At 42.5% G+C, this 144,179-nt stretch overlaps 2 protein-coding genes and 1 pseudogene across 2 annotated transcripts; 2 read left to right on the forward strand and 1 right to left on the reverse strand.

The window, feature by feature from the left end:
• Nucleotides 1–38,242: 38,242 nt before the first annotated feature.
• On the reverse strand, nucleotides 38,243–38,776 carry LOC147444127 (uncharacterized; annotated as a pseudogene).
• A 3,446-nt stretch (nucleotides 38,777–42,222) lies between these two features.
• On the forward strand, nucleotides 42,223–112,605 carry LOC147444128 (uncharacterized). The gene is made up of 6 exons (XM_086526850.1): nucleotides 42,223–42,479; nucleotides 42,993–43,083; nucleotides 43,695–43,810; nucleotides 43,986–44,045; nucleotides 112,053–112,118; nucleotides 112,189–112,605. Exons 1-6 carry the CDS (start codon nucleotides 42,423–42,425, stop codon nucleotides 112,387–112,389), a joined length of 591 nt encoding a protein of 196 aa, XP_086382976.1. The 5' UTR covers nucleotides 42,223–42,422; the 3' UTR covers nucleotides 112,390–112,605.
• LOC147444129 (uncharacterized) lies at nucleotides 51,079–111,846 on the forward strand. The gene is made up of 4 exons (XM_086527644.1): nucleotides 51,079–51,739; nucleotides 51,782–52,365; nucleotides 111,517–111,567; nucleotides 111,706–111,846. The coding sequence occupies exons 1-4, from the start codon at nucleotides 51,124–51,126 to the stop codon at nucleotides 111,844–111,846; spliced, it is 1,392 nt and encodes a 463-aa protein (XP_086383770.1). The 5' UTR covers nucleotides 51,079–51,123.
• Nucleotides 112,606–144,179: the final 31,574 nt, after the last annotated feature.

Raw genomic sequence — 144,179 nt, forward strand, 5'->3', positions numbered from 1 at the left:
ATGTAAGTCGGGCTACAGTCACATCTTTGGTACATGATAATGGTGCTACAAAGCACATTACTTCCCATTGTGACTTGTTTATCTGTCTTGAGGGTGTCCCTCATGGTCCCTCATGTAAGTCAGGCTACAATCACATCTTTGGTACTTGATAATGGTGCTACAAACCACATTACTTCCCATTGTGACTTGTTTATCTGTCTTGAGGGTGTCCCTCATGGGAATACGACCACTCATACCACACAACAATGCATGTTATCTAGTCAAGGGTGTTAGAAAGATTGTATTGACTGCTACGATTGGTAGTTCTTCACACTTGTTGATGCACTCTATGTAAAAGGGATCAAAAAGAGCCTTTTGTCTACATCGGTGCTTGCAAGACTTTGTCTTGTTGTCAAATTTGTGGATGACAAATGTACAACTCGGGATCTCAGCTTTAGTGATGAAATTATTGCATTTGGCAGTTTGTGCCATGGGCTGCATAGGCTCACTTTGTATGACAAATGTGGGTAGAATTATGCAAATGTAATTGTGGGGCTATATTTTAGATGCAAAAATTTGGCATGCACCTTTTAGGCATTTGAATTTTTCTAGTTTGTTGCATTTGCAAAAATCTCATATGGTTGCTTCTTTGCCACCTCTTGAAGCACCTTTGAAGCATGTTTATGAAAGCTGTATTTTGGGGAAGATGCAACCTTCAAATTTTTCAAAGGATGGTTCAATAAGGGCTACATACATGTTATAGCTTGAGCATAGTGATGTTTGTGGGCCTATGCAAACTCCGTCCTTGGGTAATTACATGTACTTCATGACTTTCATTGATGATTACTTCAGGCATGAAGGAGTACGAGCGGAAGTGCGACGCGAGAGAGAGTGCGAGAAGAAGAGCACGACGATATGGTGAACTCGCTCTACTGTAATGTGTAGAGCATAGTGAGTTCTTATTAGGTTTTTACAAAAGAATATGTGTACATACCTGGCGGCCCGCCCACTTACCTGGGCGACCACATTGGGCTTTATACCCCAACAACCTCCCACTTAAAGTCCAATGTGGTACTTTAAGTGTGAGAGAAGCTACTATACAAGCTAATATACAAGAGATGTAGAGAAGTGATGTACTACCCTACACCTAATTGCTTGCGAAAATGCGCAAAGCTCTCTGAGGGAAGTCCTTTTGTAAGTAGATCAGCAGGATTTTCTGTGGTGTGAACTTTGACAAGCTGAAGTTGCTTATCCTCGAGCATTTCCCTGATGAAATGATACTTCACATCCACATGCTTTGTCTTTGAGTGATAAACTGGATTGCGAGCCAATTGTATAGCACTTTGACTATCACAATATAACACAGGCATCTCTTCTTTGATTCCCAAATCTGTTACTAGTCGATTAAGCCAAATTGATTCTTTTCATGCCTCTGATGCTGCAACATATTCAGCCTCTGTAGTAGACTGAGTAACACAATCTTGTAATCTAGAACGCCATGATACTGCTCCACCAGCCAATGTAAAGACATACCCTGACATAGACCTTCGGTTGTCTAAGTCACCTGCATAATCTGAGTCTGTAAAACCCTTTACACTTAGCTCCTGACTCCCATAGCATATACGCATACTCTTTGTAGCTTTCAGGTATCTCAATATTCCTTTCACTGCCTCCCAATGTTTCTTGCCTGGGTTTGACATGTATCGACTTACTACTCCCACTGCAAATGCAATGTCTGGGCGAGTAGCAATCATTGCATACATCAAACTACCCACTGCAGACGCATATGGAATCTTATCCATTTCAGCCTGTTCTTCCTCAGACACAGGACAATCTTGTTTGCTAAGTTTCACATATGGTGGCAATGGAACACTCAATGCCTTTCCCTTCTCCATATTGAAACGTTGCCAAACCTTGTCAATATACTCTGTTTGAGATAACCAAATCAACTTCTTTGATCTGTCTCTCTCAATGCGCATACCAAGTATATGACTTGCCTCACCCATGTCTTTCATGTCAAACGATTTTGCCATCTTTGACTTCAAAGCTGAAATTTCTTCCAAGTGCTTGCCAGCAATCAACATGTCATCCACATACAAAATAAGGATCAACCAACTACCATCCTTAGCCTTCTTTGTATATAGACAGTGATCGAACTCACTACGTTTGTAGCCTTGAGAAAGCATAAACTTGTGGAATTTATGGTACCATGCCCTCGGTGATTGTTTTAAGCCATAAAGACTCTTTAACAACTGGCATACCCAATCTTCCTTGCCTTTCTCAACAAACCCTTTTGGCTGCTGCATGTAAATTTCCACATCTAAATCACCATGCAAGAACGCTGTCTTGACATCCATTTGGTGCAACACCAAATCTAATATGGCAACCAATGCAAGAAAGCATCTCAATGTAGTCATCTTGACCACCGGAGAGAAGACTTCATCAAAGTCAATGCCTTGTTCTTGCTTAAAGCCCTTGGCAACAAGCCTTGCTTTGTAGTTTGGCTGACTATCATGAGCGGTGATCTTATACCTGTAAACCCATTTATAGGGTAGAGCCTTTTTGCCCCGTGGTAATTTAACTAGCTTCCATGTCTGGTTTTTATGCAGAGTTGTCATCTCTGACTGCATGGCCAATTGCCAATTCCCGGAGTCCTTCATTTGCACTGCTTCCTTGTAACATGAAGGCTCATTGCAATCAGTCAACATGACATAGTTCATAGATGGAACAAACCTATCAGGAGGTCGCGTGACACGTCCAGATCTACGCACAATAGGTGGCTCAGGCTCAGCCACAACCTGTGGTTCCACTCTATCCTGTCCTTGCTCCTCTTGAGCCCTGACATTTTGTCTTGCACGTGCAGGTCCATCTTCTTGGAAGACAACTCTTCTAATCTCCTCAACCCTCTCTAGTTTAGAATAATATTTGGATTCATTAAACTGAACATCATTGCTGCGGACAACCTTTCTGGATTCGGGATCCCAAAGTCTGTACCCCATCTCACCAGAATTACCATAGCCTAGAAAGATGCACTTTCTACTTTTTGGCTTAAGTTTGTTCCTAAATTCCTTTGGAACGTGAGTATATGCCTCACAGCAAAAGACTCTGAGATGCTTGTATGAGGGCATTTTGCCTGACCATACCATCTCTGGCACTGAATCCTTCTACAAAACCTTGCTAGGAGATCTATTTATAAGATGAACAGCTGTTGATACAGCTTCAGCCCAAAACCCATTTGGCAGTTGTGCATTAGACAACATACTTCTGACCTTCTCTTGTATGGTCCTATTCATCCTCTCAGCAACACCATTTTGAGGAGGATTGTAAGGAGCAGTAAGTTCACGTTTTATACCTTTTGACTCACAAAAGTCCTGAAAGGCCTTTGAAACATACTCTCCACCATTGTCAGTGCGTAAGCATTTAAGCTTCTTGCCACTCTGATTCTCCACAAGTGTCACAAACGTTTTGAAAACACTCAACGCTTCATCCTTGTGCTTGAGAAAGTAAACCCATACTTTCCTCCAGTAATCATCTATAAATGTCATAAAGTAAGAAGCTCCCCCTAGAGATAGGTTAGGCATAGGTCCACACAAATCACTATGAACAAGTGCCAACTGTGTATCTCTTCTATTGCTTCTATGCTTATGTGGCTGCTGTGTTTGCTTACCATACAGACAATGTTCATAGAATTCAAAATCATTAAATGAAAAGCTAGGCAAATAACCAAAACGAGACAAGATTTCCATTCCCTTCTTGGACATATGTCCTAACCGGCTATGCCACAAAGAAACGTTCGGCTGCTCGGTTACATTGATTACATTTTTAGAGACATTTGATACATAAATCATGTAAAGTCCTCCAGACTTTACTTCATGTGCTACTGTCATAGAACCCTTGGATATCTTCCACATGTTCTGTCAAAAGTGGTGACATCGCCAGCATCATCAAGTAAACCTGTGCTGATCAAGCTCTTTGTAATTGCGGGAACATGTCTCACATTCTTCAGCGTGAAAGAAGAGCCATTCTGAAACTTCAATTGAACATCTCCAACACCTAAGATCTCACATGTCTGCCAATTGCCTAGCCGAACATGATCTTTAGTGGGCACATAAGAGGTAAACCAATCCTTGTTTGGAGACACATGAAGTGATGCCCCTGAGTCTATAATCCAGTCACTCAGTGCATTTCCATCAGATGTTGTAAGAAGAGCTGAGTCCATTGTATTCTTCAAGAAGTAGATGTCTCCTGACACTAGACTGTCATCCTCTGCAACAGTGTTTGTCACATTTATTTCTTGAATCTTCATTGAGGACTTGTTCTTCTCACCATGGTCTTCAGCTTTCTCTTTGCCTTTTTCTGCTTTCCATTCTCTGCAGTCTCTTTTCATGTGACCCTTCTTGCCACAATGGTAGCATTCTATGTCACTCTTGCCTTTAGCACTGCGGGACTTGCTACGAGAGTGATTCCTCTTTCCACCTTTGTACTTTTCTTTGGTCCTTCCCCTGACAACTAAGGCTGTTCCTTTGCCTTTGTCCATTGTCTTTCTATTGGTTTCTTCAGTAAGCAGACTTCCTTCTACACCTGCTATGTTCAAACCATCTGGAGGTGCAGAATTACTCAAAGCTGTGCGAAAAGTGTCCCAACTTTCCGGCAATGTGATCAACAGGAACATAGCTCTAACAGGTTCATCAAACTTGACACATTGAGCTGACAACTGACTGTAGATTGTGTTGAATTCATTCAGATGATTGGACATAGGTGTCCCTTCTTTCATCTTCAAGTCAACAAGCTTCTTAAGCCAGTATACCTGTGAAGCTGCACTCTGCTTCTCATAAAGATCACTCAGCTTTAACCATGCTTGATAAGCCGACATCTTGTCTGCTACATTGAAGTAAACGCTTTCTGCCAAAGTCAACATAATGGTAGAAAGTGCCAATTCATCCATTTCGCTCCATTCATCTTCGTCCATATCTTCTGGTTTTATCCCCTTGAGCTTTATAGGTTTTATCTGCTTCTTTTGTACCAACACGTGCCAAATCTGCTTCTTCCACAATGGGAAATTGGTTCCATCCAGCTTCTTGATATTGTAAAGAGCAGTGTCCTGTGATCCAGCCATAGCTACGCTTCACAGTGGTTTACTTTCCTGGGAAAAATTCGACAGAGTTTCCCCTGTAAACTGACCTCTGAACCAATATCAACCTGTCAAATGAACCAAGAAAGCTTCAGATTCTGCATAAATTTCGGCAAAGTCTCCTTTGTAAAATGGCTCTGGTGCACTCAAAAAACAGACCAAAAAACAGCTCAAAAAACACGGTCTCTCTGACACTATAAGCTGCGGGTAAACCTGTCCTGCACCTGTACTGTCTCTCACTGTCCTGTCACTATCCTGTAAGCATAGACTGTGACAATGCCTCAACGGCAGTAAAGCAAAGATGCAATCCCAACTGTCTAACTCATAGTCAATACATCCTAGCTGCCTATCTAAGGGTGCTCGAGGGATCGCTCCAAGACCTGTATCACCGAAAGGATCTCAACATTCGAGAATCCCCCAGCTCAATAAAACCTCACTCGACCCTCAACAAAGGCTGCAGTAAATCTGACAGTACATAGACTTCCCACAAAGTCATACATCCACAAATTTCCCACTATATGCTGTAACCGCTGCGGCGGTTGTTTGCTGCGTGACTCACAGCCAGCAAACCCTCAACAAACATACATCATCTCTGACAATACATCCCATGTGGAAGTACCTGCAATGTCAGGATGAAATCTGGAATATCAAGCAGCAAACACAAGCTACCTGATGAACTAGTGGATGTCGCCTACAGTCTGTGTAGATGCGCCCGTGTCGTATGTGACACGCCTCCAAGAACTGTGAGCCGTCCTTCGATGTGTAGACAACCACAAATCAACACTCTGGGAGTGTCGATATCCTCAGCACCTGCAGTCGTAGGCCGAAAACCCCAAATTTGCAGAGTCGGATCTGCACCCGTCGAGACCACGTAGTCAAAAATGGCCTGTGCAGACCTTTGTCGAAGCCGAACGGTGGCCGAGATGACCACAGGATCTGGGGCCGTGTCTTCGCCTGTCAAATTTCACTCCAATCTGAGCTGGTGTCTCTAGCCTCCTGTAGTGTTGTCCCGAGCCTTGATCTGAGCTCTGATACCAGTTGAAGGAGTACGAGCGGAAGTGCGACGCAATAGAGAGTGCGAGAAGAAGAGCACGACGATATGGTGAACTCGCTCTACTGTAATGTGTAGAGCATAGTGAGTTCTTATTAGGTTTTTACAAAAGAATATGTGTACATACCTGGCGGCCCGCCCACTTACCTGGGCGACCACATTGGGCTTTATACCCCAACAAGGCATGCATTGGTGTATCTACTTAAAAGCTAAGTTCGAACTATTCATGTGCTTCAAGAAATTTCTAGTTATGCCTGAAAATATTTCAAAATGTATTATGGGCACCCTCCATTCAAATAAAAAAGGGGACTTTACGTCTCATGAGTTTGATTTATTTCTAGCTAGTCATGGGATAAAACACCAATGTATAGTAATGTATCCACCCATCTCAACAAAATGGTGTTATCGAGTGGGAAAACGGGTTGCTTATGCAGATGGCATGATGTATGGTCAAGCTTTTCTGGTCTAAGACTTCTTATGAGGCATGGCATGATAAGAAGCCATCTATTGATCACTTGTGCACTTTTGGTTGTTTAGCTTATGCTTTGATGCCACAATAACAGTGCCGAAAATTGGATGATAAGACTGGCAAATGCATTTTTGTCGGTTACAGTCATGAAATCAAAGGTTACATGTTATACGCTCTGTAAGAAAAATGTATCTTGGTTTCACGAGATGTTGTATTTGTGGAAGATTTTGTGCAGCGTTTATTATCATGTACTAGAGACGATAATGTAAGCTCTTAGGACACAACTTGTCGCTTTTATATAATTGGTGGAAACTTGAATATAGTTTTATTCTTATGCTTTGGTGCCACAAAAGTAGCATTGAAAATTGGATGATAAGGCTCACAAATGTATTTTTGTTGCTTACAATCCTAAAAGCAAATGTATAAGTTATACCATCCACATGCAAAATGTATCTTGGTTTCACAAGATATTGTATTTATGCAAGATTATGTTAAGCCTTTGTTATCATGTACCATACATAGTAATGAAGGCATGCCGGATATTTATGACACTTTGTTCCCTTTATTGAATTACTTTAATGTAAGCTCCAATGAGGCAAATCTATAGCCTACGAGGGTTTCAAAAAATGTTACAAATTGGCCTATTACTGATGCAAATGTACGTGATGAACTTGATGTGGAAAGGGCTCAATATGAAGAGGCTAGGGGTATTCCAAAATGGCTAGTGCATACTTTGCGTGGTAGTAAATTGGATGCACCTATGTCTAATCATACTCATTTAGGTTATCACCATGCATCAGATTGTCATACTTTGGCTATTCCTAGTTTATGTGATGAAGAGGAACCTCTTTCTTTTGTTGAAGCACAAAATTCAAAAATTTGGATGGTTGCAATGCAATCAGAATATGATGCATGGTGAGAAAATAAAACATGGACTTTATGTGATTTGCCTCCTGACAAAAAGGCCATTGGTACAAAGTGGATTTACAAGTTCAAACGTGGGTTGGATGGTGAGATTGATGGCTACAAGGCTAGACTTTTTTGCAAAAGGTTATGCACAACAAAAAGACACTGACTATGAAGAGACTTTTGCTCTCACTTATCGCAGCACTACTATTTGTTTTCTATGTGCATTGGAAGCTCACTTTGGATGGAATGTACATCAATCAGACATTGTTATTGCTTTCTTGAATGGTGATATATATGAGGAAGTATAACAATTGTCCAATTTCAAGAAAGCTTTACTTAGTTTGAAGTAGTCTCCTTATGCTTGGTATGAGAAAGTTGACATTCGTTTGATTAAAATAAGGCTTTTGTAATAGTCCAATTGAAAACATTTTGTATGTCAAACATGAGGATGCTATTTTCAAGATGAAAGACTTGGGACTTTGGCATCACTTGGGCATACAGTTTAAGCAGTTTGATGAGGGTATTGCTTTGTGTCAAGTAAGATACATAGAGACATTACTATGTAAGTTTAGAATTGAGGACTGCAAACCTATTGCTACTCCAATGGAAACACGTTTCAAATTGAGTTTCATGATATTAGAGATCTTGCCGATGTCACTATTTATCCGATTGTTGTTGGATGCCTTATTCATGTATGATGTATGCAATGCAAGGCCAAATATTCATTTTGCAGTCTCACAAAGGTCAGTACATTTATGCATAGCCCTAGGTCTAAGCATGGGCATGCTGTTAAAAGGATCTTTTACTACTTGAGTGGCACTTTACATCTTGGGTTGTCTTATCCCAAGGGGGGATCATTGCCACCAGATTTGCATGATTGTTTGGACTCAAAATGGGCTAGCTATTAAAAGGATCTTTTGCTACTGTCACTTCGCATCGGGTTCACATCTTGGGTTGTTTTATCCCAAGTGGGGATCATTACCGTCAAATTTGCATGCTTTTCTTGGACTCAAATTGGGTTGGTGGTTATGACAAATGAGTGTGTACAATAGATTTTTTTATCATGCTTGTCAATTCATGCATATCATGGTTGGGTGCAATGAGAACCTACTGTGGTCACTTCCAGTTGTGAGGCTGAGTACAAGACAATCTTCATGGCTACAAATGAATGTGTATGGCTTAGACGCCTTATAGTTGATTTGGGTATTGGATAAGACATTGCCAGCATCATCTTAACTAATAGTTAGAATGCATTGGCAATTGCAAGGAACCCAATTTTTCATGCTCACCCAAAGCACATTGAGGTGCATTATCACTATGTCAGGGAGAGACTCTCAATAGGAGAGATCAGCTTGGCTTAGGTGCCGACAAAGGACAACCTTGCAAATCTATTCACAAAGCTACCTTATCGAACTCTAAATAGTTTTCAATGGGTTGTGTTAACCAAATACAAAGCATGCTACCTTAACTTCTAGAGTCGCCCCTGCTCTATCATACTTAAGTAGGGTCAAAAAGTGTTGATAGCATGATTCTTTGGTTCCTTGAGTATAGTTGAAAAATTCATTCATGCAATCTGAGTGATATGCTTTGTTCTAATAATTCTTTTCTAGTTGAGTCTTAAGGTATTCCCAAGTCATTGTGGCTTGGTTGATGTGATTCTCATTGCAATGATTCTTCCACCAACGCTTCACAGTCTTTTCCAGCTTAAACTTAGTAATTATGGCTTTATCCTTTATAAACAAATGAGGTAAATCAAAATAGTCATCCATGCGCTCAATCCAATACTAAATAATCTTATTCATGACTTTGTCTTCACCAGTAGAGTTTCCAAGTTGAGACTTTTTGAGTGTAGCATCAATATCACCATCAATGATACTGTGCTAAGTAGTGGCTTTGAGCACCCCATTTGGGCAATGGGAAATTTGATTTTTATTCAAGTTTTTGGCATTGGCCTTGGGCTAAATAAGTGGGTATTCAACAATGTGATCTTTTTTAGGGCCAATGTGAATGCTCAATATTTGGGCATATGGGAATTAGCCACTCTCACTCATGGTGATGATTGAGGTGGCCAATATAAAATCAAAAGGGTTCAAAAAGTCAAAACCAATGAGATCCATGGGTAGATTGGACATTAGGTACTTTAGAACTTGTGTCGCATTAAGTATGCTCAAACACTGATGGTGTAGAAGACAAAAAGCACCATCAATGCAAAGTGTCCAAATTTGGCAATAAAAGCAATATTTTTTTGCATCTCAAGCTACCTATTTCCACGACATCACATGGAAATCTTAAAAAAGCAAAAGTTGATGGTACTATTATTAATCAAAAGTAATGTCAAGGAGCTATATCTGGGAGATTTGGAGGGTATAAAAGGGAAGAGTGCTTGAATGATTATTGAGGGGGAAGAGAGTTCAAGAAGGCATAAGACATGAAAGGGAAGAGGATATCAAGTCTAGGGGGAAGGCGATATCTTGGGCACTCAAGCCAATTGAGAAAAGATGAGGGAATTCAAGAAAGGCTTCAACACCAGTAGGGAAGTTCAACAAGGGAGAAAACCGAAGGGAATCCTAAAGGAGAAGAGCTTGGGTATTCAAGAAAATCCACTAACATATGTTGTCCGAACTAAGGGAAGACGGACATTCAAGGAGGTTGGTAGGCCAATTGAGGGCATGTTCATAGGACTCAAAAGACAAGAGAAGGAGATCAAGAATTATGAGAGGGAGAACTTCAAGGGGCTTCATAGCCTACCAGGGCATTGAGAAGACAGAAGGTAATCCTGAAGTAGAAGAGCTCGGGAATTCAAGCCAATCCAATAGCATATGTTGTCTAAACCAAGGTAAGACGGACATTCAAGGAAGTTGGTAGACCAAGTGCGGGCATTTTCGTAGGACTCAAAAGAGAAGAGAAGGAGATCAAGAATAATTAAAGGGAGAACTTCAAGGGGCTTCAAAGCCTACCAGGGCATTAGGAAGAGGGATTCACACGGCAAGTTTACTCAAAGAAGGGAGAAAATTCAATGTCCGGAGAAAAATTAATGACATGGGCATTAAGGGAAGCAGAGCAAGGATACTCAAAGAAGTCAATGTCCGAAGAAAAATCAATGAGGGGCATTCATCAAGGATGAGATGGAGTAGGGATCAAGTGAAGGGTAACATTTAGAGTTTGAGAATATATTCTAGGATGCACTCTCAACAAGAGAGAAAACCAGAGTCAAGGATTCTACTAAAAAGCCGCAATTACCATTATAAACTTGAGCAAGTGGAAATTAACCTGGCAGTATCAATTGAATGAAGGGACTGGGGTTATAAGAGTCTTTGGTTTAATCAAAAGTGTTTTTGGGTGCAAAGTGCATTTCGTCAAAAGTAGCTCGTGTACATTAATGTACAATACCCTATCAGTGACATGTATCTCAGTACCAACTTTGGATTGAACCCATTCATTAGTTCCCAAAAGTGATGTCATATTGTTAGGGGGTGTGAATTTGGGATTCCCTACAACAAACAAGTGATACCAAGATCTGAAAGTGTTAGGGAACAAATAATCTATGGAAAGTAGTCTCCTCTTCTCAACTCCGTTCCTTTGATCGTGGCAAAACATTAGACTTCAACCCCTGTCTGAAGGTGGTTTTCATTAATTAGTCATGAAACAATATTCATCAAAGTCTCTCATAGAAGAAGGTCAATCATCTACACACACACACACACACACCCATCAACATAAGTTAATCATAAAATGCCTCTCGCCAAAACCTCATATCTTTTTCTAAAGCAATCAAATTACATTCTAGGGGCCATTGCTTACTGCCATTTAGGCAATCAAAGGATCTTAATGCATTATGTAATAGCCCTATCAAAGTCATTGCAACCAATCCCATTCACACTTTATGCAAGGTAAACAATTATAATCCTTCTCCATACCCAAACAAGTCTAATCACTAATTAATGCCAATCATTAACCTTCATGAATACGACATTCTTTTCCAAACAACATTCATGAATGCGTATATGATGCATAACTAACCCAACTAGTCCCTATAGTTTTTAGGCTCTAATATGAGGTGAGATATTTCCTCATCAAATGGTCTATGCAAAAAATATACAATTTACACCTTTCATCAATATAACAATTCATAATACATAAGAGCAAAAGCATAGGGAAGGGAATTCTCATGCCCGACATAGGCCATGAGCCGAACTGCAGAGCAAGAGGTACCTAGCACAACTAGTACTAAACTATGTATGGATAAAATTGTGTAACTTAGAAATAACCAAGTGGAGGGTGAATATATGTGTACACCACTTCTACAAGAACGGAAGAGGGGGGGGGGAGAGAGAGAGAGAGAGAGAGAGAGAGAGAGAGTAGTGGAGGGTGAATAGAGTGCATAAATGGACACATAAGAATATATGAGAGAATTGTCAATGCCCAAACTAAAATGAAACACGCCACATGAAATATGAATTTGTGCTATATAAAATGAGTACATCATAACCTTAAACCAAAAATGAGTTGTAGGACTCAACCCTTTGAGGGATCAATTGGTCCATCCATCCCCCCACTCCTACTATGGACAAAGAGAAATCCCATTTTCCTGGAAGCAATCTAGAACACCTTCATCCCATGCCACACTACAAATGAGTTCACTTCGATCCCCTCCGTAAGTCCAAGCTCTAAAAGGATTCCAAGTACTCGATAGAGGTGGATATCAACACCAACTAAAAAAAATGGTGTTGATATCTTGAACACCAAGTAGGCATGGTCCCTAAACAAGTTGGGTCCATGCCTATTGGATGACCACATTGGGTGCCAGATGAGACCCCCCTCAAACATGAACTAAGCAATATAGGTCTGACATAGATCTTTCTCGCCGACTCAACCATGTACGTCGTCTAAAAAGTCCTACCTTATCCAATTCCTCCTACATGAACACAACGCAGCTGACCTCATAGGCCTTTTCTTTATTGTTAGACATTGTGGGTTGCTAGGTAGTCATCCAACAAAGCTGTATATTAACATAAACACGAGTCCTCTTTATGCAATCACATATGTATCGATCAATTCCTTCTGAAAAAATCAACTATGTTAGGCCTCTAACCATAGCATTAATCGTAAACCATACGTATGGCTCTTACAACACATACCATCATACCTTGGCTACGGCCAAAAGACAAACTATCAACCATAAACCATCAAATGGGTGAGCACTCCATGCCTATTTGGGTGATGCACAACTATCTGTGCAAAACCACTTTAGTACATCACACAGCTGCAAATTTTTTGATAGTACAACCATATCCAAAAAAATAATCCGAGAGCCACATTGGCTATCACAACCATAACCATATCCACAAGGGAAATCTCAACCCTTAAAACCATCTTTGAAAGCAATGCCCACATATGGATTTTAGTTGCACCCACAATTAACAGGCTCACCATATACATATGATTCTTAAGAATAGATATTTTATGCATAAAAATTTTTTATCCAACGAGTAAACATCTTCTCAAATCACCAATTTGAATTCTTTTAACCTCATACAAGTGACGCACTATAACTACACCGCATCCTTCTTCCACATAAAGTTAGTTTTGACCTAAAAGGATGGAAAGTGGCGCATACATACACATGAGACATCCATGTATGTCCTCCAAGGTTCCATGCATAATATAACATCACTAGATGACCATAACCATGATACAAAACAACCCCGTCATGTTGGGTAAGCATATGCTATAACTTCCTATGTGCAAAGTAGTTTTCCCCTACTTTCAAAAGCATGCATAACACACAAAAGAGAGATTTTGACCTCATACCAATGTGTCAAGATCAGCTCTTTAACATAAGCTATCATGTTATCATATCATTTTGCACATATGGGACCCATGTCAACAACTATGATGCAAAAAGAAGGTAGTTTTATGCAAAAATGACCATATGACTTGATGTACGTAACCATGCATCAACATGTCTTTATGGGTGTCAAATAAGTGGAATAAACTCACAAAAACAACTAAAAAAACATATGTGAACTTCACATCAAACTCATGACTCCATGTGCTATCCTCCATTGGTAACACCCCTATATTTATAGGTACTCATGTACTCATAGCAATTAAATAACTCACACTCATGATGTGATAATGGTGGTCTAAATTTTATTTTTAACATGTCTAATCAAGGTCTTGATTTTGGATGTGGGATCCTCTATCCGATGAGTTTATAAGGTAGCCCTCCAACCATGAGCCTAAGGTTAAAAATTTGACTTATAGAAAAATAGAAGGATGTATATTGACCAATAACTCTTCACTCAAGAAAAATGGTGACATGAAATATATAAGAGAATACAATTTAAATGATGTGGTTAATAAAATCATTTTAAAGGGTTCAACTTAATTCAGAGATGTCTAGGAGATACAATAAAAACAGTGTCCCTACTGAATACATGATGTAGATGAAGAGCAAGCCTTTTACATGCTTATAGCAGCGTATACATGCCATACATATAAGTCAGTGTGCAAAATATAATTATAAATGCAAGAATCACCAGTATGCACTTTTGACAAGCCCATACATGCCCATATACATGCAAAAGCATCAATCAAGAGCGTAGTTTCCATGCATGGAGCAAAAACCAAAGTAAAGAGAGGAAGAGATGGTAGCTATGGGGTTTAGAGCTTCTTAATGTAGGTTGTTGAAAGGCTTCTTGCATTGTCACAAGAGAGCGGTGATGACAAGGTTGATAAAGAGCCGAAATCATCGTGAAAGGATAAAAGAAGTAGTAGAGAGAGTAGAGAGAGAGCGCTTCTTCTTCTCGCTTGTAATAAGTGAGAGCTTGCACATAGAATATGGAGATGATCATGGAGAGCATGATCCACCTTTGGTAAGTAATTATGTAGATTTTTAATGTTGTACACTAGTCACTGCATGTATCTCGTGTGTGAGCACATCTACTTCTTATTTAGGTTTCCAGCTGGAGGCTAAGCAGTATTTTGGGTACCCTATTTCCCCCCTAAAATTGAGTCTTGAATGCTTTCAAAAGTGTATGGGAATGCGAGCTAAAAGGGAGATGTGTGTTAGCTTGAACATGGCCCGAAGACCCCTAATTATCCGTGCATACACAATTCTTAAGGAGAAGTGGTTGATATTCTTCAAGAGGAAAGTAGTGTGTAAAAGACTAAAGGAAAGATTTAAAAGCAGTTGAACTGCCAAAAGGAGATCTAGTAAGACTATTTTCAAAATATATCATGATAGAGAGTCGATCTCTATAATGGCCCATGGCTTGACCAGAAACGATAAGATCTACAACTTTCGTACTGAACACTTCTCAAATAGAGGAGCGGAAGAGAGTGAAAAATGCACATTACTAGTGTGCAAGAGGCTAATCACAACGTGTAGAGCAAAGCTCCTTCCTCTCAAAAGGCTCACTCTTCTCTCTCTCTCTCTCTCTCTCTCTCTCTCTCCACAAAGATCTTTATAGCTATTATGGTTGCTCTCTTCAAACTCTACTCACCTATGGTATCACTTTCATGTTTTAATAATGTCTACTAGTTTTTAAAGCAACATCTTTGCTCGCTAGTTTTGGAGAAGACGATGGAGAAGTTCTTTTACCATGCATGAAACTTTGTAAGTAAAGCTCTTCTAAAGCGAAGCACACACAAGTTTTTGAAAAGTTTTGTGTTTTTTTGTGATGCTTTTACATGAGGAAGAAGAGACATCGAAGAAGGAAGAAGACGATACTTTTTCAAAAGAGAGGACTTGTGAGTTTATGTTTCCAATCAGAGAAGGCCAAAATTGTTGACTTGATCATCAGAGAAGGCCATGATGTTGGCATGATGAAAATGCCACCTTATGGGAATCATGATTGTATTTAGCTTTGTTTTTTGAAAGCTTCTGTAATACAAAAAGACCTTTTTTTTTTGGGGGGGGGGGGGGGGGGGGGGCGGACAGTCCAACCCTCGATATTATGTAGTCTCTTTCTCCTTATGATTATGTGATTATGCTATAAATATCTTATTTTGATTATGTTCAAGTTATGGTGGTAGTCTATTTCCTTCCAAATTTTGTTATAGTCTTTTTTTTTGTGCAATACCCACTCAAATAGAGTGAGTTGGTCTATATTATATTAAAGCATAACGAAAAGAAATACGACATCCCCATGCTTAGATTGAGCCATGGGTTCTTTACAAGTAGAGTGAGTTGAGTTGTACTATATTAAAGCCTAACTAAAAGAAATACACTAGCCATGCTCAGATCGAGCCATGGGTTCTTAACAAATGCAGGGAACATAATTGCGCGCATATAGGTCTATATAACCTATATAGAGAATAAACAAGAGGAGAATATCAAAGCAGTAAAAAAAGAGGTTACCATGAGAGCTATGTCCTTGGGGGTCTGTCACCCACCCCAAGGTGCTACGACACAAGCCAAAAGCTGTACCTGGAGACACTGCAACCAGAATCGAAGCACATCTATTCAAATTTGCATCCGAGAGGCTATTCCAACACAGCCGACGATCCAAATTTTCTTACAATCTTACACATGCCCAATAGGACCAAGGCCAAGGAAGCCTTGGAGTGAGGGTTTAGCTCCATAAGCAACCACCTTTGCTTGCATATTGAAAGCATGGGGCCTGACATTATGCTAGAAGCTAGCAAGGACAAACAAAGTACTAGATGAACTTCATGTCCAAAAAGTAGTCTATTGGAGTGCATTGATTGTATGATATGCATAACAAGAGAAGTATAGGAAATGTGGAAAAAGTATTCCGTATTAGGTAGGGGCCAATGGAAAAAGAATGTCGTGTTGGGTCATGTATTTGGTTGACATGTATGCAGAGTGTGATCTATTCATGAAAGATAAAAAAAGCTCGATGAGCTCAATGAAAGGAATGTTGTCTCTTGGAGTGCATTGGTTCCAATATATAGCCAAAAAGGCCAAGAATGGGCTATTTTGAGGAGGGAGAGGAGGGAGGAGAGTACATGTTTCCTTTTTTTCCTATGCTTCTCCTCCATGTCCAAAGGATGAGTCACACACCCGTTGATATAATACCTCTTAGCAGCAATACAAGTATTAGGCCATCATGTTGTCGAATGCCAACCTAATTTGTAAACTCTTTCATCCTCTTTTATTAAGTTTGATATCCTCAATGTGTCAAAAGACAACCAACGTGAAAGGTTTCAAGGAAACATGCTAGCCTTTTAACCACTTCCTCAACATTGTTATCATATCCTATTTATCCTTTTCTGGGTGCTTCCACTAAGAAGCGAATATTTATTGTGCAAGTCAAAAGCTCAAAAGAATAAAAAAAATAGAACATACCTCTACTAAGAGGCATCTAATGTAGCCAAAATGTGTATAATAAGGCCAAGTGGTCAAAAATAACTTTTTCTCAAAACTTGGAATACCTGAAAACTTTTAAGGTAAATTGACCATTTCGACAGGTTTTTGCACTAAAATTCTATAAAATTTATTGGTTTTCTCATCTTTAGAGACAAGTCTCAAACTTAGCAGGTTGATCTACACCAAACCTAGGTTTTTTTTGGTGCATTGACAGACTCTTAAGATTTTGTGAATAAGAAGAGGAAAATGGAATATTCCCTAAGATGCACCATGGCTTGAGTTTGAGCTTAAGACTTTGCTCTTTGATCACAAAGGGGCATCTCCCTTGATTCATGCAAAAAAACGTTTGCACCACCTATCTAGCATTGTTTCCTCCAATGTTAAAGATTAATTTTGACTATCGTTTGACCATGGCTCACCTTCGGAAGGAAAAATTTCAAATGAGTATCAAAAACATGCTCACAATGAGTGAGATTGAGTTTTTTAAAAATAAAAGGCAACCTATGCGAACATTAGCTAGTGCTACGAGATTGTGCCCACACCCACATCCGCATATGAGTTAAACCATAACAGATGTGCTTAAAGCCCCTCACCTTTACAACTAGGCCAAGTCCCCTTGAAAGAGGGAAAATACCAACACTCGTTGTTAAGCCAATGTTTCGGTGGTCAATAAAAAGCTAGCTTTAAATGTGTTTGCTAATATCAATGTGTTTAAATTTATCTTTGAATGTGTTTGCTAATATCGATGAAGAAACAACATCCCATGGCAGACTAAACTACTAGATTATCGCCCCAACTAATTTAAGGATGATTTTCATCAAGATCGTCATTAACTTAGACTACAGAAAAGCACGTAGAGGTAAGAGGAGTGTATCCACGCATCACACAAACTAGTACAGTTGGTCACCTTCGGTGGCCTCTCTCCCTCTCTCTCTCTCTTTCCCTTATCACGTATCGACAGTCTGTATGTGTGTGTGTGTCTCATGTGCGTTGTCTCCTATTTGCTCATGCCACACTGGCTGGATTAAGCTCCTTTTGCCATGTGGCTGGGGGAGGGGCAACATTCCTCCTCGCTTTATAAATACTATAAAGAGGGTAATGGCACCAATAGGACTATGGGCCCTAAAAGGAGTCCAAAATCTAGAGACAATGAGGATCAATACAAAAATGTTGGAGAGTCGTCACCAAAAGTTAGAAAGGTTGAAGGGGTGTGATGATTTAGGAAGATTGCGAATTATTTATCCTTTTGTTCAAATTCTCTTTCTTTTTTGCCAAGGTGCATCCAATCTTAGAAAACTAAAAAGTCTTTCAAAACATATCAAGTGTACAAGTGAAGGTTGAGGTTAGGAAATGAAAAAAAAAAAAGTACTAAGGTGAAAAGTCAAAAGACATATCAAGGTGGAAAGTCAAAAGACATTTTGTGTCCATATAAAGAAGGTGAAAAGTCAAGACATATCAAAGTGGAAAATCAAAAGACATTTTGTGTCCATATAAAGAAATGTTCGACTTCACATTTTATATTTGTGTTCTCTTTTTCGATAGTGTTTTCTTCTCTTTAAAGTATCATTTTCCTCTCTCTTCTCTCTCTCTCTCTCTCTCTCTCTCTCGCAAAGTTGTACCCATCCTTCTCACGTTTAGCTGATACTATTGCAAATCTACATGCTTCGTCATTGCCCATTGCTATGTGCTATAGACTAGCACATTGTTTTTATTGTTATTGAGGGAATCTTTGAATTAGGATTACCTTTTTTTTTTTTGAAGCCATTAGGAATACCTTTTTTTTCCAAGGTGCACCATTAGACCTCCCCAATCTTGGAAAATTAAAAAGCCTTTCAAAACATCAAAAAGAGAATAAGTGAAGGGCGAGTTTAGGAAATGAAAAGACTCATGGAAGTGGAAAGTCACAATACTTTTTGTCTTTACATAAATAGACACGGTTGAGTGCACATTACTACATTTGAGTTTTTCTTTGCTTAATTTCTTTTAGCATTTTGTTCTCTTTAGAGTGTCCTTGCAATATGTAAGTAGTGAATATATTTATTTTGAAGCCAGTATACCTAAGGTATACTAGTTTATGTGCATAGTCTCATTCACTGTGAAAATATAAATGATCTAGTTGTTGTTAAAATTTGATGTGAAAAATGTGGCTACTTAGCATATGAGCTTTCTTTTTTTCTTTTGCTTGAAATTTTCAACTTGCGAACGAGTTTTTCTTTTTCCTTCGTTGTACTTCATATAGTGCTTTTAGTGTAGGAAAATGCCACAGTTTTTTTCTCTAGATTGTCAATATCATTATTATTTTTAGATGATGAGTGATTTTAGATGCATTACAAAAGCACTCAAACATTGGAACTATCGAGCTCAACCTTAGTTCAATGGATGTCTTGCTAGGCCCCTTTGTGAGTTTACCTCTAAGCAACCTTTGTCACCATCTTCTCATTGTCGTTGCAAGATTGTCTTGTGTGACTCAAACACCAACACAAGAGAGAGTGAGAGCCAGAGAGGTGTTTAATGTCGTAGGAACAATCCCAAAGAGACCTCAAAGATCTATCTACTAAGTGCTAAACTCAGGGCCTATTTGTGTGTGTGTGTGTGTGTGTGTGTGTGTGTGTGTGTGTGTGTGTGTGTGACAGAGAGAGAGAGAGAGAGAGAGAGAGAGAGAGAGAACCTTGTTGAATTTGATGTTGATCATCGATAGATAGTTGAGATTTTTGTTATTTTTTGAAGGAAACCGATAACTTTAAATTTAGGACTAATATCATGGTCTCGATTGCCCAATGAGTCCTCATTAGACATTGTCCATAGAGTCAAGAGGAGTTTGTCTAGTAGTAAAGGCGAGGGGCTTGAAGCGTGTCCACTATGATTCAACTCCCACACATGCAATCCCCGTAAAAGCTAGCATCATATCATATTAAAAATAACAAGTGAAAGGGTCACGATCGCTTTCTAGAGCAATAAGAAAGTGATAAAATCATTAGGTTGAGTTTAACTAGAATTATATAAGGTGAAGCAGTGTCCGATAATGTCTCTTTTTTTTTTCCAAAACTCACAATTGTGAGTGAATTATATTAATTAACCCAAAAAATTACAATGTCTTGTCATGCTCGTGATGAGCCATGACATCATCCAGGGACCATAATTACATCGGCAGTGATCCCAACCAACTCGCCCCCTTATCCTTGATACAAAAGGTCCATCAACATGTTCTTCTGCGATCTTTTAATTACCGATAGCCAAGATTTTCCCCCATCTTAGGCATACCCTCTGCTGACAACAAGGCACAAGTAGTCCTAGACCAATCCTCCGAGTGTTGCTTGCGCCCAAGCGTCCAAATTAGCACTTTGCTTTCTTGTATAATTTTTGCGAAGCTTGCCACCTCAAGACGTCCTTCAAACACACGGTGGTTCCTTGTCTTCCATACATTATGCAAGAAGAAGTACCTTACGATTTGAGTGCTGATGAGGATGGCTAGACCTTCTGAATTCTTCCCTCCAAGGAATAGATCAGTCTTGTAAAAACCAATTTTCCATGTTCTTTGGACCCATTTACATATTTTCCATGCGAGGCCTTTGATAGTTGGGCAATCCATGAAGAGGTGGGCCAGATCTTCACTAGCCAACCTGCACCCCAAGCATCGATCTGACCCAATCCCTCTTTCCTGAATCTTCACCCTCGTCGGTAGAGCACCCCAAATTACCTTCCATAAAAATACCTTCACGTGTTGTGGAACCTTTGGCTTCCAGATGTTCTCCATTACTTGCTCCCATCTTTCCTCCGACCATTGTTTTTTCCATATCTTGTTGAGGGGGCTAGATCAATTCTTCTTTTGCATCATTGTATGGTAAATGTCTTTCGGATGGGGTTTCCCTACGAGACTGCTTCCGAGCCATTTCCAGGCATTCCAGTCAAACTCCGAATCATAAATAGGCATCACTAGATTGTCAAGCTCTTTCCTCACTTTGTGGACCGGCAAGACCTCCAAGCTATTCAATTGGAACTGGGTAACCAGGAGATCAATGGTTTTCCAACTCTTGCTGTCACTGCCCCATAAGTGCCCCAGTCGATTCAGACCCTTATTATTCAGCTTCTTGGCTGTCTCTATCCAATAGGGAATTTGTGGCAGATCTACAAGTTTAGAAAGCCAGGGGGACCAATGCAAAATGGAGTTCTTGAAGTATCTGGTTTTTTCCCCCCACTTTAAGACTCATGCTGCTCTGTTGCATTTTCTTACCAATTCTCTTGAGCTGCCCCCCAGTCTTAGGGTAGTCCACGTCGGGGCTAACAACTTGTCATGAACCTCCACCCCTCTCCACTTTCCACCTTTCTAACCAAGTTGAGCTACTTCTATCATACCTTTGATTATGATAGCCCAAACTTGATCCTGTTTAGCCAAGGAAACAACAAATTTGGTGCAACAAGCTTCTCATGGCCACAGGGTTTAGAGTTCCCAAGCCTCCTTGATTCACCGGCCGAGCAACTGATTCCCAACGGGCCCATTGCCACGGCCTGGAGGATTTCGTGTTGTTTTCCCATAAAAACCTTTTCACTGGTTTTAAGAACTCTTTCCAGTGACACTTAGCCATCTTGAGAAGCGGGCTAGTAAAGGCAATATAAGGAAGCATAAAGGCATTTATCACTTTTATTCGACTTGGGAATGGGAGAAGAGCATACTCCCACCTACTCATTTTTGTTTTGAATTTTTCTAGCACCCACTGAAATCTTTGCTTGTGAGTTACGTCCACCCCCAAGAGAGCTCCTAGATATCTGAAGATATTCCCTTTTGTGACAATCTCCCCCGACCAGTTAGAAGGGTCAAATGAGTCATTTTCCGATAGGGAGATCAGCCTTGACTTCTCTATATTACACTGGGACCCCGAAGCTATTGATAATATTTGTACAATCTCCAGAGCTTTCCTGATGATCTAGGGGCATGCCTTTAAGAAGAGGAGAGAATCGTCTGCAAAAAGTTGTTAGGAGTTGGCTATTTCTTGGCAATTCCAAGCCGTGCAACTCCCCTCGTTTCGCACTAGCTTTGAGCTTCGTGATTAAAGGATGTGATCCTATGGAGAATAGCAGGGGGGCCAGAGGACATCACTGCTTAATAGACCTTTTGACCTCAAAAGAGCCCATAATTCTATCGTTGAATAGGAGCTCTGACTGGCTCCCATCTCCTAGTACACTTACCAGTCGACATAAGTGCAGCCCAAAGCCCAAAGCTTCCATGACGGCCTCTATATATGTCCATGTTATTCTGTCATAAGCCTTATCCAGGTCCAACTGTAGCAGTACACATTCTTGCTTTGTGACAATTGCGTACTCGATGCCCACCATTGCTGCCAAGATGTTATCGTAAATGGACCTTCCTTTGATGAACCCATGCTGATGGGGAGAGATGATCTTGGTTAGTAAGGGGGCTAGTCTGAGGGCTACAACTTTAGCAATAATTTTGTAGGCCACCGACATCATCGTTATAGGGCGCCAGTGTTTCAATTGAGAACAGTAGATCTGTTTGGGGATGGGTTTGATAAGCCCTCTCTTTACACTTAACTCCAACGACCCTTCGAAAATGGCTTTATTGGCCAACCTTGTGATTGGGACCTTGAGATCGTCCCAAAATTCTCTAAAGAATTCCACCGTCATCCCATCCCAACCAGGGGACTTTTCCTTGCCAAGGGCTTGCAATGCTAGTGAACATTCGTCCTCAGAAAATGCCCTTTCCAAGAAAATAGCTTCCAAGTGGGGAATCTTCTTCTTGAGACTTTGAAGTAAGGATCCTTTGGCTTCTTCCACTTCTTGGGACTGGGTCTCTGGCCGTCCAATGATTTGACTAAGATAGCTCAGCATCAGTCTAGCCATCTCATCCTGGTTATGAACTGTTGTCCCTTTTGTTACCATGTACATGTGGTAGTGATGTGTGTGAACACACTAGGACCGCCGGGGCATTTTTTCCCTCTTTCAGAGGTTTTTTCCCCCATGCATTGTATATACGCCCATCACTCTAGGGCTATCTATCTTTCCATCGCACACTGAGTAATACTCTCTATTGTGTTCCTTGAGCTTCCTTCGTCTTCTCCAAGCTGTGTGTGTTTCTTTGCAACCCTAATTCCAACAATTGGTATCAGAGCAGGTCACGTCCTCCCGAGCTTAGTCACTAGCTGCTCCAGCACACGCCTGCTCACTTTGTAGAGTGCGCAGGTGATGGAGAAGGTAGGAAAGAAGACTACACACACACACACCAACACACATCGAGACACACACACACACAATCGTTACCTTGCAGCAGCCATTCAACGAGCTGCTCTTCTCTTCTTCTCTTTTGAACTATTATCCAAAATATATTTACAACATAGTATAGTCAATGTCCAGCCGCCCATAGCACAATGGACATATTCTTTAACATCATATTCTTTAACACTCCCCCTCAAGCTCAGAGTGAGCTTGCATATGATGGATTCCCAATGCTTCACGAAAGTAGCAAAACTTCTCCTTTACAAGAGCTTTTGTGAATATATCCGCAACTTGATCATTTGTCTTCACATACACCAAATCAATCTCATTTGCCAAAACTTTTTCTCTAATGAAGTGATAATGTGCATCAATGTGTTTAGTGCGAGCATGGTAGACTGGATTCTTTGCCAACATGATGCTGCTAATATTGTCACAATATATAATGACACTGTCAAGATAGTCAAAACCAAAGTCTACTATAAGTACTCTCAACCATGACTCTTCACATGCTGCCAAAGCTGCTCCACGATATTCAGCTTCTGTACTTGATAATGCTACAGTTGATTGCTTCTTGCTACTCCAACTTATCATACCATTGCCAATGGAAAATGCATAACCACTTGTAGATCTTCTATCCATAAAATCTCCTGCCGAATCTGCATCTGTGTAACCATAAAGACAAAGCTTCCCATTCTTTTCATAAAACATTCCATAACTGACAGTGGCTTTCACATATCTCATAATCTGTCTCACTGCATCAAGATGACTTTTACATGGATTTTGCATGAATAGACTCACAACACCCACTGCATAACTCAAATCTGGCCTTGTTATTGTCAAGTAAATAAGGCTTCCAACCATCTTGCGATACATAGTGACATCCTCAATGTAATGTCCATCATCAAAAAACTTCACATTTTGATCAAGAGGTGTATCAACCGGTTTGCACGCTGTCATTCCATACTTCTCAAGCATATCCAACGCGTATTGTCTTTGTATCATCCAAATTCCTGATAAAGTATTGACAATTTCAATTCCCAAAAAATATATCAACTCACCAAGGTCCTTCATGTTGAATTCTCTCAACAAACTCTTCTTGACATGCAAAATTTGCTCAGCATGACTTCCAGTGAGAATCAAGTCATCAACATAGATAACAATAACGACGATCTCTCCATCAACATGCTTCAAAAATAATGAGTGATCAGCTGTAGATTGTTTAAATCCAATCTTCTTCAAGAATCTGGTTATCTTTTCACACCAAGCTCTAGATGCTTGCTTCAAACCATACAATGCTTTCTTCAACTTACACACATAATATGGAAACTCTGGATGTTGATAACCCTCTGGCTGTATCATATAAACTTCTTCTTCCAAGTCACCATTCAAGAATGCATTATCCACATCCATTTGCCGTAACTTCCAACAGAACATACTTGCCATTGCTATCACCAATCTGACTGTTGTCATCTTTGCAACTGGACTAAATGTCTCATCATAATCAAGACCTTTTGTTTGTGCATAACCTTTAGCAACAAGCCTCGCTTTGTATCTTTCCACACTACCATCTCACTTGCACTTGACTTTGTATACCCATTTTGAACCAATTGCTTTCTTTCCACTTGGCAAGCGAACCAAATCCCAAGTGTCATTCTTCACAAGAGCATCCATCTCATCATCCATAGCTGACTCCCATTCTGATTTTCCAATTGCCTCTTGAAAACATGTAGGCTCTTTATGTTGCACACGTGAAACCATGTATGCATAATGTGTACACATGTAACCGTTGTATGTCAATCTATCAAATGGATAACGCACCCTCTCTGATCTTCTCAACTGTGGTGCACTCTTCTCTTCAACTCTTGCATATGGGGGTACATATTTCTTAATATGCTTACTGCCAGGTGTCCTCAAATGTGGTAAACCATGATCTTCATCGAGGCTTTCATCTCCAGAACTCTCTTCAACCACTTTCTTCTTGCCTTTCTCGTCTTGCTTCTTATCTCGCAAACGACCGCTCCATGGGTTGACACTTCCTGTACTCTCCTCTACCATATGTGGTCCTGAAATAGTTCTTGTTGATGGTCCTGGCTTATCAACAACATGACGCACATTCTCTTGCTCTTCATACTCATCTTCTATCATCACTGGCTTTGGTTTATACCATGGTTCATGCTCACAAAATCTGACATCTCTACTGACATAAACTTGTCTTGTCGTAGGATCATAGCACTTGTAACCTTTCTTTTCAACTGGGTAGCCCAAGAATATACACTTCACTGCCTTTGGCTCCATCTTCTTTCTTGCTTCATTTGGCACATGAACATAGCAAACACATCCAAAAAATTTCATGTAGGAAACTGCTGGCTTGATCCCATAAAGTCTCTCATAAGGTGAAATTTCATGAATGGCAGCTGTTGGTGTTCGATTCATAATGTGTACTACTGTATGAACTGCTTCAGCCCAATATGTTGATGGCATATTTATCTCATTCATCATGGCTCTTGCAATCTCTGCTATGACTCTATTCTTTCTCTCAGCAACTCCATTTTGTTGTGGTGTGTATCTGCAAGTAATCTGTCTTCTTATGCCTTGTTTACGTAAGTAATCATCAAAACTGTGTGACATGTACTCTCCCCCTCCATCTGTACGTAGGCATTTAATTTGACAACCATTCTCTTTCTCAACCATAACTTTGAACTCCAAAAATACCTCAAATGCCTCTGACTTTGCCTTTAGAAAGTAAACCCATGTCATTCTGCTGTAATCATCCGTAAATGTGATAAAATATTGACAACCATTTGGTGTAGCATGATCACAAGGTTCCCAAATATCTGAATGAACAATTTCCAAAAGACTTTGGCTAATTCTCCCCCTCTTTGGAAATGGTAAACGAGATTGCTTTCCAAATTGACAAGCTTCACAAACATGATCAAAATTCAATCTGCCAAACTTTGGTAATCCACGTACAATTTGATTTGATTGCATATGCTTTAGTCTTCTAAAATTGACATGACCAATTCTCTTATGCCATACATTTGCCCAATCATCTTGAGTGCTTGATTTGTTTGCATACATACCACTGTGTAAGCATGGATCTCCAGCTTCCAATGAGAACAAGCGACCTTTCTTTCTTCCACGTGCCAATATCTTGCCTGGTCTGCCTTTGTGAAACTCCTCTATGAAGCATCCATAACGATTAAAACGGACTTGCAACCCTTGATCTGTCATCTGTCCAACTGATGCTAAATTCTTTGTGATTGAAGGCACATATAGAACATCTCCCAATGTGTTGTATGTCCCGTCTTTTTCTAGCAATGGAAGTGAACCAACATGTGTAATCCGATGCATAGTATCATCACCTGTAGCGACAAACTCATCCTCTTCTAACTTCTCTTTTCTGTCAAACCATTCACCATGATATGTCATATGATTTGTGGCACCACTATCTAAATACCAATCATCTGTATGATGTGGCTCCACCATGCTTCCAACAACATGCTCCATAGGAAATAAATGTCCACTCGACCTATTGTCATATATATTTTGATCATGAGGATTGTATCCAACAAAGTTTCCTCCATGTCTGCCATAACCTCGGCCTCTTCCACCACGATCACGATTTTGATTTAGCCTTGTGTAACATTCTCTTTCAAAGTGACCATAAATGCCACATCTGTTACAATATCCATCTCTTTGAGGATGTACAGATCGTCCACCTCCACGTCCACGAGTTCGGGCTCTCCCCCTGCCTCTTTGGCTATAATCATTGTAACTTTAACTTTGTTGGTTTTGCCATTGACCTCTTCCAACATTGTTTCCACGACCATAGTTTCCTCTTCCACCTCTATTGTTTCCACGACCTCTAGAGTAAAAAACCTTATCTCTGGAATTGTTATTTGATGTAGAAGGACCTGACTTGCCTAACTTCACCTCTTCTTGCAAACAAAGGTTTACTAACTCTTCAAAATCAGGCATGTGTCCTCGAATAGATATAGATGTATCCAATGACTTGTATTCCGGTCCCAAACCATTCAATGTCACTGAAACTAAGTCATCATCTGGAACTTCAACATTAATGCTCGCAAGATCTTCCTGTATTTGCTTTATCTCTGTCACATAATCTGATATGGATCTATTTCCTCGCCATACACAATGTAACCTTTGCTTCAAGTGAACTTTTCGTGGTTCTGTATTGGAGCTCTTCATTCTTGCTAGTATCTCCCATGCTTCCTTTGGAGATTGAGCCTTCTTCACATGTGGTATAAAGAAGTCACTAATGCATAGTGAAATCCAATGCATCACTTTCCTTGAATTCTCGATCCACTTCTTGTAAGCTTCTACTCCTGCTTGCCATGTTTTATGTGCTTCAACATTCTCTCTATTTGGTTCCAAACCAACCTCGGGACACTCTTGTTCACCTGTAATATAATCCCATAAACCTTTGCCCATGATAAAGTTCTCCATCCTGTAAGACCATATGCTGTAGTTCTCTCTGGTCAGCTTCTCTCCAACAATCTGTGTGACTTGAGTTGAACTTTCTGCCATCTTCACTCTCTCAATTTCTTCCAAAGAATGTTGACAAAATTTCGACAGAGTTTCGTTTGTATTTGGACAATATCTCAAGTGACAATCTCAACCAAAGTGCTCATAAACACTGACAGAAAATCTCTCACTGCCAAGGGAAAATCCATTGACTCACTTTGCCACAGACTGACTCAATACTATGCATAAATACTCTAAAACAATGTCCACATGGACCTGTATGCAAATGATATCCATACGCTGTCTTGCACCACATATCCATACATCCACCTTCTTCCCATAGTCGTAAACGACATATGAGGTCTTTCGCGAGGCCAATCGGGGGTTCGCTCCAGTACCTAATCCACCTTGCCAAGGTACCAAAGCTCCCAAGGCAAGGCTTCAAAAAACCTCACTCGACCCTCACAAAGGCTGCAGTTTTCCAAAATACATTGACCGCATATCCATACATAACCACAAAGTACTCAATTTGACAATATAACCGCCTCAACTTCTTCCCACAACCTTTCTTACATAGGCGGCTGTCCATAACGGACCCACAAAAACCAAACATAATCTTCGATAACACAATATCATGATGCAAAAGCTCTATGTCGCTCTCCAAAACCTATGTAAATGCTGAATTCTTCACCTGTAACCTGTAAATCTACTGCCGAGTGCAAAACTGGACATCTCCTATGCTTGTGTGAGCTGGCTGTTTGCTGCAAAAAATTGCAGATTTTGGCAATCTGAGTATGCCAATGCGTCCGAAACGCCCAAAAACATGAAGATAGACTCCTGGATCACTGTATTCCGAGATCGGGTGAGGGAGTTATGACCAAAAAACCTCTCTTTTTTGCTGTTTTCCAGAGCTGCGGAAACCTGTGTATTGACTGTAGCTCCTCAAACTGAGCTCCGATACCACTTTGTAGAGTGCGCAGGTGATGGAGAAGGTAGGAAAGAAGACTACACACACACACACCAACACACATTGAGACACACACACACACAATCGTTACCCTACAGCAGCCATTCAACGAGCTGCTCTTCTCTTCTTCTCTTTTGAACTATTATCCAAAATATATTTACAACATAGTATAGTCAGTGTCCAGCCGCCCATAGCACAATGGACATATTCTTTAACATCATATTCTTTAACACACTTTCTCCGATTTCAGTGAGCTTTGGCAGCGTGTGCAGGTCGACAAATATTTTGGGGGAACTCGAAGAGCATGGTCTGCTCAGAATTTTGATTTGGGCTCATTTCGGACTCCGTTTCCACTACAGGCAGTACTGCACGGGCTATTTCGTCATTTTGTGCAGAATCTCTTTCAGTGTCGATTTCTGCATAATAGGTGCCTTATAGTCTTCTACGGTTTGCGCTATATAGCACAGGTTGTTCCCGCTCCGTTTCTCCTGTTTTCGGACAGTTTTCACGTAGCATTTACCATGGCTAACAACAACAACACAGATGTGTTCAAGATGTTTGCTGCTGAGGACAGGTTGGATGGGGACAACTACCCTATGTGGGCTTATATGATGCAACATGTTCTTGTGTCAAAGGGTGTCTATAACATTGTGCAGGGCATTGATGTACGTCCTGGTTCTAAGGATGTAGGCGATGTTGAGGATGTTGCAGGTCTTGCTGCAAGGATTGCAGTTGTTAGAGTTGTTTTGGCTACGGCAGAACAAGCTCGTTGGGATGTTAAGGATGCGCAGGCTCATGCATTGATTGCGTTGTCTGTGAAGCGCACCATTGTTCCTCACATCCGTTCAGCAAAATCTACAAAACAGGCTTGGGATATTCTAGCAGGTCTTTATGCAAGACGCAATGAAGCTAAAATTGCTTTGCTGCGTAAAGAGCTGGAGTCGAAGATTATGCATGAGGAAGATGATATGGACACTTTCCTTGCTAGTGTTAAGGATATCAATGAGCAACTTCTTTCTGCAGGTGAAGTTATTTCAGACAGTTCCCTTGTGCAGACTGTTCTTGATGCCTTACGAGATTCTTACCAGACTTTTGCTCGTACTTGGATGCTTATGACCCAAGGAAATCCAGAAGTTCTCAAGTTTGATGCATTATGCACATTGCTGTTGCAAGAGTCACTTTCTAGAAAAAACAAGACTAGACAGCGTGCAGTTGAACAGGCTTTTATTGCTTCTCAAAGAAAGGGTGGTTACAGCAATGCAGCCACTTCTTATGGTTCTGCTGCGAGTGGCAAAAATTATGTTCCTAATGCTTCTGCTAGCAGCAATTCGTCTGGAAATTCTGGTGATAAGGGCAAAAAGAAGACGCGTTTCCATTATTGTAAAGCTAATGATCACTTGATCAAGTCGTGTCCTAAGTTGAAGGCCAAAGAGGCTAAGAAGAAAGAGGGTGGTTCCACTGCAAATGTTGGTTCCACTACAAATGCAGCCATTGTTGAGTCTTTTGTGAAAGGATACTGTGTTGCTGATGTTGATTCAGAATGGGCTTTTAGCATAGAGTGCACTGACAAACCTGTTGTCCATGATGCATGCTTGTCAGTTGCTGCAGATTCACATGTGTGGTATTTCGACAGTGGTGCTACAAAGCACATTACCTCACATCGTGAATTGTTTACCTCTCTCGAGTCTGTCCCTCATGGGAATTCAATCACTTGTGCCAACAACGCCTCTTATCCAGTTCAGGGAGTTGGAAAGATTGTGCTCACTGCTGCTAATGGCAGTTCCTTCACACTTGTTGATGCACTTTATGTACCTGGCATGAAGAAGAATCTCTTGTCTGTATCCGCACTTGCTAGACTTGGACTTGTAGTCAAATTTGTGGAGGACAGATGTACTGTTCATGATCTCAGTTTTGGTGATGAAATTGTTGCATCTAGGCTTTTGTGCCATGGGCTGTATAAGCTCACTTTGTATGACAAGTGTGGACAAAATTTTGCAAATGCTGTTGCAGATTCAAGGGCTATTTCAGATGTAAAACTTTGGCATGCACGTTTTGGTCATCTAAATTTTGCCAGTTTCCTGCGTTTGCAGAAATCTGATATGGTTGCTTCTTTGATGCCTCTTGAAGCACCTGTCAAACATGTTTGTGAAGGCTGTATATTGGGTAAGATGCAGCGTTCTAAGTTTCCAAAGGATGGTTCAGTTCGGGCCACATGCAGGTTGCAGCTTGTGCATAGTGATGTTTGTGGGCCCATGCAAACTCCGTCCTTGGGCAATTACCTGTACTTCGTGATTTTCATTGATGATTACTCCAAGCATGCATGGGTATTTCCGCTTAAAGCGAAGTCCGAAGTTTTTATGTGATTCAAACAATTTCTGGCTATGGCTGAAAATGTCTCGAAATGTACTATGGGCACCCTCCGTTCTGATCGAGGGGGGGAGTATATGTCTCATGAATTTAATGCATTTCTGGCTAGTCGTGGGATAAAACACCAATGTACAGTGCCTTATACACCTCAGCAAAATGGTGTTGCAGAGAAGAAAAACAGGTCACTGACGGAAATGGCACGATGTATGGTCAAAAGTCAAGCTTTGCCGCATTCTTTTTGGCTTGAGGCCATCATGTGTGCCACTTATGTACTGAACAGGTGTCCTACGAAAGCTTTGCAGTCTATTACTCCATATGAAGCATGGCATGATAGAAAGCCTTCTATTGAGCACATGCGTGTTTTTGGCTGTTTGGCATATGCTTTGGTGCCACAAGTGCAACGCATAAAATTGGATGATAAGGCTGTCAAATGTATTTTTGTTGGTTATAGTGCTGAAAGCAAAGGTTACAGGTTGTATCATCCGCAAACAAAATTTTTCCTGATTTCACGAGATGTAGTGTTTGTGGAAGATTCTGTTCAGCCCTTGCTGTCATGTACTAGAGATAGTAATGTAAGCTCACGGGACATTTATGACACTTTGTTGTCTCTTTTTGGTGGAATGTAAGTTCCAATGAGGCAAATGTACAGCCTATGGGGGTTTCTGAAAATGTTACAGATCAGCCTATTATTGATGCAGATGTACATGATGTACTTGATGAGGAAAGGGTTGAAAATGAGCAGGCTAGAGGTATGCCAAAATGGCTGGTGCACACTTTGCGTGACAATAAATTGGATGCACCTTTGTCTAGTCGTACTCGTTCAGGCTCTCGCCATGCATCTTATGCATCAGATTGTTATGCTTTGTCTATGTCTAGCTTACATGATGTTGAGGAGCCTTTGTCTTTTGATGAAGCACAGAATTCAGAAAATTGGATGGCTGCCATGCAATCAGAATATGATGCACTTATAGAAAATGACACATGGACTTTATGTGATTTGCCTCCTGGCAAAAAGGCCATCGGTACAAAGTGGGTTTACAAGTTGAAACGCAAGCCGGATGGTGAGATTGATCGCCATAAGGCTCGACTTGTTGCAAAGGGTTATGCACAACAAAAAGGCATTGATTATGAAGAGACTTTTGCTCCCACTTGTCGTATGACTACTGTGCATTGGCAACTCATTTTGGTTGGGATGTACATCAATCAAACATTGTTACTGCTTTCTTGAATGGTGACATATTTGAGGAAGTTTATGTAACGCAGCCTCACGGTTTTGTCATAAAAGGACGAGAGGACAAAGTGTGCAAATGTAACAAGGCTTTGTATGGGTTGAAGCAATCTCCTTGTGCTTGGTATGAGAAAGCTGACACTCATTTGGTCGAACAAGACTTTCGTAACAGTCCAACAGAAAGCACATTGTATGTAAAGCGTGAGGGTGATGTACTTCTCATTGTGGTTCTTTATGTTGATGATTTGTTGATCACTGGACCAAATGAGAGACATATTGCTGAATTTAAGGCTGATTTGAATGCTCCTTTCAAGATGAAAGATTTGGGGCTGTTGCATCATTACTTGGGTATACAGTTTAAGCAGTGTGATGGTGGTATTGCCTTGTGTCAGAAAAGTTACATAGAGACATTGCTATGTAAATTTGGACTTGAGGATTGCAAACCTATTGCCACTCCCATGGAAACAGGTTTGAAGTTGAGTCTACATGATGCTGGCGATCCTGCTGATGTCACTCTTTATCAAACTGCTGTTGGCTACCTCATTTATGTATGCAACACGAGGCCGGATATTCAGTTTGCAGTCTCACAGGTCAGCAGATTTATGCATAGCCCAGGGTCTAAGCATTGGCATGCTGTCAAGAGGATTTTCTGTTACCTTAGTGGCACTTTACATCTTGGCTTGTTTTATCCCAAGGGGGGATCATTGCCCCCAGACTTACATGCTTTTTCGGACTTAGATTGGGCTGGTTGTTTTGACACGCGAGTGTCCACAAGTGGTTTTTGTTTCTTGCTTGGCAGTTCGTGTATATCATGGTTGAGCAAGAAGCAACCTACTGTGGCCACTTCGAGTTGTGAGGCTGAGTACAAGGCAGTCTTCACAGCTACAATTGAGTGTGTATGGCTCAAACGCCTTATGGATGATTTGGGTGTTGGACAGGACACTGCCAACACTATCTACACTGACAGTTAGAGCGCATTGGCAGTTGCGAGGAACCCAGTTTTTCATGCTCGCACAAAGCACATTGAGGTGCATTACCACTATGTCAGGGAGAGGCTCTCAGCAAGAGAGATGAGCTTGGCTTATGTGCCAACACAGGACAACCTTGCAGATTTTTCACAAAGGCATTGTCTCGTGAGAATCTTGAAGCTTTCCGCAAAGCTTTGGGCTTACTCCCCTTTGTGGATTGATCGTGTCCTCAGGGCATGGCACTTCCCTTTACTCATGTGCCAGCTCTCGTTCACCGCATCACTCCAGGGGGGATTTGTTACCATATACATGTGGTAGTGATGTGTGTGAACACACTAGGACCACCGGGGCATTTTTTCCCTCTTTAGGAGGTTTTTCCCCCGTGCATTGTATATACGCCCATCACTCTAGGGCTATCTATCTTTCCATCGCACACTAAGTAATACTCTCTATTGTGTGCCTTGAGCTTCCTTCATCTTTTCCAAGCTGTGTGTCTTTCTCTCCAACCCTAATTCCAACACCTTTCTCATCATTGAGCAAGCGGACGTGACCTCGCCTCCTCTTGATTTTTAAATCCCTAAAGAAATGCGCTTGATTAGAGGCTTCAGGTTGAAGGGTAGTCTCCCTGGAGAGAAGCCTTGCCTTTCTGATATCTTCTAACTGCTCATCAGCTAGGTTAGATTTGGCCTCGAGCCATTGTTTGTGCTCATCCTCAGTAGCCAGCCCCTTGGCTTTTCTGGAGGTAAGCAACTGTACCTCCGTCGTAAGATGTTGCAGGTGTGCCTCCCTAACTTTCTTGATTCGGGGGCCTGAGGTTTTGATTGCTTTTCAAATGCTCCGAGCAAAAAGGTCCCACGCCTTGTGTTTGTTGAGGTCGACATCTTTCTTGAGCTTACCTAGTGCTTTCTTGGTTAGATTCCTGAAAAGAGGGTCTTTGAATAGGTGTGCCCCTGTTACTAACAATTTTTTTCCACCTCTTGGGGTCTGCTCCTCCCCTGTATTCTTCTTAAAATGTATGTGCAGAGGTATGTGATCCGAAAGGCTTTTTGTTGGGACTACCTTCATCTCCATCAATGACGGTATCCAGTCAGCTTGGTGTGAGCAGTAGCATCTATCCAGCCTAGAGGTAGTGCGGGCGTACTAGAGGCTTTTGTAGGTGAACCCAGGCGTGCTGTTCCATGGGCCGATTTGCCATAAGTCGTTCATCGCCATTTTTCACACAGACTTTTCCATTTAGACCTTTCCGAGCCAGCTAGCATACTGGAGGATCCTGTTCTATCCCTTCTCTTTTCTACCATATTGAAGTTGCTAAACAACATCCATTCACCTTCAACAGGAGTATCTCTAAGATACATCCATATTTTAGCTCTGTCTTTTGCATTGCAAGGGCCGTACACATTCACAATGGTGAAGGGATGCCCTTCCTATCTGATTCTAATCCCTAGGATTCTGTCGGATGGGTGGTTTAGAACCAGCTTCGGCTCCAATTCTCTGTCCACAATGCTTAGGACGCCACTGAAACCGTTACTTCCTTCTCCATAGAATACTAGTTTCTTTCCTAGCACCTGCTTTCTCTTGCTATGGGCATCTAAGTGGTGTTCCTGGATGGCCCAACGATTGATTGCCTTCTCCTTTTTATTTCCTCCCAGAATAGGGTACTCTTCTTATGGGTTTTCAACCCCTTTACGTTCCAAGATAGGGGGGTTCCTAATCACCGAGCAAGAAAAACCGAGAAAAGATAAATTCGAGCAAATCGATACAAGAGATCAATAATGGTGAAAGAAAAAAAATTATGCCATGCACATTACTTTCACTCCCACATATCTGACACTTAATTGGCACCACTTAGTTGACACAAAATGAGATTTTAGAACCATTATGAAAATTGAATACTCAAGACACAAGCAAGCAATCTCTTCATACTCGAAACATATATATTTCAATTCCATGTGGCATATTACCTACCGTCCTCTCAAAAATAGCCCACCAAAACTTGGGCAGCTAGATTTTGCAAATAAAGTCAACATACAACCTTGTAGGACTACAATGCTATCCAAGAACCTCCTAAAGCATGAAACAACTCCACTTTTGTAAGCAAGCAAAAACAAGTGCCTAAAGCAAGTGAGAACAAGTGTACTCTCTCTCTCTCTCTCTCTCTCTCTCTCTCTCTCTCTCTCTCTCTCAGCTTCGTAGTGCAGCACCCTTGAGAAACCCTCCCTTTCCTCTTGCCATCTTGACACTAAAATGGTGGAGGAAATGAGAGAAATATGTTGTGGATGCACCCGCTTCAACTACATTGATGACATATTTAGTGGCAATGATGAAGTGACGTGCCCAATGCATGCATACCCAACTGCCTCATGACCATCTCGAGGAGAATCTTGAGGTACAATTTTTCTACTGCTTTTTACCAGACATGACTAACACTTAATCCATGTTAAGGTATGCTAAGAACACAAGAGAAGGGCCCATTCTATGAGGCTCATGTGAAACAAATAGATGTTTAGTTGTTGCTAAATGCTTAGTTGTGACAAAAGCTGAGTTCTAACATCTTCTTTACTCAAACATATTTACAGACAACGACATTCTTTAAAGGAAGCTTGCAAGTGAAAATCGAGGCTTGTCTGGATAGACAAGACCATGAAAAGGGAAAAATCAACCAAGGAAGCATAGAAGGTTTTAAGCTCTTTTCAAAATGGTTGCATCACATTGAGAGTGTTCCTTTGGAGTTAATACTTGTGAAGAAAACTGGATTTCTATTCCTGAGAGAGAAATTGATAGAGTCATAGCTATAGTGAAAAATTTGAGTAAAACGGAGAACCGATTCATAGAATTTAGCAGGCCGGTGCTTGTACAAGCAAGTTAAATTGATTGAGAGGTTAACATGTCTAACTGTCATGGGATCTGATGAATGGATTTGTGAACATAGGTACTGACATGCATCAGGTCTTAGAACATATTTTAAGGGAGGAGTCCAAGATAAAAGCAGATCGAGCGGCAAGGTATTTCGACAAGAGGTAGTTGTGGAAAGCTCTAGTTTAGTACTTACCAAAAGTTCTCATCTTGCTTAAGTTCCCTAGCAACTTGTGAAACATTGGATTCTAAGCTACCTCTTAATTCTTTGAGACCTTATAATTGCAAATTTAACGATTAAATAAATCTTGAAGAGGTGCCTTGCAGGACCTCCAAAAGGCTACTTGATGTGATCATTTTGCTTCTAGAACCACAACCACATGTTGTGAGGATAATTCCTTGCCTAATGAGTCTATCATGATCATTTAAAGAAAGCGATACGACCCATAGCCAATTGCAAGTTCTTTCGCAAAGAAAAGGCCCAAGACTCAAGTGCATTTGCCTGCAAGATGCAAAGGTAAAGTCATGAAGCAACAACTTCTTAAAAGCTTCTATATTGTGCGTGCTCACTAATGAAAACATCCAACGACATAGGATATCTAGGCATGCCTCACTCACATAATGGAAATTTAAAGCTTCCAAAGCCTGCAAGGATTCTTTGCACCAACACGTAAACAAGAGCAAAAACCAACACTGGAGCATAGTTGTTTCTTTTATACACTGACATCTGTGGATGCAATCCAATGCCCTAGTCCCTTCAATCATGGAAAAAAAAGCTCTCCCATTGCTCGCCATCACATTGCATGTGTCGTTGTACTGTTATCTGTTGTAAATACCTCAACATCATGCCGCCTCGCCATCATTTGCCCAAGAGGCACACTATTGAATTATATGCATGTGGCACCGCTTTCCTTTCCTGTGGCACTGCATGCTACAGCAGATCCCTGGTTTGCTTGACGTTTTTTTAAGGAAAAATTACCAAAATACCCCGAGTCTAATTAGTGGAAATTTCCAAAATATCCCTCAAATTTCAGAATTTCCCAAAATACCCTTATGTCTATTTGTTGGATTGTTCAAGATTTTCTACTCTTTATTCCTTTTTAACAATTGAGATCCGTTTTAATTGAGTGCTTAGCACGTAATTTGTCACAAATTACCTCGTAAAAAAAGGCAGTTATGTCTAAAAACAACGAAGTAATTCACCTCCAAGGCCTACATAACCAACTCAAATTTTAGTTTTAGCATCTTGTATTCATAGAAAATCATCTTCTTATTAAAAGCTACAAATGTTTTTATCTTTGGAAAGATTTAATCTCGCAACCAGGGGTATTTTGGAAAATTTGGAAAATTTGAAGGGCGTTTATGGAATTTATGACAAAATGTTGGGGATGTTTTAGGAATTCTTAAAATTTGGGACGTAATTTGGAAAATTCCACAAATTAGATGGGTATTTTGGTAATATTCTCTTTTTTTTCAAAGGATTGACCCTATCTGCATGACCCTATCCCTCTCTACAGTCGATCTTAAAAAAAGTGATGACCTACCCTCATGACCCTAATTCCTCTCCCTGGTTCGTTGCTGCAACCAGTCCGCGCCGGCGCGGACTGGTTGCAGCAACAGACTAGAGAGGGGAAGGGTCATGAGGGTAGGGTGATTTTTTAGCTTGGGGTATGAGGGTGAGGCGTTTCATAGCAACTATCCAGCTCTTGGCTTTGTTCAATCTGTGCATGAGCAAGCTTACGCAGTGCGAGACGTGCATGCGGGAGTCAGTGCCTGCTCTCAGAACTAGTTTCACAAGCTCCTTGCTTAGAGGTTTCTCTGTGTGGCTTGTTGCGCATATCACACACATCTACAATGCTAAAATGGGGCGATGCGAGTGCAGGCGCATGCGAGCGATGGTGAAGCGGTCCTTCAAAAACCCAAAAGAAACATGCTACTTTGATCTTCATGGCGGCCGCAACAGTGCTCGTGAAATTTATGGAGGGAGAGAGAGAGAGAGAGAGAGAGAGAGAGAGAGAGAGAGAGAGAGAGAGAGAGAGAGAGAGAGAGAGAGAGAGAGAGAGAGAGAGAGAGAGAGAGAGAGAGAGCTCTGCACCAGCTGATCATGGTACTGCGCATCCAAAGGGAGCTTACACCCGTCGGCCTGGCTTCTTCTCTGTGCGCGTCTTGCAACTAGATGCATGGACATGGAGACACCACTGCTTTTTATATGTAGTGGTCTTGATTCGCATGTGGTAAGCCTTCTTGGCTATTGTACTCATGGAAAAAGATTAAGGCTTTTGGTGTATGAATACATGCAAAATTGGAGCTTGCAGGTACCCTGAGCGTCTGGATTGGAAGAAGAGGTTGAAGATAATAAGGGACACAGTGAGAGCTTTGGAATTTCTGCATGTGGGATGCAACCCTCCCATTATACACGGAGATGTCAAGCCCAACAACATCCTCCTGGACTGAAATTTCTCTGCCCACATTGCTGACTTTGGGCTTGCCACATGAGAGTCGAGCCCTGCTGCATTGCAAATTGTGAACCTGCTGGAACCGTTCCGCGCTGGCGCGGACTGGTTTCGACAGGTATCACAATGCCAGCAGAATTGTCAGCTCTAAGCTTGCGCCTTCCTTTGCGAGCTGCTTCGTCGCCACCGTGCCCATCAGTCCACCTCCGAACAGAGGGTTTCGCTTGCTTGCGTTAACTGAAGGAGGCTTGGGCTAGATGACTTTGAGGATGAAGAGCAAGTGTATGGCTTGTATTCACAATGCTTGTATAATGAATAGCATGCAGGGAGAGGCCGAGGCAGAGGCAGCATAAAGCTGCGTAAGCAGTACTCTTCTTTCAAATAAAAGATGTAGTAGGTCAAAGAGGGAGCAAGAGACAGAGAGGAAAGAGGCTCAAAGCAAGGCAGCAAGCAGAGGGAGTGGAAGGTTGCGTGAGAGACAGAGGAGTAGGAGATGGAGGAGTAGGCTATGTGGGGCAGTGTGGGGCTCAAACCCTTCCAATTTCATTTAATTAAACCGCAACACGCATCAAGAACTGAAACATGTGGGGCAGTGGGGCTTAAACCCTTCCAATTTCATTCGATTAAAGAGGCTTTACTCTTCCTTCAAATCTCCAATTTGTGCACATCCGAGATGATGACAAACCATGAAACAGAATCCCTCTTCCTCATTTTCTTGAATATGATCATTACACTATCTAGATCACCAGATCGTCCATACAAGGTGATAAGAACATTCCCAACAACAATGTCTTGCTCAAACCCTTCTTCAATCATCTTCATATGGACACTTTGGCCTTCTTTCAGAGCTCCAAAACAAGCACAAGCATTGAGTGTACATATGTACATTACCTTGTCGTGTACCACAAGTTGTTTACTCATCTGAACAAAATTTCTAGTGCTTCTTCTAGCCTATTGTTCTCGATGAGTGTGGTAATTAATGCACCTTAAGACACCACGTTTTTCTTAGGTATAGTGGCAAATATATATCTTGCATTTGTCAAGCTACCACAGCTTCCATACATTGTGATAAGGGTAGTTGCCACTATGGTGCTTGCTTCAAATCCTCTCACAACAAGTGAGTGATGAATCTCACATCCTTCTTCTTGGGTGGTGCATGCTTCAAGAATGCTTATGAATGTGATCATATTCCAGGAAAATCCTGCACTTTTCATTCTATGGAAAAGCATCATAGCTTCTGCACAGAAGCCTTGTTGTGTAGCAAAAGATATGTGTGAATAAGAATGTTATGTGAGTGCACATTTGGTGTTTGGATGACATTGAATGTGGCTTAAGAATCTGCAATGCTGCCACAAGCACCATACATTTGACGTACATGAGCCTCTCTTGAGAGTCGAGCCCCTTCCCCTCCCTCTGGCACGTGGCCCTTGCTGCCCTTAGCATTGACAGTGGCACGCAACCTATCCGTTCAATGGGGAAAAATGTAAATGCCAAAAAAACTACTACAATCCAAAACACCTAGAAGGAAATGGTGTTGAGAACTACTACTCGGATAGAAGCAAGACCCATGTCAATGTGCCAAAAATTTTGAAGGAACAATATTTGAATCAATGTGTTCAATTATAAAAATTGCAGAGGTAGGGCCAGGGATTGATTGCAAAAACAGAGAACCGGTGTCATACGCACATGAGTCAAAGCTACTTTCAAGATACAATTGAAGATCATGTTTTTTTGAAACCAATCTTAATGTTAATAAGACAAGTGACTTGCTGCACATGCTACAATGATGCCTCAAACTAGGGCACCCACAAAAAGTAGCCAAATTTTTGTGTTGAGAATATAATCAGGGACATGCATAACATGATCATCGCTAGTCAGCATATTGAAAAGGATGTAGAAGACTTGGTGCATTAATGTAAGGAAGGAAGAACTTAAATTTCCTTTTGTAATGATATAGTTCTTCATGATTAAAAAATCACTAGCTCAAACAATGTCGTGTAGTTGCATTGTGTCATTAAGATTATTTTGTTTGTGACATAAAGGCGTCCTAATCTCAAAGGTTTTTGTTGCTGTAATAATGCAACTTCATCTTTGGTATCTCCTCATAAGAATGAAGATATGATGTTATTTTGTTATCACGTCTTGCTCATAGCTAGACTTTACCTCATGCTTGCCTTTCAACATAGAATGCGTGTGTTGATTACAATGAGTGTATTGACTACATGATAAATGACAATGTGTAAAACACGAATGTTAGTGGTGATTGTGCAGTGATTTAAAGGGTTGTTTGGTTTTTTGAAAATTTTTGGTGTAGTCCTACAATTAGAAGAGCCTCTCAAAGAAAAGGATGAGGGTCTCAGGCTCACGATTCTTTACGCAGTGATCAAGTGTGCTTTGTGTTAGTCATCACAGAGGACTTTGATGACAATGATCTTTGTGGTGAGAGCAAGAGCAAAACATTGGAAAACCCGCTTGCACTTTTGCAATTTTCTCTAAGTAATAAAGAATGTCTAAAGGGACTTGCTCGATAATTTTGCTGCTCGGAAATACTCGCTCGCCAATTTGTATAACCCCAAGATAGGATAGTGAGAGACTCCATCATTAATGAGGGGTTCATTGAGAAAGAGGAACGACATTGATTACCATGCTCTTAGGTGGAGTTTTAGACACATCCCATCCTATACAAACCTTATTTGAGGTTCTGCCAAACCCTCTCTTGTTAGGTATAAATAAGGGAGTGCCCAATTGACTAGCGAGCATCCTGAGATTATTCCACAGCCAACTAGGCAGTCCCACAAACTCCACCTAGACCGGATGGAACCCTTGTAAAGATTCGGCTGAGTCGAACACTGGCTCCCAAGGCACCACATAGACCGTAGTCCTATTAAATACTAGGGGCCCTTTGTGGAGGTTCTTTTCCACATCGGAGGCCTCTTTGAATCTCACTGAACAAAACCCTTTAGCTAGGTTAAAAGTACTTTCAATTGCTCCTCCATGACCAATAATTTGAGGGTCCTGAAGCCATTGAATCATCTCAAACCTGTTCGGGATTCTTCCACTGAACTCAAAAACCAACATTAGCTGAGCTTCCATGGCTAACTGCTTTTTGATAAGCGTTGGTGGAATCGCTACAATAATAGCCTCGACAACCTCCACTTGCTGTGGCAAGGATTTCTTAAAGCAGAATAGGCTCGATTTGCCAACCCATCTTCACCCAGCCCACTGTGGTCTGTTTGGGAGCACGTTCTTTTGTTGTTATTTTTTACCCGTCGCTAGCATTTTTGAAAATTCGACTATATTGGATTCCATCCTCAAGTAACTTGGTATTAAACAATCAAGTGTCGTCCTCGCAAATAAACAAACCAAAAGTACAAGCAATTTTTTTGAAATTTGTAGGATTTTGAACTAAGATATATATATATATATATATATATATATATATATGTAAGTATGTATACGTGTATATAAATAAATTTACATATCTAATAAATTTTTTTAATTAACATATATTATATATTTATGTATTTATATTGTGTGTGTATATGTATAGAAGGTACTAGAATTATGTAAGGTGAAGCTTCACTTTATCATTCTAAAAGAATAAAATGCAAGAGAAGTTAAGCCATGTGAGAAAGGGAAATGAAAGGTGAAATAAAAATATCCATTTAATACTTTTAAACCAAAATACTTTAAGGTAAGTCACAATCATCACGGAAAACATTGAAAGCATGCACTTCTCTAAGGCTTCCTTTTTTAAAGGCCAAAAATAAAAGACATTGTCCACACGGACCAAAGGTTTGAGGCTCCTTTAATAAAATCATGCACAGGAAAGCTTTGTGACTTGTGTTAATTCGAGATCATCACGTCTGCGAAGCACTTAGTATTCCAGGTAGCTCTCGGTCTGTGCGCAGCTTCCGTTCTCTTTCGACATCTTTCCATCTCGCACCGATACCCTCAGTGGTATGCTTGCCAAGTGATTCTCGATTCGACTCTTTCAATGGGACAGACGTTTCGCAAGCTTTTCGACAGTCTCTTCGGCAACAAGGAGATGCGGGTCTCTCTCTCTCTCTCTCTCCCTCTCTCCTCCTCCCCCCCCCCCCCCCCCACCAAACCAAAACACACACGCGCTGTTTACATCGCGAGTCTGTGGCTTAGTTTGTTTGGCTGATGCTATGTACATCAAGTTGGGAGTGTCTGAGGGTGCTTGAAAGAGCTTTTATCACTTCATGAAAGCTTCTGAAAACACGGGGTGCACATTGATGCTTTTGTCCACATGCCACCCTGCCAGATACGTTGTTGGGTTGTAAGTATCATAGGCATTTCACCATAGTACTAAAGACTGAGGGATATATAGATCACACATGGAAAATTCTGAAAGGAATTTTTTTAATGGGTCTCGGGATGGTAGGAATGCCTAGAAGGGTTGTAAGCTTGCTTGCACATTGTGAACAAGAATTGAGTTCCTGGTATTGCTTACCAACCCCAATTTTGAGTCATTTTTTCTGTCAATATTCACTTTTTTCTGAATGATTTGAGCACCAACGTTTTTTAAATTGGCCTGTCTCAGGTGGTTATGCTAGGCTTAGATGCTGCTGGGAAGACCACCATACTCTACAAGCTGCATATTGGAGAAATTTTGTCCACTGTACCAACTATTGGTGAGCAATATTTATCTCATATTTCATTGAGCTGTATAGTCATAGGCCACCATATAATTTTCTAATGCGATTGGAATACTCATTATGAGCAAAGAATAGCTTTTTCCTATCAAATTGTGCTGGATTTGTATGTGTGGATCATGTGATTTTATGTGCTAAGGACATCGTGGAGAACAACGATAATTTTTTTCCAATGTCACCTGTAGCTATGTGTTTGCTTGGAAATCTGCAGAGTAGAAGAATAAGCTTTAGTGTGAAAGCTAGACTAATTTTTTCTTTCAAAACCTTTACAATTTTAAGTGGGCATCATTGATTTGTGTCATTTAATATCAGACTTTGTGTCATTTTGAAAGCTAGACTAATTTTTCCTTTCAAAATCTTTACTATGTTACGGTGGCATCATTGATTTGTGTCATTTTATATTAGACTTTGCACACAAACCTCTTTGACAACATTCTTTTGTTTCGTATTTAGGAAGGCTTTGTTGAGGGCACACACATACACCACTTACAAGACCTGCACTCAAGAATTGTGTGCTTTTTTTTTTTAATGTTTTGAAACAGTTTGCATGGTTTTACCATTTCACGTGATTGCCTATCAATTTGGTGCAGGTTTTAATGTTGAGAAAGTGCAGTACAAGAATGTAGTGTTTACAGTCTGGGATGTAGGCGGTCAAGAAAAGTTAAGACCATTGTGGAGACATTATTTCAACAATACTGATGGCCTGGTGTGTTTTCAATTTCCCCTTTTCCCTTTCTCTATATCTTGCAGACAATATGTGGTCGCGTTGATATGGAGCTCAAGACTGATAGATTGGCTTGAATTGTGCTGTAATCTTTTATATGACAGACGAAGATGCAAGTGCCTCTGAAGAGCCTAACTGTGGGTAATGTGGTATGCAGATTTATGTTGTTGACTCTTTGGACAGGGAAAGGATAGGCAAGGCATGTGCTGAGTTTCAGGTAATCAAGAAAATTTCAATTATAAGCTGGTAAAGACAGATATTTGCAGAGGCTTGTGGGTCCAAAGTGCGTTCAGTCATGTGGCATATGTGCTGCATCATGGATGCCATACCTATTGTTCATTTCTGGTCTCTCTTTTTGGAGGGGAGGGTTTTGATTTTGGATTTTCCATTTTCAGCCCTTATCACATTTATTCACCAGCTAGAGAGTTCCTCATTTTTAATCTCAACGCTTTACCTATATGGATTACAAATAAGGATGAATTCATAAAGTAATGGAGTTGGGTTCTAGGATTCACAAGTTGCTGCCTAGGAGAATTGGATCCAGACACCATGTTCGTGCATGAGGAGTAGTTGCTTGCTATGATTCATTCTTTGGAGCCCTGAAAGCATTGGCTTCTTGGGGCTGATTTTACTGTTTAGAAAAGTCACCAATCACTGGATAGTTTGCGACTTTTGTCCAAGACCTTGGAACAACACATGTTTTGGGTCAACTTCCACTTTCAGATTGTACATGTGGATGTCAAACAGCATGGTCTCTCGCGGATGGTTCAATTGCCACGTGATATACTTCAACAACTTAGAGCCAATCCACAGATGGGAAAACCTAAGGAATTTTGTGCACTATGTCAGCCTGTTCGCAGGACCTACTGTCTACATGTCTGAACGGATCCGCGAGATCACTTAAAACCCCTTTCCATAAGTGATTGTAGCAGGATGAGTCGGGAATTTGTGAGCATTCTTTGGTAGTCTAGACTAGTAGCATGTGTTAGCGGTCACGTATTGGCTGGAAACGCAAAAGCATGATGTGTGCGGGCATGTGCAGGTCTTTCGTGGTGTGCCTTTGCAGGCACCTGGTGCAGATCCAACTGATTTTGAAAGGAGCTTCTAAGTCAAGTGCAACTTGAGGTCTGGCTGGTATTTAAAATCAGTATAAAAGGTGTGGTCTGCCTTTGCAGGTACTTGGTGCAGATCCAACTGAGACTTGGCATAGACGTTTTAAGTTTTTTTAAAGGAGCTTCTAACTCACGTGCAACTTGAGGTCTTGCTGATATCCAAAATTAGTATAAAAGGACCCATAGGGTAGGCTCAGTCTGAAGAGCTTGCAGAAGATGATCGGACGCTGCAGATCTCCAGATGCACGCAAAGGCCTCGATGGACCCACGTCTTAGCTTTACAAAGCATCCTCTATATGCGAAACCTATATAGAATCAATCATTGATGGAAATTTACAAATAGGGGCAGAACGTCAGTAACCCAAAGCTCAAGTCGGCAATGAAGAAAAAAGCAAAGCAGAGAGCTTTCAAGAATTCACAACCTTGCGTCTCAGTACAGGACATTCATAAGGAGATAGAGTGCCGAGCGAGCAAACTTATGAAGAGTTTGGGACATTCGATGACACGCAAGGGACATAAGTCTAAGTTAAAAATCTATTTGAGAAGAGAAGTCACCTTTATTCGACCTAGCAAAGAAGGGGTCAAGAAGAAAACACCAACTTTGAAGACAAGGACTCTAGCTCGAGTTCTAGTCACGAAGACGAGAGACGGCAATAAACAACTTAAGTAGTGTGTATATGGGTGGGCATGTGCATACATTTTTGTTGCATATGCTCTATTCACTGATATGACATCCGTCATGTGTGACTATTCAAAGACGACAGTGACAACTCGTGAGAGACGGCGGGCTCGTAGTTGCCGATATATGCGATGTTGGCATTGTGGTCACACAGGACATTTTAGGCGTTGTTTCAGACATATGAGAAAGCAACGAAGATCTATGCGAGATGCAAATATGGTTGACACATGCTAGAGAGGTGGGCTCGTACAGTGATGTCATATTTACCTCTAGCGTTCCTCTTGCTTACATGTCTTTAAGAGGTGGCACTTCCATGACAAATCACATTCAACATTCATTCGGATCTCAGATCATATGATTTATCGGCAATGCAATTAGCAATCGCATCTAGATCCACTCAGGAGCCCGATTGACTAATCCCTATTGCAACCATGTCTATCGAGATCATTCAGACCAAAAATGCCGCAGTCATTTCGTCTATCAGTTCCTGCACTTAAACAAGTCAAGAACAAATCAGTGTCATATTATCGGGAATTCCATTTCATAAAGCTATAGCAAAATATTGTAAGCTCTTAGTATCCCTGAAGCTTAAAGAGACATCAATGACTCTAGTATTCAAAATTTGTTGCATCTGTTGACAAAGGAGCGGAGTAACTCCCCTCTTGTGCATACCCAGTGCACCAGATTTCCGGCCAAGTTGAATTCGAGGTTCCAATTGGAATAGAGTATGCTAATAGAGTATGCTAGACCAAAAGCTTCAAGGTAAAGTTTCACAATCTGAGGAGTATCTGCTAGGTCCTCCTCCATCCACTTCGCATTCAATGCAGGACAGTTCTTGAATTTCATCAACAACTGCCTTATCACTTTACCCTTAATCTTTCTATCTTTATGTGCCAATATTTGTTCTAGAACAAGGATCTCCTCGTTTTCTTCCACTTCGCATCTTCGGGCACATCGCCTTTAAAAGGCCTCAGGAGACTCACATGAAAAGCATTGTGAATCCTCCAAGTTTCGGGCAGCTTCAGTCAGAAGGAGACATCATTTATCTTTTCGGAGATCTGGAAAGGTCCGTAGTATCGCATACTAAGATTTGGAAAAAGTTTCTCCTTTCCCTTTTTCTTTGTCAGGCGTGCCTTCTCAAAACATAAAAGCACCCGATCGTTCTCCTTCAATTTCAAATCACGACGATGGTGATCTGCTGCCTTTTTTTGTCTTTCTTGAGATTTCTGCAAAGCCTTGCGCACCTTGGCAAAAGCCGTGTCCGAGTCGGGCGTGAACTCATTGGCTTCAAAAATATTATCTTTCGTGCTTAGGAAGGGTGGAACCTCTGTAGCACCTTCAATAATCTCAAATGGCGCCTTCCTCGTCGAAGAGTGCATCGTGTTATTGTAGGCAAATTCCACCAAAGCTAAATACTTTTCCCATTGAGTCTTTTAATCTGAGATGTAAGACTTCAATAAATCTAGAACCACTGAATTGGAAATCTCGGATTGCCCGCCAGTCTACGGGTGGAAAGATGACGAGAACTGCAATGTAATCTGAAGATTTGGGCCACAAACAGTCTCGCTAAATGACCTGGCTTGATTGTTTTCTTCATTGGAATGAAATGGGCTTGCTTGCTAAACTTGTCAATAACAGTCCAGATACCATCGTGACCACTCTGTGTTCTCGGGAGATCAAAAATGAAATCCATTGCAATACTTTCCCAAGGGCGAGTGGAATGGGCAAAGGTTGTAACAATCCCTGTGCATTATGCCTGTCAAACTTGACCTTCTGGCATACCAAGCACCCGCGCACAAACTCGTCCACATCCTTCTTGAGTGTCGGCCAAAAGAAGTATCTCTCTATTCCTTTCAAGGTGGTGGCAATGCCGCAGTGACCCGTAAAAGGTGGACAGTAGCATTCGGTCATAACCCTTTTCCTCAACAGCTGTGTAACGCACAACATGGTTTTCCTCATCAAGTAGCCATCCCGAATAGAATATCCCACTACTATCTCCCCATCCTGTATCCGTGTAAAAATATCAGCAAAATCTGTATTTGTGGCATACTGATCTACCATATTCTTGAAGCTCCTATGATGTATCGCGGAAATAGTCAGAACCAACGGCTTCCGAGACAAAGCATCCGCCACTAAATTCTTCTATCCTTGAACATGGACAATCTGGAAATGAAACTGTGACAAGATGTTCGTCCACCGCATCTGCTTTTCGGATAGCTGCTTCTGTGACAACAAGTAGCGTAAACTTTGATGGCCTGTAAAGATAGTAAAATCCGCTCCGAGTAGGTAGTGCCGCCACTGAGTAAGAGCATGGATAACCGCCAAAAGCTCTTTCTCATAAATCTGTGTTGTCAATTGAAACCGGCCCGTGGGGCGGTGGGCTTTGGCTTTCACCCAAAATTCTTTACTTTAGACACACACAGAGAGGACGTGAAAAGGAAACCTGTGACGGGAATTAGCACTTAAGCGCACACACGGCTCGGAAGCTAGAATGCTCCGAGCAGACCCGACAACCTGTAGGCCCGCCCCTTTCAATATTTCTTTATACTTTAATAGAGGGAATAAAACTTGTGATTTCCTACAAGCTGTCCCGCATAATCCGGGCTGAAATCCACCTATTCTGGCCCGATTTCGGCAGCATAGCTGTACTAGGACGCTTCACAGACAGTATCCCCACGCAATAGACGACTTTCCTGACGCATACGGACACTTTACAAAACCTGTCGAGAATCTGCAGCACGCTGAATTCTCTGTTTTCTGCCCCGAAAATGCGCTAGATCACCTCTTCAACGGTCCCCTCGCGTCCCCGGACCTATGGGGAGTATTACGGACCGTTTAGGGCCAAAACCCTAAGCCTGCAAAAATACACAGCAGGCTGTATTTCCCTGTTTTGGGCTTCGCTTCACGAGGCGGTTGCATGCATAGCAAGTCCTCGAGCTCCCGCACCTGTAGGGCTACTTGCCCTTTGAATCGGACGAGATTACTGGAGTGAAACCTCTCCGAATTCACCTGTACCTGCGGGGATTAGCCACTCGCTAATCCAGTACTTCTGCAAGAGGCTCTTGCCTCGGCAATCGCACATGAACCCACACAACTGTACATTAGTCAAATGAAGAGCCCTCTTGTGGAGCATCACATAACTGCACGTAGGGGGCAGAGCACAATGTCTAGTGTGCAGGGCATCACTCCTAGCACCACATTGTACATAGGGTGGAAAGAAAGCACTCCATAGCTCTTAACCTGTGACAAAATGCAAAGTGAGGCCTCTCCCAGCTTAAAAATCAGCGCCACTTTTTCTAAATGAGGCAAGTACACAAGAAAGTGCCACTTGGCACATTTACAAGCATTTGCCCGTTTCGGGGTTACCGCCTAAAAATCTCTTGATTGGTTGCCCAGTTGACTTCACGGCAGAGTTGTAAAGTGTTCCCCTGGTCATACCGAAGGTAATGACGCGAACACATTTCACGACCCAAAATAGCAGTTCCCTAATTTTTAGGAGATGCTTCCATTGGGCTCCCACTGGTCATCTGACCATCTATCCTCATTGGGACCGCATCCAAAAGGCAATGTGGCCCAACTGTTAGATACTTTCTGACGTCTGTTGGTGATCCCACCTGGACTTTATGCCTTTATTGAGTTCACTTCCTAGTATCCACCAACTTGCTAAGTGCGACGGGGGGACCTACATGACCTTGCACTGAGTGTAGACATCCTCTTACGATACGAATTCCAGTGCCGACCAACTTTCCATCTACGGGTGAAGCTACCGTTCACATTGGCCATACAATGTCCTACCATTTGTAACTTCAAAAAGAGGGTCCCAAAAATAAAACAAAAGTCATTGGAAAGAAACCAACAACTAAGGTTAGCAGTTGCCACGTCCTCGTGACATACTGTCACGTGACACATCCCAACCCTATGTGTCCGTGGACAAGCTACACCACAGCAGGGTTCAGTCAGTCCGATCAAGTTAGATTAGCAGTGATCTGGCACTTTTGTGAGTCTATTCGTAGACTGTGCATGCCAGTCACTTAGCATAGATGCATATCCTGCGGTTGCACACAACATGATCATCGAAATTCCCATCAGAATCCATTAGCATCAGTTAGGGGAATTTTCCAGTGCATTTAGCCTATTTTCCTATTTATTTTCACTTATTATTTTTAAGTGACTTTCCAACAAAAGTAGGTAGGGCAATCTTGCTAAGTTAATATATAAGCAAACCCAAGCTAGCACTTTCTGGCAGAAGAGGTAGCAGGAGCACCTTGCTCAATAGGCAACTTCTCAGCAAGACCAACTCCCGCGACTACTTTGGCGTTTTCTCCATAGAAGACCTAGCGTTTTTGCATTAGATCAGCCTTGGCGATTTGTGCACAGCAGATTAGCCCTGGCGTCATCACGACACAGCAGATCAGCCTAGCGTTTTTGCATTTGCAGAACCCCGGCGACGGAAGGACCAATTTCAGCCCCTGGCGTTTTTGGATTTCAGCAGCAAATTAAGACCGGCATTATTCACCTCAAGTGTAGCAGATTCAGCCCGTAAAGACCATCAGTTTTCAGCCCTAAGAAACCTCATTTTTCAGCCAAGAAAACGCAGCCAAACCAATCATTTTCAGCCACCGAAACAGTCCCGAGATTCAGCGATTAGAAGATCTCAGATTTCAGCCATCGTCGTCGTCGTCGTCGTCGTCATCGGCATAGACCAAGTTGCATAGTCCATTGCATACGCATTGTACACCTTTGTGCAATCAAAGAATAGACCACTCTCGCCGACGAGAGTGGGACCTTCGGAGGAGGGTTTTACAACCTCTCGGGTGTCGTATCTCTTCTCTCTCCTTCTCTCAGTCTCATTCACTTGCACGCACAATATCCACTCACTTTGTTCGTGACCACAACACTCTACAGACGGAAAGCTCTCTCTTTCCCTAAGAACTAAAAGGAACCTTGAGCAATAAGGATCACTAATCTTGAGAAAAAACAACATTCATTCCGCTGCACCTAACATTGGTATCAGAGCTTTGGAAGTGTTCTGCATTACTCAAGGGAAGAACCACAAGAACCACAAGAATTTTTTTTGCTTGTTGCGATCGCACGAACCCAAGTTTACTTGGGCGTGGCGATTCCGAATCGTGTTTTGTTGAAGAGTGATAGGAATCCCAAGAAAGAAGGGCTTGTCCAGCCTCCCCTTGTGTCTCTTTTCACTCATTGAGAGCGGACCGTGCACTTAGTGGCCGGCCAATCGACGTGAGGTGGGAAAAAGCAACCTTGGTGTGAGCGCAAGGCCGCCAAGGGGTGCGCCCGCAGAAAGGAGTAGAACTCGGGTGAAGAGAAGATCCTTCTCCAACGCGATTTGCAAGTGAAAGAAAACCTCAAGAACCTCAAGAACCCTAGATTCTCACGAATCAAGGACCTCAAGAACCCAAGTTCCTCGTGAACTTAAGAACCCAAGACCCCAAGAACCCACAAGAACCCACGATTGCAGAATAGTCATCACTCGAAGCGGAATGGATACTTCGCTTGGAGGTGATGAGCATGAGAGAGGCGAAGAAGAATTTTCCCCACCAGGAGGTTTTTCCGACCCTTCCTCATCTACGACAAAGATTGCACGAACTCCTATGGAGGAGTTAGACCAAGAAAGAGAAGCAGAAAGAAAGGCTTACGAAGAACGAAGGGCAGCCATAGATCGTAAATACAAAGAAGGAATGGCAGCCATAGCGCGTGAGAGCAAGCAAGCACACTTGGAAGCCAAAGCAAGAGAAGCAGAATTTGATCGAGAGAACAAAGAAATGCAAGCCAAGTTTGATTGCGAGAACAAAGCAATAAGGCAAGAGATGTTGCGGCTCTTTTCTCGAATAAAGGCACAGATTCAACAGGATAGGGAAAAGGAGACTCTCTCAGTCTCTTCTTCTCCCAAGCATGAAACACAGGATTTGCATGATTATGTGAAGCATGATGATGATTTGATTGACAATGACTTGCATGATGTTTTGATTGACAATGATAAGCACAATGATTTGCATGATGATTTGAATGACAATGATAAGCATGACGATTTGGATGCCAATGATTTGCATAATGATTTGGATGGCAAGGACAAGCATGATGATTTGCATGATCAAGGTGTGATTTCTCACAAGCATGATGATTTGCATGATGATCAAGATGTGATTTCTCACAAGCATGATGAGTTGCATGAAGATGATGTGATTGTTCACAAGGATGATGTGTTAGTTGATGCTTTTTCTAGCGAAGCTAACCTCGTTGTAGATTCGATCAATCACGAAAAAGCGATCTTGGCTTTCGAGTCGAGGTCCAAAGAACCCCCACAGGACGATTCGATCATTCAGGTTGAACCGATCTTGGCTCTTGAGCCTTGGTCCAAAGAACCATCACAGGAAGTATTATGTGTTCGCATGATTGGTACGCACGCATTGTTCGAGTGTTTCATTCGTGAAGGTTTCTTGTATTTTAGTCAGCATCGTTATGTGATTCCTTTTCCTAGGCATGACATATTGTATGTTGAGCACGTTTCTCTCATGGATGAGCATGAATGTATGCGGATTGTTCATGAAAAGTTGAAAAGTTTGTATGTCAGGAAGTCACATTCCATGTCTCTTCCTTGGCATGACACAGTTTCCGAAAGAGCACATGATAGTATGAGCACCAAGCATGGGCATTTCCATTGTGATTTGCCACAGTTGATCGATTTCGATCAAACAGAAAAGATTCGATCTCATTGTTTGCATGTGTTTGATGAACGGGTTGTCACTCCGTCTCTATGTTCGTCTACATTGCATACACAGTCTTTAGCAAAGACAAGATTTTTTTCCTTCGCTTTACATGGAATGGGTATGTTCATGGTTTTGTGTTGGAGATGGTTTCATGAATTTTCAGCCATGGAGATTCTTGAAGATGAAAGAAGCAGGACTCTACACGAAGTTGACGCAAGAAAGGAGATTCAGAAGACTTTGTGTCGCTTTCGGCGCGGCCCAAAGAAGCAAGCGTTGCAGACCTTTATGAAGTTCAAGTACCGCACGACCCACACATCAGATGGGCCGGCAAAGAGTCCCTTCCAGGATTCCGGATGCTGTTGGCAATCTCCCTCGACGCCATATAGTTCGGTACCAGTACCTCACTTTGAAAAGGAGGGGATGTCACGTGACACATCCCAACCCTATGTGTCTGTGGACAAGCTACACCACAGCAGGGTTCAGTCAGTCCGATCAAGTTAGATTAGCAGTGATTTGGCACTTTTGTGAGTCTGTTCGTAGACTGTGCATGCCAGTCACATAGCATAGATGCATATCCTCCGGTTACACACAGCATGATCATCGGAATTCCCATCAGAATCCATTAGCATCAGTTAGGGGAATTTTCCAGTGCATTTAGCTTATTTTCCTATTTATTGGTATTTTCACTTATTATTTTTAAGTGACTTTCCAACAAAAGTAGGTAGGGCAATTTTGCTAAGTTAATATATAAGCAAACCCGAGTTAGCACTTTCTGGCAGAAGAGGTAGTAGGAGCACCTTGCTCAACAGGCAAGACCAACTCCCGCGACTACTCTGGCGTTTTCTCCACAGAAGACCTAGCGTTTTTGCATCAGATCAGCCTTGGCGATTTGTGCACAGCAGATTAGCCCTGGCGTCATCACGACACAACAGATCAGCCTAGCGTTTTTGCAATTGTAGAACCCCGGCGACAGAAGGACCAATTTCAGCCCCTGGCGTTTTTGGATTTCAGCAGCAAATTAAGACCGGCATTATTCACCTAAAGTGTAGCAGATTCAGCCCGTAAAGACCATCAGTTTTCAGCCCTAAGAAACTTCATTTTTCAGCCAAGAAAACGCAGCCAAACCAATCATTTTCAGCCACCGAGCAGTCCCGAAATTCAGCGATTAGAAGATCTCAGATTTCAGCCATCGTCATCGTCGTCGTCACCGTCGTCGTCATCGGCATAGACCAAGTTGCATAGTCCATTGCATACTCATTGTACACCTTTGTGCAATCAAAGAATAGACCACTCTCGCCGACGAGAGTGGTGGCCTTCGGAGGAGGGTTTTACAACCTCTCGGGTGTCGTATCTCTTCTCTCTCCTTCTCTCAGTCTCATTCACTTGCACGCACAATATCCACTCACTTTGTTCGTGACCACAGCACTCTACAGACGGAAAGCTCTCTCTTTCCCTAAGAACTAAAAGGAACCTTGAGCAATAAGGATCACTAATCTTGAGAAAAAACAACATTCATTCCGCTGCACCTAACACATACCCCCCTCTTGAAATCGCAAACGTCCTCCATTGCATAACTAAATACATGCCGTTGATGATCTTGTGCTATTAACACTCTTTTATGATCGCATGTATCAACAAGAAAGGTTGTAACACATAGGTACAAATGACTTAATGAGGCCTTCATACTTTTGTCATTCCATCTATTACACTGAATTAATATGTACATTTGAGGTGCTAGCTCTATCATTACCTCTCCTTTGCACACGTTGGGTTGGGGCATAAGTAGGCTGTAACCCAAAGGCTTCAAGGTAAAGCTGCAATACATTTTTGGTGACTTTGACAGTTCATGCTCTTCCATCCACTTTGCATCCATAGGCGGATAGTTCTTGAACTTCACCAAATAGCGTCTTGCAACCTGTTCCTTAACTTTTCTGTCCTTATGTGCCAAAACTTGCTCAGGTACCAGGATCATCAAGTTCCTCAACTTCTGGCTGATCCTCATCTGGCATATCTTCTGGTACATCACCCATGAAGGGTCTTAGAAGACTCACGTGAAACGCATTATGGATCTTTCACGCATTAGGCAATTTCAGCCTGTAAGCCACATTGCTGATTTTGTCAAGCACTTGAAAAGGCCCATAATAACGCATACTGAGCTTAAAAAACAGCCGTTCCTTGCCCTTCATCTTCTTTAACCTTGCCTTTTCGAACCTCAACAGTACCCAATCACCAGGTGATAACAGCAATTCACGACGGTGACGATCAACAGCCTTTTCTGCTTTGCCTAAGTCTTCTCCAAGGCAACTTTAATATTTTTATACATTTCATCCATGTTCTCAATATATCGATCTGCCTCAAAGCTCTTGTCCTTTGTATGCAAAATGGGAGGAACTTTTTTGCCGCCTTCAACAATCTCAAAAGGTGCCTTGCCAGTCGACGAATGCACCGTATTATTGTACGCATACTCAAGCATAGGCAAATACTGTTCCCACTTGCCCTTATTATCTCACACATAGCATTTCAGCAGATCTAAAGCAATAGAATTAGCCTCTTCTGACTGTCCATCAGTTTGTGGATGAAACGAAGACGACGTAGTGTCCATGTTCTCAAACAATCCTCTCTAGAACAAACTGGTCATGCGAGGATCACGATCATTGACAATCGATTGTGGCATACCATGGTACTTAAACACATTGTACATGAACAAGCGTGCCATCTGGTCATATTTTATCTTCTTCCTGACAGGGATAAAATGGGCATGCTTGCTGAACTTGTAGATAATGGTCCATATACCATCATTCCCTGTTGGTGTTCTTGGAAGATCAAAGATAAAGTCCATAGCAATGCTTTCCCATGGCTTATCCGGAATCGGCAGTGGTTGTAACAACCCTGGTGCCTTTTGCCTGTCAAACTTGACCTTTTGGCAAATCACACATGCTCACAGAAAGGCATCCACGTCTTGCCTCAAGGTAGGCCAATAGTAGAATGTCTCTACGGCTTTAACTGTCGCATCAATACCATGATGCCCTGCATACGGTGGGACATGACTCTCTTCCATGACCTTATGTCGCAATGGCCTAGTGACACAAAGTCTTGCCATGCATCATCATAAAATCATCTCTGAAGAGGTAGTGCTCATGATGTTGCCCCTCTTGCAACTATTCAAAGACCCTTGCAAAATCTTTATCAATAGCATACTGTTCCTTCATGTCATCTAACTCATGATGATAAGGAATTGACACAGCTGAAATTTGTGGCTTCCTTGATAACACATCAGCCACAACATTCTTCTTGCCTTCCACATGCATAATCTGGAAGTGGAACATAGAAAGAATGTTTGCCCATCGCATATGCTTTTCGGATAACTTTGACTGTGTCAAGAAGTATCGCAAGGTCTGATGGTCTGTTTGGACAACAAAATCAGCACCTAAGAGGTAGTGCTTCCAGCTAGAAAGCGCATGAATCACGGCCAAGAGCTCTTTCTCATAGACTTGCATAGTCTTCTTTGGCCCTTGCAAAATTCGGCTTTCATAAGCTACTACTTGTCGATCTTGCATTAGCACCGCTCCGATGCTACTGCCACACGCGTCACACTAGACCACAAATGACTTCCTGAGATCTGGCAAAACAATTACTGGATTTGAAGTCAACTTTTCTTTTAAGAGACTAAAAGCTGAAATCTCTTTTTGGGTCCATCCGAAAGTGACCTCTTTCTTTTGCAATGCGTGAAGAGGTGATGCTATCTTTGCAAAATTCCTGATAAACCTTCTATAGTAGGAACACAATCCCAAGAAGCTTCTGACATCGTGCACAGTCTTCAAGTGTGGCCATGTCTTAATAGCTTCGACCTTTACAGCCCACGGGATTCATTCTGACACCATCCTTTGAGACTGTGTTGCCAAGAAAGTGGATCTCTTCCAGGAAGAATTCACTTTTCTTAGGATTGACAAGTAGCCTGTGACTGCGTAGCTCTTCGAACACAATGGTCAAGTGACGCCTATACTCCTCTTCATTCTTTGAATAGACTATCATGTCATCGAAGAACGTCCCAACAAACTGTTGATGCGAGGGGAAAATCCGGTCCATCATTCTGTTGAATGTGGCATGAGCATTTGTTAGACCAAACGGCATCACTAGGAACTCATAAAGACCAAATGTCATTCTAAACGCAGTCTTGTGCACATCCTCTGGCATTATACGAATCTGATGGTACCCACTCTTAAGGTCTATCCTGCTGAAAATTGCAGCACCCTCTAAACGATCGAGAATATCATCAATTCGAGGAATAGGAAACCTATTCTTGATGGTATTCTTATTCAACGCACGGTAATCAATATACATGCGCCATGAGCCATCTTTCTTCTGCACTAGGAGCACTGGGGAGCAAAAGAGTGAAGAACTAGGCGGAATCAGCCCCTTCTCTAATAACTCCTCAACCTGGCCCATAATCTCTTTCTGCTGCGCCGCACTAACCCTGTAGGGAGGTCTATTTGGTGGGCTACACCCTAGCACCAAATCTATCCGATGGTCCTCAGGTTTCTTTGGCGGCAATTGCGACGGTAATGAATCAAAAAAACAGTCACTAAACTTTTGCAAAAATGCCGACCTTTCTTTATCTAACACAGATAAATTTGAATGATCATTATCTGAGACATCACGCGCAAAAATCAAGTACACAGAAAGATGATTCTTTATTACAGAAGTGATAGCAAAAGCAAATACAATAGGGACAGACTCCCCTTTGAGCTTTACATCCAAAACATGAGTTTTGCCCCTATGATGAAGGGTGATTGTTTTGCCGAAGACATCCAGCACGCCATGCACTCTGAACATCCACGGAATTCCAAGTAGCGCATCGCACCCTTCCAATGGCATGATATAGAACTCTTCTGTGTCCACATATGACTGAATATGCAGACGCAGTTTTCCAATAATGAGAGTAACACACTTTGAGTGGCCAGGACATTCCAACCCTGCCTGTGCTGTGTACCCCATCTCTACAGCTTTGATGCCCAACTTCATAGCTAACTCTGGTGAGATAAAGTTGGCTTTGGCACCTGGATTAAAAAAGATGAGTGCCATCTGATCCCTAACTTTACCCCATGCCTTGCATAACTCATTGGCATCTGTATTGGGCCTATCACCCACCATATCTGGCACCAAACCTGCCGTGGGTTTAGGCTTCTTGCCTTTCTGGTCCTCTTTATCATCTGAATCAGCTGGTCTTTTCCTTTGTGGACAATTGCTGCTCGCATATAAAGCATTTATTTTCAGCCATTAGGACCTTCTTTTCCTCGAGCGACATGCGCACAAAAGGCTTCCTTTTCTGTTTCTTTGCCTGCGCTCCGGTAGTCCCGGCTGAATCCTTGTGGCCTTTTCTGATCCCTGTGACGCTTCAGGAGCCGTTTTCCTTCGTTGAATTTTTCTTTTGCTGCCCTCCTTTCTTGTTGCTCGGAAACCCATTGTCCTCTCCTTTCAACAAGGCAAGACCAGTGTTAGTAACTTCCATAAGCTAAGTGAGGGTAGTCACTCTGTTCTTGGTACAGTAATTCCGAGGCCCTTTAGGTAGCCCACAACAGTACTTCTCTATCTGCTCTGTCAATGGCACAAATCTGTAGGAGGTCACTGAGAGTAACGCTTTACAAAACCTTCGATTATACTCCAGGAAGCTCTTGCATGTAGCCGAAGTAAGCTGGTGCCAATCTGTCATGACGTCGGCTTCAAATTCATTTGACAGCCAAGTAGATGCAAACATTTGCTTGAAGTAGACCCAGGTGGTGGGTGCCTGTCCTTGCATTAACAATGTCGTCCACCATGTAAGCACATTGTCCTTTATAAGAAAGTGGCAGCTTTCCTGACCTTAGAGGCCTCTGTAGAATTCCCTCCTGCATAGGCTGTATCAAACTGCTGGAGGAAAGTGAGAGCCTTTGCTTTATCCTCAAAGCCATTGAAAGTACTCAACTTTACAGCTGCACCACCTTCTTTGTAAGCTTTCGACTTCTCCAGTGTCCCCAAATTGTCATAAGGAATAGTCTGCAACATGGGCATTGTAGTAGGCATGATCGGCACATCTTGGCCATTAACTTTTTGCGTCAGAGGTGCGATATCTGGCTGCTGTCCAGAAAAACCAGCCATGCCAAATTGACCCTGTGGCACCCCAAACTGGCCCTGGTTGCATTGAAAACCTTGCTACATGCCGATGCTACCATACATGCGGTTTGACATCATGCCTTGCATACCCCCAAACACTGTTCCTGGCATGTACGGCTTATTTCCAGGTGCATAACCAGCCATACTCTGGAACACTGATCCACCCCCGAAATACCCAGGATGTACCGTGGGTGCATTGCCTGGTAACCCAGTTCCCTATCCATTCAAGACAGCATGCGGGCTCTGAAAGGTGGCGGGCTGAACTGGCATAACTTGTGGAATAGGCGTTTTGGCCACCTGTTCAAGCACGAGAGAAACCTGTTTTGGAGCCCCTGACTCCGCAACATGTAAGGTGCAACGGAATGAATGTTGTATTTTCTCAAGATTAGTGATCTTTATTGCTCAAGGTTCCTTTTAGTTCTTAGGGAAAGAGAGAGCTTTCCGTCTTATGGAGAGTGCTGTGGTCACGAACAAAGTGAGTGGATATTGTGCGTGCAAGTGAATGAGACTGAGAGAAGGAGAGAGAAGAGATACGACACCGAGAGGTTGTAATACCCTCCTGTGAAGGCCCCACTCTCGTCGGCGAGAGTGGTCTACTTTGATTGCACAAAGGTGTACAATGCGAATGCAATGGGACTATGCCGATGACGACGACGATGGTGACGACGACGACTTGATGGCTGAAATCTGGGATCTTCTAATCGCTGAATTCGGGGACTGTTTCGGTGGCTGAAAATGACTGTTTTGGCTGAGTATTTATGGCTAAAAATGGGGGAGCATCTACAACCAACTTGGGGGGGAATCTGCTACTATGCATAGGCTGAAAACCAAGGTGGTAAGGTACATAAGGTACGGTACGTATTCGGTATGTCTTGTACGTAGTACCGAATGGATAGAGTTGTTAGGTACGTAAAATTCGTATGTTTTTTTTTTTCTAAAAGCGAAAAACCTACAATATGGTCCATACTTGATAAAAATTTCACAAGTATCACTTCAAGCATGTTAGTTCACTATTCTACAAACCAAGGGAAAGGTTTCATACAAATACCAGAAGCAAGTCGCGACTCCTTGCTCGACATTCAATGAATCAACATTGAAGTGACAAGAACAGATACAACTCAAATATACACAACCTAAAATTTGCAGTTTCACAACAAACTAGTTACTGTAGAGAACTTGTAAGTTCACATTGATCATGATTTGCCAATTTGCACACAAAAAATTGATGGGCGAACTCAATTTTGCAGACCCGCTGTGGTTTTTTCCCCAACAAAAAAATGATTGTACAGTACGGATCCGTACGGTACGGTACCTTATGTAAATCGCGTTGGAGAAGGATCTTCTCTTCACCCGAGTTCTACTCCTTTTTGCGGGCGCATCCCTTGGCAGCCTTGCGCTCACACCAAGGTTGCTTTTTCTCACCTCACGTGGATTGGCCGGCCGCTAAGTGCACGTTCCGCTCTCAATGAGTGAAAAGAGACACAAGGGGAGGCTGGACAAGCCCTTCTTTCTTGGGATTCCTATCACTCTTCAACAAAACACGATTAGGAATCGCCACGCCCAAGTAAACTTGGGTTCGTGCGATTGCAACAAGCAAAAAAAATTCTTGTGGTTCTTTCCTTGAGTAATGCAAAACACTTCCAAAGCTCTGATACCATGTAAGGTGCAACGGAATGAATGTTGTATTTTCTCAAGATTAGTGAACTTTATTGCTCAAGGTTCCTTTTAGTTCTTAGGAAAAGAGAGAGCTTTTCGTCTTATGGAGAGTACTGTGGTCACGAACAAAGTGAGTGGATATTGTGCGTGCAAGTGAATGAGACTGAGAGAAGGATAGAAAAGAGATACGACACCGAGAGGTTGTAAAACCCTCCTCCGAAGGCCCCACTCTCGCCGACGAGAGTGGTCTACTTTGATTGCACAAAGGTGTACAATGCGAATGCAATGGATTGATGCAATGGGACTATGCCGATGACGACGACGACTTGATGGCTGAAATCTGGGATCTTCTAATCGCTGAATTCGGGGACTGTTTCGGTGGCTGAAGATGACTGTTTTGGCTGCGTTTTTATGGCTGAAAATGGGGGAGCATCTGCAACCAACTTGGGGGGGGGGGGGGGGAATCTGCTACTGTGCATAGGCTGAAAACTGCGGGGATCTGCTGCGGATTTGGGCTGAGAACAAAAACGCTGATGTGCCTTTGTTGCTAGCCAAAACGCTAGGGCTGTTCTGGGACAGAAGCAAAAACGCTACTGCTTGATGAGGCTTGCAAAAACGCCAATGCTGATCTAGGGAAAAACGCTAGCAAAGCCGGACCTCTGATGGCGATCATGAGAACCTGCTGTCGCTAGGAGGCCGAGAGGTGATGGCGACAGCCTGGTAGGGAAAACGCCAGGGATGGAAACTTGCCCGCGATGATTGAGGTCCAAAAACGCTGGGGGTGCTGAGGGGGGTACTGCTGAGAAGTTGCCTGTTGAGCGGGAAGCTCCTGCTGCCTCTTTTGCCAGAAAGTGCTAACTTGGGTTTGCTTATATATTAACTTAGCAAAATTGCCCTACCTACTTTTGTTGGAAAGTCACTTAAAAATAATAAGTGAAAATCCCAATAAATAGGAAAATATGCTAAATGCACTGGAAAATTCCCCTAATTGATGCTAATGGATTCTGATGGGAATTCCGATGATCATGTTGTGTGCAACCGGAGGATATGCATCTAAGCTAAGTGACTGGGCATGCACGGTCTACGAATAGACTCACAAAAGTGCCAGATCACTGCTAATCTAATTGTCTGAATTGACGGGAACCCTGCTATGGTGTAGCTTGTCCATGGACACTTAGGGTTGGGACGTGCCCGGTACTACTTCAGGGACATTCACATCAACAGGAGGTACAGTCTTGACGTGGCCGTGAGCTCTCGCCAATCTCGAAGACCATAGGAGTTTCCTGCCTGTCCTTTGAAGAGGAACCCTCTTCCATAATGCCCTTCCCTTTGTTTTCCATAGTGTAATCCCGCGTTCGTGTACTTTGTGTCTTTACCCAAAACAACCGAGGCTCACTTCTTGAGGAAAAAGGGATTGATGTCCCGGCAAGGGAACCTTGAAACCGGCCATTGGGGCGGTAGGGCCTAGGCTTTGGCTTTCACCCGAAATTCTTTACTTCAGACACGCACAGAGAGGACGCGAAAAGGAAACCTGTGACGGGAATCAGCACTTAAGCACACATACGGCTCCGAAGCTAGAATGCTCCGAGCAGACGTCGATAACCTGTAGGCCCCAAAATTGGCGCCCCTTTCGGTATTTCTTTATACTTTAACAGAGGGAATAAAACCTGTGATTTCCTACGAGCTGTCCCGCATAATCCGGGCTGAAATCCACCTGTTCTGGCCCGATTTCGGCAGCATAACTGTACTAGGACGCTTCACAGACAGTATCCCCATGCAATAGATGACTTTCCCGATGCATACGGACAGTTTGCAAAACTTGGCGAGAATCTGCAGCACGCTGAATTCTCTGTTTTCTGCCCCGAAAATGCGCCAGATCACCTCTACAATGGTCCTGTTGCGTTCCTGGACCTCCTGGGGGTATTAGGGACCGTTTAGGGCCGAAACTCTAAACCTGCAAAAATACACAGCAGTCTGTAATTCCCTGTTTTGGGCTCCATTTCGCGAGCTGATCGCATCCGTAGCAAGTCCTTGAGCTCCCGCATTTGTAGGGCTACTTGCCCTTTGAATTGGATGAGATTTCTCACGTGAAACCTCTCCAAATTTACTTGTACCTGCGGGAGATTAGCCACTAGCTAATCCAGTACCTGTGCAAGAGGCTCTTGCCTCGGCAATCGCGCATGAACCCACACAACTGTACATTAGTCAAATGAAGAGCCCTCGTGTGGGGCATCACATAACTGCACGTAGGGGGGAGAGAGAGCAATGTGTAGTGTGCAGGGCATCACTCTTAGCACCACACTGTACATAGAGTGGAAAGAAAGCACTCCATAGCTCTTAACCTGTGACAAAATGCAAAGTGAGGCCTCTCCCAGCTTAAAAATCAGCGCCACTTTTTCTGAATGAGGCAAGTACACAGGAGCCACTTGGCACATTTTCAAGCATTTGCCCGTTTCGGGGTTACCGCCTAAAAATCTCCCGATTGGTTGCCCAGTTGACTTCGTAGCAGAGTTGTAAAGTGTTCCTCTGGTCATACCGAAGGTAATGACGCGAACACATTTCACGGCCCAAAATAGTAGTTCCCTAATTTTTAGGAGATGCTTCCATTGGGCTCCCACTGGTCATTTGACCATCTATCCTCATTGGGACCGCATCCAAAAGTGCAATGTGGCCCAACTGTTAGATACTTTCTGACATCTGTTGGTGATCCCACCTTGACTTTATGTCTTTATTGAGTTCACTTCCTAGTATCCACCAACTTGCTAAGTGCAATGGGGGACCTACATGACCTTGCACTGAGCCTAGACATTCTCTTACTATACGAGTTCGAGTCCTGACCAACTTTCTGTGTGCGGGTGAAGCTACTGTTCACATTGGCCATACAATGTCCGATCATTTGCAACTTCAAAAAGAGGGTCCCAAAAATAAAACAAAATTCATTGGAAAGAAGCCAACAACTAAGGTTAGCAGCTGTCACGTCCTCGTGACATAGTTACAAGTTGCCACGTCCTCGTGACCCAATTCCGGCCTTGAGAACAATCGGCTCTCGTAAGCAATGACATGGCGTTCTTGCATTAAGACCGCACCCGCACCTAGACTACGACCAAAAGCACCACAATATACTTCAAATGACTTCTGTAAGTCTAGCAAAGTCAAAACTGGTCTTGTAGGCAATTTCTCTTCCAAAATCTGAAAGGCAGTCACCTCTGTGGGTCCTCACGAGAAAGAGACTCCTTTTTGTGTTAAAATATGCAAAGGGGAAGCAACCTTTGCAAACTTTCTAATGAACCGTCTGTAGTACGAACACAAACCCAAGAAGCTTCTAACTTCATGGGCATTCTTCAAATCGGGCCAATCACGGATAGTCTCTATCTTGGCCGGGTCCACCCAAAAAGTGTATCTCTTGTAGGAAAATGTCACTTTTCTTCGCATTAATCACTAACTTGTGATGTTGTAATGCCTGAAAGACCTGAAGCAGATGTTCTCTATGTTCTGCCTCACCCTTGGAGAAAACAATGATATCGTCAAAGAAAGTGCCAACAATTAGTTTGTACTCTCGAAAAATCTTGTCCATCATCCGGTTAAATGTCGCAGGAGCATTGGTTAAGCCAAAAGGCATCACCAAAAACTCAAATAACCCAAAAGTCGTTCGAAAGGTTGTCTTGTAGACGTCTTTCGGCGTGATTCGGATATGATGATATCCGCTCTTCAAATCGATCCTGCTAAAGCACGAGGATCCATGTAGTCGGTCAAGTATATCATCGATCCTAGGAATCGGAAGTCTATTCTTGATGGTGATTTTGTTGAGAGCTGTATAATCGATGCACATTCTCCAAGATCCGTCTTTCTTCAAAACCAACAACATTGGAGAGCAATACGGTGAAGTAACTAGGTTGGACAAGACTCTTTTCCAAGAGGTCTTTCACTTGGTTCATAATTTCTTTGTTCTGGGCTTGGCTCACACGGTAAGCTGGCCGGTTCGGTGGTGTGCTTCCAGGTATCAGAGCAATGGTATGATCCTCGGGTAAGCGGGTGGTAACTCGCCTGGCAGGCCCTCTGAAAAGCAATCGGCATGAGTGTGGAGGAAATCTTGGCGTTCTTTATCAAGTTCAGACATATTTGACCTATTCTCATCATTCATCTCTCTCAAGAAGCCGATACAGTAGGGACAGACTCGCCCTTACGTTTCACATCAAGTACAATGGTTTTGCCCTTCTCTGTGGTCAAAGTTGCTTTCCTCGCCGGATAGTCGACCACGGCGTTGTTCTTGTGGTACTAGGGAATTCCCAAGAGGACATCACAACCTTCCAAAGGCATTATGTAGAAGTCCTCGTGTCCCAAATACCCCTGACAGTGCAACCGAAGTTTGCCAATGACAGATGTAATGGCTACATCCTTGCTGGGTGCCGCTTGAACTGCCTCTGCTAGTGGTCCCATCCGATCGTGTGCGATCTCGAGCCGTGCCGCCAATTCAGGTGAAATGAAGTTGGCCTTGGCTCCTCTATCAAAGAAAATCAGGGATTTTTGGTCTTTCACTTTGCCCCAAGCTCGGCAAAGTTCTGTACTCTCATCAATTGTGCTTGGGTCAGTACCCATGCAATCTGGAATCATTCCTGCTTTCATCTTGCCTTTGCGTCCGTGGTCCTCAACTGCTCTCGAACTCTCTGGCCTGTCTTCATCCTTGTCGTTCTGTTCTTTCGGTGCCTTTTTAGGACACTTCGCGGAGATATGCCCAGTTTCCCCGCATCCGAAGCACTTTCCCTCTTTGATGTAAAGAGCTCTCTGTGAAAGAGTAAGCTTAGGTCGTGCATCCTTTTCTTTCTTTTCTGGGTTACTCTTCTTTTTTCTACTTTCATTTTTCAAAGTCTGTTCATTCCTTTCTGTCATGATTTCATATGTGGGGTAGATCAAACTGCTTGAGTGAATGGCAAAACCCCGTTTCGCATGACTCATCAATTCATGAATGGAATCTGACTTTTGTTCTAAGCAGTGATCTCGGATCTCTGTAGGAAGACCTGTCACGAGGACGTGGCAACTGCTAACCTTAGTTGTTGGTTTCTTTCCAATGATTTTTGTTTAATTTTTGAGACCCTCTTTTTGAAGTTGCAAATGGTCAGACAATGGTAGTTTCACCCGCAGATGGGAAATTGGTCGGCACTGGAATTCGTATAGTAAGAGGATGTCTAGGCTCAGCTCAAGATCATGTAGGTCCCTCCGTCACACTTAGCAAGTTGGTGGATACTAGGAAGTGAACTCAATAAAGGCATAAAGTCAAGGTGGGATCACCAACAGAAAGTATCCGATAGTTGGGCCACGTTGCACTTTTGGATGCGGTCCCAATGAGGATAGATGGTCAAATGACTAGTGGGAGCCCAACGGAAGCATCTCCTAAAAATTAGGGAGTTGCTATTTTGGGCTGTGAAATGTGTTCGCGTCATCACCTTCGGTATGACCAGGGGAACATTTTATTACTCTGCTGTAAAGTCAACTGATGCACCGGTTGAGATATTTTTAAGCAGGAAGCCCAATGCGGGAAAATTGCATGTATGAGTGCCAAGTGGCACTTTTTGGTCAATTTACCAAGTCTGGGAGAACAGAACCCGTAACTGACTTTTGGGAGCAGTTTTGGAGGCTGTTAACACTGATTTTCAGCCATTTCTCTCCATTTTTGAGCTTCCCATGGCTTTACCTTGGTCCACGGAGCTCATTTTCAGCATTGGAAGGCATCAGATGCGTGTTTACAGGACTGTTTTGCTGCGTTTTTAGCGATACGCAGGTTTTGGCAGCCATGGAAATCTTCCCCTTTTTGCATCTATTTGTTCACAGATGCATTATAGGTCAAGGGCAGAAGAGGGGGCGCTCGATTTATGCTGGGGGGATGCTTCATTGAGAACCTGTCACATGTTAAGAGCTATGGAGTGCTTCCTTTCCCTCTTATGTATAGTGCGGTGCCAGGAGTGATGCCCTGCACGCTACGCACTGCTCTCTCTCCCCCCTATGAACAGTATGTTATGCCCCTCTAGTGGGCTTTTCATTTGACCAATGTACAGTTATGTGGGTTCATGCACGATTGCCGAGGCAAGAGCCTCTTGCACAGGTACTGGATTAGCTAGCGGCTAATCCCCCGCAGGTACAGGTGAATTCGGAGAGGTTTCACGTGCGAAATTTCGTCCGATTCAAAGGGCAAGTAGCCCTACAGGTGCGGGAGCTCGAGGACTTGCTACGGATGCGACCGGCACGCGAATCGGAGCCCGAAACAGGGAATTACAGCCTGCTGTGTTTTTGCAGGTTTAGGGTTTTGGCCCTAAACGGTCCCTAATACCCCCAGGAGGTTCGGGGACGCGAGGGGGCCGCTGTACAGGTGATCTGGCACATTTTCGGGGCAGAAAACAGAGAATTCAGCGTGCTGCAGATTCTCGCCAGGTTTTGCAAAGTGTCCGTATGCGTCAGGAAAGTTATGTAATGCGTGGGGATTTGAGTGTGAAGGGTCCTAGTACAGTTATGTTGCCGAAATCGGGCCAAAACAGATGGAATTCAGCCCAGGTTGTGCGGGGCAGCTTGTAGGGAACCACAGGTTTTATTCTCTCTGTTAAAGAATAAAGAAATACCGAAAGGGGCACCAACCTTTGGGGCCTACAGTTGTCGCTGTCTACTTGGGAGCATTCTAGCTTCCTGGTTGTGCTTCTGTTTTGAAGTGTAATTCCATTCTCAGTTACAGGTTCCTTTTTAAGTCATTGCTTTGTGTCGTAAAGTCAAGTGTTAATGAATTTCGGGTGAAAGCCAACGCCTACCGCCCCACCATGGGCCGGTTTCAAGACCCAAGGTAAACCGCTCAATCTGCTCTCTGAACGAGATCTTCTTAAATGAAGAGGCCGGTAGAAAAGAGCTCCAGAATCTCTCGCAATATGCGTCCAAAGTATCCTTCTTGGTCATCCGAAGATGGTTCCAAGCAGTTCGTATGTCGCGTTTGTACTCTCGAGTCAGCCAAGAAGAAATAAAAAGCCTTTTATATTTCAGCCATTTAACTAGCGCTTTCCTGTTCAATAACAGCGTGGACCACCAAGTTTGAGCATTTCCCCTGAAGTAGGAAGTAGCCCTCCGAATCTTGGAGTGCTTTGAGTAACGCCCTCCAGAGAAAGCTATGTCAATCTGCTGTATGAAGGCCAAAACCTTCGAAGCATCTCTAAAACCAGAGAAAGTGTTAAATTTAACTGATTGTCCACCTTCTTTGAACTCTCGGACTTTCTTGCTTTTATCTTCCAGAAAGTCATACCAGTTTGCTGTGTAAATTTTTTTCTTCTTTAAATAGAATCTGCGGTCGCCGGAGTCCAAACTATCTGAAGACGAGTCCTCTGTACATCCTTGTTTAACCCCAATAGTGCTTACAAAAATTTCTGAAATTTCTCTTCCCATGCGCAATTGACAAATCACCTTCTCATAGATTCGAGAAACCGCAAGCATAAACTCACTTGGCACTTGGAGTTCTTCCATCCTTCTCCACAAATTGTTACGTGGAATCATATCAAAGGCTTTCTTAAAGTCCACAAAACAACAATACAATCGCTTGCCTTTCAACCGACTTTCCTCCATGAGAACACGAAGAGTGACAAGATGATCAATGGTGCTATGGCATCGACGAAAACCCGCTTGTCCCTTTGCACACTTGTCATTCTCTTCAGCCCAATCACTCAATTTCATCTCCATTATGCACCCAAATAACTTTGCCATAAGAGACCCAATCATTATAGTCCGGTAGTTGCTTACATTCTTTACATCCCCTCCTTTATGCAAAGGCTTAACCCAATTAGTACTCCAATCATAAGGCATACCATGTTGAAGTGCAAGGTTGAACCTATCACACATCCACTCATGGGTAAAATCTCCCGTCCATTTGATCTTCTCCGGCTTGATACCTTGAAGATCTCCCGCTTTGCGAGTGGCCAACTTTTCAAGCCCACCGCATACATCCTCAATAGTAAAAAAAGACGGCATACATGGGAGTGAACCATAAAATGGCATTTTTTCAGTATTTTCTTGCTCATATAATTGCCTACAATGTGTGTACATATCCACTAGACTCAAGTTACCAAAATTCTCAACCCGCTTGCCTCTCAAATTTCTCCAAAATCTTCCACATGCATGTGCCTTTTCTTGGATTTGAAATTCTTGTTGCTTTACTTCCCATCTTCTTCTCTTCTTTCTAATCAATGCCTTGTATGTATGCAAATGACTTTGATAGTTGTCTTTGTCCATAGTTGCATCAAGCTTTATCAAGGACTTTCGAGCATCTTGACATTCTTTATCAAACCACCTTTTGCGTGATCTATCTTTGTTGATACCATGGAGATGCTTTATGGCAAAGCATTCTTCCGCACAAGAACAAATAGCTTTCTTGAAAGCTTCCCATTTAGTTTCCAATGGTGCATCACATTGAAGCTTTGTCATCCATAATTTTTGCTCAACCATTTCAATGTACATTGGTGCCCGTTTGAAATCCATACATAGTGATAACTTCTCTTTCCTTTGGCTGAGATTATCATGCTTAGTTGCTTCTCCACATGAAAGGTCAATACATAAGGTGCGATGGTCGGATTCCGGGGTCCATTGACCAAACATAAAACTCTTTATGCGATACATGATGGCTTCAGAGAGTAGCATATAGTCAATCACACTATCCCCATTATGTCTTCTACATGTAAATCCATTGGTTCCACTCCACAAAGATACACCATTGGCAATGAGCATACCCGTGCTATTACACATGTGTAAAAGTAACTTTCCATAGTGATCCGGCTCTTTCTCATCCATTGAAGTACGATCATACAAGTGAACTTCCTCCAACTCCCTTGAAATGTATGGCATATCAAATTGTTGAGTATCATGTTGCAATGTTTTTGTGCGAGCATTCATATCCCCAAATACAATAACATCACCTTCACCTTTGAAATAAGCAATGTCCTCTTCCAAATCAGAAAATGGTTGATCTCTATCCATGCAAGCATAAAAGGGAGAATCATGATGAGGAATGTAGCAACCGGCTACAAAAATGGGTGCTCTTTTTGGTGTCATAATTTTCAGCCATACATAACGTTTGTACTTGTCATCTTTCACAATTGATACAAAATCTTCCAATCCTTTCTTAACCATACATGCTAACCCTCCTTGTCCTCTTCGTTGCTTGAGATTCTTTGACCACATCAATGAATGTACATTGTAATCCTCCAAGCCGTTAATCCTTTGTGTATCATGCTCCCAAGTTTCAACAAGAAGTACAACATCGGCTTTGCTTGTTAGTTCATCAATGCCAACCCCCGCATTCCATGGGTATCCATTACAATTCCAAAAGCATATTTTCAATTGTAACTCGGTCTCATAGGTCACGCATCCCTATTTGCTTGAGAGACTTGCCTCCTCCTTGGGCACATTTTCTTCATGAGAGATTTCCTTGTTTTTATTATTCTTTTCCTCATATGCCTTGCGACGCATATTTTGTTGCTTAATAGTGCGATCTTCACATACAAAACATTTTGTATTCCTCAAATAGATCCAACTATTATCAAGGATAATCTTTCGCTTGGTCTCATCCGGCATGGTGCATACAATTGGCCGTTCTCCCGAGCGAGGAGCTCCTTGCTTCCCCACTCTATGTGCTCCATAGACCATAACTCCGGACATGCCAAAGTGGGTTTTGAAGAAATCTTCAATAACAATGGCAAGAGAAGGAGGTGTCTCTAACTTCTCTTCGGGAATTCCACGAATAACAATGTTCTTGGAACGTCGCTCCCGTTCCTTCAACTCCTCCACATCTACATTCTCAACATTCTTTGTTTGAACCATAGCTTGCATGAGTGAGGAATTAGAAACCACATTGCTACCACATACATCAGCCCAAGACTTGTTTGTGCATACATTTTTCATGTCGCATACATCCCGGCTCATAGTGTCAAATTTCTCCTCGTTCAATACATGGTCATGCTCTACTTTGCTCATCCGCTCCTTCAAAGCATTCAAGTCCACAAGAGAGCGTTTACATTCCTTGAATTCCTCTTCAAGTTGCATCAAACGTGTTGTTTGCATCTCAAGTGTCCTCTTGAGATTCTCATTCTCAACCACAAGTACCCTTAGTGTGCCATTCTCCATTGCAAGTGCTCGTAAGTCTTCGCCTTGTTTGTTTACGGTCTCTTGCAATGATACCAAGTACGCCATGATCATGGTTTCCGATGTCGTTGGTTGGGTGGTTGTGTTGCTATCTCCACACTTAGGAGATTTTGGATCATTTTCCACAATGCTTGTGGACCTTGTTGAAGAAGAAGAACCCTTGCGAGTGCCGGAAGACATTGTATGTAAAATAGGAGATGAGAATCAATTTTGTTGAACCTGTTCACTTCGGAAATGCTGCTACAGAAACGCCTTCCATAACTCTGAAAATTTCTGTCTTTACATCAATGCGTAGAGGACTTCGTGCTCTTCGATTGAGGCTATAGATCACCCAAATCGGAGTTCGGATGAAGAAGTTATGATCAAAAGAGTGGACTGCTGTCTACTAGGTCAAAAAACGGCTGCACTGAGAGAGAGAGAGAGAGAGAGAGAGAGAGAGAGAGAGAGAGAGAGAGAGAGAGAGAGAGAGAGAGAGAAGAATACGACACCAGACGGTTCTCAAACCCTCCTTCTAGGCCCCCCCTCTTTATGGCGAGAGAGGTCTATGCTATAGATTGCACAAATCTGGTACAATAGTCTAGATGCAATCGACTTGCCGACGATGTCGATAACAATGATGAAGACAACGAAGACGGGCTGAAAACTGAAAACGCTAGGGCTGAAATGCTGAAATCTGCAAACCGCTGACTTCCTGCTGAATACTGACAGTGTGTTGGCGAGGATGGCGATGACGACTCGATGACGACGCGCTGAAAACGCAGATGCTGAAATCTGAAAACAGCGGGTGAAACTGTAAACACTGACTGACTCGACAGTATGGCGAGGATTTGCTGCGGGTAGGTGAGATCTGCGAGGCTAGGGGCTGGATCTGCAAAGGCTAAGTGCTGAAAACTGAAAACGCTAATGGTCTTGGTTGATCTGGCGTTAGGAATCTGGAAAACGTTAGGCTTGATCTGTAACTGAAAAACGCCAAGCTGATCTGCTGCTGGAGAAAACGCTAGGGAGGTTCTGCTGTAGAAAACGTTGATGAATGGAATCCAAAAACGGTGGCTGCATCTGTTGGTTGAAAACGCTAAGGCCTTCTGCCGGTGTCACGTGAGCTTCTTCTACTGTTGGAAATGGGCGCCCCCTATCTGCTTATATAGCTGTTGAGAATTGGGTCAAGCAGTCATTATACCCACGACCCTAGAAATTGGTAAAAATTAAATAATAAAAATGCCAATTGCCTGCAAAATGTTCTGTTTCCAAACTGGCCAGGATTTGGACCTTCTGCTTGGACAATGCATTTTCTGGGTGTTACTGGGTGTGCAATCAGAGGATATGCAACTACTCTAAGTGCCTGGACATGCACGGTCTGCGCACAGGCTCACAAAGGTGCCAGAACCTTTCTTAGGCTGACCTGAACCCTAGACCTGAGATAGCTTGTCCACAAGCACATAGGGTTAGATGTGCACGTGACATATAAGTTTTTCCAGCTTATGGTACCCTGATCGAGGAGCCTAAAACCTATTTTTAAATAAAGCTGGACCCAAAATTGTGTAAAGATGTTGACGTGGCATCGTTGTACGGACGTTTCGCGACTTGCATGGATTGCTAACGTGATCGTACGGATTTCCGCAAATGTGCGCTGGTTGCCCTAGGGCTAGCTTTTGGAGCCGAGATGCTTTTAGAGTTGAAGCTTGTCATGTAACTGCTTTTGGAAGGCCTAGGGCCTATAAATAAAGTGCCAGGGCTTCTCTCTTGCGAGTCTTGTATGCTGTGGAGCGCGTCAAAGACGAGGACCCTCGGACATTGTACTTTGGAAGCATCAATAATAAAGAAATACCGGAAGGGGTGCCAGTCTTTGGTGCCAATCTCTTTGGACGCGGAACTTCGTCGTGCTGTGTCCTCTCTCTTTCTCAGTTTTGTTCAGTTTGTCGAGTTGCTTCAGTTTTCTCTCACGTGTGTTGCATCAGATTATTGACCTGGGGTGGCCAAGTCTACTATAGTGGTATCAAAGCTCAATCGATTTTTCTATCTACGGAGAATCCGTTCCCTTATTTTGAAGCACATATGGATTCAATTGACAAATCCCGCAAGGAGGAAATTGTTGCACCTGACCACTCAGGTTCATGGGAAAACACTGAAGATTCGAACAGACGTCGGCCATCTTTTGACAACTTGGAAGGGGAGTACGGGCCACCTTTGCCCATGGAGTATGAACGAATGGAGAGGCTACGTTCAATAGCAGGTTGATGGCTGTGCTAGCAGATGCTCCAATATTCAAAAGATCCTCAGTATGCAAAATTTTTGATCAAGCGTCCGGTTGACGAAATGCATTCCCAATGGCGTACGACCATCCATTCACCTGTGAAGTGAGCTTTGAAGAAGACACCTATGTTGGCAACACCTACTCAAAGGTGTATTCAAAGGATGAATTCGACGAAGCAATAGAAAGGCAAGTCATCGACTGTCAGGTGCAGCGGAAGAGAATAAGGATTTGCTCGGATCTAGTACTCCGCACACAAACACAAGGGACTCTTTACTTCACTTGAAAGAACCGAATTGAACCGAAAGAAAGAGAGAGATAAGAGAGAAAAGAGACGACACAAGGATGTCGGGTCCCAACCCTCAAGGGCTCCTTTGCTCTGTTGCTAGAGCAAGTACTTTCTTTATTCTTGCACAATGCTGCTACAATGATTAAATGCTGAGATGCTGATACTAATGGGTACTGATGCTACTGAGGTACTGAAGGGGTCTATTTCGAATGTGTCGAAGACGGTGATGTTGACGACATGTACTGCTAGTCTATGTCAACGACGATGATGTCGAGGACGACGACGATAGTGACTGTGACGACGACGACGACGACGACGACGACGGTGTTGTCGTCAAGTCCGGGACTGCGATGATGATGACGAAGGTGTCGTCGTCAAGATAGGGATTTGCGATGACGATGACGAAGGTGTCGTCGTCAAGATAGGGATCTCGATGACGATGACGATGTTGACGACGACGATGGTGTCGAGGACGACGGCGTCGAGGACGACGGCGTCCAGGCTGAAAACTGAAAACGCTAGATGCACTGTTCGGGATTTGCTACTGTAAGGTGGAGCGGAATGTATCTTGAACTTTGCTCAAGATGAGTGCTCCGAAATGTGCTCAAGATTCCTTTAACTTACGAAAGGGAGAGCCTTCCGTTCCTTTAGTGAGAGAGTGCAATGGACACAAACAAAGTGAATGGACACTGTGAATGGAAGTGCATGAGACTGAGAGATAGAGAAGAGAATACGACACCAGAGACGTTGTAAAACCCTCACCCGAAGGCCCCACTCTCTATGGCGAGAGCGGTCTACTTATGATTGCACAAATCTCTACAATGCTTGGACTTGCCGAAGATGTCGACGACGATGAGACGGGCTGAAATCTGAAAACTCTAAGGGCTGAAATCTGCAAATCTTCTATCTGCTGAATTCTGACTCTATGTCGGTGACGATGTCGATGACAACGATGCGATGACGACGCGCTGAAAACGCAGACGCTGAAATCTGCGTTTTCCGGGCTGAATCTGTAAACCTTGTGGAATCTGACCGTGCGGCGAGGATTTGCTGCGGGAAGGTGAGATCTGCGAGGTTCGGGACTTGTTCTGCAATGTCTAAGGGCTGAAAACTGAAAATGCTGATGCTTCTTGGTGTTCCGTCGCGGTGAAACTGCGAAATGCTATGCTGATGCAAAAACGCTAGGGCTGAAAATGGTCTTGCTGCTGCCTGTTGTCCTGCAAATGCGGCTTCTTGATGGGTCTTGCTGTTGCCGGGGCTGATTTGCTGCGTAACAAACGCCAGGCTGCCTGGGATGGAATCGCTAGGTCCTTGCAGATGCAAAAACGCTAGCCTTGCTGATGTGGGTTGTCTTGTTGAGAAGTTGCCTATTGAGCAAGGTGCTCCTGCTGTCTCTTCTGCCAGAAAGTGCTAACTTTGGTTTGCTTATATATTAACTTAGCAAAATTGCCCTACCTACTTTTCAACAAAAGTCACTTAAAAATAATAAGTGAAAAATGTCAAAAATAGGGAAAATAGGTCTATGCACTGTAAAAATGCTACTTATGGGATCTGATTGGAATTTGATGGTCATGCTGTGTGCAACCAGAGGATATGCATCTAATCTAAGTGTCTGGACATGCACGGTGTGCGAACAGACTCACAAAAGTGTCAGATCACTTCCTATTCTAGACACATAGGGTTGGATGTGTCACGTGACATCCCCTCCTTTTCAAAGTGAGGTACTGGTACCGAACTGTATGGCGTCGAGGGAGATCGCCAACAACATCCGGAATCCTGGAAGGGACTCTTCGCCGGCGCACTCTTATGTGTGGGTCGTGCGATACTTGAACTTCATAAAGTTCTGCAATGCTTGCTTCTTTGGGCCGCGCCGAAAGCGGTACAAAATCATCTGTAGCTCCATCAATGCTTCAACTTTGTCGATGGACGTAGGTCCATCTTCTTCAAGAATCTCCGATGTTGAAAATTCGTGAAACCACATCCAACACAAAAACATGAACATACCTATTTCATGTAAAGTGATTGGAAAAATTCTTGTCTTCCTCAAAGACTATGCATGCAATGTAGATGAGATGAACAAAGAGATGGAGTGCCAAACCGTTCACCACACATGCACAAACAATGAGATCGAATCTTGTCATGCTGATCTAAATCAATCCACTGTGGCAATGCCGATGCTTCATGCTCAATCCTTCTTGTGCTCTTTCTACGACTGTGTCATGCCAAGGAAGAGAGCTGGAATGTGAATTCCTTGGGTGCAAACATTTCATCTTTTCATGAGAAATCTGTATACATTCGTGCTCATCCATGGGTGAAACGTGCTCAACGTACAATATGTCATGCCTAGGGAAAGGGATCACATAAAGACGCTGACTAAAATACAGGAAACGATCACGAATGAAACACTCGAACAATGCGTGCTGAGGAATCATGCGAACACATAACACTTCTGTGAGGGTTCTTGAGACTTAGGCTTGAGAGCCTAGATCGGTTCTTCCTAAGGGTGTTCTTTGGACCTTGACTCGAGAGCTAAGATTGGTTCTTCCTGAGGGGTTCTTTGGACCTTGACTCGAGAGCCAAGATCGGTTCTTTGTGATTGATCGAATCTGCAATGAGATTAGCTTCACTAGAGAAAGTATCCACTTAACACATCATCCATGTGAACAATCACATCATCTTCATGCAAATTGTCAAAAGTGATGACGTGACTACGGATAGTAGAAACCCTAATTTTTGCCAGAAACCCTAAAATTCTTGCAAACCGTAATTTTTACCAAAAACCCTAATTTTCGAAAACCGCGGAGGCTATTAAAAAAAAAAGTTTAAAAATAAAATAGAAATGATGAGCGACGCAAATCTTGCTTTTTCTCAACGTAATGAGAAAGAGAGAGAATGCTTTTGCTTTCAAGTTTTGACTCTCTGTGAGAGAGAGAGAGAGAGAGAGAGAGAGAGAGAGAGAGAGAGAGAGAGAGAGAGAGAGAGAGAGAGAGAGAGAGAGCAGTTGCTTTTGATTTGAAGCTTTTGGGGCTCTGTTTTTGGGCATCCCTTGTAACCTTTAAATTAGTGGTGAGGGCCTCACTTCTCAGAGCATCTAGACGCAGAGTCTGAGAGTGAATCCCGACCCACTCTCTTGTCCTTTGAACTGATTAATACAAAAAGAAATACCGAAAGGGGCGCCAGCCTTTGGGGCCAATATCTCTAGGCACGGAACTCCGCCGAGCCAGTGCAAATCTATTGTGATCTGTGAATTGTTTGAAGTGGTTATTTGGTGCTGTCGCGGTTGATTCTTGACTTGGGAGTGTCCAAGTCTGTTACAGTGGTATCAGAGCACGGCTGATTTCTCTTCTACTGAAATCTGGTCCCCAAATTTTTTTTTTCCGTGGCACCTATAGCTTCACGCAAGGATCGGTCGACTCCCTCTACATCTGGAGATGCGGGCAGGGATCACAACGAAGATTCAGACAGAATGTATGGTCCGCCTCAGCCTACTCAAGCGGAGCAAAGAGAGATGAGGCGTCGTCAATTGATCGGCGATGCAACAAAGATGATGCTCAGTTTTGCGAAGGATTCGAATTTGGCAATTTGACGCGCAAAAGAAAGCCAAAAAGCAGAGCAAAAAGCAGAAGAAAAGCACTGACTTCCCGGGATATTTGGGTCGTCAGTCAACTTTTGATAAGGCAAAGAAATAGAAGAAGCGTGTTCGATTTGAAGGAGTACCCAGTTCTTCTTCTTCTTCTTCTGACAGTTCTTCTAGCTCTTCAGATTCGAGCGAAGAAGACAGAAAAGGTAAAAAGCGAAGCAAGAAACAAAGCTTCGGAAAGGGCAAGAAAAAGGCAAAGAAGACTAAATCTCGCCCAGAGACTGACAGTTCTACTGAGGACTCGTCTACAGACAGCTCAGATTCTGATCATGGAAACTTTTATGCGAACAAGAAGAATTTTTACAAAGCCAACCAGTATGACTTTCTCGAAGATAAAAGCAAGAAAGTCCGAGAGTTTAAGCAAGGTGGCCACTCGATCAAGTTTGATACTTTTTCAGGATACTCAGATGCTTCGAAGGCTTTGTCTTTTATACAGCAGTTTGACATCGCTTTCGCGGGAAGACGCTATTCAAAGCACTCCAAGATTCGGAGAGCTACCTCTTACCTTAAGGGGAATGCTCGTACTTGGTGGTCCACACTTCTTTTAAACAAGAGTGCGCCAGTTAAATGGCTGAATTTAAATTTTTTTTAAATTTCTTCTTGGTTGACGCAAGAATATGAACGAGATATACGAGCTGCTTGGAACCATCTTCGGATGACCAAGAAAGATACAATCAATGCTTATTGTGAAAGATTCTGGAGCTCTTTTCTACCCGCCTCTTCATTCAAGAAGATTTCGTTCAGAGAACAGATTGAGCGGTTTTCCTTGGGTCTACCTACAGAGATCCGAGATCATTGCTTGGAACAGAAGTCAGATTCTATTCAGGAGTTGATGAGTCATGCGAAGCGGGGCTTTGCCATTCACTCTGGCAGTCTGAACTACCCCACAGATGAGGCCATGACACAACGAGCCGAACAGACTTCTCGGAATGAAAGTAGAAAGAAAAAGAGCAACCCGGAGAAAAAGGATGCACGACCCAAGCTTACCCCTGAGGAGAGAGCTCGCTTCATCAGAGAGGGGAAGTGCTTTGGATGCGGGGAACAGGGACATATCTCCGCAAAGTGCCCTAAAAAGGCACAGAAAGAACAGAAGGATAAAGACGACGACAGGTCTGAGAGTTCGAAAGCAACTGAGGAACGTGGCAGAAAGGTAGATAGAAAAACAGAACTGGTATCACATGGCGTGGGACCTGTACCGAATCTAATGAATGAAAGTACAAACTTTGCCGCTTTTGGGGCAAAGTAAAGGATCAGAAAGCTCTTTTGAAGGAGCCAAGGCAAACTTCTTTTCACTTGGAATTGGCGGCTCGATTTGGAATTACGCCCGACAGACTGATGCCACAGGCGGAGGTAGTTCGACTGGCACGTGGATGGGATGTTGCCATTACATCGAGCATTGGCAAACTTAGTTTGCAATGACAGGGGTGTTCAGGGCACGTTCTACTCAGGATCCCTTGGTACCACAAGAGCTACGCCGTGATTGACTACCGGGCCGAGAAAGCGACTTTGATATATGAAGGGCTTTGAGATTGTACTTGATGAACTTCAGTTTCTTACTCATTCTTTTGGGAGAGAACTGAACGATGGATAAAGGTTGAATATGTTTTGACCCGATCAAAAGAACGCCAAGATTTTTCTCCACACTCATGCCGATTGCTTTTCAGAGGGTGTGAAGATCAAACCATTGATCTGATACCTGGAAGCACGCCACTGAACCGGCCACCTTACCGTGTGAGCCGAGTACAAAATGAAAAAGATTATGAACCCAGTGAAAGACCTCTTGGAAAAGGGGTCCAGCATAGTACACAGTATTGCTCTCCACTGTTGTTGGATTTGAAGAAAGACGGATCTTGGAGAATGTGCATCGATTATAGCGCTCTCAACAAAATCACCATCAAGAACAAATTTCCGATTCCTAGGATCGATGATATACTCTACAGGTCACAGGGATCCTCCTGCTTTAGCAGGATTGACTTGAAGAGTGGATATCATCAGATCCAAATCGCGTCGGGAGACGTCTACAAGATAGCCTTTCAGACGACTTTTGGGTTATTTGAGTTTTTTTGGTGATGCCTTTTGGCTTAACCAATGCTCTTGTGACATTTAACCGGATGATGGATGGGATTTTTCGAGAGTATAGGCTATTCGTTGGCACTTTCTTTGATGATATCATTGGTTTCTCCAAGAATGAAGCAGAACACAGAGATCATATGCTTTGTCTCAGCAACAGGAGTGCAAATGGATCTGGCCAAGATAGACACTATCCGTGATTGGCCCGATTTGAAGAATGTCCATGAAGTTGAAAGCTTCTTGGGACTATGTTTGTACTACAGACGGTTCATTCGAAAGTTTGCAGAGGTTGCTTCCCCGTTGCATATCTTGATACAGAAAGGAGTCCCTTACTTGTGGGGATCCATAGAGGTGACTGCCTTTCAGACATTGAAAGAGAAATTGACTACAGGACATGATTTGACTTTGTTCGACTTGCAGAAGTCATTTGAAGTATTTTGTGATGCTTATGGTCGTAGTCTGGGTGTGGTCTTGATGCAAGAAGGCCAGGTCATTTCTTACGAGAGCCGATTGTTCTCTAGGCCGGAGATGACAGCACAGATTTATGAGAAAGAGCTTTTGGTGGTTATCCATGCTCTTACTCAGTGGCGGCATTACCTATTTGGAGCGGATTTTACTGTCTTTACAAACCATCAGAGTTTGCGCTACTTCTTGCCACAGAAGTAGCTTTCGGAAAAGCAGATGCGGTGGACGAACATCTTGTCACAGTTTCGCTTCCAGATTGTCCATGTGCAGGGACAGAAGAATGTGGTGGCAGATGCTTTGTCTCGGAAGCCGTTGGTTCTGGCTATTTCCGCGATACATCATAGGAGCTTCGAGGATATGGTCAATCAGTATGCCACATATACAAATTTTTCAGATATTTTTACATGGATACGGGATGGGGAGACAGTAGCTGGATACTCCCTTCGGGAAGGCTACTTGATGAGAAAGACTATGTTGTGCGTTACGCAGCCGTTGCGGGAAAAGGTTATGACTGAATGTCACTATCCACCTTTTACGGGTCACCGCGGCATTGCTACCAACGTGGAGGGGTAGAGAGATACTTCTTTTGGCCGAGACTGAAAAAGGATGTGGAAGAGTTTGTCCATAGTATGCCAGAAGGTCAAGTTTGACAGGCATAAGGCACAGGAATTGTTACAGCCTTTACCCATACCCACCCACCCTTGGGAAAATATTGAAATGGATTTCATTTTTGATCTCCCGAGAGCACAGAATGATCATGATGATTTTCCGATTACATGGCACGTCTGAGACGATTGTCTCAAACAGAGACCCCAGATTTATGAGTTTGTTTTGGAAGGCAATTTGGGAGAACATTGGCACGCGGTTGTAGGTCTCGTCGTCGTTCCACTTGCAGACTGACGGGCAATCTGAGATTGCCAATTCAGTGGTTTTAGATTTATTGAAGTCTTGTATCTCGGATCAGAAGTCTCAATGGGGAAAAGAACTTACCTTTGGTGGAATTTGCCTACAATAACAAGATACACTCTTCGACGGGGAAGACGCCATTTGAGATCGTTGAAAGTGTTGCGAAGGTTCCATCCTTCCTGAGCACGAAAGATTAGATATTTGAAGCGGATGAATATTCGTGAGATTTGGATACGGCTTCTGCCAAGGTTCGCGAGACTTTGCAGAAGTCTCAAGAACGACAGAAAAAGGCAGCGGATCGCCATCGTCGCGGCTTGAAACTGAAGGAGGATGATTGGGTGCTCTTACGTTTTGAGAAGGCACGCCTAAGAAAGAAAAAGAGAAAGGAGAGGTTTTTTTTCCAAAGCTTAGTATGCGATACTACGAACCTTTCCAGATTACTGAAAAGATAAATGATGTCACCTTCCGATTGAAACTGCCAGATACTTGGAGGATTCACAATGCATTGCATGTGAGTCTCTTGAAACCTGTCAAGCGTGATGTGCCTGATGATGGGGAGCTTGATGAGCAACCCGCAGTGGAAGAAAACAAGGAGATCCTTGTTCCTGAACAGATTTGGCACATAAGGATACGAAGACTAAAGGTAAAGTCCGAAGCGGTTCTTGGTTAAGTTCAGGAACTTTCCTGCATTTGATGCGAAGTGGATGGAGGAGGAGGACCTAGCAGATACTCCTCGGATTGTGAAACTTTACCTCAATGTTTTGGTTTAGCATAGTCTACTCCAAACGAAACCCAGAAATTCAGCTTGGTCGAAGATCTGGTGCAGTGGGATGCACAAGAGGGGAGTTACTCCGCTCCTTTGTCAACAGATACCTTGATTTTGATACTAAAGTCACTGACGTCTCTTTGAGCTTCAGGGATACTGAGAGCTGACAGTATTCTGGTGGATGACTTTATGAAATGGAATTCTTGATAATGATACTGATTTGTTCTTGACTTCGTTGAGTGCAGGAACTGATAGACGAAATGACTGCAGCATTTTGGTCTGATTGATCTCGCATAGACATGGTTGCAATAGGGGTTAGTCAATCGGACATCGATGAGGTCCCGATTGGATCTAGATGTGATTGCTAGCTACATTGCCGATAAATCATGGTCTAAGATCCGAATGAATGTTGAATGTCATGTGATGTCATGTGATGTCGTGTGATGTGACTGTCGATTTTGTACCTGTGCTAGAAGTGTGTTCCTAGTACGTAGGTACTAACAGTCAGTGTCTGCCAAGACGGTTTATGGCTTTTTTGTCGGTTTTGCAGGCGTAATCGCAGTCGATTACAATGCTTTCAAGAGGGGTGTATGTCACAAAGTGATGACGTGGCTACGGACAACAAAAACCCTAATTTTTGCCAAAAACCCTAAAATTCTTGCAAACCCTAATTTTTGCCAAAAACCCTAATTTCCAGAAATCGCGGAGGCTATTTATTATTTTTTTTTAAAATTATTTTTTTATAATGATGAGCGACGTAAATCTTGCTTTTTCTCTACGCAATGAGAAAGAGAGAGAGAATGCTTTTGCTTTCAAGTTTTGACTCTCTGGGAGAGAGAGAGAGCAGTTGCTTTTGATTTGAAGCTTTTGGGGCTCTGTTTTTGGGCATCCCTTGTAACCTTTAAATTAGTGGTGAGGGCCTCACTTCTCAGAGCATCTGGACGCAGAGTCTGAGAGTGAATCCTGACCCACTCTGTTGTACTTTGAACTGATTAATACAAAAAGAAATACCGAAAGGGGCGCCAGTCTTTGGGGCCAATATCTCTAGGTACGGAACTCCGCCGGGCCAGTGCAATTCTATTGTGATCTGTGAATTGTTTGAAGTGGTTATTTGGTGCTGTCGCGATTGATTCTTGACTTGGAGTGTCCAAGTCAATTACACAAATCATCATACTTGTGAGAAATCACATCTTGATTATGCGAATCATCATGCTTGTCATTGGCATCCAAATCATCATGCTCATCTTTATCATTCAAATCATCATGCTTATCATCATGCAAATCATGTGTATCATGCTTTGGAGAAGAAGAGACTGAGAGAGTCTCCTTTTCCCGAATCTCTTGCATTTGTGCCTGCACTTGAGAAAAGAGTCGCAACAACTCTTGCATGTGTCGCGCTTGCTCATGCTCACGCTCTATGGCTGCCTTTCTTTTTGCTTCTCTTTCTGTGTATCTGCAATCCATTTGTGCCATTCTTTCTACTCTTCTTGCTTCGCGTTCTAACTTCTTGTCCATAAACATCTGTTCCAACTCCTCCAGAGGAGTTAGTGCAATCCTTGGTGTCACAAAGTGATGACGTGGCTACCGAGAGCAGAAACTGCCAGAACCTAATTCCTGCAAACCCTAATTTATGCCAGAAACCCTAATTTGCAGAAACCCTAATTTCTAGAAACCCTAACCCTAACTGCCGGCTGAAACCCTAAAATTGGCGGCTGAAAATGCCACGTGGCCAGCGTATGGGTTTCCGGAATTTGCGGAGTTGAAAAAAAGCAGCTTGGGCGACGCAATTGACTTGAGAGAGAGAGAGAGAGAGAGAGAGAGAGAGAGAGAGAGAGAGAGAGAAATTTCCCTTGCTTTATTTTTATGAGAAACTCTCGTGTGAGAGGAGGAGAGAATTTTGCTTTTTGGAATTGAAGCTTTTGGGGCTCTACTTTTGGGCATCCCTTGTAATCTTTAAATAAGCGGTTTAGGGCTCACTCTGCAGAGCATTTGGACTAAGAGTTTGAGAGTGAAACCCTAACCGCTCTCTTGTACTTTGACATTGATTTAATACATAAAGAAATACCGAAAGGGGCGCGAGTCTTTGGGGCCAATATCTCTAGGCACGGAACTCCGTATCGGGCCAGTGCAAATCTATTGTGATTTGTGAATTGTTTTGAAGTGGTTATTTGGTGCTGTGGTGATTGATTCTTGACTTGCAGTGTCCAAGTCTGTTACAGTGGTATCAGAGCATGACCGATTTCTCTTCTACGGGAAATCCAATCCCCAAATTTTTCCGCGGCACCTATGGCTTCACGCAAGGATCAATCGACTCTCTTTGCATCTGGAGATGCGGGCAGGGATCACAACGAAGATTCCGGCAGAGAGTATGGCCCACCTCGGCCTACTCAGGCGGAGCGACGAGAGATGGAGCGTCATCAATTGATCGGCGATGCAACAAAGACGATGCTCAATTTTGCGAAGGACCCAAAATTTGCAAAATATATGAGCGAGACTTCTTTTCAGGAAGTGCACGAGCAGTGGCAAAAAACCACAACACCACCCCTGAAACCCTCTCTCAAGAAACCTTCTGCTCACAAGAAATATTCAGAGAAGGAATTAGAAGAGGTGGTTGATGCACGGATTGCTCAGCTTTTTGACGCGCAAAAGAAAGCCAAAAAGCATGGCAAAAAGCAGAAGAAAGGCATTGACTTCCTGGGTTATTTGGGTCGTCAGTCGACATTTGACAAAGCAAAGAAACAGAAGAAGCGTGTTCACTTCGAAGGAGTACCCAGTTCTTCTTCTTCTTCTTCTTCTTCTAACAGTTCTTCTAGCTCTTCAGATTCGAGCGCAGAAGACAGAAAAGGCAAAAAGCGAAGCAAGAAACAACGCTTCGAAAAGGGCAAGAAAAAGTCAAAGAGCCTAAGTCTCGCCGAGTGATTGACAGTTCTATTGAGGACTCGTCTACAGATAGTTCAGACTCCGATGACGGAAACTTTTATGCGAACAAGAAGAATTTTTATAAAGCTAACCAGTATGACTTTTTGGAAGATAAAAGCAAGAAAGTCCGAGAGTTTAAGGAAGGTGGACAGTCGATCAAATTCGACACTTTTTCAGGATACTTAGAAGCTTCGAAGACTTTGTCTTTTATACAACAATTTAACATCGCTTTCGCGGGAAGACGCTACTCAGAGCACTCCAAGATTCGGAAAGCTGCCTCTTACTTTAAGGGGAATGCTCGCACTTGGTGGTCCATGCTTCTTTTAAACAAGACCGTGCCAGTTAAATGGCTGAAATTTAAGAAGCTTTTTATTTCTTCTTGGTTGACGCAAGAGTATGAACGCGATATACGAGCTACTTGGAACCATCTTCGGATGACCAAGAAAGATACAATAAATGCTTACTGTGAGAGATTCTGGAGCTCTTTTCTACCCGCCTTTTCATTCAAGAAGATCTCGTTCAGAGAACAGATTGAGTAGTTCGCCTTGGGTCTACCTACAGAGATCCGAGATCACTACTTGGAGCAGAAGTCTGCTTCTATTCAGGAGTTGATGAGTCATGCGAAGCGGTGCTTTGCCATTCACTCTGGCAGTCTGATCTACCCCACAGATGAGGCCATGACACAATGAGCCGAACAAACTTCTGGGAATGAAAGTAGAAAGAAAAAGAGCAACCCAGAGAAAAAGGATGCACGACCCAAGCTTACTCCTCAGGAGCGAGCTCGATTCATCAAGGAGGGGAAGTGCTTTGGATGCGGGGAACATAGACATATCTCCGCGAAGTGCCCTAGAAAGGCACAGAAAGAACAGAATGATTAGGACAACGACAGGCCTGAGAGTTCGAGAGCAGCTGAGGAACGTGGAAGAAAAGGCAAGATAAAAACAGGACTGGTTCCAGATTGTGTGGGTACCGATCCCAACACCATGGACAAGAGTACAGAACTTTGCCGAGCTTTGGGTAAAGTGAAAGATGAAGAGGCCTTGATCTTCTTTGATGGAGAAGCCAAGGACAACTTCATTTCACCGGAATTTGCGGCGCGGCTTGAGATCACTTCCGGTCGGATGGGACCCACTTGCGGAGGCAGTTCTAGTGGCACTCGGCAGGGACGTAGCCATTACACCTGTCATTGGCAAACTTCGGTTGCATTGTTAGGGGTATTTGGGGCATGAGGACTTCTTCATAATGCCTTTGGAGGGTTGTGATGTTCTCTTAGGGATTCCCTGGTACCACAAGAACAATGCCATGGTCGATTATCGGGTGAGGAAAGCGAGTTTGACTACAGAGAAGGGTAGAACCATTGTACTTGATACTAAACTGAAGGGTGAGTCTGTCCTGATTGTATCGCCTTCGGCCATTTCAAAATCAATGAAATTCAGTCTGTTTGTTTACTCGATCTTTATGAAAGAATTGAGCGATAAGGATAGGACAAATATGTCTAAACTTGATAAAGAATGTCAATATTTTCTCCACTCTCACGCCGATTGCTTCTTAGAAGGCCTACGAGGCGAGTTACCCACCTGCTCGTCCTGAAGATTATACCATTGATTTGATACTTGTAGGCACACCACCGAACTGGCCACCTTACCGTGTGACCCGAGCACAGAACAGATTTCCGATTCCTAGGATTGTTACTGGGATCCTCGTGCTTTAGCAGGATTGATCTGAAGAGTGGATATCATCAGATCCGAATCGCGTCGGGAGACATCTACAAGACGGCCTTTCGGACTACTTTTGGGTTATTTGAGTTTTTGGTGATGCCTTTTGGCTTAACCAATGCTCCTGCGACATTAACCGGATGATGGACATGATTTTCCAAGAGTACAGGCTATTTGTTGGCACTTTCTTTGACGACATCATTGTTTTCTCCAAGAATGAGGCAGAACACAGAGATCATCTGCTTTAGGTCTTTCAGGCACTACGAGATCACAAGTTAGTGAGTAATGCAAAGAAAAGTGAATTTTTCCTACCAGAGATACACTTTTTGGGACACATTGTCTTAGCAGCAGGAGTGCAAATGGATCCGGCCAAGAGAGCGACTATACGTGATTGGCCCGATTTGAAGAATGTCCATGAAGTTAGAAGCTTCTTGGGACTGTATTCGTACTACAGGTGGTTCATACGGAAGTTTGCAGAGGTTGCTTCCCCTTTGCATACCTTGACACAGAAAGGAGTCCCTTTCTCGTGGGGATCCACAGAGGTGACTGCCTTTCAGACATTGAAAGAGAAATTGACTACATGACCAGTTTTGACTTTGCCGGACTTGCAGAAGTCATTTGAAGTATATTTTGATGCTTGTGGTCGTAGTCTTGGTGTGGTCTTAATGCAAGAAGGCCATGCCATTGCTTACGAGAGCCGATTGTTCTCAAGGCCGGAGATGACAGCATAGATTTATGAGAAAGAGCTTTTGGCGGTTATCCATGCTCTTACTCAGTGGCGGCATTACCTACTCGGAGCGGATATTACTGTCTTTACAGACCATCAGAGTTTGCGCTACTTCTTGTCACGGAAGCAGCTTTCGGAAAAGCAGATGCAGTGGGTGAACATCTTGTCACAATTTCACTTCTAGATTGTCCACGTGCAGGGACAGAAGAATGTGGTGGCAGATGCTTTATCTCGGAAGCCGTTGGTTCTGGCTATTTCCGTGATACATCATAGGAGCTTCGAGGATATGGTCGATCAGTATGCCACAGATACAGGTTTTGCAGATATTTTCACACGGATACGGGATGGGGAGACAGTAGTAAGATACTCCATTTCGGAAGGTTACTTGAGAAAAACCATGTCGTGCGTTACATAGCCGTTGAGGGAAAAGATTATTACTGAATGCCACTGTCCATCTTTTACGGGTCACCGTGGCATTGCTACTACCATGAAGGGGGTAGAGAGAGACTTCTTTTGGCCGAGACTCAAAAAGGATGTGGAAGAGTTTGTGCGCAGTTGCTTAGTATCCCAGAAGGTCAAGTTTGACAGGCATAAGGCACAGGGATTGTTACAGCCTTTACCCATACCCACCCGCCCTTGGAAAAGTATTGCAATGGATTTCATTTTTGATCTCCCAAGAACTCAGAGTAGTCACGATGGTATCTGGATTGTTATTGACAGATTTAGCAAACAGACTCATTTCATTCCAGTGAAGAAAACAGTCAAGCTGGATCACTTAGCGAGACTATTTGTGGCCCAGATCTTGAGATTACATGGCATGCCTGAGACGATTGTCTTCGACAGAGACCCCAGATTTACGAGTTTGTTTTGGAAGGCAATTTGGGAGAACATTGGCACGCGGTTGGAGTTCTCGTCATCGTTCCACCCGCAGACTGATGGGCAATCTGAGATTGCAAATTCAGTGATTTTAGATTTATTGAAATCTTATGTCTCATATCAGAAGACTCAATGGGAAAAGTACCTGCATTTGGTGGAATTTGCCTACAATAACACGATACACTCTTCGAGGGGGAAGGCGCCATTTGAGATTGTTGAAGGTGCTGTGAAGGTTCCACCCTTCCTAAGCATGAAAGATAAGATTTTTGAAGCGGATGAATATACGCGAGACTTAGATACGGCTTTTGCCAAGGTTCGCGAGACTTTGCAGAAGTCTCAAGAATGACGGAAAAAGACAGCGGATCGCCATCGTCGCGACTTTAAATTGAAGGAGGATGATTGGGTGCTCTTACGTTTTGAGAAGACACGCCTAAGAAAGAAAAAGGGAAAGGAGAGGCTTTTTTCAAAGCTTAGTATGCGATACTACGGACCTTTCCAGATCACTGAAAAGATAAATGATGTCTTCTTCCGACTGAAACTGCCAGATACTTGGAGGATTCACAATGCATTTCATGTGAGTCTCTTGAAACCTTTTAAAGGTGATGTGCCTGATGGTGGGGAGCCTGATGAGCAACCCGAAGTGGAAGAAAACAGGAGATCCTTGTTCCTGAACAGATTTTGGTACATAAGGATATGAAGAATAAAGGTAAAGTCCGAAGGTGGTTCTTGGTTTAGTTCAAGAACTATCCTGCATTGGATGTGAAGTGGATGGAGGAGGAGGACCTAGCAGATACTCCTCAGATTGTGAAACTTTACCTCGATGCTTTTGGTTTAGCATAGTTTATTCCAAACAGAACCCAAAATTCAGCTTGGCCGGAGATCTGGTGTAGTGGGATGCACAAGAGGGGAGTCACTCCGCTCCTTTGTCAACAGATGCCTTGATTTAGATACTAGAGTCATTGATGTCTCTTTGAGCTCCAGGGATATTGAAAGCTGACAGTATGACTTTATGAAATGGAATTCCTGATTATGATACTGATTTGTTTCTTGACTTCTTTTAAGTGCAGGAACTGATAGACGAAATGACTGCAGCATTTTGGTGTGATTCATCTCGAATAGATATGGTTGCAATAGGGGTTAGTCAATCGGACATCGATGAGGTCCCGATTGGACCTAGATGCGATTGCTAGCTACATTGCCGATAAATCATGGTCTAAGATCCGAATGAATGTTGAATGTCATGCGATGTCGAGTGATGTCCTGTGATGTGACTGTCGATTGGTACATGTGCTAGATGTGTGTTCCTAGTACGTAGGTACTAATAGTCAGTGTCTGCTAAGACGGTTTATGGCTTCTGTCGGTTTTGCAGGTGTAATCGAGGGCGATTACAATGCTTTCAAGAGGGGGGTATGTCACAAAGTGATGACGTGGCTACCGAGAGCAGAAACTGCCAGAAACCCTAATTCTTGCAAAACCCTAATTTGCAAAAACCCTAATTTTTGGAAACCCTAACCCTAACTGCTGGCTGAAACCCTAATGTAATTGAAACCCTAAAATTGGTGGTTGAAAATGCCACGTGGCCAGCGTACGGATTTCTGGAATTTACGGAGCTGAAAAAAAACAGCTTGGGCGACGCAATTGACTTGAGAGAGAGAGAGAGAGAAATTTCCCTTGCTTTATTTTTATGAGAAACTCTCTTTTGCGAGAGAAGGAGAGAATTTTTCTTTTTGGAACTAAAGCTTTTGGGGCTCTGCTTTTGGGCATCCCTTGTAATCTTTAAATAAGAGGTTTAGGGCTCACTCTGCAGAGCATCTGGACGCAGAGTCTGAGAGTGGAAACCCTAACCGCTCTCTTGTACTTTGACATTGATTTAATACATAAAGAAATACCGAAAGGGGCGCCAGTCTTTGGGGCCAATATCTCTATGCACGGAACTCCGCCGGGCCAGTGCAAATCTATTGTGATTTGTGAATTGTTTTGAAGTGGTTATTTGGTGTTGTGGTGATTAATTCTTGACTTGGAGTGTCCAAGTTTGTTACACTTGGCTTAGATGGGGAAGGGGGAGGGTCGGAAAAACCTCCTTGTGGGGAAAATTCTTCTTCGCCTCTCTCATGCTCATCACCTCCAAGCGAAGTATCCATTCCGCTTCGAGTGATGACCATCCACTGAAGTCTTGGGTTCTTGTGAGTTCTTGTGGTCTTGGGTTCTTAAGTTCATGAGGAACTTGGGTTCTTGGGGGTTTTGGTTCTTGGGGTTCTTGAGTTCTTGCGGTTCTTCTTTCGCTTGCAATCTGTGTAAGAGAAGGATCTTCTCTTCACCCGAGTTCTGCTCTTTTTCGCGGGTGCACCCCTTGGCGGCCTTGCGCTCACAGCAAGGTTGCTTGGCCGACTGCTAAATGCACGGTCCGCTCTCAATGAGTGAAAAGAGGCACAAGGGGAGACCGGACAAGCCCTTCTTTCTTGGGTTTCCTATCACTCTTCAAAAACACGATTAGGAATCGACATGCCCAAGAGAACTTGGGTTACGTGCAACCGCAAGAAGCAAAAAAATTCTGTGGTTCTTGTGGTTCTTTCCTTGAGTGATACAGAACACAGAACACTGCCAAAGCTCTGATACCAATGTAAGGTGCAGTGGAATGAATGTTGAACTTTGCTCAAGATGAGTGCTCCGAACTGTGCTCAAGGTTCCTTTTACTTATGGAAGGGAGAGCCTTCCGTTCCTTTAGTGAGAGTGTGCAATGGACACAAACAAAGTGAATGGACACTATGAATGGAAGTGCATGAGACTGAGAGCTAGAGAAGAGAATATGACACAAGAGACGTTGTAAAACCCTCCTCCGAAGGCCCCACTCTCTATGGCGAGAGCGGTCTTGTTATGATTGCACAAATCTCTACAATGCTTGGACTTGCCGATGATGTCGACGATGATGAGACGGGCTGAAATCTGAAAACTCTAAGGGCTGAAATCTGCAAATCTTCTATCTGCTGAATTCCGACTCTATGTCGGTGATGATGTTGATGGCGACGATGACGCGCTGAAAACGCAGATGCTGAAATCTGCGTTTTTCGGGCTGAATCTGTAAACCTTGCGGAATCTGACCGTGCGGCGAGGATCTGCTGCGGGAAGGTGAGATCTACGAGGTTCGGGACTTGTTCTGCAATGTCTAAGGGCTGAAAACTGAAAACGCTGATGCTTCTTGGTATTCCATCGCGGTGAAACTGCAAAACGCTATGCTGATGCAAAAACGCTAGGGCTGAAAATGGTCCTACTGCTGTCAATTGTCCTGCAAATGCAAAACGCTAGGCTTCTTGATGGGTCTTGCTGTTGCCGGGGCTGATTTGCTGTGTAACAAACGCCTGGCTGCCTGGGATGGAATCGCTAGGTCCTTGGAGATGAAAAAACGCTATCCTTGCTGATGTGGGTTGTCTTGCGGAGAAGTTGCCTCTTGAGCAAGGTGCTCTTGTTGCCTCTTCTACCAGAAAGTGCTAACTCTGGTTTGCTTATATATTAACTTAGCAAAATTGCCCTACCTACTTTCCAACAAAAGTCACTTAAAAATAATAAGTGAAAAAAGTCAAAAATAGGGAAAATAGGTCTATACACTGTAAAAATGCTACTGATGGGATCTGATTGGAATCTGATGGTCATGCTGTGTGCAACCAGAGGATATGCATCTAATCTAAGTGACTGGACATGCACGGTCTGCGAACAGACTCACAAAAGTGCCAGATCACTTCCTATTCTAGACTGACTTGACTGACTGAACCCTGGTCATGCTGTAGCTTGTCCATGGACACATAGGGTTGGATGTGTCAGGTGACAGCTACTGCAGCGATACTGTGGCCTCAATTTGCAACTGCTTCGCTGGGCTAGGATTGAAATGCAAAAACGCTGGCTGATCTGGCTGAAATCTGAAAACGCTAGGCTGATCTCATACTAGATGGGGAATTTGGCGAGGATCTGCAGCCTGGTGGGAGCAAGTTATTGCGAGGCTAAGGCTGAAAACTGAAAACTTTGGGTTGTCTGCTGAAAACTGAAACGCCAGGCTGATCTGGGTCTTCTTCTTCTTGAGAAAACGCTAGGGCTCCTGTTGAGGTGCTGCCTGGCTGTTGGGTGCCTGCCCCGTTGTGTCCCTGCTTCTTCTGCTTCTACTGAGTGCCCAATGGGTTTCTTTTATAGATGTTTAGCAATTTTCCCTACCTGCTTTTCCAACAAACTTACAAAAAGAATTCCAAAAGTCACTTTAAATAAAGTGACTTATAAGGGGTGGTTCGCGCAGTAAAATGCCTGCATGATGAAATGACTATTCTTGTGCAAGAGAGGGTATGCTAGTGTGAGTGGCTTGGATATGCACGTCTTGCTAGAGGCTCAGAGTCCTAAGCTAAGAGTCTGCTAGACAATGGCAGAAGCGTGTCCACGTGGCGCAAGTGAAGTGCGCTCGTGACATCGACTCATGAAGACCAAGAAGCAGCTGAGGAGACAAAGTCGACCAGCAGACTATAGTGGCTACCTGGGTCAAAAATCTACTTTTGAGAATGCATGAAAGACAAAGAAGTGTGCGCGCTTTGAGGGTGTTTCGAGTTTATCCTCATCCTCTTTTGATAGCCTAGACACTTCTTTCTCCTTTGATTCAGTGACGAGGACAAAAAGAGCCGGAAGAGGTGTCACAAAGTGATGACGTGGCTGCTAGAGAAACCCTAATTCTGAAAACCCTAATTTCTTCTAGAAACCCTAATCTGCAAAAACCCTAATTCTAGAAACCCTAAAACCTGCCATAACCCTAACTCGGGGCATGACACGTGGCACTGTACGACAGATCCCTGAAATCGCACCGGAATTTGTGGAGGCTGCTTTCTGCGAGGACAGGTTTGCTTTTGTTCTACGCAATTGGAAAGAGGGAGAGGGAGAGAGAGAGAGAGAACTCCATTGCTTTATTTTGGAAGCTCAAGAGAGAGCTTGTGAGAGAAAAGAGCTTTTGCTTTATTTTAAGTTTTTGGGGCTCTGCGTTTGGCATCCCTTGTAAACAGATAAATACGTGGTTTGGGGCTCACACTCGGCAGAGTATATGGACGCAAAGTCTGAGAGCGAGACCCAACTACTCTTGTACTTTGAGCTCAGAGTAATACAAAAAGAAATACCGAAAGGGGCGCAAGTCTTTGGGGCCAATATCTCTAGGCACGGAACTCCGCCGGGCTAGTGTAAACCAATTGTGAACCGTGAACTGTTTTGAAGTGGTTATTTGGTGCTGTCTCGGTCGATTCTTGACTTGGAGTGTCCAAGTCTGTTACACTTTTCTATTGGCACGTGGTGCCCGTCTTGTGACAAGAGGAGAAAGACTTAGAGACATAGCAAAAGCAAGAAGAAGGCAAAGAAGACTAGAGCCCACTGGCGAGCTTGCAAGTATTTTGACGGATCAGGCGAGGACTTTTCCTCCTTTGAAAGTTTGTACTTCGATGAGCAGATGTTTTCTTCAAAGAGGAAGTATTTTTACAGAGCCAATCATTATGATATCCAAGGATAAGGGCAAGAAGCCGATGGATTTCAAGGAGGGCAAGCATTAAAATTTGATACTTTTTCTGGTTTTTGAGATACCCATAAGGACCTCGCTTTCATCCAACAGTTCGGCATAGCTTTTTCCAAAGGAGGCTACTCAGAGCACTCCAAGGTTAGAAGGGCGGCTGTCACGTGCGCATACACTTGCGCTACATGGACATGCTTGTACTACAGTCTAGCATGTGTCTTAGCTTAGGACCTAGCTTGGCACTTCGTGAGCCTCTAGCAGGAGGGGCATGTCCAGGTTGGTCATAGTTGCATATCCTCTCTTGCATTATTTAGTCATTCCAGCATTTAGGCATTTACTGTGGGTGAACCACCTCTTAAAGTGGATTTTATCAATAAGTGACTTTTCATTTACCCTTGTTGGGATGGCTGCCCGACCCAAGCATTTGTCTTTAACCAGCCCTTGGTGCGCCAGTAGAAGCCAGAGGAGCAGTGAAGGTGCCTCTCAAGAACCAAGCAGTACCAAGCAGCTGGGATCTCATCATCTCCAGCGTTTTCCAAGATAAGCCATCAGCGTTTCCAGCCCGCAGCAGCGTTTTGCTTTGCCCTTGGCACGCAGCAAATCCACCGCGGACAGACATAGCCTTGCCGTGGTCGCAATCCTTGCAGTGTCTACACCAGCGTTTTTAATTTTCAGCCCTCGGAACAGCTAGTGTTTTTCAATTTTCACCCATCGTCGTCCACGACAACGGCCGATCAGCCCGTAGCCTCGCTGCATTAGCAGATTCCATCTGCATTCCCAGAGATTTTGTACCAGGCTTGGACACTCCAAGCGAGAAATCACGAGCAACACACGAACAGAAACTTTATAATCACTGAATGTCACGTGGGCACTTCACTTGCGCCACCATGTGGACACGCTTTTGCCATAGTCTAGCGTCAGTCTTAGCGTAGGATTGAGCCTGGGACTTTGTGAACCTCTATAGGACGTGCATGTCTAGTCAGCGTTTTGGAGGCATCTCCCTCTCAGCATTGCAACCAGCCAGCAGCATTTTCAGATAGCAGACCAGCAGTAGCATTTTCAACCAGCCTTTACAGTTTCAGCCTCAGCGTTTTTACAGATCAGCAGCAGCCCATCAGTAGCGTTTTCATCCAGTAGAACAGTTCAGTGTTTTTCAGCCCATCGCCTACTCTCGGCGATAGCAAATTTCAGCCCGTCGCAGTGCGACAGTAGCAGAACCCCTAGCGTTTTCAGTTGCCAGCTTGACGTCGTCGTTGTCGTCGACACCATCGTCGCCATCGACATCGTCATCTTCATCGCAATCTTGGACTTGACGACGACACCATCGTCGTCCTCGTTGCAATACCCGTCGTCGACCTCCCAGTCTGCGGCAATAGAACCGTCGTCGACCTCCCGGTCTTCGACACGGGACCGTCGTCGACCTCCCGGTCTTCGGCAATAGATTTCGTTGTCGACTTCATCGTTTTCGACATAGACCTAGTCGTCCACCTCACCGTCTTCGACACAGAACCCGTCGTTGACATCTTTGTCTTCGACATAGACCCAACAGTTCCTCAGTACCAGTACTGAGCATCAGTACCCTTCAGCATTAGTAGCATCAATACCCATTAGCATCAGCATCATTGTAGTCACATTTGTGCAAGAATACAGAAAGTACTTGCTCTGGCAACAGAGCAAGGGGGCCCTTGAGGGTTGGGACCTGACATCCTTGTGTCGTCTCTTCTCTCTCTCTCTCTCTCTCTCTCTCTTGTGTCTCTCTCTTTCCTTTAGTTCAATCCAATTCTTTCAACTGAAGTAAAGTGTCCCTTGTGTTTGTGTGCGGAGTACTAGATCCGAGCAAATCCTTATTCTCTTTCGCTACACCTTTCTCTGAACTTTAATATATATATATATATATATATGTATGTATGTATGTATGTATGTATTTATATATATATATATATATATATATATATATATATATATAGAGAGAGAGAGAGAGAGAGAGAGAGAGAGAGAGAGAGAGAGAGTCAGTCGACATGGCCTGGCGTAGTTGTGTGCCCAGAGTTATTGGCCCCAAAGTTTGGCGCCTCTTTTCGGTATCTCTTTATTATTAATCATTGCAAAATACAACTCCCGAGGGACCTCTGCTCTCTGAATCTACGTCCAGATGCTTTGAAGAGTGAGGCCTCAAGGGCTCTTTTATTCTTACAAGGGATGCCCAAAAGCAGTCCCAAAAAGCAATTTGTCCAAAAGCAATAAACTCAAAAGCTACTAGCCTAAAGGCTGTCAGTGTAATTTTCGAAAATTTGCACAACCTGCCACGTCAGCACCTATCAGCGCATACACAAAAATCTGTAATGTTGCCACGTCAGCATGTCAACGCAAATTTCGGCCGTCCGTAGAGCCTGTCAGTGTGAATTGCGACATGTCCGTACAGTCGCTGTCGTGGGTGGTCATGCCATGTCATCAGTTTGTGACATACCCCCCTCTTGAAAGAATTGTAATTGCCCTCGATTATGCGTGCAAAAACAGACATAAGCCAAAAAAAGCTCAATAGACACTAACTGAGTACCGACACACTAGACGACACAAATCCAACACTTGCACAAAGACGACAGTCACTGAACGTTCATATCACATTCAAATCAATCACATAAAAATTCATTCCAAATCGCAGACCATGACTGCCAGCAATGTATTTAGCAATCGCTTATCGATGCATCCCGGACCTCACTGATGTCGGATTAACTAATTCTCATTGCGGTCATGTCTATAGAGATTCTCAAGAGAAAAATGTTGCAATCATTTCGTCTTTCACTCGTGCACTCAAACACAGTCACACGTCAGAGTGTTTATCAATCAAAATTAGTCCCGGGAATTCCCATGTCGGAGTACTTCTTTCATAAAGTCATCTAGCAGAATACTCTCAGCCCATCAATATCCCTGAAATCAAAGGAAAATCAGTGATTTTATTCCATATGGGTAACCTGCGACAAAGGATCGGAGTGACTCCCCTCTTGTGCAGTCCTGTTTGCACCAGATTTAACCTTGCTATTTAACCTTGCTGATCCACGGGATCTCTCGGAATAGTTGAAGCTAGACCGAAAATCTGAAGATAAAGTTCCAAATCTGAGGAGTATCTGCTAGGTCCTCCTCCTCCATCCACTTCGCATTCAGTGCCGGATGGTTCTGAACTGAGAACTGCAGTTCACTTTACCTTTCTCTTTTCTTTTCTGGTGAGCCAATATTTGTTCCAACTTGAGAATCTCCTCGCTCTTTTCCAATTCAGGCTCCTTGTCGACTAACACCTCACCCTTGGCTTTTATTTATTTTTTATTTTTTAAAGAGACTCACATGAAAAGCAATGTGAATCTTCCAAGTTTCTGGCAACTTCAGTTTGAAGGAGATATCATTTATCTTCTCTTGAATCTGGAAAGGGCCACAATATCGCATTCTTAGCTTTGGAAAAGCTGTTCCTTTCCCTTTTGTTTCCTAAGGCGTGCCTTCTCTAGCCGTAAGAGCACCCAAATCATCCTTCTTAAGCCGCAAGTGTTGCTAATTGGACTATTTTCTTATTTTTAATGATTAATCTCTTTTTTATGATATTTTATTGTGTGCACTAAGAACTGTTAAAAGATTGTAGCTACAGGAACTGCCATCAAGAACGGACAACTCTGATGTGTCATTTGATGGGTGACGGTAAACATCGCGAAGGAGTTTCCGTAAGTTGGGTGGAAAGGGCCAGGTTACGAGTGCCCCTGATGCGTCACATGATGGGTGACGGGTGCATCAGTAAGGGGGCATCCCGTAGGCTAAGGAGGAAATCCGAACTGAGTAAGAAAATAGACGGAAGGACACAAGCACAAGAATAAAGATGGGTTCAATGAAGCTTTTTACGAAAAGCAGGAACATTCGCGGGAGGACAGATGTTTTCCCGCGAGGAGTCTGTCTGCATTGCATCTGTGCCGTGTTCTGCACCCGGGGACGCCTGGAATGTGTTCGTGTAGCATTATTTTCACTAACTCAGTGAGTTTTTAAAGTTTGAATAGGTTCACACCTTATTTTATAAAGTGGCCGGTCACTTTTAAGTGACCAGCCCTATTATAATAAAATAAAGCAAGGCTCTTCTTAAAAAAAATCCAGCGCTAAAAAGCTACGCAAGGGGGGGGGGCTGATTCGGCGATCTTTCTCTCCTCTCTCTAGGGCGCCAGGGTTCTGCTTTTTCGGCCTCTATTCCCACCGGGTGCCAGGCCCTATAAAGTAGCAGCCAGCGTTCAGTTTCTGGGACACGCCGGAAGCAACAGAAGAAGCTAGCGGTGGGATTCTGGAGCAGAGGTTGGCGACGGAAATTGCAGGTGTTCGTGTGACGATTGAGTACGGAGGTCGCTTTTCCGAGCAAGGAGCGACAGGTATAAGGTGTTGATACGCATTGAGAATTGTTGATTTGTGTGGTTTGTTTTGCAGGAATCTCCTGTCTTACGGAAAAGCCCCTCACGGGAAGTACGGCTTCACGCCTAAGTCCCTTACGAGAAAGTACGTCTTCGCGCCTAAGTCCCTTACGGGAAGGAACGGCCTTGTGCCCAAGCCCTTTACGAGAAAGCACGACCTTTGGGTCTAAGATTACAGAACGGAGGGGTTTCCTCGGGTTCTCGTGCTTGTAAAAGAATTCTCCCTGAATAAAGAATACTCTTAACGGGGGGGGGGGGGGGGGGACTAGCCCATCTTCTGGTCCCCAATACTGTGTCGATCTTCTCCCTTCTCTCATGTTTGCAAAGTATTATATTTTTCAGATTTCTAAGTGCTCGTGTACGCTCCCGTTTTGTGACAGTGGTATCAGAGCTCGGACTCCTCTCTTTCTCTGCAAAGAAGGACGATTCCGGGAAGAACCATGTCGGGCCAAGGGAGAAGCGTTGAAGAGGAGCTTCAACAAGTGCAAGCTTAGCTTGCGGATTTGCAACAAATCTTACGGTTGCCAGACGTCCAAAAGCTCTTGGGCGGAATGAAGAAAACGAATGGAACTGATGCAGCCAAGCATCCAGACAACATTGTTGGCGTGAGATCACAGGAGGAAAGAGAAGAAGAACGTGCTGAGGTGCACAAAGGATCTTCGGATCGGAATGAACGGCCTACTCCAAGGAAAGGCCAGGAAAAAGCGCTCTGTTTGCTAGACGAGAGCAAGGACATCTCTATCTCATCTCCATCCTACTCTCCTGATTATACTTCTACTTCTCGATCATCTCGACAGAAGAAGGAAGCCGCTACTACTACTACCCTACATCAATCTAAAGATAAGCCTCGATAATAAGCATGGTCGCAAGTCTCAACATCGCATGAGAGTCTTCAAATCGGGTGACAAGGACATCAAGTTCGAAACCTACAACGGACAGAGAGACATCTCCAAAGCACTGTCCTTCATCAGGCAGTTTGAAGTCGCCTTTACCAATGGGCACTTCACAGAAAGATCCAAATTACGCCATGTGGGGATGCACCTCAAGGAAACGGCAAGTAATTGGTGGTTAGCCAAGATTCTGGAAGGTTCTCAGGCCAGAACTTGGGAGAGCTTCAAATCTGAATTTTATGAACAATTTCTTCCACCTCACTTCGAGCAGGACATACGGAAGGAACTGGACTGGCTTGCCTAGAAGGAACATGAAAGAGTAACAACTTATGTGGACAAGGATTGGTCGGTTCTTCTGAAGGTCACTCCCGACGAGGAAAAGAAACGAAAGTTCGAAGTGGGTCTCCAACCGCAGCTTCGAAAGAGTATGAAAGTGTATCTGCATGATACTCTTCAGAGGATGATGGAGTCAGCAATCATTGTTGAGGATTTACACTCAACCGGGACACCCAGAAAAATGGAGCATAGCACTTACCGTGCAAGACAAAGAGGGGTCTATGATGACCAAGGAGGCCAAGGAAGAAAACGTCCTCCACCTAGGGACGATGATCACTCTAAGAAGCCAGAGGGCAATGGCAAGCGAACTAAGTATCTTTCTCCTACTCAACTTCAAACTTTCAGAGAGGAAGGAAGATGCTTCTATTGTGGCGAGAAAGGACATATGAAACCAGATTGCCCGCTAGAGCAGCAATGGCAAGAACAAGCCTCTACGAGGCAAGAGAAAGCAAGGAAGGAACCCGCACCACCAAGCTCGAACTCAATTCCAGATGTTCAAGGAAACACAGAAACGGTGAAAGGGAAGCGTCAACTCTGAAGGGTTGGGGGTCTTTGAACAACCAGCGAGTACTGATTCTTTATGATCCAGGATCCACGGATAACTTCATCTCCCTAGATATTGTGGAACGATTGTGCCTCACACCGGCTCAGCTTGGCACATCGGTTACATCCGGATCGGCATTCGAGGGTTGACAACCAATGCAACTCCCATGCAAGGACAGCTCAATCTTCGGATTGGCGAGTACAAGGACCGCGAATCATTTTTGATGGAACCCATCGAGGGATGTGATATCATCTTGGGTATGCCATGGCACTTCCACATGACACCTATTCCCGATTATGTGGAAAAGACCCTCACTTTTGATCATGGGGGTAAGAAAATAAAGATTCATGTTGATGCAGGAGATTGGCAGTTCCCAATTGTAAGCCATATCTCCATTAAGAAAGAAATGAAGAAGCGTGTTTCTGCTTACTTGATTTTCGCACCTGAGAAGGATAAAACTAGTAGGGACTCTCTCTCTAGTCTGGAAATTAAGCGTCTTCAATTTATTGAAAAGTACAAAGATTGTTTCACGGAAACACTTCCTGATGAACTCCCTCCGGTACGCCCGGAAGATCACTGCATAGATCTCATACCTGGTAGCTCGCCTCCCAATCAACTCCCTTATCGGGTGAGTCTTGCTCAGCATGAGGAAATTTTGAAGCAAGTTAATGAGCTTCTAGAGAAAGGGTTAGTACGGCCCAGTGCTTCACCCTACTGCTCTCTAGTTTTACTGGTGCAGAAGAAAGATGGCACGTTTCGAATGTGCATAGACTATAGGTCTTTAAACAAGATCACGATCAAGAATGGCTTTTCGATCCCTCGGATTGATGATATACTTGATAAGTTGCAGGGTGCAAGTGTCTTTAGTCGCATAGACTTAAAGAGTGGGTATCATCAGATACGGATCGCCCCTGAGGATGTCCATAAGACTGCTTTCCGCACAACCTTTGGACTATATGAATTTTTGGTAATGCCTTTCGGCTTGACCAATGCTCCTATGACGTTCAATCGCATGAGGACCGCATTTTCAGCCCGTATCGAGCTTTTACGGGAGTATTCTTTGACGACATACTCATCTTCTCTAAGTCAGAAGAGGAACATCGGAAGCACTTGGACTTAGTGTTTCAAGAATTGCGAAAGCATGAGTTGCATGTGAATGCAACTAGTCTTGCTTGGTGGGCCTTGCTATGTAACATCTATAGAATACAGTAGCACATATGGAAATTGACATTTAACATTTGAAGGAAGAAGCAGCACTGTGTGAAAAGCATATAGAAATTTGACAAATGCTACGTGTTTTTTTGTGATGAAAAAACCAATGTATTTGTTGTGAATTTTGCGAATGTGTTATGGGAACAGTAAATGAGGAAGGAGAGAGAAATCGGTGTTTGGTATTTTTTTCTTGGTTTAAATGAGAGGATCCGAAATTAATTTAAATGTGAAACAACAGAGATAGACATGAGTTTTTAATAACGAATGAACAAGACTACTTGATAGGAATTTTGCGAATGGTTTGTTTGGGTAATAATTAAAAAGGATGTTGTGTTAGCAGACAGGAAATCAGATTTCATTGAGACGTGCACGACAGTGACAAATATAATTTAGATCTTTTTGTTTTTTTTCAAGAATATGTATTTCTTGCAGTGAGGGGGATGAGCTCGAAGAATATTATATCCAAATGAACTTGTACTATTATGTGTACCGATGAATGTTTTTTCTAGTGTACGTGCTACATGTAAATTCTTGGAGACGGAAAGTATGTCAAAAATAAAGTTTTCATCAAATGGCTGGTAGCGAACAACGTCGGATCGCATTTTTGAAGGTGGTTGTCGAGTGTGCTCCGCCTTTGGTCTTTCAAAATTGTTTGTGACACCTATGTACTTTCGTCTGTTTTGGCAGCATGTGATGGAGTAGACGGTGTATTCAATGTCCGTTGTTTTTTGCTCGGTTGATTGTCGTGCTTGAGAAGCAGAACCATGACCTAGCATATGGACGGTAAGCTAGTTTCAAGCTTGTTGCAGTTTTCTCTTTAGCTTATTGATGCTTGGACTGTAATCTTCTAGATATTGAGAATTTTATAACCGACACCTAGTACGAGAGAAACGAGGACATATATAGTATGGCATCAATTATTTAAACACCTAGTATGGCATAAATTATTCAGAGCTAAAGTAAAGATGTACAAGGTGAAATCACTACTGTGATACACCACATGCATTCACTACTTGTGTATTTACTACTGTAATATATCACATACATTTGGCAAGCAACCGTATGCAAAAAGTTGCGTGTAACTCACGTGCAGATGTTGATCGGCATTGAGTGTATAGTTCTGAAAGCGAGATCCAAATAAACCAAAGCAAAGGAAGTAATGCAAAAAATTCTAAAACAAGTAGATAAAGCATGAATGAACTGTAACAATAAATGAGGTGCTTTACGAACCTGCAATGTTATACTCCTTCCTTTTGATTGTTCAATCTATAGGTCGATATGTGAGTCAAGCTACAAAAAAGCATTGTGAATAGTTAAACATATCGTCTTGCAATGAAACGTCACACTGAAAGTGCAAAGTATATTGTGCACGTCATACAAAGGTGCCATACAAAAGTATGGTGGAGAGCTGGCACTGTGGTCTCTCCAAAAAATTATAAGAAACGAAAGCCGTGCCCTGCCCCGTAGCGTTTATGTGTTGTGCCAAGCAAACGCATGCGCATGGAAAATTGGATGCAGATAACGGACCTTGCAATGTTGTTGAATTGGAGTCGCACTTGTGCAATTGGAACGTGCACTGTTGTGAATATATGTCCTCCCTGCCATACACAAAACATGTAGATGTAACTCTATGATCTATGTTCTATGATCGATATTACCTTCTCTCTCTCTCTCTCTCTCTCTCAGAGTTGTAAGCTGCTTTGGGCAGCAATTATATCTTCTTGTCTCCTTGTTGACTAACTTGCGTTATGTATCGATAGCAAATTGATGTCTATATTTGCAACCATCTGAACTTGATCCGATAGTTGCTACGTTCATGGACCTTTGCTCATAGGATCTGTGTCCACTTCGACATTTATTCTTTCCATTTCTTCGGCCTCTTCCGTCTGCATCGCCAACAGCCTGATAGCATCAGTAGAAAAATGTGTTGATGAGCCTACGAAGACAATGAGTTTTGGTGGTTCAACTCCAGATTAGGCCAATTGATCATCGATTGAAATTTGATTATCTTTTGTTTCAGTAGCACTAGAACAGACCTCTGCCATTGGCTGATCGCACGAAATATATGATCTTTGAGAATGCTCATCACATCGGCAAGCATCCAAAGTATCCTCCAACTTGATGATCTACGAAATATAACCAGGGTTTGAAAGGTCTCCGGTACTCCTTTCTTGTTTTGCCCGGCTTACTGTTGCACAGGCAAACTGTGCGGAAAAGAATTGGTGTGTCTTGAGAATTAGGCATGGACCTTTTGCATCAGATTATATAATCTTGGAGCGGCATAATGCTATCCATAACTAGTTGCGTTGCAGAAATGAGCTGTGTAAGGTTGTTGCGCACAAAGCTGCTATGATTGAAGGATGGCTGAGGACACAGGTTTGTTGAATCTGCTTTTGAGCTTTTCGCGCGGAGTTTTTTTTAGAGCTTTTCATGGCATTGATTTTTTTAATAAATTTTTATCTAGTGCCACGTGGTGGCTTTTGCGTTCAGGAATCGCAAAAAGAGCCTTGGGCTCACCAAGTAAAGAAGAGCGAGTTCTTTCTCTCAAAGATACACTATCTCGGCCATATAGTCTCTCACAATCAAGTGAGTATGGATCCTACCAAGATCCGAGTGGTAGAAGATTGGCCTATTCCCACTGCGGTACATGATGTATATAGTTTCTTGGGATTATGTTCGTATTATCGAAGGTTTGTCCGAGGATTTGCTCGTGTAGCAGGACCACTTCATGATTTGACAAAGAAGAAGATTCCTTTCAGATGGGGATCGAGACAACAAGGAGCTTTTGATCGGCTCAAGTACTTGCTAAGCCATGGACCTATTTTGATAGTGCCTGACTTAAGGAAACCATTTGAGGTTCACTGCGATGCTTCAGGTGATTGCATCGGAGCAGTGTTAAACCAAGAAGGCCATGCAGTGGCCTACGAAAGCAGACGGCTTAAGGATGCAGAGTTGCATGCATCAATCTACGAAAAGGAACTCACGACTGTGATTCATGCCTTATCCAACTGGAAGCACTATCTTTTAGGAGCGGATTTTGTGATCAAGATTGATCACCAGAGTTTGCGGTATTTTCTTACGCAAAGGAAACTATTTGAGAAGCAGATGAGGTGGGCAAACTTTTTGTCTATGTTTCACTTCCAGATCCTTCACACGGCTGGGAGTAAGAATGTGGTCGCGGACGCATTGTCTAGGCAGCCAAGGGTGAATGCTATCACTTCGGTGTATCACCAAGAATTAGAAGCACTACCGGATTTGTATCCGAATGATCCAGACTTTTCCACCATTTGGGGAAAGCTACATCGTGAAGAGAATGAGTTTCCTTATTCCATTCGGGACAATTATCTCTACCACCATCAGGCCATATGTGTGGCGGAACCATTAAGAAAGAAGATCATGGATGAAGCACACACTTCGCCTTATGCGGGTCATCGAGGTATCCTCCCTACGACCTTAGCAATGGAAAGATATTTCTTTTGGCCTAGCCTTAAAACAGACATTGATAAGTATGTCAGGGAATGCTTGGTTTGCCAAAAAGTGAGGTATGATCGGCATAAGACGCCTGGGTTGCTACAACCATTGCCTGTGCCTAATGAACCTTGGGAAAGTATTGCCATGGACTTCATCATGGACCTCCCTAGAACTCAGACTGGAAATGACGCGATGTGGACCATTGTGGACAGGTTTAGCAAGCAAGCACACTTTATACCAGACAAGAAAACGATCAAAGCAGATCATATGGCTAGGGTCTTCGTGGCACAGATCTTTAAGCATCATGGAATGCCTAAGTCTATTGTGAGTGATCGAGATCCTCGCATGACAGGAAATTTTTGGCGTGCCTTGATGGATAATCTTGGTACGAAGCTGAATTTTTCATCTGCCTACCATCCTCAAACGGACGGGCAAAGTGAGATAGCCAATTCCACAGTATTGGATATGTTAAAAGCTTATGTGTCAGACCGGCAATCTGACTGGGAGAAATATTTGCCTCTTGTCGAGTATGCGTATAACAATACCATACACTCATCGACGGGGAAAGCACCTTTTGAGATTCTCTATGGTAAGCCTTTGCTTCCACCGACCCTTTTAACTAAGGATAAGATCTTTGCAGCAGATGAATTTGTCCGGGATTTGGACACAGCCTACGGGCAAGTTAGGAGAGCTATTCTACGCTATCAGGAAAAGCATAAGAAAGCTGCAGACAAGCACACGAGGAATCTAGACTTAACAGTCGGGTAGTTAGTCTTACTCAAGTTTGAGAAGGCAAGACTTAAGAAACAAGCATCTCATAAAGGTAAGGTGGTAAAACTTTCTACCCGTTATTATGGGCCGTTTAAGATCACCGAGCGAGTGAATGATGTCACCTTCCGATTAGAGCTACCGCCTAATTGGAAGATCCATAATGCTTTCCATGTCAGTTTACTCCGGTCGTATATGGGACCGCCTCCGAGCCAGCCTAGTGCTGAGGAACCTCCTGAGGTTGAGGAAACAGAAGAAATACTCCAACCGAAGCATATAGTAAGTCATCAGGAGCGGCCTCTCAAATCCGGAAAGATAACACGGAAGTATTTGGTTAAGTTTAAGAACTATTCGAATCTAGATGCTCAGTGGATGACGCAAGAGGAATTAGCAGCTTATCCCGAGATACTGGGGGTATATGTCCAAGCACTACAGTTGAGGTCAACTGTTTAGAAGCCAGAGGGATGTTGCTAATTGGACTATTTTCTTATTTTTAATGATTAATCTCTTTTTTAGGATATTTTATTGTGTGTACTAAGAACTGTTAAAAGATTGTAGCTACAGGAACTGCCATCAAGAACGGACAACTCTGATGTGTCATTTGATGGGTGACGGTAAACATCGCGAAGGAGTTTCCGTAAGTTCGGTGGAAAGGGTCAGGTTATGAGTGCCCCTGATGCGTCACATGATGGGTGACGGGTGCATCAGTAAGGGGCATCCCGTAGGCTAAGGAGGAAATCCGAACTGAGTAAGAAAATACGCGTAAGAACGCAAGCACAAGAATAAAGATGGGTTCAATGAAGCTTTTTACGAAAAGCAGGAACATTCGCGGGAGGGCAGATGTTTTCCCGCGAGGAGTCTGTGTCTGTATTGCATCTGTGCCGTATTCTACACCCGGGGACGCCTGGAATGTGTTCTTGTAGCATTATTTTCACTAACTCAGTGAGTTTTTAAAGTTTGAATAGGTTCACACCTTATTTTATAAAGTGGCCGGCCACTTTTAAGTGACCAGCCCTATTATAATAAAATAAAGCAAGGCTCTTCTTAAAAAAAATCCAGCGCTAAAAAGCTACGCAAGGGGGGGGGGCTGATTCGGCGATCTTTCTCTCTCCTCTCTCTAGGGCGCCAGGGTTCTGCTTTTTCGGCCTCTATTCCCGCCGGGTGCCAGGCCCTATAAAGTAGCAGCCAGCGTTCAGTTTCTTGGACACGCCGGAAGCAGCAGAAGAAGCTAGCGGTGGGATTCTGGAGCAGAGGTTGGCGACGGAAATTGCAGGTGTTCGTGTGACGACTGAGTACGGAGGTCGCTTTTCCGAGCAAGGAGCGACAGGTATAAGGTGTTGATACGCATTGAGAATTGTTGATTTGTGTGGTTTGTTTTGCAGGAATCTCCCGTCTTACGGGAAAGCCCCTCACTGGAAGTACGGCTTCACACCTAAGTCCCTTACGAGAAAGTTCGGCTTCGCGCCTAAGTCCCTTACGGGAAGGAACGACCTTGTGCCCAAGCCCTTTACGGGAAAGTAGGACCTTCGGGTCTAAGATTACAGAACGGAGGGGTTTTCTCGGGTTCTCGTGCTTGTAAAAGAATTCTCCCTGAATAAAGAATACTTTTAACGGGGGGGGGACCAGCCCATCTTCTGGTCCCCAATACTGTGTCGATCTTCTCCCTTCTCTCATGTTTGCAAAGTATTATATTTTTCAGATTTCTAAGTGCTCGTTTACGCTCCCATTTTGTGACAGCAAGTCATGTCGAATCTTGTCGGATGCCTTCTTATGCCGTGCTTGAGACTTCTCAAGAGCCTCGTGCACCTTGGCAAAAGTAGTATCCAGATCTAGGCCATACTGATCTTCTTTAAAAATCGTACCCAGAGTCTGGGGAAGTCTCTGATCCACCAGCTGATTCTCTGTATCCCTTCTTTCCTTGTGCCCTTGGACCTGTGGGTAGCTTCGCTAGCTTCCCTTGTCCGGTGGCAAGTCAGTCATAATCATCGGGACCCTAAGACCTACTATCATCCGATCCCCTTTCTTTGGAATCCTTTGACGAACTTGCATATGGTTCCCTTAGTTCATCGGAACCTTTGGATGTGCTACCATTTAATTCTCCAAAATCCTGTGATGAGCTGTCCTCCGGTGTCACAGACTTGGGCACCCCAAGCCGGGAATCCGACAGGACACGAGAAAATCACTTAAAATACTTCACAACTTCAAAATTTGAGTCGAGATGGCCCGACGTAGTTCTGTGCCTAGAGAGATTGGCCCCAAAGACTCGTGCTCCTTTTGGTATTTCTTTTATATTAATGTTTGATCAAAGTACAACTCCCGCGGGTCCTTGGCTCTTAGACTTTGTCCAGATGCTCTGCAGAGTGAGGCCCTTGGGTTCCTTTTATTCTTACAAAGGGATGCCAAAAGAAGAGCCCCAAAAGCAGTTAAACTCAAAAGCAAGGGATCCCAAAAGCAACTGGTCATCAAAAGTTACTAAAGCACTATCGTGTGCGAGTAATTATTTTTGGGGATCCCATTTCGAAGCACTTCTTTCGTAAAGTCATCCGGTAGAATACTGTCAGCACATCAGTATCCCTGAAGTCAAAGGGAAATCAGTGACTTTATTCAATCCAGGTAATCTGTGACAAAGGAGCGGAGTAACTCCCCACCTGCATCAGATTCAACCCGCTGATCTCGGGGAACTCCTGGAATAGCCAAAGCTAGACCAAAAGCGTCGAGGTAAAGTTCCAAATCTGAGGAGTATTTGCTAGGTCCTCCTCCTCCATCCATTTCGCATTCAATGCTGGATGGTTCTTAGCTAAGAACCACCGTTCACTTTACCTTTCTCTTTCCTTTCTAGTATCTGTTCCGGAACGAGTATCTCCTTGTTCTCTTCCACTTCAGGTTCGTTCGGAAATTGTCACTTCTTCAAAATCATCATCATCTCATTCATAATCCTTGGGTTCATTCTGGAGCGGTCATTGCTCCCAATTTCGTCATCCATTCATCGATTTCACCTGTTATCTGCACACATCTAGCAAGTTCTTCCAAAGAACAGTAATCTCATACATATATCAGAATCATATTTGAAAATTCCTATTCCAAAGTTCTTCATTTAGTCACTTAGTTCATATTGAACACATTGTTTCAATCATCTAGTCATCTCATCCGTCATAAGTCTTGATGCACCTAGATCCCTTTGTAGCCATCGCATCCTGTAGGAACTCTTGATGCGCTCGCCGCTCACCATAGTATCTAGTCATCTCATTCATATAGAAATCTTGATGCACTAGAATCATTCAACTCCTATTTTCGATTATCTATCAGAAACAACCAGATTGTCAGTACATCAATATCCCTTTTAGTGTCCTCTCCAGTATCTAGTTCATCTTCTGGTAAGCAGTTCCGTATCTCATCAATTGGGTAATTTTTCAGGTGTTTCGCAAATCTCGGGTGTCTGGAGTACTTGATCAATCTTTGCCAACCTGCAGTTGACATTTGTACCCCTTGAAAAATTTGCCCAAATCTTCATTCTTTTCTTCAGTTCCCGCGTCTGATTTCAACTTTTGTTTGCCTTCCTGTTGAGAGGTGTTATCTTTGTCAAATTTTTCTCAAGAACCCATGTGTAATCTGGGATTTTGGATAAAGATACTCGCGTGTGTTACTGGTTCTAAAGAAAGATGGATCTTGGAGCATGTGCATTGTAAGGTGCAACGGAAGAGAATAAGGATTTTCTCGGATCTAGTACTCCGCACACAAACACAAGGGACACTTTACTTCACTTGAAAGAGCTGAACTGAACTGAACTGAAAGAAAGAGAGAGACGAGAGAGAAAGAGAGACGACATAGGGATGTCGGGTCCCAACCCTCAACGTCCCCCTTGCTCTGTTGCCAAAGAAAGTACTTTCTTTATTCTTGCAGAAATGCTACTACAATGACTAAGTGTCGAGATGCTGATGCTAATGGATACTGATGCTATTGATGCTCGGTACTGGGTACCGAGGAGGTACTGAGGTTCTATGTCGAAGACGATGATGTCGATGACGAGGTGTTGATGGTCTATGTCGACGACGATGATGTCGATGACGGGTACTGCTGGTCTATGTCGAAGACGGGGATGTTAATAATGGGTAATGCGGGTCTATGTCGAAGACGGGTAGGTCTGCGACGAGTACAACTCGTCTATGTTGAAGACAATGCTGATAAGTGAGGTATTGGTACCGAGGTGTATGGCGTCGAGGGAGTGCGCCAACAACTCCGGGAATCTTGAGAAGAACTCTTCGTCGGCCCACTCTGATGCGTGGGTTGTGCGATACTTGAACTTCATAAAGGTCTGCAATGCTTGCTTCTTTGGGCCGCCCCGAAAGCGACACAAAGTGATATGTAGCGGCTTCAATGCTCCAATTGCGGCTATGGTCGTGGGTCCACCTTTTCGAGAATCTTCAACACAAAATCATAATCATAACCATTCCATGTAGAGTGACTGTAAAAATACTATTCTTCCGAAAAGACTGCGCATGCAATGCAGATGAACAAAGTAACGGACTGCCAAACCGTTCACCAAACACACGCAAAAAGTGGGATCGAATCTTGACCTTTCGACCTAAACCTATCAACTGTGGCAAATCACAACGGAAATGCCGATGCTTGATGGACAATCTTACTTGTGCTCTTTCTGAGATTGTGTCATGCCAAGGAAGAGACATGTAAAAGCGATTGACAAAATTGATAATCGGGAAACAATGTGAATTCTTTGAATGCAAACTTTGTTTCTTTTTGAGAGTGATCCGTATACATCTGTGCTCACCCTTGAGTGAATCATGTGCATCGTACAATACGGCATGCCCGTGGAAAGGGAACACATAAAGACGGTGACGAAAATACAAGAAACTATCACAAATGAAACACTCAAACAATGCGTGCTGACTAATCATGCGAACACACAATACTTCTTAAGGAGGTTCTTTGGACCTCGACTCAAGAGCCAAGGTCGGTTATGCGTGATTGATCGTATCTGCAATCAAGTTAGCTTCACTGCACTGCGGGGGGAGAGGACCCTAGGATATTGTACTTCTTGAAGCATAATAATAAAGAAATATTGAGAAGGGGCGCTAGTCTTTGGGGCTAGTACCTATAGGCGCATAACTCAACAGTGACGTGCCGTGTCTTTCTCTTAGTTTTGTTCAGTTTTTTCAGTTTCTCTCATGTGTGTTGCAGTAGATCTTTGGCTTGGGGTGTCCAAGTCTATTAAGAGTTTGACAAAGCTCTTGAGGAGATGATCGGTCAAATGATGAAATCCAAAAAGCACTCTAGGAAGAAAAGCAAGTCAAAAGGATTTCCCGGTTCACTTTCGATGCTAGAAGGCCATCCACACACCTATCAAGTCGGCCATGAAAAGTAAAGGAAAGTTGGGTGCAGAAAAGGAGAAATTGTACTCGGAAGAAGAGTTTGACAAAGCTCTTGAGGAGAAGATCGGTTAGATGATGAAATCCAAAAAGCACTTTTGGAAGAAGAGCAAGTCAAAGGATTTTCCCGGTTACTTGGGTTGGAAATCGAGTTTGGAGGCGGCTAGCGGATCCAAGGAGCGTGTTCGCTATGAGGATGACCCCGGTTCTTCTTCGTCTCTAGAGAGTTCTGGCAGTTCCTTTTTCTCTAGTTCTAGTGAGGATGAGAAAAGACGGAAAAAGCGGAGGAAGACCAAGAAAAATAGATCCAAGAAGTCTAGAAAGTACAAAGAGCAATCTAGCAGTTCAAAGGAGGAGACCTTGCCCTCTTTCCAATAGTCGAGACTGTGACTTCTACACTTTTGATACCATTTAGGATAGGAAGGAGAATCACCTGTTTAGAGCCACTTAGTACGACAACCTTGAGAAGTAGAAAAAGAAGACTAAAGAGTTCCAAGGATGGGGGTTGAGCAGTAAGGTTGACATTGCTACAAGGATTCCCATTGAGCCCTTTCCTACATATAGCAGTTTGACACCGGTTTTTTTGGGGACAATTTCTCTAAAGCTCCAAAGAAGGAAAGGCGGCACATTTTTTGAAGGGCAATGCTTAGACATGTGGTCGACCTTGCTTCTGTAAAGTAAAGCTCTGAAATCGTGGGTAAAATTTAAGTAAGTGTTTCAATTCGGTATGGTTGACCGATGTCACAAGTTTGGTGACGTAGCAAGGCTCCATGGGGGCTAGGGCCAGTAAAGATTTCAGTTTTGGACTACCAGCTGAGGGGGAACACAAACCTTAAAACTGATGACGTGGACAATCAGCCTAAAAAACACGGAATTATGTTGACGTGGCAAATCTGACGGAGGTTGCTGACGTGTCACTGTACAGATACCTGCAAATTGCGGAGCATCTTTCTGGCGCTAGATTCGTGCAGATACAAAGCACCTTGCTCTTGGTGTAGGCAAAGGGGAGGAGGAGATCCATGATCTCTAGAGGGCAGCCACATCATAGGCAGCCTTGCTTAGTTTTCCAGATCAGTCTTTTGCAGGAGAAAATCCACGAGAGCCTCACTTTCATAGGTGGCTAGGGTAGCCCCCGAGTCAGTGGTCTCGTGTGCGCCAGTAGCAGTAGTGTACCTTGGGGTGTGGCATTGTAGGTGTTGTCTAGTGTTAAGAGGATCTTATTGAAGACGAGACAGGTTGGAGTTAAAGTGTCCATTGGATTCGAGGCCAGTTTTTGTCTTCATTGCATCTTCCGCTGCCTATTCTGACAGTGTGAAAGATGAAATGACTGCAGCATTTTGTCTTGTTGATGTGAATCCAGAGTGATGAGATTTAGTGCATCAAGATATTCATGAGAGATGATTGCGGTCTGGATGTGATTGCTAAATAAGTAACAATGATCATGGTTCTAAGATCTCAATGGGTAGTGTTGTGAATGTGATTATGATTGTTCAGTGACTTGTATCTTTGCACCAGTGTATTGTTTGAAGGGGTCAAATGCATGTGAGTATAGAGTCAGCTCTTATAAAGACTATACCCTAAAAACAGCAAGAACTAAAAGAAATTCCCTAAAAGCCTCACACTTTTAGCGCGTGCGCACACACAAAAATATGCTCTAAAGAAAAATCAGAATTTAAATACAGAGAACAAAAGCAAGTGCTTTTCAGGGAAAGCAAGAAGCACATGCTTTTTGGGGAAAAGAAAAGGACCGTGCTGTTTGGGGATGAAAATCAAGAGGGACAAAAAAACAGTTTTTCAATTCTAGAGAGAGAATGTTTCAGAATGATTTCAAAACAATCTAGAGAGAAAAATAGCAGATTCTAGATAGAGAGAATCGTCCAGGACGAAGAAAGCAGTTCGCATATTCTATAGAGAGAGAGATAGGCCTGATTTATTCTAGAAAGAGAGCTATTTTAGACCGAAAGTTATTGACGTATCTCTGATTTTTACTCTCAGCTTTTTCTTTCCTGTTTTCCTTTAAATCAGAATCTTATAATGGGGGTGCTCTCGGTGGAAACCACTGTTGGTCCTCTCGCTGTACTCTGAATATTTTAGCCCTAACAACTTCGAAGTAGACATGAGGTGGTGGGCTGCAACTATACTGCAGGATATCTCCCTATGTGGCTGTTTTCCTTTAAATCTGAATTTAAAATGGGGGCCTTTTGTAGAAAGCAGTGCTGGTCCTCTCGCCTGACTGCATATTTTAGCCATAACAACTTCGAATTAGAGATGAGGTGGTGGGCTCACTGGGCTGCAGCTGTACAGCAGGCTACCTCTCCATGTGATAATTTATCGAGTGGCACTTTAAGGCTTTAGGTTTTTAGGCCTTCACTGGCAGATAACTGCCATGCCAGCCATGTGCGGTCGAAATGGCTCCATAGAGTCTCATTTGTAATGTGTTCTGTGGTGTAATTTGATAGCCACGTTAATTGCATGCTCTTTATGAATGGATGTTTTGCGTCGTAAGCTGGTAGTAGTTTTTACTTGAACTATAAGGGATGTAAGGCGCTTCTGTCATGCAGGCTATTGTGAATGACCCATTGATGAGGAACAGCGCAATACTAGTGTTTGCGAATAAGCAAGACATGGTATATTCTCTCAAAATTTTAAGAGCTCTTCATGTTCTATAAATCTATATTAATCCGTCATCTTGAGCAGAAAGGAGCGATGTCGCCTGCTGAAGTTTGCGAGGCATTCGGTCTCTTCAACCTTCGCAACAGAAGATGGCATATTCAAGGCACGTGTGCACCAAAAGGAGAAGGTTTGTATGAAGGTTTAGATTGGTTAGCATCGGCATTGAAAGAGATGCAAGCAGCTGGAATACCTACATCAGTGGGTGGATCTGCGATCTCTAGGTGAACATGGAAGCTTGGTTTTGTACACCTATCTATTATTGTGCCTCACCACCACAGAAAAGCTATTTTTAAAAAGGAGTTGAGCTGCGGTTTTTGTGCTGGTAATGACATCATTGATGGAGCCGCTGTGTATGTATCAAAAAAATGCCAATTGTTTAAATTACAAAATGGGCCCCATGGGTGTGGGGCCAAAGCAATCTATCAATATCTTGCTGTAGTCTCTCCTCGCTTACATGGTCTTGAGTATAAAGCCCTGAGTGCGCACGGGACTGTGCGTCTGAATTGACGGGGGTAAAAATGATGTTTGTGAATGAAGTTTTTTTTGCTTTTTCTTACAAAGCACCAAGTGCACCGACATCCCTCTCCCCCCCCAAATCCACTGAATGGTATGAAGGACGTTTGACAAGATGGAGTCCATGTTTTTGTGTGATCTTGTTCATGATACAAGGTGCTAGTACAAGAGGCCAGGGTTGTTTTAATGTCCATGTTGACCGATAGGCTGGAAGCGCTAGATTATGTAAAGAGGTTGAGATTGTGGCTAATGCTGTGACCGAACAAGGTCATCAATATATGGTACTCAGTGGCAAAATACATGTGGTTGACCTCTGTCTAGAGGCAAAGAGAGCCATAGCGGACTTGATTTTTTACTGTAGCAAACAAGATGTCCCATGTTACTAGTGTGATAGGTATGATCATGTGTGAGCTAAATGAAAATTGACATGAAAAGTGAACTTTTGAGATTTGATAGTGTTTCTAAGGTGAGAGCTAGAGCCTAAGAGCGTTTTCTATTGAAGAGTGTCAACTAGGTAGAGCTCTTATGAGTTGATTATGGAATAGGAGTTGGGGGTTTAACTTAAAATCCAAAAGAAACTTTCAATGCCAACATGGTCCTTCAATAATACACTTTTTTGAGGATTCAAGCGTACATTTACCGACCTTTTACGATTGCTAGTTTGAGATCGAGAGGGCTTTGTGAAGAAGGAAAAAAAGGCAAGTTTCTCCTTATTATTTAATGTTGTCACTTATTCAATGGAAGCCGTATGATGTGTGCTCAAGGCCTATTATAAAACCCTTGGATTTTTTATGAATCAAATGTACCGTTTTCCTTTTTAATCTATGTAAATGTCTTTTGTTTGGTACCTTTTTGTATGTTAAATAAGGGTAAAATCTATGGTTTAGAAGCCCCTTATGTTGAACTCACTTGCTATATTCACATTTTTATGGGTGAAGCCTCTAAGATGGCGCCCTTTCCCAAAAAGCGCCACGAACGGTTGTGTCGGTGACCTCCACCTTAATCATAGCCCTTGGTCCTTGGAAAACACTGTAGAGTCATGCACAAGCCAAGTAGTGATGCCCCCCTGCTCTTATACGAGGGAGCCTGGTCCAACAGCTTTTCCTTCAAGTTGCTCCTAAGCCCCTCCTTATCTGCTACACAAAGGTAGGGGCTGTGGGCCGGTTGCATTCTAACATCGCTCCTTTGAGAGACAATGAGAGGAACTCCATGTTGTGCTAAGGTGGAAGACATGTGTCTCAAGTTTACTCTTCAAGCTCCAAACAAGGCAATTCTGACCCTTCACTTTGGTGTTTGGAAAGTTACCTTTGTATTTTTAAGGAATACTAATTGCTTATTCACACTGTCAAATTTCAAGAAATAAGAGATTCTTCTTATCCCAAGATTTGTGGGTACAAAATACTCTTATGCATTGATATATTTTTGCTTCGTTGGCAACTCATTGTAATTTTGTCTAGCTATAATTATCTAACAAGCATTAGTGTAAATCATTAAGGCAGTGTTAGGAGTGGTTGCAAAACTCATACCAAGCGAGGCTTTGTGGCTATTAATCTCCAAAGTGCCTTGTATGTGCAAGACTTTCTCGATCGGAGCATTTAATGCATCATAATGGGGTCCAAAAGAGATACCATGAAATTTTGAGGGTGAATCATTCCATACCTAGCTAGTACAACTAAAGATAGAGCTTATGTCAAAAGGATTATGGGATTTAGTGAATGGGACCAAGGAGAAACCTAACACTCGAGAAAGGAAATGCATGGCAAACCCATGACAAGAAAATACAAGGATTCATCATTAAATGGCTTCATGATACACCATTTAGATGAGTGCTCTACTTCTCATGATGCTTGGCACGTCTTTCAGAAATTGTTCGTTGCAAAGAGGAAAATGACTAATTATTCATTGCTTTTCTTTAGACAAGAATTAACAAATGGCGAATCCTTGTCCTCCCACATTAACCATATGAAGGGCATAGTTCAAGCTAGCAGACATCAAGATGAAAATTGAGGGGAACATTGAAATTGCGATTCTTCTAAAAGTTTTCCACAAAAGTACTCTACTTTGCTCATATGCTTGTAAACCTTCCATGCCCAAAGATAAAATATGTAAAAGCCTCTTTGCTAGAAGAACAACATAAATTAAAAAGCTTCAAGGATTTGCAGATCGCTTTGGGAGGGGTATGGTGGAAAAATGATGTTTGGGTTGAAGTAGAAGTTTTCCTAGATTGTCGATAAGGAAGGGTGTTGAACGATACATCATCACTACAAGACTAGGTCTAACAATCATGCCAATCTCCTATGTAAGTTATTTGCACGATAAAAATTTTGTATGTAGCATACACCCAAGTTTCCTGTGTAAAGTCTACATCAAAAGGTAGACAAGCGGGCACCTATTTTACATATGTGGTTCCAACCTATCATGCATAATATTAAACACATATAGTACTGTATATAGGGATGCCGTTATGGATCTCTCTACAATGGCTAATGGTTATGTAGAAGATGTTTTATATGGTACTCCATATTTTACTTCTATCTACAACCAAACAAAGGCACCAAGTCCATACACTTCAGAGTAGAATAGTGTCATCAAAAGGAAGAACAAGATAATGCAGGAGGTGGCTTGCACATTCTCACATTATTTCCTTGCTTTATATTCTCAACGGATTGCATTGAAAAGTGGTAGATGGACTCAATAAGAGGTTTTAAATGTGTTGCTCATGTTGTTTCTCTTTAAAACAAGGTGAGGAGGCACAAATGCCTGCTAAGTTAAGGGGGATGAGATTTATAGAAAGTTTAAATGAGCGTCTACAATCACATGGAATTTTTGTTGTGTTTTAATGTATAATTATGTTATCTATTTTACATACATAATCATAAATGGTTTATATAATAAGAAAGACCCCACTTAAATAACAAGGTGAAGAATCATGGTGGCCTGCTAAGGAAATGTAATGCAAAAGTAGATGAGAGTTGTTTTATAGGATTTACTTTTTCACATTAAATATTTTGAAAGATTGTAGAGAGAGTATATTAGAAAGGGAGTAATAGATATGTTGCAAAAGGTGACTAGTAGGTGTAGGTCAAGTTGTTTCAGTGGTAAACATGGAGAAGTTACTTATTGATCAAATTTGACCGAACTTAGAAGTTTCGTTTGTTGTTTTTTGAGATAAATGTTGTGATGAACTATGTCAAAAAACCAATGTGATTATTTCAATATAGGTTGGGCTTTTAAAGTTAATATTGACATTTAAATGATGTCAAAGTATGATCAAATGACATTGATCATTGCATTATAAAAACATTTTCAAAGGAATGACGGGTCTAAGTAATTTTGTGTGAAAATTTAAGTTAACAGTTATAATATTTCATGAAGATGATACTAATTAATGACATGTTTTTTCTTGCAAAATGCTCTTAATCAAGTTGTTGCACGTGATATGTATATATGAGTTTCTCATTTGAAATTGATTTTATCGACATTGGGTATGTTTAAACCTAATCCCTATTAATGATACATGTCACACTAAAGTAACAAGGTGACATTTGTCTATTAAAACCAAAAGTTGAAAACAAAATCTCAATTGTGAAGAAGAAATTTTTCATTTAAGGACAAATAATAATTTCTTGTCAAGAAATTTATAATTATTTTACAGCTTATAATTCTTTCATTCTTAGTTGTGAAGAAATTCTTTCATTTAAAGACAAGTTATAATTTGTCTTCAAATGAAAGAAAAATTTACAACGAAAAAGTTATGTTTTAAACAAAAAAGTTTCAAAGAAAGTCATTAGGTTCTTAAATGAAGGGACCCAATGAAACTAACAAGGTGAAGGGTCACATTGGGATACTAAAACAATTTAATAAAATGGATAGATGCGAGGCTCTTAAATTTAAGGGTTATAAAAAACAATCCAATCGATTTGCATATTAATTTTTTTATGAAATGGAGCCCGTGCTCTTAAATGAAAGGACTTTTTTACAAACTAAAATAACAAAAAAAAGGTTGAAGAGGAAGAAAAGGATTGTGTGTGACCCAATTTTCAATGGTCCTCTTTCAAGAAAGAGGTACACAAATGTCAACACCTTTCACAAAAATTTAGAAAAAATTTTAAAAAACAAACAGATTGTACATGTGTTCTCCATCCGATTGATTTGCATCCACGGCCCATAATTTGCACCAAAAATCCACGCACCCCACTATGGCCTTTTGTAGGCCAATAAGGTGAAAGATGCACATTGCACATTACCATTCTAAAAAATAAAATAAAAGGAAAAGAAAATAAAAAGGCACATTGAAAAACTTAAACAAAAGAATATTTAAATGTCTTTATAAAAAAAATAGATTTAATAAGCATAGAAAACAACATAATTATTTAATGAACTGAATCTAAGTAAATTGGTTAAATGAAAGGGCTCTTTATAAATCAGAAATAAAAATAAAAATTCACATCATGGGATCAAAGTCCTATATATACACTCTCTAATACTTTTTTCTCTAAAGCTTTCTTTAGAAATCCAAAAAAATGAATGCAGCGTTGTAAAATAGCATTTAAAAGGACATGATTTCTTACCCTTTAAGAACTTTAAGGCTCTTTTGAGAGACACATCTAATTTTTGTCTAATTTTTAGCTAACAATTAGTATTGAATGACCTTCACCATATGGGTACTAAGGCCTTTAACAACCAAAAGGAAGAGGACCCTTGATTGATTACAAGGCTAAAAAATGATACTTTGATGAGAATAGATGGATTTCATTAATGGTCAATAGATTTCATTGTAAAATTTCCTTTGATATGTTATATTCTCTCTCTCTCTCTCTCTCTCTCTCACACACACATACACACACACACACACACACACACACACACACACAACACACAGCAAGATCTTCAAGGTATCAAGCCAAAAATGATTAAATGGATGGAAGAGGCATCACATCATTAGATGTGTGATATGTCCAACTTTACACTTCAACATGGTATGCCTTATGATTGAAGATCAAGCCTTTGAATAAAAGAGAGGATGTAAATATCTACAAGATTATAATGATTGGGTCTCTTATAGGAGAGTTATTTGGGTACATAATAGAGATAAAATTGAGTGAATGGGTTGAAAAGAATGACAAGCGTACAAAAGGAGAAGCGGATTTTTGTCTACGTCATAGCACCAAAGATCATCATGGCATCCTTTGTGTTCTCATGGAGGAAAGCAGGTTGAAAGGTAAGCAATTGTATTTTTTCTTCGTGGACTTCAAGAAAGCCTTTGATGTAATTCCACATAACAATTATTGGAGACGCATGAAAGAACTTTAAGCACCACATGAGTTTATTGTTACCATATACATGTGGTAGTGATGTGTGTGAACACACTAGGACAGCCGGGGTATTTTTTCCCTCTTTAGGAGGTTTTTCCCCTCGAGCATTGTATATATGCCCATCACTCTAGGGCTATCTATCTTTCCGTTGCACACTAAGTACCACACTCTCTATTGTGTACCTTGAGCTTCCTTCATCTTCTCCAAGCTGCGTGTGTTTCTCTGCAACCCTAATTCCAACATTTGGTATCAGAGCAGGTTACGTCCTCCCGGGCTTAGTCACCACTTGCTCTAGCACACGCCTCCTCACTTCTCTGATTACGGTGAGGTTTGGTGAGCGTTCGCTTAGATTTTTGATTCGGGCTCATTTCGACCTCCGTTTCCACTATAGGCAGTATTGCACATGCTATTTCGTTTTTTTGTGTAGAATTTTTGTCAGTGCCGTTTTTTGCATAAAAGGTGCCTTACAGTCTTCTACGGTTTGTGCTATATAGCACGTGTTGTTCCCGCTTCGTTTCTCCTCTTTTCGGGCAGTTTTCACATCAGGTGCAACATTTACCATGGCTGACAACAACACAAATGTGTTCAAGATGTTTGCTGCTGAGGACGGGTTGGATGGGGACAAATACCCTATGTGGGCTTATATGATGCAACATGTTCTTGTGTCAAAGGGCGTCTGGAATATTGTGCAGGGCATTGATGTACGTCCTGGTTCTGAGGATGCAGGAGATGTTGAGGATGTTGCAGGTCTTGCTGCAAGGATTGCTGCTATTATAGTTGTTTTGCCTACGGTAGAACAATCTCGTTGGGATGTAAAGGATGCACAGGCTCATGCATTGATTGCGTTGTCTGTGAAGCGCACCATTGTTCCTCACATTTGTTCAACAAAATATGCAAAACAGGCTTGGGATATATTGGATGGTCTTTATGCAAGTCGCAATGAGGCTAAAATTGCTTTGCTGCGTGAATTGCTGGAGTCGAAGATTATGCATGAGGAAGATGATATGGACACTTTCCTTGCTGGTGTCAAGGATATCAATGAGCAACTTATTTCTGCAGGTGAAGTCATTTCAGACAGTTCCCTTGTGTTCTTGATGCTTTACCAGATTCCTACCAGACTTTTGCAAGTACTTGGAGACTGATGACCAAAGGAAATCCTGAAGTTGTCAAGTTTGATGCATTATGCACATTGCTGTTGCAAGAGTCACTTTCCAGAAAAAACAGGACTAGGCAACGTGCAGTTGAACAGGCTTTTATTACTTCTCAAAGAAAGGATGGTAACAGCAATGCAGCCACTTCTTATGGTTATGCTGTGAGTGGCAAAACTTCTGTTCCTAATGCATCTGTTGGTAGCAATTCGTCTGAGCAAAAAGAAAATGCGTTGCCATTATTGTAAAGCTAATGATCACTTGATCAAGTCGTGTCCTAAGTTGAAGGCCAAAGAGCCTAAGAAGAAAGAGGGTGGTTCCACTGCAAATGCTGGTTCCACTACAAATGCAGCCATTGTTGAGTCTTCTGTAAAAGGAGAGTGCTAATGTTGATGTTGATGCAGAATGGGCTTTTAGCATAGAGTGCTCTTACAATCTTGCTGTCCATGATGCATGCTTGTGAGTTGCTGCAGATTCACATGTGTGGTATTTCGACAGTGGTGCTACAAAGCACATTACCTCACATCGTGAATTGTTCACCTCTCTCAAGTCTGTCCCTCATGGGAATTCAGTCATTTGTGCCAACAATGCCTCTTATGCGGTTCACGGAGCTGGAAAGATTGTGCTTACTGCTGCTAATGGTAGTTATTTCACACTTGTTGATGCACTTTATGTACCTGGGATCAAGAAGAATCTTTTGTCTATATCCGCACTTGCTAGACTTGGACTTGTAGTCAAATTTGTGGATGACAGATGTACTGTTCATGATCTCAGTTTTGGTGACGAAATTGTTGCATCTGGCCTTTTGTGCCGTGGGCTGTATAAGCTCACTTTGTATGACAAGTGTGGCCAAAATTTTGCAAATGCAGTTGTAGATTCAAGGGCTATTTCAGATGCAAAAATTTGGCGTGCACGTTTTGGTCATCTGAATTTTGCCTGTTTGCTGCGTTTGCAGGAATCTAATATGGTTGCTTCTTTGCCTCCTCTTGAAGCACCTATCAAACATGTTTGTGAAGGCTGTATTTTGGGTAAGATGCAGTGTTCTAAGTTTCCAAAGGATGGTTCAGTTCAGGCCACATGCAGGTTGCAGCTTGTGCATAGTGATTTTTGTGGGCCCATGCAAACTCCGTCCTTGGGCAATTACCTTTATTTCATGACTTTCATTGATGATTACTTTAGGCATGCATAGGTATTTCCGGTTAAAGCGAAGTCCGAAGTTTTTCTGTGCTTCAAACAATTTCTGGCTATGGCTAAAAATGTCTCGAAATGTACTATGGGCACCCTCCGTTCCAATCGAGGGGGGAAGTATATGTCTCATGAATTCAATGCATTTCTGGCTAGTTGTGGGATAAAACACCAATCTACAGTGCCTTATACACCTCATCAAAATGGTGTTACTGAGAGGAAAAACAGGTCACTGACGGAAATGACACGATGTATGGTCAAAAGTCAAGCTTTGCCGCATTCTTTTTGGCTTGAGGCCATCATGTGTGCCACTTATGTACTTAATAGGTGTCCTATGAAAGCTTTGCAGTCTATTACTCCATATGAAGCATGGCATGATAGAAAGCCTTCTATTGAGCACATGCGTGTTTTTGGCTATTTGGCATATGCTTTGGTGCCAAGTGCAGCGCAAAAAATTGGATGATTAGGCTGTCAAATGTATTTTTGTTGGTTATAGTGCTGAAAGCAAAGGTTACAGGTTGTATCATCCGCAAACAAAACGTATTCTGGTTTCACGGGATGTAGTGTTTGTGGAAGATTGTGTTCAGCCCTTGCTGTCATGTACTAGAGACAGCAATGTAAGCTCACATGACATTTATGACACTTTGTTGTCTCTTTTTGGTGGTGGAAATACGAATGTAAGTTCCAATGAGGCAAATGTACAGCCTATGGGGGTTTCTGAAAATGTTACAGATCAACCTATTATTGATGCAGATGTACATGATGTACTTGATGAGGAAAAGGCTGAAAATGACCAGTCTAGAGGTACGCCAAAATGGCTGGTGCACACTTTGCGTGACAGTAAATTGGACGCACCTTTGTCTAGTCGTACTCGTTCAGGCTCTTGTCATGCATGTTATGCATCATATTGTTATGGTTTGGCTGTGTCTAGCTTACATGATGTTGAGGAGCCTCTGTCTTTTGATGAAGCACATAATTTAGAAAATTGGATGGCTGCCATGCAATCAGAATATGATGCACTTATAGAAAATGACACATGGACTTTATGTGATTTGCCTCCTGGAAAAAAGGCCATTGGTACGAAGTGGGTTTACAAGTTGAAACGCAAGCCGGATGGTGAGATCGATCACCATAAGGCTCGACTTGTTGCAAAGCGTTATGCACAGCAAAAAGGCATAGATTATGAAGAGACTTTTTCTCCCAATTGTTGTATGACTACTGTGCGTTTTCTATGTGCATTGGCAGCTCATTTTGGTTGGGACGTACATCAATAAGACATTGTTACTGCTTTTTTGAATGGTGACATATTTGAGGAAGTTTATGTAACGCAACCTCGCGGTTTTGTCATAAAAGGACAAGAGGACAAAGTGTGCAGATGTAAGAAGGCTTTGTATGGGTTGAAGCAATCTCCTCGTGCTGACACTCATTTGGTCAAACGAGGTTTTCGTAACAGTCCAACAGAAAGCACATTGTATGTAAAGCGTGCGGGTGATGTACTTCTCATTGTGGTTCTTTAGGTCGATGATTTGCTGATCACTGGACCAAATGAGAGACACATTGCTGAATTTAAGGCTGATTTGAATGCTACTTTCAAGATGAAAGATTGGGGCTGTTGCATCATTACTTGGGTGTACAGTTCAAGCAGTGTGATGGTGGTATTGCCTTGTGTCAGAAAAGTTACATAGAGACATTGCTATGTAAATTTGGACTTGAGGATTGCAAACCTATTGCCACTCCCATGCAAACAGGTTTGAAGTTGATTCTACATGATGTCGACGATCCTGCTGATGTCACTCTTTACCAAACTGATGTTGGTTGCCTCATTTATGTATGCAACACGAGGCCGGATATTCAGTTTGCAGTCTCACAAGTCAACAGATTTATGCATAGCCCAGGGTCTAAGCATTGGCAGGCTGTCAAGAGGATTTTTCGCTACCTTAGTGGCACTTAACATCTTGGCTTGTTTTATCCCAAGGGGGGATCATTGCCGCCAGATTTACATGCTTTTTTGGACTCAAATGGGGCTGGTTGTTTTGACACGCGAGTGTCCACAAGTGGTTTTTGTTTCTTGCTTGGAAGTTCGTGTATATCATGGTTGAGAAAGAAGCAACCTACTGTGGCCACTTTGAGTTGTGAGGCTGAGTAGAGGGCAGTCTTTACAGCTATGGTTGAGTGTGTATGGCTCAGACGCCTTATGGCTGATTTGGGTGTTGGACATGACACTGCCAACACTATCTACACTGACAGTTAGAGTGCATTGGGAGTTGCGAGGAACCCAATTTTTCATGCTCGCACAAAGCACATTGAGGTGCATTACCACTATCTCAGGGAGAGCCTCCCAGCAGGAGAGATCAGCTTGCTTATGTGCCAACACAGGACAACCTTGCACATCTTTTCACAAAGGCATTGTCTCATGAGAAGCTTGAAGCTTTCGGCAAAGCTTTGGGCTTACTCCCCTTTGTGGACTAATCATGTCCTCAGGGCATGGCACTTTCATTTACTCATGTGCCCGCTCTCGTTCAACGCATCACTCCAGGGGGGATTTGTTACCATATACATGTGGTAGTGATGTGTGTGAACACACTAGGACCGCTGGGGCATTTTTTTCCCTCTTTAGGAGGTTTTTTTCCCCGAGCATTGTAATACGCCCATCACTCTAGGGCTATCTATCTTTCCATTGCACACTAAGTAACACGCTCTCTATTGTGTGCCTTGAGCTTCCTTCGTCTTCTCCAAGCTGTGTGTGTTTCTTTGCAACCCTAATTCCAACATTTATGCTTGTGGTTTCTCGAATCTGTGATATGTGGATTGTGCATGGGAAGAGGAATTTCAAAAATCTTTGCAAGCACTATTGGGGATGTCTGTTGTCACCAACTCTCTTTGTCTATGCATCGATAAAATGGTACTTTACTTTATGCAACAAGAAGGTATTGAAGAGGCTATTATTTGCAATATGGTAATCATGATTTTTGTTGTATGCTAATGATGTAGTGCTTCTATCACATACTTTAGAGGATGCACAAAAGCTTATGGTTGTATTGAAGTGCTTATGAATCCAAAACAAACATTATGCTTGTGAGAAGCAACCATAACAAGAAGCAACCATAACGAGAAGCCATGCATTGTGTACAAAAATTAGACACTTGTGAGAAGAAACCATAATGAGAAGCCATGCATTGTGTACAAAAATTAGACACTTGAGTTGGTTAAAAGCTTTAAGTACTATGACCTTGAGGTTTTGGCGAATCACATGGTATGGCTGTGCTATGTGTCGCATGGAAGTTGGGAAGAGGCTGTATTATGCATTTGAGAGCATGTGTAGTGTGGGGGATGTCAAATGTTGGATTCTCAAGAAGTATCTCTATGACACATTGGTGACACCGGTTCTTATTTATGAACTTGAAGTGTGGTGGGAGCATTTCAAAGTCTACTTGGAAACAATTTGAGAATGTTCAAAAGCGCTTTCTTACAAACTTTCTCCAAGTTAAGATACAAACACCATATATGCTTCTACTTCTTGAGTCGCAATCTCTTCCAATTGAAGTGGGTGTGGAAAGGGTTGTGGAGTACATGATAAAGATGCATCAAAACCCCTCACATCGACTTCCTATAGTTGCATGGGAGGAAAAAAACAAGTTCAAGCAATGCATAACAGCAAGATCTTGAACACGACATGGCTGCAAGACATAAATAAGTGGTTTGGGAGATGGGATGCATTACACTTGCTACATGATGCCTCAATGGACTCTTGAATCCTGAGTGAATAAAGATTTTCTAAATTTTCTAAGTCGGAACGGTTTGAGAGGAATCCGATGGGTCACGCTCCATACGTTACACCACCCACATTGCCCTTAACTACAAAACCATGTTCTTTGCTAAAAGAGTAAACCCTACTCACTCTTATATGCTGGAGCCTATCCCCTTGTTGGCGATACACACTGTTGCAACAATTCGAATTAGCTCCCTCTCCCTTCGATAGGAGACAAGGTGTTGGCACAATGGAGACGAGTCCCATAAGCTATGCACATTATGATCATTGCAAATTTGAGAATTTCAGTACAACACACTACTGGAATGCTTAACTTTTGCTCACATCCCAACTTGATGTCCTCACATATTCATCCATGACCTAGATCTATACATTTTTTGTCCTAGCCACAATGTGGGCTCTCCGTTGTGATTCTCATCACCATGTTCCTTGAGCATTGAGATTCACTTTTCAGCTCCACACATAGCACATCACATGTATCTTTGGTCCTATAGGTCATATTTGACCTTTGATAAAAATATTATATATATATATATATATATCTTTATATCTTTTGTCTCTTCTTATCTTTCTATTCGTTGCCCCCTTATCTTTGTATTTGTTGCCCCATATTTTCCTCCAATCCTTTGGCATCTTCATCCTCCTTGACCACCATAAACAAACAATAGAAATTGTTATAGGGGCTCATAAATGAACTTTGATGGAGTGCGTTTAAGCTATAGAAGTAAATGACTTTGAATGGTTGAGATGCACTATTCTCTGTGAGATTGGTTTTAGGGTTCAATATGCTTTGCTAGGCTTGAAATTAATTAATTGAACCAAAAAGTGAGTGTGTCACTCAAAGAGTTCCACAAGCTAGCATTGCTTGCACGAGGAAACGATATATTAATTTGATATGAGATGTCAAAGCTCTAAATTTTATGTGGTGCTCTAAATTTGACACTCTAATAATTTCTCAAAAACTATAGTATATGGATAAAACGATTTTGAAAAACACAAGCATAAGCCCTGGCATGATGTTACTATTGAACTTTGAAGGAAATAAAAGAGAAAAAGAGAGAGAAAAAAGAAGAACCATGTTTTCTACTAGGGTTGAAATTTTAAATTTGAAACGATCATTTTATATTGAAGTTTGATACATGAAGGCTTTTGTGTGTGTGTGTGTGTGTGTGTGTGTGTGAGAGAGAGAGAGAGAGAGAGAGAGAGAGAGGAAATTTTCTATGAAGTAATAGACTGCATCTCATTGACTATTGATGTGAAGTGCTCAACTTTAAGGTGTCTCTCTTCAAACGTTTGTCTAGAGTGCACTTTCCTTTGAAAAAAATGTAGAGCTCTAGAAGGGAAGTCATCTTCTATACATATCCTTTTTATTGTAGCAAATCGCACTTTCCCATGCAAGGTGACACCAAATCGTTTGTGAGCGCTACCAGGGTCACTTGGCCGCACTCGAACCCGTGACCCGAGTGTTGGAGGATGAGTACTGTCAATCTTCTATGCATACCTTAAAATTTCCTGTTGAAAACCCATCAAATTTGAGTATCTATTTTCTTTCTTGTCCATTTTGGTTGATAATCTGTCATAATTCTTGTTGAATTTGCTCGGCTTGGTTTTGTTTGTTTTCATTTATTTGTCACCTTAACGCAACGAACCACCATGACATTCACTACTTGACATTTTGACTGACAAGGAAGGGAAATCTTACATGCAAGTCCAATTCAAAGCATATAATCATTAGATAGAAGGCTACACAAGTAAGGAACCGGGAAATGATCGAGAGCTCACATTTCTTATTGGTACTCTTGCTTAATGTAAATTTGTGCTTCATGTAACCCCACTGCCATGGTGGAATCGAGTTAGCAATGAGGAGAATGACCGAGAGTGCCCAAACCGACTCCTAAAACAAAACAAACAAATGAAGTTAGCAACATACCCGAGAGAGAGAGAGAGAGAGAGAGAGAGAGAGAGAGAGAGAGAGAGAGAGGTAGGTAAAATTCTCTAGTGGGGATTACACTAAACATCAATTCAAAATTGAAATTAATGCCGTAAAAGAAACTTTTTTCCAAAATCGTCCTAATTTTGAAGGTTTTCATTCTTAATTCATTGAGGCTAAGTAAAAGTTTAAAATTTTATTGCATTAAGTCTATATTTTAATTTTATTGAAGAATTATTATATGTCAATCATTTATTTGTTGTATTTTACTTCATGTGTGTGTTTGTGTGTGTGAGAGAGAGAGAGAGAGAGAGAGAGAGAGAAAGAGAGGTTTTATTGGGTTTGTGGTATTTTACTTCATGTGTGTGTGTGTGTGTTTATGTGTGTGTATGTGAGAGAGAGAGAGAGAGAGAGAGAGAGAGAGGTTTTTTTGGGTTTGTGCGATTGCACTGAATGTGATAAAGCTTGTCAACTAGTGCCATATGGCAAACTATTGATATGAGAGAGAGAGAGAGAGAGAGAGAGAGAACCTTTTTCCTGATTTTTTTCTTTTAGGGGAGGTTACTTCACATTTGTTTTCCTATTTCTACAAAGAATAGTGGGTCACACTCTTTGTGATCCTCTTATGTAGGCTATTCTGACTTTTCACCTTCTTTTTGGTAGATAGGATTTTGATAAACCTGTTCAAATATTCTATTAATGATTGTATTCAAAACAAAAAAACACACACACACACACACACACACACACACACACACAAGAGAGGGATGGAGCTCTAGGTGGCTGCAAATGCTTGTAGCCACGAGCTTCCCCTCCCTTTTTCAAGCCTCACGGATGCCAACGTGGCATGCGAGGGATGTCTGTGCATGTAGCCAAAGCTGCCAAAGTAACGCCAACCGATCCATATGGACAATCATCACACAACTCAAGAGATGCCTGCTCCTGGATGCCCACAACTCAAGACGAGCTTCCCATAAATAGAGAGTCGAGCGAGGAGCCACCTCTTCCCGTTTGTCTCTAATAAGACCCATGCTAGCCAGCTCTTTCTCAGTGTGAGCTGTCTCAACATTCGCTCTTTCTAGCCAACGATCAGTGTGAGCCAGTATTGTGAGAGAGAGAGAGAGAGAGAGAGAGAGAGAGAGAGGTCTCTTGGGATAGTTTCCTACTACGTTAAAATACTCTTTTTTTGGGGTGTGTGTGTGTGTGTGTATGTGCTAATAAAAAGAGGAAAATGGTAAAACTTTTCAATCGCCCAAGTGAGGTAGATTGGTTATGCCATTTTCCTCTTGAATGACAAGTCTTGAGTTCAACTCTCCTCGTCGCCGGATAGATCTTTAAAGTCTATTGGGATAGTTTCCTATGACGTTAAAATCCTCTTCTTCTTCTCCATCTCTCTCTCTCTACTTGTACGTCAGGGGTGAGGATGAGCTCACCCCATTTTTGCATGCCAGCTAGGCTTGTACCACATAACCCGTACCCCTTGCAGGTGATGGCTGTGAGGCTTTGAAGTAGTGCCGGGAAAAGTGTAGACAATCAACATCTTCTGATGGAGGGGCAGTGGGCCGATCTTCAGATTGGTTGCAACACCTCTGGGCCCTGGCTGAGTTGGCATATACATCGAGCCGGAGAGCTGCGATCACCTCCCTTATTCAAGGCTGCCATGTCCATTTGGTGAGGGTTTGAAGAGAGAGAAAAAGAGAGCGGCTAGTCACTTGTAAGTTGTGCACATGGCGGTGAAATGGCGAGACATGGGTGTCTCTCTCTCTCTCTCTCTCTCTCTCTAGCCTATCGACTGCCCACATTCTTCCTCTTCTTCTCTCTCTCTCTCTCAATCTATCATTCAATTTTTACTTCTTGCATAGCTAGGTACAGGACAGGGCAATTCACATCTTAGGGAAAGCACGTCAAGTACGCAAGCACCCTTGCACATCACAGGAAAAGTGAGGGAGAGGAATGTGCCTTACCACGTTCCCAATCCTAGCCCCCTCATGTGTTACTTATCTTGTTACATTTTATCTAATTGTATTGCGTGGGACTCTCAACCGGACGTGCATGTGTGTGTGTGTGTGTGTGTGTGTGTGTGTGTGTGAGAGAGAGAGAGAGAGAGAGAGAGAGAGAGAGAGGGTATGATGTAGGAAATTGGGAATCATATACTCATGAGAAACTGTAAAATTGAGAGAACCTTAAAGGATTTTTGATTTAGTTTCATGATGTTGCGAATGTTAATATCGTTGCCAAGGCAAAACTTGTGTCACATGCTATTTTGAGAGAGAGAGAGAGAGAGAGAGAGAGAGAGAGATTTTATTATTATCCTCGGAGGACCTAGATGTACTATGCATGGGATTGATAAGTGATTCTCGATGCTCTAGGATCATAATGGTGAGAATCACAACAAAGAGTCCACACTATGGCTAGGAGAGGAAAGTGTCTAGGTCTAAGTCATGGCTCAACATGTGAGGGAAGCAATTTTGGATGTGATAAAAAATTGGGCACTCTGGTAATGTGTGTTACTCAGACTCTCAAACTTGTAGTGAGCATAATATGCATAGTCGATGTGACTCTTCTCCATTTCCCTAGCACCCAGCCTCTCATCGAAGGGGGTGGGAGCTAAGCTCAATGTTTGTGATAGGAGATAGACTCAACCATATAAGGGTGAGTAAGGTTTTCTCTTTTGGCAAAGAGCATGGTTTTTTAGTTGGGGGCAATATGGGTGGTGTGATGTATGAAGTGCAACCCACTGGATTCCTCCAACGTCAAAATACATTGGCATTGCCATTAGCTTGGGAATCTATTGAAGCATCATGTAACAAGTCTTGAGCATCCCATTTTCCAAACCACTTCTTTATGTTTTGATCCTCCTTGTTTAGCCCCAATTGTGCTTGCAAAAAACTCTAAAATTCCTCTTTCCATGCGCAAAGGACATTACCTCTCATAGATTTGAGAAATCACAAGCATAAACTCGCTTGGTAATTGGAGTTCCTCCATCCTTCCTCAAAAATTGTTACGTGGAATGATGGAAAAGGCTTTGTCAAAGTTCACAAAGCAACAATACAAATGCTTAGCTTTCATCAGATTTCCTCTATGAGAACACAAAGAGTGACAAGATGGTCAATGGCGCTATGATGTTGACAAAAATCTACTTGTTCTTTTGTAAGCTTATAATTATTTTAACCATATTCTCTCAATTTTGTCTCCATTATACATCCAAATAACTTTGCCATATGAGGCCCAATCATTATAGTCTGATAGTTATTTATATTCTTTACATGCCCTCTTTTATGCAAAGGCATGATCCAATTAGTGCTCCAATAAGGCTATCATGTTGAAGTGCGCGGTTGAACATATCACACATACAATGATGTGATGACCTTCTTATCTCTTCAATCATTTCTAGCTTGATACCTTGAAGATCTCCCGCTTTACGAGTGTTCAAATCTTTTGATCCCAGCACATTCATCTTCAATACTAGAAAAGAGATCCTACATGGGAGTGAACCGTAATATGGTATCTTTCTGGCACTTGGTTGCCTATATAGTTTCCTACAATGTGTGTATATATCAATAAGACTAAAGCTACCTAAATTCTCAACACGGTTGCCCTTTAGGTTTCTTCAAAATCTCACACTTACATTGTGCCGTTTCTTGGATTTGAAAAAATTAGCCCTTGGATTTTCATCTTGTTCTCTTTTTCTGAATCAAATCAATGCCTTGCATTCATGCAAATGACTTTGATAGTTTTTTTTTTCTTAAGGGCATCTAACATTATCAAGGACTTTTGAGCATCTTGACACTCGTTATCAAACCACCTCTTGCATATTGATAACCACCTCTTGCATAATCTACCTTTTGATAGTTTTTTTTGTTCTTAGTGGCATCTAACATTGTCAAGGACTTTTGAGTATCTAGACACTCTATATCAAACCACCTCCTACTAATAGTCTACCTTGTTGACACCCTTTCCATGATTGATGGAAAATCATTCTTCAGCCCAACAACAAATAACTTTCTTGAAAGCTTCCCATTTAATTTCCAATGGTGCACTATGTTGAAGCTTTGCCACTCCAAATATTCCTAACCATTTCAATATACATCATTGCTCAATTGCTTTCCGTGTTGCTTGCCCTATTTTCCATCTCCAGCGTGGCTTAGAGAGCATCTTATGCGCGCTCATTATATGATAATAAGCACTGTCTGTTTTGACTATTGTTAGGTGCTCTACCTCCCCCTCAGCATTTTTGGCAAGAGATGGGGTCCTCTGGCAGAGCCTCATACACAGTGTAGAGGCAGCTGCTTGCTCGCTCACTCATAGTATAATCATCATGTCCATATTCGGAGCCACCTAGTAGTTTAGCCTTTATTCAGCGCTGCATTATCTTATCTTTGGCGTCCCTATCTCCCCTTCGACGTGGTGCTAGTTTTTCTGTGTCTTCTTTAGATCTCGTGCCTGCCCGGGTCAGCCCTTTCTGCCCTCCCCCCTATCCCCCGCCCCTCTTTAGCTTTCTCCATGGCGGTTACTAGTATGGATGCTACGATGATACCAATAGAGGAGGACATCCAGAAATTCTCGGAGGTGCTTGCAACAAGAAAGTTGCCGATGCTACATGAAGGCTTCGTGTCAATGGACGAAGGGTTGGAGCAAACACCAAGTGCATCAAATGATGTCAGTATGAGAGATGAAACAATGACTGAGGGACCGACCCAGGTGGATAATGAAGAATGCTTGGTTGAGATGACTCCCCTGAAAAAAGATGATATGGTCGACCTCAATACAAAGGGTACAATTTCAAGGTAAAGACACTCAAGACTGGGGAGCCTCAAGGAACCATATGTACAAACACCACAAGTTAGCTACGGATTCTGATGCTCTCAGACTAGGCACCTCTTTTGCGGGCATTTTGAAGGGTCCTAATCCTATATTCTGCAACAAAGCCATAAGTGTTGAGGGACCTAATAATGAAGACCATGAGAAACTAAAGAATGCTAAGTCTAGGCTCGAACACAAGTTGAAAGAAGTCAACAGACAGTTGGAGACCGAGTCTAGCAATAACAAAAGATCTAGCTCACAGACGAAAAGTGAGGGGTTGCTAGAGGGTGAGATGGGAGATCGAGCTTACAGTGCTTTGAAGAAGTCTCTCCTGTAGCATGTAGAGGTTGTCGAGGCTATTACGATGGTGATACCACCAGTGCTTATTAAAAGGAAACTTGCCATGCAAGCAAAGCTTACGCTGGTGTTTGGCTTCTGCGGGTTTGAATAGATACGAGCTGATACAATGGATTCAGGGACCTCAAATCCTAGGGCATGCCAAGGAGCAATTGAAAGTACTACATACCTTGCTAAGGGCTTTTGATCTTTCAGATTCAAGGATGACTGAGATGTTACAAAGATACTGGATAAAGGCCCCCTCTTGTTTAACAATACAACAGTTTGTGTTGTACCACGGGAGCCTATTTTTGATTTGGAAGAATCACTACAGGGGATACATCCTATTTGGGTTGAGTTTGTGGGGCTTCCAAGTTGGCTGTGGGATAATAACAGGATGCTTGCAAGTCAACTAGGCCCCCCCTTGTTTGTTCCTATCAAGAGAGGAGTGGGCACAACTTTTAATTGGACATGCATAGGTTAGAATGTTTCTAAGACACCACCTAAGAGCATGATCATCAATGTTGGAGCAGGGCTTGTCACCACTCAACTTAGGGACATACTTTGGGGAATGCTTTGAGTGTAACAAATTTGGGCACTTTTCCAAGGATTGTCCCATGAAGGCTAAAGTAAATACCAACCTGGCAATGCAAGACTCCAGGATGGAAGCAACTATAGAAGTGAGTGAGAATCAGGTAAAGAATTGCAAAGAGTCAGGAGAAGTAGAAGAAAAAGAGGCTTTGATCTGTGCCTGGGGAGGTCACTTTTTAGAATGTGTATGATATCACGTGAGTTAACCGGAGAGGATTATTAAAAGACCAAAATGTATAAAAATGTATACATATAGAGGGGGGTGGGTTTTTTTTTAAATAGGCTCACAGTGTAAGTATAGTATGTATATTGGGGTATTATTAATTACCTCTTGAACGCATGTGATATAGGGTTTGATAAGTGACTGCCCCAGGGATCTGTGACAAAGAAGTAACCAAACAACATGAGAAGGCGGAGGAGAAGTAGTACATCCTCTGCAAATCCCTAAAGGACCTAGCAATGAGAATACCTCTCCACCTACGTTCGTGAAAGGGTGGTGGTAATGCGTGTGCTAGTCTCTACCCAACCGTGCTATCTTATAGCCTCCCCCTAGCGTACACACTGTTCGGCCGTGCCGGTGGCCTTGCCCATAGAACCCATGTCCTTACATTACCCCCCCCCCCCCCTTGGAGAATCGTTTTCATCCTCGAAAACGAACGTAGGAAAACGTTTCTTAAGTGCACAGACATTCTCCCATGTAGAACCTTCTTCAGGTCTATCTAGCCATTTTACCAAGACCTGTTGTCTGACATGATGTCTGGTGGAAAGCTCATGAGAATCCAAAATCTTTTCGGGCTCATGAGGAATGCTTGGTGGTTCGATAAGGTCAACTAACACACCTACGTCAATGACATTATCATTCTGTCCTAGCTGTTTTCGTAACGGCTAACATGAAAAACAGGATGAACTCGTGAGTGCTCTGGGAGAGCTAACTTATAGGCCGCTTGACCTATACGTTTGAGATTGGTAAAAAAGGTCCACAATAGCGTGGTGAAAGTTTAGCAACTTTTCCCATCTTCAGACTTTCTGAATGCTTTGGAACTTTGAGGAAAACCTTGTCTCCTTCTTCGAAAGTAGCAAGATGATGATGCTCATCTACGTACTTCTTATATCGATCTTGAGCTTGCTTAACATTTTGTCGAGCAACTCGAAGCATGTCAGAATGGCCTTGGAGAAAATCCTTCGCTTGTTGTATCTTCTCCTTACCCAACCCCACTCTAACGTGTGATCTAGGTTGAAATCCATACAAAAGCATAAATGGACTAAACCTTGTAGTCACATGCTTTGAACTATTATAAGCAAATTCCAATATAGGTAAGTAGTCTTCCCAATTGGTTTGCTTCTTGCTAACGTACGCTCGTAGCATATCCTCTAGCACTTAATTAACTCTTTCTGTTTGACCATCCGTTTCTGGATGATTAGCCGTACTTAGATTAAGTTTAGTTTCCAACTTTTGGAACACAGCTCTCCAGAAGTGAGTATTGAACTTTCGATCTCTGTCACTAATGATACTAGCTGGAAGATAGTAGAGTTTATATATATGCTCTACAAATAACGGTGCTAATTTTGGTGTCGTAACTGTAGTCTTAGTGGAAATGAATCGACCCATGTTTGTGAGACGATCTACAATTACCCAAATGGCATCATGGCCATGATTTGTAGTAGGTAGTCCTACTACAAAATCCATAGAGATACTCTCCCACTTACCTTCTGGAATCTCTAAAGGATGTAAAAGGCCACCTACCTTGAGGCGCTCTACCTTATTAACTTGGCACTGTTGGTAGTTTAGTACGTACTCTTGAACTCATGATGTAAGCCCGGCCAATAAAATTTCCGTCGAACTAAGGCATACGTCTTACGAATACCTGGATGACCAGCACTTCGACTATCGTGACACTCAAATAAGATTTGGCGCCTAGTGTCTGAGTCCTTTGGTACACATACTCTACCCTTGTGGAGTAAGTAGCCATCATCAATGGCAAAATTCTTCCATCGCTTAAGCTCTTCCTGAGTAGGGGTGGAGCTTTGTGTGATGGAGTTTTTATCTGCGCGTGCAGAGACATGTTGATCTGGCTGTTCAGAGACATGTGAGTGTGAGGGATCCCTTTTTAAAACTGCGGTCCACACTTTAGCATATGATTGATCTTGTGCACACTTGCCACGTAATGACTCCAAAAATCCACTCTTTAGTTTCGTAAAAGCAAGTGAATTAATCTGAGGCATCCGACTTAATGCATCCGCTACTACATTATATCGCCCCTTGCAATATCGTAGCTTACAATCATAATCTTGAAGGATTTCTGCCCATCTTGCTTTACAACCCTTCAAGTCTGTTTGAGTAGTAAACCATTTGATACTCTCATGGTCAAAAACTACTTCAAACTTTGCACCATATAAATAGTGTCGCCACTTTTGTAAAGCGTGAATTATGGCATAGAGCTCTCTCTCATAAACAAAATAGTTATGTTGAGCTTTATCTAACTTTTTACTTTCAAAGGCTATAGGTCTTCCCTCCTGGAGAAGTACTGCACCAATTGCTTTATCACTAACATCAGTCTCTACCACAAACGGCTTAAGTGGGTCAACGATTGCTAGGATGGGAGCAGTGGCTATAGCTACCTTGAGCTGTTCGAAACTGCGTTTTTGGCGTCTTCCCAAGAAAAGGTCTTACCTTTTGCTTTAAGTTGATCCGTCATAGGAACAATGATTTTGGCATAGTCATGGATATAATGTCGATAAAAAATCCAGCCATGCCTAAAAATATTTAAAGCTCCTTAACCATGTTGGGATGTGGCCATCGAAGAATGGCAGCGACCTTGTCAGTGTCCATCTTGATGCCATAATAAGAGATCACATGACCGAGGTAATGTATCTCTGTTTTAAAGAAATCACACTTGCTTTACTTAGCATACAACGCGTGAGCTCGTAGCTATTCAAACACTAATCGTAAGTGTTCTATGTGTTCATCTTCAGTTTTACTGTAAATGAGAATGTCATCAAGGAAAACCATAATAAATTTTCCAAGATAGGGACGTAAGACACTATCCATGAGTGTCATAAATGTAGCTGGAGCATTGGTTAAGCCAAAAGGCATAACCAAAAATTCAAAATGCCCGAACCGTGTTCTAAAGGCAGTTTTGGAGATATCTTGCAGTAGGATACGCACCTGGTGGTATCGTGAACAAAGATCTATCTTTGTATAGTATCTTGCAACGTGGAGTTGATCAAAAAACTCATCCACTCGAGGTAGAGGATACTTGTTCTTGATGGTTACCGCATTTAATCCGCGATAATCTACGCACATGTGCATAGTACCATCTTTCTTTTTTACCAATAGAATTGGTGATGCCCAAGGCGAAGTGCTAGGTCTAATAAAACCACGAGCGAGGTAGTCAGCGAACTGACTCTCAACCTCCTTGGCTTCTTTAGCACTCATATGATAAGGTGGTTTACTCACCGATTTAGTGCCTGGCAAGACATCTATGCCATGCTGCATATCACGTGTAGGGGGTAAACCTGGTGGTAAATCACTTGAGAACACCTCACTATACTCCATGAGTAAATGAGTAAGCTTTTTCCGTGCAAAAGGAGAAAGTAAACTACAGTTATGCTGGGATGGAGAATCTTGTAATTCTTTTAATGTTTGTTTTACAATAGTTGCACGTTGCTTTATAGAATTAAAATTGAGAGCACTTTGCTTGTTAGATTTGTTAACACTTTGTTTATCAGTAGAATTCATTGTAGTTTGCATACCATTAAAATTCATTGCACTTTGCATACCATTACTAGAATTCACCACACTTTGCTCTTGAGAATTCACAAGACTGGGAGACAAGTAGTAACACAAAAAGACTTCATCTATTAAATTTTCTTTCTGCAAAATAGAAAGCTTGGCTGTACATATAAGAGGTGCAGATGGTATATTTTTCTCACCAAGAAAAATCACATGTTTACCATTGGCCATAAAGGATAAGGAGTTGTGTTCATAACTAGTGTGTAATGTGTTTCCTAAACCATGCAACCACTCCCGTCCTAAAACTACATCAACACGGTCCACGTTCATAACTTGGAAGTCAAGGGTCATCGTGTGATCTTGAACAATAAGCTCAAACCCTTGAATTACCGTGTCCTATACTTCTTTATCATTCCCAGACATCTGCTCCACCGCATACTTGTGAGAGCAGTGAGTCTGTGTAAGCTTCAATTCCTTGACTAGCTTATAGTTCAAGAAGTTATGAGTTGCACCATGATCCACTAAAATACGAACACATTGTCCGTTAATAGTGCCATGCATGCGAATCAAATCATGGGGGCAAAAGGTGGGCTGCGGCATTGAAGCAGGCACACAACACTTGTGCTTTTCTTCCATATGAAGAACCTCTAGAACACAATATTTAGGAGATGAATCTAATGTGAGGTTTTGCACCATGTGCATGGACTTTTCTTTGCCTTGCAAAAGAGGACAATCTTTCTTGTTATGTTGGTCCGAAAGACATCTAAAACACAAATTGTGTTTCTTCGCACGCTCAAAATCGGCAGTGTTGAGAGACCCCACGTGGAGTATCTTGTGAGTGCTTAGGCTTCTTAACCTCTTATGGGCGTGGAGAGGTAGATTGTCTCTTATTCCTCTTGGAACGTGTGGGAGATCTACCTCGCCATTGGCTCTTAGCCACATTGCTCTTAGCAAAACTATTCTTAGTGTAGGGAACATTTCCTTTCCTCTCTTGGTCATCATCATATCTTTGGGCATAGCTGATGGCTTCTTCAAAAGTTTTTGGATGTTGGGTCTTGACATGAAGACGATAGTCTTTGTCAAGACCCCTATTAAAACCCTGTATCTTTTGGAATTCATCTAAACCTTCTTGTTTTAATATGATTTCCCGATACTTTGAAAGGTACTGTGTGAGAGAGAGGCCAGACATACGGCATGCATCCCATGCTAACCAATTCTTATCTTCTTCATTGGAGCCCAAAAACTCTTTGGAGAAAGAAGCTTGAAATGCAGCCCAAGACGGAGCACGGGCATCTATTGGAAATGTCATCCACCACTTATAGGCCTTGCCTTTAAGAGATAGACTTGTTTCCATAGCCGTCTTTATATCCGGGGTGTGTCTCAATCTATGAATATCACTCCATTTGTGTAAGAACGTATTGACTGCATCCTTGTTGCGATCACGCTCTTCCCCGTGAAACTCAGGAATGGTGATATTCTTAAGTAATGCATTGTTATCTTCTGCATCTTTTGCAACACTTGTCTCTTGGACTCCTTGAGTTGTGCGAGCTTGGTTCCCTTGAACAATGCCACTTGTGGCTCCTTGAGTCGTCTGTGAATTCATAAATTTCACAAGTAACTCCGTAAGATTGGTAACATTTGCATTGAGTGCAGAGAGGTTGCTTTCAAGTACGCTTTGGTGATGTTTCAAAGTCTTGAAAGCAGCCATATCTACAAGGCCATGATCTGCTAGATTATCGTCATCATGCATATTAGTGTGAGCCGCACCCGGGGTGCCTTGATTTTGATCTACGTGCTCAAAATCAAACGTGTGTGTAAGTGGGATATCCTCACTAGCCATGGTAAACACAAATAATGCAAAGAGAGAGAAAAAAAATGTCAACTTGTACCTTGTGAAATTAAGGTCTTTGTGTTTTTATGCTCCGCGATTTGTGTTGCATGCAAACCTTGCCTTGCGAGAATTGGAGCGCTTCACGTGTCGTTCGTTGTAAGAACACCTTTGTTGATTATTCACAAAAACCCGTCGTTTTTGTGAAGGCTTTTGTTCATTTTGAAGCTACCTCCTTGAGGAAAAAAGAATTTTTGGAGGAAACCTTGCCTTGCTCCAAGAAGTGAAAAGTAAGGGTGAAGCTACTTCTTTGAAGTTTGAAGCTTTCCCTTTCCTTCTAGTTTTCCTTTCAACACAAGTATGCTATCTTTCCTTGTGTCACAACAAGGGTCAATAGTTTGATGGTAAAGTGTCGGCCTCTTACCCTCATGGGGTGGGTTCAACCCTCCTTCATGGAAGGGTTAAGCGGGCTTTCCTAAGTACGCAATCAACGACGCCAATGGAAGCCTTCGGAGCCTCGGTGTCGTAGAGTTGCTGGTCAAGTTTGCCTTGGTCGTGAGTTGTGGAGGGCGTAGATGGGGCGGCCGCGGTTGGTTGTCTTTGTCTGTCCATGTGTTGCACACAAGAAAGCACGCCTATCTTCTTTTGCTGCACAACGGAGACGTCGCTGTCTGCGGAACATGGGAGAGAAGCAGCGCGTCGCATGTCAAGGCAAACTCGACCGACAATTCTACGGCACCGAGGCTCTGAAGGCTTCTGTTGACATCGTTGGCTGCATTGTAGAGGACGTAGATGGGGCATCCCGCAGCCGGCTGTTGCTGTCTCTCCACGCGTTGCACACAAAAAGCATGCTTGTCTTCTTTTGCTGCATAGCGGAGATGTTGCTGTCTGCGGAACGTGGGAGAGAAACAACGCATCTCATGGACATGCAACCCGCTTTTTCTCTTCTCCAAAAATAGCTCGGATACCAGTGAAAGGGTGGTGGTAATGCGCGTGCTAGTCTCCACCCAACCGTGCTATCTTATAGCCTCCCCCTAGCGTACACACTGTCTAGCTGTACCGGTGGCCTTGCGCATAGTACCCATGTCCTTACAATTTATGACAGTGAAAACTATCTCGGTGGTGCAAGTCTCAGGCCTTGAAGAGGGCCAAAAGGGTGAAGGTAGTGGCAAGGGACTCCAGGTCACTTGAGACTTCAAAATCTTGGAAAGAGAAGCGCTTCCCCACCCCCCTCCCAGCCAAAAGGGGTGACATCTATAGTCCCACTTCACAATCTTTTTGCAATGCTACAAGAAAAGAAAGCCCCTTATTTGGATCCCCTAGGAAACTTCATGGTAACCGTGGGGAATGGAAAAGGACCAATGGAGGACACCAGGAGAGAGAGCTCAATTGGAGTGTCTCACGAGGTGGAGGAGTTCGTTCCTCTATCTTAGTAAAGGAGCTGATTATCCAATCATGGAATATTAAGGGATTTAAGACCCAAAAGAAGATCTCCCTCTTCTCGGAGGAGGTTAGAAAGGGAAAGGTAGTTAATTGTTGGGCTATCCAAGAACATCACCTAGATGCCACAAGTAAAAGAAAAAAAGAATTGGGGAATAAGCTTGTATTTTATGGAGAGGGTGGTGATGGTTACAGTGGTGTAATGACGGTTGTGGATACATACCTTGAACCCAAGGTGGTGCTCAATCATTATTTTGGGAGAGCCTTGGGTGTAAAGATCAAGTGGGAAGACCAACATATCACCATTGTCAACATTTACGGTCACTGGATGGCAAAGGAAATAGCGAAGCTCTACGATCACCTAAACGGTGTACACATGGAAGAAGAATGGATTTTCATGGAAGACTTCAACATGGTGGAGAATAGAAAGGATAGAACACGCTCCTCGAGCATGCTTATGGGCTCAACGAGTTCTAGATGGCGAAGGTTGTGTGATAAGTGGGCCTTAATCAACTTGTTTGAGGTGGGTCCATGGAATAGCATGCCAAGATTCACGTATACCAGCCAGCAATATGCTAACACAACATCTCGATTGGATAGATGCTGTTGCTCCCATCAAGACGACTAGCTGTAGCCATTGCTTAATATGAAGGTGGTAACTTCACAATGGCTATCGGATCACCTACCATTAAACATGAAGTTCAAAAAAACCAAAGAAGAAGGTCACTGTCCTCAAGGATCAAAGAAGTTTTTGACAACAGGGGCACATACCTTTAAAGACACGTTCTTTAGAAGACTGGTCATAAAGGCTATAAGAAAGTTGTGTAAAGATGTCAATCTGGTAAGCACTAAGTCTTGGGATATCTTCACCAAGAATGTTCAAAAAGCAATCAAGACAGCAGGCCCTAGAAGGAAGAAACACCACAAGGGGCAATTGAAGCAACTCGCAGATATGAAGTAGAGCTGTTAACTACCAAAAAACAAGAAGGGTCTGCTTCTGAAGTCGAGCACAAAAGATGGCTTGAAGAAAAATGCAATTTGACTGAACATCAACTTGAGGAGGTGAAGAAGACCAGAATTCTATCCAGAGACACTTTCCTCCAGTTGGAGGAGGCTAAAATCAATCTCACTTCTTCAAGGCCCTCAAAGTCAAGAGAAAATTGGGGCATTGTCCACCAGATGGGAAAGGAGATTAAGGACCCAAATGAAATGGCTCATATGATGCTTAAACACTTGCAACAGATTATTGCGCAAGCTGAGGATTGTTCCTCAAAAGTGGATGGAGCTAGAGATGCTCTTCTGAGAAGTGTCAAAAAAATGATATCATATTTAGACGCCAACATATTGGAGAAGGCATTCTCCGAGGAGGAATGCTCTCATGCATTGCAAGCTTTGGATAAAGAGAAGTCTCCTGGATGGGATGACATGCCCACAGAGTTATTCAAAGGATTTTGGGAGCAGCTTAAGTCTCTGATCATGTGAATGGCTAACCAAGCCCTAATCAAAGGAGCTCTCAACTTGAGCGCCAAAAGAGGCCTTATCAAGCCAATCCCTTAATGAGTGTGTTGCTCTTAGCTAAAGCACTGGTGCATTATAACTATGATGTCAGTGGCATACAAAATAATCACTAAAACTGTTGCTCTTAGGCTCTTGACTCTTCTTGACAAGGTCATTGCCCCCCACCAAAATGAATTTATAAAAGGAAGATCTATCTTTGATAACATCTTGGCAGCAATGGTCGGCATCGAGTTTGCACCATTCACTAAGAAAAAGTGTGTATTACTTCTATTGGATTTAGATAAAGCATATGATATGATCACATGGTCTTTCATCAAAGAGGTCATGAAATCACTGGGCTTTGGTCCGCGGATGTGTCAGTTGGTTAGCACATTAGGTGCTGGTACTCAATCTGAGCTCTTATTTAATGAGAGGATTCTGGCGGATTTTGAGGTCAAAAGATCAATCAAGCAAGGTTGCCTACTTGCTCCCCTTTTTTTTGCCATTGGATCTCATCCCTTGGTGACAATGCTCAAAGATAGTGCTTCAAGAAGGGAGATTCAAGGGCTTTCCCTCCCTAATAACGATCAACATCTGGTGAAGCTTTTGCAGATGATTCACTTCTTTTCCACAAAGCTTGTCCTCAGGTGATCATGAAGTCTCTAGAGATTGTGCAAACGTATGCCATAAAGTCAGGGTCGAAGTGCAATATTGAAAAATCTAGATTGATATCCCTTTTAGAAGATGATTTGTTCAATCTGACAATGTGGTTAGGGAGATTGTCTCCAAAGGAACGATGTTTAGGCACCTGGGATCCCCTTGTGGTGGATATTACCCACAAGCAAAGACTATCATGGGAGTTGGATAAGATAAGGAGAAAGGTGCGTAGGTGGGAGTATGTGCTCCTCCCTTTCACGAGCAGATTGAAAGTGATCAATTTGTTTATGCTCCCATATTTAGCATTTAATGGCTCGCTGCTTAAGATAGTCAAATACAACTGGAAGGAGTTCTTAAAACCGGTGAAAAGATTCCTCTGGAGAAACATTGATAAAGACTCGCTGCCTTGGCAATGGGAAAGCTTGGAGACCATATCAAGGTCGATGGGGCAAGGCGGTCTCGGAATTCTAAACCCTAGTACTCACACAGAGGCCTAGTGTGCCAAGTTTATGGTTGCATTATGAAGAAAGATCAAGCCTGGGTTGTTATGGCAAAGGCCATGATGGACAAGGCCAAATTATACTCGCAAGGTGGCCAGTGGAAAGGGCTTGATCTACATGACAAGTTTCTTGCCCCTCGATGGTCTAACTTGAATCTTGGGGGCATGACTGGTGAGCTGGTTCAAAAGTGCAAAAGTGTAGTGGAGGCCTTGGAATGGGGAGAGGCAACTAGATACTTTCACAACTCGATGTCTCACTCGTCCTTTTCTCACAATAGGCTTACATGGGTCTTTTGGATGCATGTGTCTACTTTCTTTATGGCCCAACACACATTGGGAGACCTTCATGCACATACATTTATCCCAAGTTTTTAGACACATACAAGTACAACACCTTTATGGCATTTTTTTAGCAAACAATCTCACTTCAAGATATTATGCATTGATAGATGGATCTTTCTTGATCACTCAAAAAGCCATTAAGCTCTTTAGAGAGAAAATATCCCTGCAAGGATATCGTCTACTCTTTGCATTAGAGTTTGACCACTTATTTGTGTTTGGTTTCTTACTCATGTACATTGACTTGCAAATACCGCCAACTATACTTTGTGTGGAACCATTCGTCTACTCTTTGCATTAGAGTTTGACCACTTATTTGTGTTTGGTTTCTTACTCATGTACATTGACTTGCAAATACCGCCCACTATACTTTGTGTGGAACCATCTTTGGGCATTTTTGGCAGTCCCACCGATTTTTGAGACTTGGATTAGAAGCACCCTTTTTGAGATTGTGGCTAGTGTTTTGTGTTTACGCTTAGCCTTTTAGTGGGTCTAACGTGAATTTTTATTGAGTTGGGGTATTTTCTAATGTTGAGATACCTTCGTGATAAAGGCTATTGGAGTTTCCCATTATGATATCCTCACCATAGATCATGTATTTAATGGGATACTTTGCTTGATGCCATGTATGGCAATTGTTTGTCAGTGAGAGATGATAGTATATGCCTAGATTTACTCTTTTGGTTTGATTTTATGCAACTTTTGGGTCAAGCTTTCACTCCTCATACAAAGGACTCTGTAGAATCTTTTTTACGAGTTTATCCATGATTTTTATGATGCTTTGAGCACTGTTTTGGCTCGAGACTTTGCCCTTGTTACAAAGGAGGTTCTATCAAAATCTCATTAGGTTTTCTCACCATATATGTTGGCATTCTTGCTATAGTTCTCAAGTCTTGCAAAAATGACCTCTTTTGTTGAGGACATTTATTATATGCATAATTTTGATGGCATGAATTTTTCTATGTGAAAATAGCAATCCAAGATATGCTAACACAAAAAGCTCAGTCAGAGCCAATCTTTGAGCGTGTAGAAGGAGATAATATACAAAAGCATAGTGGTAGAGGTTAGATGCAAAAGCCAGGTCTACTCTTCACTTACACTTAGGCAAACCATAGTGGGTGAAGGTACTCCTAAATCCTTATGGGACAATCTATAAAATACATACGAGAGCAAGAGCACAAGTAACAAAGTTTACTTGATGAAGAAGATTTTTGAGCTTTGCATGAAAGAACGTGACATAGTTTTTGAGCACTTGAATGCATTCAATGTACTTTTAAGACAATTTACATCACATGGAATAGAGTTTCACAACAAAGTGCGGTCCATGTTCTTATTGTGCTCTATACCCTCTTCATGGGACATAACTTGCACAATGATTAGCAACTCTGCACCTAAGGGAAAGATGGCTTACAATGTCGTTGTATCCAATCTAAGAGCAAGTTGGCATACTGAGTGAAGAGATATGCAACAATTCTATGGTGCCCACAAAGCAAGGGGACACATATGTTGCCACTGGAAAAGGTAAGAGAGGTCGCACTCATAACCATGGCAAAATTAAGGATTGTGAGAATTCTTGAAGAAAATCTAAAGGTTCTTTGCACAATGTCAAGTGCTAGCATTTTCACATGAAATAAATTATAAAGAAAGATTATCGTACATAACAAAGAGATAAGAACAAGTCTCAAGATAGCAAAAAGTATGACAATGATGGAAAGGGTAAAGCTAAGATTGAGGAGCTCAATGTGCTAGAGTCTCCTAAGATTGTAGATGTAATTGAGGTACAAACTTTTTCAGATGTTCTAGTCTCTACATCAAATCTTAGTGCAGATGCTCTTATTGCTCAAGATTCTAGCTTTGATCAAGATTGGGTCATAGATTTTGGAGCCACTTTCCATGTGACACCTCATAGAGAATAGTTCTCTACATATGCACATACTCCTTGCAAAGGGAACCTCAATGATTCTTATGAGCTTAAGATACATGGTGTTGGATACATGAATCTAGTCATAAAAAATGGCATGAAATTCATAGTCAAGAATGTCAGACATGTTCCCAAGTTAGCAAACAGTTTGATATTTGCTGTTGTCAGCTGAACAGCTTGGGTTACATAACCACCTTTGGGAATGATTCATGGTCAATCAAGAAGGGAAATCTTGTGATTCTTAGAGATCAAAAGCACAAAGAACTTTACTCCATGTTTTCTTTCTGTCTAAAAGAGGATTATATATCCATAGCCAAGGTGCCATCTATTGAGTTATATCATAGCCAGCTAGGCCATCTGAGTCAAAAAGGAATGGAAACACTAGTGTGATTTTCTTACTTTCCCTTTGTTAATTTATATTGAATTTTATATATATCAGCATTGCATCTATGGTAACAAACTTGGCACACCTCATTGCCCTTGAACATGAAGCATTTGCAACCACTAAAGC

This window comes from Adiantum capillus-veneris, chromosome 13, assembly GCF_014529385.1.
Source record: "Adiantum capillus-veneris isolate H3 chromosome 13, ASM1452938v2, whole genome shotgun sequence".
In the NCBI taxonomy this organism is placed as follows: domain Eukaryota; kingdom Viridiplantae; phylum Streptophyta; class Polypodiopsida; order Polypodiales; family Pteridaceae; genus Adiantum; species Adiantum capillus-veneris.

What these genes read in the sequence shown, in the direction of transcription:
- LOC147444129 (XM_086527644.1), top strand. Translation starts at nt 51,124, where the DNA reads ATGGATACTTCGCTTGGAGGTGATGAGCATGAGAGAGGCGAAGAAGAA. An exon ending in TGATGATTTGCATGATCAAG is followed by an intron (nt 51,740 to 51,781) that starts GTGTGATTTCTC and finishes ATGATGATCAAG; the next exon opens with ATGTGATTTCTCACAAGCAT. An exon ending in TTCGATCTCATTGTTTGCAT is followed by an intron (nt 52,366 to 111,516) that starts GTGTTTGATGAA and finishes CCTTTAAATCAG; the next exon opens with AATCTTATAATGGGGGTGCT.
- LOC147444128 (XM_086526850.1), top strand. Translation starts at nt 42,423, where the DNA reads ATGGGACAGACGTTTCGCAAGCTTTTCGACAGTCTCTTCGGCAACAAG. An exon ending in GTCCACTGTACCAACTATTG is followed by an intron (nt 43,084 to 43,694) that starts GTGAGCAATATT and finishes AATTTGGTGCAG; the next exon opens with GTTTTAATGTTGAGAAAGTG. An exon ending in TCAACAATACTGATGGCCTG is followed by an intron (nt 43,811 to 43,985) that starts GTGTGTTTTCAA and finishes TGTGGTATGCAG; the next exon opens with ATTTATGTTGTTGACTCTTT.